Genomic DNA, 111,719 nt, shown 5'->3' on the forward strand with positions numbered 1-111,719 from the left:
GTAATGATTTCCTGATACAAGTTCTGCGTGTAAAATACAGTCAAGACCAACTGAAATGACTACATGGAATCAGTGTAGGACTAAAGGGCCCTTATTACGCTATTTTTTCTGATTTGTTATTTTGTTTTCTCATCAAAAACATACCTGGAGCTGTGTTTTGTTTCATTCACACACATTTAACACACAAACCCGGCAGATTTAGGCTGAGTTTAAACAGAAAACACTGTTCTACTTTGTGATGTCGTGCTAATACAGGATGCTCCATTGTGTTTTTAAACTCCATACACCTTCACTTGAATCATTTGTTAATTCCAAGGCTGAAATCATCCAATCTCTACTGAGCAAAAAGAAAAAGGTAGCTGTTAATTTAAAAACTAGACAAATGAATAAAGGATTACTCAAATCTGTGTAAATGAAACAAAACACAGCTTCAGTTATGTTTATGATGAGGTAACAACATTTTAACACGGTTTAAAGCTCAAGTCCAGTTCACATTTGCGATGATCATCAGTGCTCTCTAAGAACAGTGGTTCTTCACACTCTCAGTGTTGTGGAATGTGTAGAGGTTTATAATCGCTGCTGTCGTGAGGACCACCCACGACCCAGGGACAAAAGTCACTCCAGGATTTTCCTATGGAGGGACTGCACAGTCACAGTTCACAGGGGTCATGTGTCACAATAGTATTGAGGCCAGTGGATCAGTGTGTTTTTTAGTACCTTAACCATATCTAGGCTATTGGACTGTGGAATAAAGCCAGTATTTTTGCACTTGTTACTTCATAAAAACAATTATAAAGGGGTTTCTGAGCATTTTAAAGGCCTAGATTGCTCCATTTTCTGATCTATGATGTTGTTTCCTTATCAAAAACGTACCAGGAGTGAGTTGTGTTTTGCTTCATTTACACATGTTTAACACACAAACCCTGCACATCTATTCCTCTGTTCCACCTTGTGATGTAATGTTGTAATACCACTTTGTTTTAAAACTCCATACACTTTGAGTAGAACTGATTGGCAATTCTAAGGCTGAAATTATCCAGTCTACTCAATGTTTATTAATGTAGACTGTCCCACTAAAATTAAACCAAATAAATATATAAACAGAAGTAAAAGGTCGAGCTCCATGACATCACAATGTGAAACAGAGCATTTTCAGCTTTAGAGATGTAGACAGACCTTTAAAGTGTTACTCAAACATGTGTAAATGAAACATGAAGCACAACTCTGGGTATGTTTTTGATGAAGTAACAGTGTTATAACATGACTTAAAGTGCACAAGAGTCAATTTTGTGTGATATAGGACCTTTAAAATTAAAATTTAAAGGTATAATATCGGACCTTTAAAGGGTTTATCACTGATTATATTCTTATATTATACACTGACATTTTAAATAGTCAAAAATAGCACCTGGCCAGATTTTACATTTGCAATAACAATGCAATTTTAGTGCCTTTCGCTTATGTAACCATCAACTTGGGCTGCTCTCCGGGTTGACACAATGACACAATGATGACACAATGAAGACAGACAGTTCATAAAGAAAGATGCGGTCTCTGTTATGATGGCTTTAATCTTCACACAATTAGAAGCATGAAGACGTTTCATACAAGCTGACTTGTACATTTACCACATTTACAATCTCAATTTGATTTCAAGTACTTTTGTTTAGCTCAAATAACTCGTATTATTGTCTGTGTAAAAATAAATTAAACGACAAAAAATTAAATGATATAAAATTCTGGTCAGCGTCCATATAAACAAGGCGTGCACAGTATGAGAAACAAAAAAGATTTGACTTTTCACTATTTTAAAATTACACATTCAAATTTGCTCAGTGGAACCAAGGAACAAGATCTCATCACTCATGCGTCTTTCTCACTCACAAACATGATCCTGAACCGCACGCTTCACCCACATCCATTAACAGTAGTTTAAATAAAGAAAAAAAATCTGTTGAATAAGAAAAATATCAACCTGGGTTACATTCACATGGGATGTCTGTTTTAAAGGTGCATTGCGTAACATTTCTAGTGGAGGATTCACCATGGAAGTGTTATTGCTTTGTCTAGAAAGTTCAGGGTTCCTACTGTCATTCACTGACAAAATTTCAAAACTGCTCCATGACGTTTTCATGAACTAAAGTGAATTTTCCATGACTTTACAGCACCTAAATGTGTAGACTTGATCATAATTTTAGGGCTAAATATGAAATGTTCACCCTTTCCACTCACCTTATGGTTTGGTGTTATAGTTTTTTAACATTCAAAATACTGTCAGTGTATTTATTGGTGTCTCTTTTAAAGGGACAGTTCAGAATTTTGGACATAGGGCCTCATTTCGTAGTGAGCCAGAGTACTGTAGATATGTGGAGACACTTTTTGAAATAATCCATCCAGTCCTTGTATTTGCAGAGGTCGCTGGTGCTAGGCTAGTGCAAGTCAATGGCCATAGTTAGCCTGCCACTAAAAACAGTCTTACCCACTTCACAAAGCACCTGAGATAAAGCTATTATTACGCCAGACTGACGATGTGAATGTCTGTGTTGATAGAATAATTTCAGAAGTAAAACCAACCTTGCATTTGAAGGATTTATGTCTGAGCAGAGTTCATATCATCACAACTAACTAGAGCAGAGTAAAATTCCGCTGCTGCTGAGAAAAAGAGTCCCTCAACATATGACAATTCATGCGATACCAGGTTAGTTTTACTTTTAAAATTATTCTATTAACACAGACATTCACATGGACCCTCTGGTGTAATAACAGATTCGCCTCGGGTGCTTTGTGGAGTGGGTAAGACTGTTTTCAGTGGCAGGCTAACTATGGCCATTGACTTGTGCTAGCCTAGCACCAGTGACCCCTGCAAATACAAGGACTGGATGGAATATTTTAAAAAGTGTCTCCACACGTCTCCAACACTCTGGATCACCAGGAAATGAGGCCCTATGTCCAAAATTCCGAACTGTTCCTTTAAAAAAAAGGGGCATATATTCAGAAATAATCATAACAGCCTAATGAGAAATTAAAAGAACGCTGTAGTTGCGTGAAAGAGATACTAAAATTGCATGGCTTTTCCAGGCCTGGGAAATTACATTTTAAATTTCCATGATTTTTCCAGGACTTCCATGACCGTGGGAGCCCTGAATGTTCCACAGTTCAGATTAAATGTATTAATCCGAGGTTACAGCACTACGCTACATTACAGTTCAGATCTCTGGAGAGTCGCCCCTAATTCCCAGAAGGAATTATTGTATTTTTGAGCAATAGAAACACCTGGAATGAATAAATGCTAGATGTATGGTTAATTTCATACCATGGAACATTCCAGCCAAAGCAATAACATCTCCATGGAGACGAGTATGTAGCGGACCCTCTGCCAGAAAAGTTTCGCAGTGCACCTTTAGCTTTCAAACAAGAGTAACAACCGTCAGTCAAAGAAGTGGCACAGACGTCTTTTTTTTCTTGCTACAAAGAGCATAAAAAGGTGGAAAAAAAAACTGACAATAGGCTCTGTACACAATAGCGCCTAGCAACCTGACTGTTAGCATCACTACTTCCTGTCCAATTTTATCTCTATGTGGCTTTGCTAATTCACGCTAAATTGAATAAATATTTAAAGTTAAGGCAGTGAACAGGGAGCTGCGGATGAATGTCACTGAAAACATGTTAAAAAAAACGTACAAAATTAAAATGAATACTTCAGCTATGTTTAAAAAGCGATGTTTGTGTCTCAATGCTAATGCTAATGCTAGCATCGAGGCCTAATAACTGTTAAAACTACGTCGCAAATGGAAGTATTCTACATATAAAAAAATAAGTGGGAAGTATTTGAATTTTAGTAAGTTCTTTTTTATGTTATGTTTTACAATTTTAATAAAAGTAAACATTAGCTTTGAGATCATAGACCGTATAAAGAAGTGGAGCATTAGCATTCATGCTAATTCGGCAGTTACAGGAGCAAAAATAGCTAAATAAAAACACCAGTATCATGTAGAGCGGGTTAATATGAAAATTTTAAGACCAAAATGACGTTGCGCGCTACTGTGTACAGAGCCTATTAAACTTGCATAGCTGTGAAGCCGTACACGATAAAAAGAGGTGCAGAGTTTAACATTTTTGGATAAGACTAAAGTGTGTACAACTTAAATGTGCATCTGGGGTCAGAGAGATAAAAGTACACGTTTCTACTGGCTTGAAATCCTCCCTGTGTATTGGGAATGTATTGAGAGCAGAGTATGTAGTTTTGTGTCCTGTGTAGTGAGGGTTTCGGTGGGAGAACAGTCTTATAGTGAACACGGCGGCTGTGTGTTTTTGGCGTTCTTGATTTCCAGTTCGAGTTGCTTGATGCGCACGTCTCTCTGGTTCAGAAGCTCTCGGAGTCTGCGGATCTCATCCTGCTGTTTGTGGAACTTCAACCGCAACTGCAGAAATAACAGAGCACACAAAAAAAGGTGGTCAGCGTTTTATATTACAATTTTTTTTTTTTAAGCTGTCATGTCGTTTCCTCATCAAAAACATGCCTGGAGTTGTGTTTTGTTTCATTTAATCATGTTTAACACACAAACCCTGAATTTTTAGGCAGTTTTTTTACTCAAATGGAAAATACTGTTCCACCTTGTGATGTCATGTGGTGATACAGGAAGTGCTCCATACACCTTCACTAGAATCATCTGCATGATTTCAACCCTGGAAGTGCCAATCTCTATTGAACAAAAGGTCAATTGTGGAAGTTAACTTGAAAACTTGACAGAGTAATAATAGAGGGTTACTCAAACATGTGTGAATGAAACAAAATAACACTAGGTAATTAGTAATTTTCTACATTTTTCTTCTGTTTTTCGGGCGTCTCCTTAGATCTAAGCAACTATTAAGTGTTGTACAGCCTATTGCCGTGAAGTACCCCTAGACAATTCTAACTTTTAAAATTAAATCCAGATAGTATTGTAGGAAAAAATACAAAAAGCTTTGCCAATATTGATTTGCAAAATTGCCAAGTCAGCACTAAACCAGCATTAAACTAGGACTAGACTAGAGCAACTGAGTCTGTACCAAGACTAAACCAGAATCCAACTTGGAGTAAACCACAACAAAACCAGGACTAAACTAGTCTCCAATTAGATTATTTGGAGGGAGTGATATGACCCCTGGGCTGCAAGTTGACTAGGCCTGGATGTATGGTAAATCTAAACCCAATTCTAATTTATATCTAATCTAATCTTATAATAAATAACAATAATTTAAAAATATAATGGGTTTTATACTAGTATATAGTACAGTATGTTTTTTTGTACGGATGACCGATTGTCTAATTGAGAATCTTCAATACTATTAGTATTAGGGATGGGATGAGATACAATTTATACGAGACAAAGCAGGTCATGACTAGCCTGATTCATCAGCTGGTTTCACTTTGGAGAAGCCATCTGACCTCGCAGCATTAGGGTTCACTTGATGGTAGGCGGGAACTTTTTTTATTTAACCAATCACTGCTATTTGGTTGTGATGTTTGTAATGCGCCAAATCCATAGGAAGAAGGGCAATAAGGTCTTTCCCCTTAATAATATTCACCAAACATTCTCTTTGTTCCCTTTACATCTTTGATCTCGGGAATTGTTGCCCATACAGAATGTATGGCTTCGTCTACATCCATCTCGACTACTTTGTTTACTGTTGTGCTGTACCACAAAAGACACCCAGTCATGGCTTCACAGCTCTTTACTGATTGGTCGGTGTGTGGTCTACAACTTCTGGGGTTCTTGCAAAACATCTAGTGTTACTAGGTCATGAGAGTTGGCTCATGAGAATGAGACAAGATGAGATTTTGATGTAATTAATAAATTTATTGTGCCATTCAGTTCACAATTTTGGCTTTACAATGTTTTTATTTATTTAATTATGTAGTTTTGCTGTCACTGTAGCACTGCTTTTTGGTATTATGGCTTCTAAAGACGAGTTACTCAGCGAAGTTAAACTTTTTCTCCAAGTAAATGTAAAAATATGAGGAAACAAATCTCACAAGATCATTTTTCACATGTCTGCACCGTCTTGTGGCAATTTTGTCTCGCGAGATCTTGTGTCACGAGATCTTGTCCCATTCCTAATCAGCAGGGACAGACTGAGACCAAAAAAGAGCCCTGGACCCCCCCCCACAAATCGGCCTACGGTGGAAATTGAATATCGGCAATTTTGACAATCCTACATCAAACTCGACTGTACAGAATAGAACCTTCGTGTTGCTCATTGGCCTAAATGTCCCCTTCATCAGTTCACAGTCAATTACCTCATTCTCTGTCTTTGGCGGAGAACAAAACGCCAGATCTTCCCCGTTACTAAGCGCCAACCGTTCGCCGTCCCCCTGTGATAGCGCTCTGTCCTCGTTGCGTTCTTTGGTCGCCAGTTGGTCCTGTATGTTATAGGAGAGCTGCAGCATTCCCGGCCGGTTGGAAGTCCGAGCTGGATCCAGTGAATTCCCCAAGGCTTTGCTCAGATCTGGGAATGACTCCTCCTCCACTTGACTCCCAGGCTTCAGGGACATCAGCACCGGGCCTGCCAGAGAAGAAACAAGGAGAAACGTGAGCTGCTCCGTCTGCACAATATTTTATTCATGTACAAGCGGGATGTAAAGGCAGGTGTAATGAATATGTGTTCCTCATCGCAAAGTAGTTAGAGCTATTGTAATCCGCTACTGCTCCTTTATATTTGAGCTGAATTCCTCCCCTGAGATAACCTTTCAGCCCAGATTATTCTTTTTTTTTTTATTTGCAACTTATTCAGTGCTTTTTTCACCTAAACCACAGTATATACACAGAGTTTTTCCACATACAATTAATATCAAAGTAAAAGTACATAATAAATAATACAGAACAAATGCAACTTTATAAAGATGTACGACTAGGAAAGCAAATATTTATAGACTGTTATTTAAAAAGTGATCATTGATAAGATATTATAAACCTGTGTGTATTTGTGATGTGTATGTATTTTGGTTTTGGTTTGGTTTTTATTCATTTTGTTTTCATCTTATTTCATTTTTTTAAAGTGACACGAGACACAATTTCCACAAGACAACACGAGAATGAGACAAGATGAGATTTTTACATAATTTCTAATACGTAAATAGTCTGATTTAGTTTCCAAAGCTGGCTTCAGAATTTGTATTTACTGCATTGAATATTTTTGTTGTCATTCTAGCAGTGCTTTTACGAACAATGGCTTCCCAAAAATGCAACTCGCCAGCACTTGACCCTTTTTTGTCCAATTTTTGTCCAATTTTTCTCATCTGTACAGTCTTGTGGCACTATAATGTACTATAACTGTATGGTAAATGTTTAACTACAAGGTGAAGGCTGACATTACTTTGCAAATGATGACAAACAAAAGAAGTCTAAAAAATAAAGTAGAAATATTGTAAATAAATAAATACAAAAATACAGTTTCTGACCTTTATCTACTCCGCTGAGCCACTCTTCTGACGTGACTGCAGGTTTGTTACTCGCGGTCATTGGATAAATATCTTCCTGGTAGGACTCCGACTGAAAGGAGAGATCAAATTCATTAAACAAGTGCAGTGGTGGATGAAGTAATCCATTTTGTTACTTAAGTAAAAGTACAGAAACTAGGGTAAAAAAGTTACTCAAGTAAAAGTAAAAGTATCACATGAAAAAATCTACATAAAGGTGTATTGAATCTGTCAAATGCTTGTTATTCCTTTGCTGGGAATGTTTCACAGTGTGGCATTAAAGCTTTCTATCTTCATGGAGACCAAACCAGACAAGTTACAGGTCAGATCTGTGGAGAGGCAACCCTGCTCACAGTCAAAATGTCTGTTTTTCTAGGTATTTGTGAGCTCTAAAACCACCTTCAATTGAATAAATGTAATGTAGAGCAGTTTAATGTCATACTGTGGAACATTCCAGGCAGAGCAATGACATCTCCATAGAAACAAGGAAAAGAAACACAAGAAAAGTTACACAATGCACCTTTTACCTGTTCAAAAATGTACTTTAAAGAGCAGAAAGTAAAAGTATTTCGCAGAGGTTTTTAGAACAATTAAAGGCTGAAATGTTGTGATTTTGATAAAGAAGATTATTTTAATTGATTCACCTGAGATAATGTGAGAATTTAGGAGGACTGAACGATTAGGGAAAATATCCAAGAGATTTTCCTGACAAGAACTGCAATTAGATCTGTGATTCTGTTTTAATAATTCTGTTGAAGTTCACGTTTTTAAAATTTGACAAGAATCACAGATCTAAACTACAGGGTAAGCCGTTTTCATGCAGAATCTTTCCTGTCCTGTCAATCATAATATCATCTTTGGACTGTTTTCCATATGAATTCTTGAATATAACTGTGATATATTGGATTTATATTACTATATTTCTGTTTTTTACTTTATTTGTAATATACATTTATATATTTATGCCTTATTTGACACTGGTCTCTTGCTATTTGATTGCTACTTATTTAGAATTCATTATCACCGTTTTTATATCTTTTACTCTTTGTTATTGTAATATACATTGACGTGTGAGCTGCTGTGGCCAAGTAATTCCTCTTGTGGATCAATAAAGTTTAAGTCTAAGTCTAAAAACACAGATTTTGTTCTGTGCAGAGATGATTACGGTTCTTAAAAATAACTAATTGCATCCATTCAAATTGTGATTTTGATTATATTTCGATTCGTTGTTCAGCCCTAACAAGAATGTGGCTTTTGGTTCTTACCCTCCGAGGTACGATCATGGACAGAGGCTCGATGAGACTTTTGATTGTCACTAATCTGTAGAACCTGAAGACCTCGCAGGAGCTCACGTCCAGCCCCCTCTTGGGCATCACACCTGAAAACACACAAAGAAATCATTTACTATGGATTATAATGACATTAAAGGTCCAATATTACGCAAAATTGACTCTTGTGAGCTGTAAGTCATATTATAATCTGTTCTTAAGATTTTATTAGTTCTGTGGAGAGCCAAACAACGAGACATTTACCTGAAACTCTACAAAATCTTTTCATGTTTGTCTCGGAGGACAGTATTTTTTCCGAACTGTATTCTCAAGGACGACATTAAAACAGAAACGCGTCTTTGTGTATGGAGTAAAGACATGGAGCTTCTTAAATCATGATTTAAAGTTGCACTATGGTTTCTAAATTCAATAAAATGTACAAGGATAAAATAATGAGGGACTACGTAAAATGTTTTAAGTTAACATGTGTATGGCTTATTGATTGGTGACTTGGATTTTGAGGTGGGGAACGATTATTAAAGAAATGTTTATTTTTTCTGATCTGTGAAAGGAGCAGGGTTTATGAGATTTATCTTCTTCCTGCTCCTTTTGTTCATGCAGCAAAGACAAGGCAAATAATGGTAGAAATGTGTATTTATGTATGTAATTGTCAGATTTGTTGTTGTTGTCTTTAAATTGATGCCAACAAAATAATAGTATGAGCAATAAATAAATAAATAAATATTGTATTTTCCGCACTATAGGGCGCTCTGGATTATAAGGCGCACTGTCATTGAATGGTCTATTTTCAAACTTTTTTCACAAATAAACCGCACCAGACTTTATACGAAACAGTTGGATGGGTCAGTGGGACTTTGTTTGTCGCGTTCACGGTGACTCTGGGCTTTGTTCAGTTGTGGCGTGTAGGGAGGGTGCTGTCTGGGACCAACGGATTGTCGGCGTGTTCGCAGTGACTCAGTTGTTCAGTTGTGTCTAGAAGTGGCACATTGGACTCGCTTTTTCGGTTCGTTCCTCCGTTCCGTTCCTCGTCGGCGTGGAGTGATGAGTGTGGCTGTTTGTTGTGTTTCGCTGAAGTTGTGCTGGGACACCCGAGTGAATTCGTGTATAGGGCGCTCTGAATTGTGGGGCGCGCAGTCGTTTTTTGATGGGGTTGGAGGCTTATGAGCACGTCCTGTGGTGCGGAAAATACGGTAATGTACCTAGAGTTGTGTCCTGTTTAATGTTTAAATGTCTGAGTAATTCTTCATTATTAGTCTTCAAATCTCCAAAGCTCAAAATGCTCTGTTAGACCTTGTGACATTAGAAGTGGTAGTATTCAAGATAACAGCTCCTTTTTACCTTTAGTTGAGTACAGATTGACAGTTCCAGGGCTGAATTTATCCAAGTGATTCTAGTTTAATGAGTTTGGGTTTGTGTGTTAAACATGTGAACGAAACAAAACACAACTCCAGTTCTGTTTGTGACGAGGAAACAACATTATAATAGATAAGAAAATTGTGTAATGTAGGCCCCAATACAAGGCTTGTGTAAGTAATGCCCATGTCACTTTCCTGGATCTACAACTAAATGCTCTGATTTGGTTATTCAAATACCTTTGGGCCATTTGAGGAGATTGTGTTGCTTCTGTTTGCTCAGTATAAACATACGTAATCTATATTCAGATTCTGTGAAGGGCTTGTAAAGCACATTTATTCAAGGGCTCATATTACACTATTTTCTGATCTATGTTAGAAAGTTATGTTATTAGGTTCTTTTTTCAAACCAAGAGTTTGTTTCCATACCTGACAGTTTCGACAGCTCACTGCGGTCTACCTCAGAGTGGTCACGTGATGTGTCCGCTCAGCTGATTTAAACAGGTTTTGGTGCTGTTTTCCTACTGATGGAGGCAGGATGACAGCGCCATCTGCAGTCCGACTTCCTCAGGACAGTATCCCAGGTGTGTGTGAGTAAAAAAGCCCCCTTATCCCGGTTTACTGTCCTGCAGATGGAGCTGTCGTCCTGCCTCCACCGGTAGGAAGACAGCACCAAAACCTGTTTAAATCAGCTGACCGGACACATCACAGCAACATCACTTGACCACTCTGAGGAAGATCGAAAGTAGTCAAAACTGAGAAATGAAAACAAACTCTTGGTCTGAAAAAAGAACCTAATAACATAAATTTTACTGGAAGACCAAATGAACCTCATTGAACTATGTTATAAAGTTGTTTTGTGGAGCTGTGTTTTATTTCATTCACTCACACTTTGCATATTTAGGCTGAGTTCTTCTCTCAAACAGAAAACACTAAGTTCTGAGTGCTCCGTACACTTTCATTAGAATCATTTGAATCATTTCAGCTGTGAACTTAAAAACTACAGAAAACTACAGGTGGAACAGTGCATTTTGAGCTTTGGAGATGTAGACAAACTAATAAAAAGTGCTACTCAAACATGTGTGATTGAAAGAAAACACAGCTCCAGGTCTGTTTTTGATGAGGTAACAACATTACAACATGGCTTAAAGCTCATAAGAGTCCATTTTATGTGATATAGGACCTTTGTGACTCTTTGTGTTCGTCCTGGTTTGTGTCTTACCCATTCCTTTCTGAGGTATAGGAGAGCGATACTCAGTGAGGTAATGAAGATATGGCTTTTCAGAGCTGATCTCATAGTACCGGATATTGCCATCACCCTAGACACAAATAAATAAGTTAATTAAACTCTTTTAAATAAATACAGTTTAAATTAATGGTGCATTGTGTAACTTTTCAGGTGGAGGGTCATTTCTCTGCTTGGAATGTTCCACAGTATGATATTAAACACCCCTACCTTACATTTATTGAATTACAGGTGGTTTTATAGTTCAAAAATACCTCAAAAAACGTTCATTCTGACTGTGATCGGGATCGCCTCTCTACAGATCTGACCTGTAAATTGGTCTGGTTTGTGGCAAGGGAGAAATTCAATTTGCCAACTGGACAAACGTTTATTTTGGGCGTCCAAACTGCGGCCCCCCCAGAACTGAAGAAGCAGCTACCAAAATAAACGTTTGTCCAGTTGGCAAATTGAAGTTCTCCTTTGCCATGAATTCTACCTGAAAAACTGAGGGATTTTACACACATCTTGGTCTGGTTTGGTCTCCATGAAGATAGAAAGGTTTAATGCCACACTGTGAAACATCCCAGACAAAGCAATAACATCTCCACAAAAAAAAGCATATGACGGAGCCTCCACCAGAAAAGTTACACAATGCAACTTTAAACAATATCCAGCTTTTTATACATTTTAGATCAGACATGTCAAACTCTAGCCTGATTCATGAGGCGGTTTCACGTCGTGGAAACCATCAGACCTCGCAGCATTAGGATTCGTTCTCTCGACAGTAGGCGGGTACTTTTTTAATTTAACCACTCGCTGCTATTTGGTCGTGACGTATGTAATGCACCACTAACAGGGTTAACTGGCATATTAAGCTTTTCCCAAATCCCATAAGAAGAAGGGCAATAACATCTTTCCCCTTGATAAAATTCACTACACATTCACTTTGTTCCGGCTTTAAATCGTCAAACTCAGGAATTGTTGCCAACACAGAAAGTATGGCTTTTCGCTGATTGGCTGGTGCCCGAACTCGCACTTCCGGGGTTTTTGTGAACAGCCTAGTGTATTCTGATTCCTGACCTAGTCGCTGGAGAGAAATGAATGAATGAATTGAGTGGAGGCACTAGGTGGCACCAGCCTGGCTAGTCAAACTCAGGCCCGGGGGTAAAATTTGGCCCACGATAGAATAAAATTTGGCCCGCGAGATCATATCAAGTATGTATATGGCTACAGATAGACTATAGAAACATTATTTATTTAAAATGTTGTTATTATTTTATATTATGCTCGTTCTGGATTGAATGTTTAAGCAAAACTATTATGAAACATTTATTTTAATTAGAAAAGGTTTAACATTACCTATCACGAAAGAAGAAAAAACATGCAGATGTTGTTGAAATTTTCCATTAAAATATTTAGTTTGGCCCACAACTTAGTCTCAGTTTTTAATTTTGGCCCTCTGTGAATTTGAGTTCAACACCTCTGGTCTAGATCATGAGTTATACCCACCTTCCCAGCCAGGTAAAGCATGTGTGTGTCTGGATCGTAGAACGGAAACAGGACCCCTGACGAACTGTCCAGGTTTTCTTGTAGTAAAGGCACAGATAAATCATCCTGTAACACAGTTTAGTCAAATCAAAACACGAATATAAAAAGCCACATTCATCTGTGCAAATTTAAAAACCACCTCTCATCTAATGCACGATCCTAATCCTCTGCACACGACACACACACAGCTGCACGGCCATCTGCACCTCACTAAACCAACCCTCAGTGAACAACATCTCACAGTTTTAGTGTTGATCTAACATTTCAAACTTGAATTTTAATACTAATGAATTCACCTAATACTCGATACCACGATACGATATCACAAAAACATAAAAAATGCTCAGTTTTTAATGTAATTTTAACATACAGAATAATAATACTCTTTATTTTAGCATGAGGACAAAAAGGGCCTATATTACACTAACAGAAAACACTCAGTTCCACCTTGTGATGTCATGTGTGATACAGGAAGCGCTCCACTTTGTTTTTAAACTCTATACACCTTCACTTGAATCATTTGGATAATTTCAGACCTGGAATTGCCAATCTCTACTGAACAAAAGGTAAAAGGAGCTGTGAAAATTACAACACTGCAAATTTCTCTGATCTGGCCAAGATTTTAAAACTTATATCAGGTTATTTATCTTGTTTTTTTCAGATTTATTATCGACCTACTAGTTCTGAGATGCTTAATTCTAGTCTAGAGGTCGTTTATTTTAAGATAACTTGTCGGGTAATATTATCTTGCAGCTTGGACAGATAATTTCACTACTTTTAAGTCATTTTCTGATCGATTTAAGTGTTTCTATTTTACATTTTGGCCAAGATTTTTTGTAGTGTAAGGTGGAACAGCGTGTTTTAAGACTTGCAGATGTACAGACTAATAATAAAGGATTAGTCAAAGATGTGTAAATGAAACAAAACACAACTCCAGGTTTGTTTTTGAAGAGTTAATAACATTATAACATGACTATAATATATAACATATATAACATCACAAGAGTCAATTTTGCGTCATATACAACCTTTAAATTAGTTCTAATAAACCTCAAATGTATACTAAAACTGTCACACATTAACATTTTATTCTGTTAATGTGAGTATGTTGTAGTATAGATACTTACTCATATTAACTAGTTTCAATATTAGTTTTAGTATGGATTAATATTTGCTTTTCGATACTTTTGACAACCCTACACAGCATAGTGAAAATACAGCCAGTGTCAAAACCATCAGTCGTTTATTCTTCCCTGTAATTTAAAAAATGCAACTTTACAGAAGTGGCAATGGAAACTCAATAATATTTAACATCTTAATCCTAAAAAGCGTTTGCCAAAGAGGAAAAGAAAACAAACAAATGCTCGCAATTAGATGTTTGTCCACTAGATGGCACAGCTGCATGTAAAGTGGCAGAAAACTAGAATTAGAGAATTGGACTTTCAATAAATAAAAAATAATGAATAACATAATCTACCATCAGTTATCAATTGACATTTTGGAGAAGACGCCAACATTCCCTGAGGGTGTGAAACTAACTGAAAGCACTGCTCTGTCTGAAGCTCTGTTACTGAAATTAGACTTAATCTGAGCTTTATTTTAACACAATGTGACCAGAAAGAGCTGACTTGGTTTGAATTACAACAGGTGAGATGATTTGTGCTGTTAAACAAGTCTCTCACACGTAAATTTACAGTCAAAAGCTCATTAACATTACAACAGTTTCTCAGTCACTTTCACGTTTTTTTAAATTGAAAATCAAACTCCTAAAACAGAACCATGAACGCTTGTATTGATCACAGGCTCCTGAAAATGTGCTGCTTGAATCCGTTTTGTGTTTTTTTTTTTTCAGATCTTAAAACTTTGCGTGTAGCCATGTCACCATAGTAACTGCTGAACATTCCGCCAACAGAGATGCACGCAGAACACCCCCAGCCAGTCACTACAAAGTATGAATTGTACACTTCAACTGCAACACGATATATTGTAATTATAATAGTTATAAACATACTTAAAATATTAAAATAATGCATTCCCTGTGTTTGACAAGTGGTGGTAAAATAATGATTCTGCTGGAGGTCAAACTCAGGTCATTTGTTTGCCGATTTGTGTATTCAAATTCAGTGTTTCACATGAAACCTGCACACAGACCAAGCACACATCCATTACCTGAGACAAGATTACACTTTATTCATCCTGAGGACATGTTTATCTAGACGTTTAGAAGATTTATTTATTTAGAAGATAAAGGACATTTGCCAAGAACTTTTTGATTTGTTAGTTATATGCATGTCCAGGCAGGTGACTCTTTTGCCAAATAATAATAATAATAATAATAATAATAATAATAATGATACTGAAGATGATGTATTAGTCTTCCAGCTTTTCCAGATGCTCAAAGTTGTTTTACAATTTCGTGCATTATTCATTCACTTCACAATCGGTGGTGATAAGGTTTTATTAATATCTAAAGTGACATGTTTTTGTTTATTTTATTTTATTTTTTTTGGTCATTTTCAATATGTGTCCATAGGGGATTAATTTATTTAGAAGATAAAGGACACTTGCCAAGAGCTTTTTGATTTGTTAGTTATATGTATGTCCAGGCAGGTGACTATTTTGCCAAATAATAATAATAATAATAATAATAATAATAATAATACTGAGGATGATGTATTAGTCTTCCAGCTTTTCCAGATGCTCAAAGTTGTTTTACAATTTCGTGCATTATTCATTCACTTCACACTCGGTGGTGATAAGGTGGTGAAAAGGTTTTATTAATATCTAAAGTGATATTTTTTGTTTATCATTTGTAATTTTCAATATGTGTCCATGGGGGGATTAATTTATTTAGAAGATAAAGGACATTTGCCAAGAGCTTTTTGATTTGTTAGTTATATCTATGTCCAGGCAGGTGACTCCTTTGCCAAATAATACTAATAATAATAATGATGATGGTGATGTATTAGTCTTTCTGCTTCTTCCAGACGCTCAAAGTTGTTTTACAATTTTGTGCGTTATTCATTCACTCCACACTTGGTGGTGATAAGCTTATATTGTCGTCACAGCTTAGCCTGATTCATCAACCGGTTTCACTTTGTGGAAACCATCTGACCTCACAGCATTAGGATTCATTCGCTCGACGGTAGGTGGGTACTTTTTTAATTTAACCAATCGCTGCTATTTGGTCGTGACGTATATAATGTGTCTCTAACGGGCCTAACTGGTACATTAAGTTTTTCCCAAATCCCGTAGGAAGAAGGGCAATAACGTGTTTCCCCTTGATAAAATTCACCAAACATTCTCTTTATTCCGGCTTTAAATCCTTGATCTCGGGAATCGTTGACAACACTGAATATATGACTCTTCGCTGATTGGCTGGTGCCCAGACTCGCATTTCCGGGGTTCTTGTAAACCGTACAGTGTATTCCGATTCCTGACCTAGTCACTGGAGAGAAATGAAATTGAGCGGAGGCACTAGGTGGCGCTAGTCTGGCTACTTTACATTTGCACCTCTACAAGAATTTTGGTGTCCGTTTTCTCTTTCATTTTCTAGGTAACGTACCCCAAATGTATGTCACATCTGCTGCCCGTGTCCAACCAGGAAGAAAAATTATAACCTTCATCAAAATTACAAAGCTAAAAACAACTAAGAGTTTTAGTGCAATCTTAAATCCAATCACGTTAGAGAAAAAATAAGTCAAGTAATCTGTTATCTGCACTTTAAAGGTTTGACTCTCGTGAGCTGTAAGTCATATTACGACATCTTTACCTTCCGTGGCTTTTGTGAACCGTCTAGTGCAGGGGTGTCAAACTCATTTAGGTCCGGGGGCCGTATCCAACCTACTTTGATCCCAAAGGGGCCGGATCAGAAAACTCATGTCATATAAACCCCAAAAATAACAATAAGTTCAAATATTTGTGCAGAGAAACACAAATCTATTACAGAAATCTTTTTTAACTGATGAACTCTTTCTTTTACAAAACATTATAATATTATGAACAACCTGAAACTTTAAGAAAAATGCAATTTTTCTTAAATGTTTAAACATTAACTTGTATGCAAATAGGAATAAGTCAATTTTTCTTGGAAAATCCTGCACTTGGCGTCCACTTTTCTAATTTTTGACATTTTGCTGATGAGGTCAAAACGATCATCCTTTAAGAGCGTTAAGAAAGAGGCAAATCTTCATTTATGCTGCTATGGTGGGAGGGGCCACTATGCTAAGCACCGCAGAAAATTACCAATATTTTAATAGAAACTATAATTAAAATATTTTAGTAGAAAATCAGCTGAGGGCCAGATTAAAGGTCTTGGAGGGCCGCATCCGGCCCCCGGGCCTTATGTTTGACACCTGTGGTCTAGTGTATTCCGATTCCTGACCAAATGAAATTGAGTCGAGGCACTAGGTGGCATCAGCCTGGGTGCTGCCCTCAAAAAGGCGATTCATTAGCTCTCGTCTTTTTCTCCTTTTTATTAACATCTAGTGACTTTTTTTTTTGTTTATCACTTGTAATTTTCAATATGTGTCCATAGGAGGATTTAATGACATCAATAATACAACAAACCATGTGCTGTTCAATTGTTTTGTCCATTTTAAATAAGCAAACACATTACAGATACAGCGATGCGGTGATACAGTTATAGAGGGATACAGTGGGAGTCGTTGCAAATGACTGTCACACTCGATGTAAACATGCTCGGGGCAAATGTATTACACCACAAAACTAGGTCAATGTTCAGCTGCATGAAACGTGCTTTAATGAGTATTAGAACTTCAAAGTGCTGCTCCTCTGTAATTTAGAGGAGGAAGTGACGACTCCGGGGATTACAAACTCCCTACTAAAGTGTCTCAAACTGCTGCTGTTTTTTATTGCAATTTGGGTTTTTAACCATATTACAGGGTTTAGGGTTAAAGCCAGTGATGCGACACAGGCTCCTTAAAGCTGCACTATGTAATTTTTTGGTTGGTGGTCCATCACCTGCCTGTTTCTATGGATACGTCATTGCTCTACCTCTACCTTTACATTTATTCAATTACAGGTGATTTTATAGCTCAAAAATATCTAGAAAATCAAGCATTCTGACTGTGAGTGGGGTCGCCTCTCCACAGATCTGACCTGTAACTTGGTCTGGTTTGGTCTCCATGAAGATAAAAAGATTTAATACCATACTGTGAAACATTCCAGACAAAAAATTTACCAGAAAAGTTCCACAATGCAGCTTTAACATGAACGCTTGCAACTGGATCTCATTTTTTAAACAAACAAAATATTTTTCTTTCTAATTTGTACGCATTTTTACACTGATTTATGCTGAATCAACACAAGAATCAGCACAGAAGCAAAGCTGGAAACACGAGTGAACATCTGGCATCGAAATAACTGCTAGTTTAAAAAATTATTATTATTGTAGTGCAACGTTTTATTTATCTTTTGCATATTTTCAATGGGTAAACACACTCTCGCTGTGAGATTGAATCATTTTAAACAAATCTGAGCGTTGGTCATTTCTCTCCGTGATAAAATGAATCCTCACATTGGCTTCTGTCGGATAAATAAAAATAAAAAGAGCCAATCAGCCAGTCTTTGGAACGGCTCTTTGAAAAGAACACATCCAAAAGATTCGGATCTCACAAAAGAGCCAAAAGTCCCTTCACTAGTTATTACATCAGTGCCATAAATTCAATGCAAATGATACTTTGCAGTGACATTACTCTGGGGGTGTTCTGCATGGATCTCTATTGGCGGAATGTCACACATCAGCAAACACGGACAAAAGACGTTTTAACTCAATAAAAAGTACAAAATACGCTTAAACAGCAAGTTTTCAGGAGCCTGTGATCAATACAAGGGTTCATGGTTCTGTTTAGTTTGATTTTCAACAAAAAGGTGAGAGAAACTAAACCAGCTCTTTCTGTTCAAATTGTGTTAAAATAAAATAAAGCTCAGATTAAGTCTAACCTGAGTACCAGAGCTTCAGACAGAATAGTTCTTTTAGTTAGATTTACTCCCCAAAGAATGTACATTTTGTGCCTTCTTTGTCATTATTATTAGTTTGTACAACTATAAACTAAGAAAAAACACCCTAAAATTTTTCATTCTCATTGTGGTTTATTTTGTACGATCACAAACAATAAACTTTTGTGCCTTTTTTAAGATTATTATTAGTTTCTACTACCATAAAATGAAAAAAAAAAAATCCTTACATTCTTTACTCTCATTTTGCTTATTTTGATACGAACATAAACGATAAACGTCTGTGCCTTTGTTAACATTATTATTATTTTGTATGACCATAATACAGTACAAAACAAAACAAAAACAAGAAATTTGGTTAAAATTATGTTTAGTGTGCATAGTACGTAATTTATTTTTGCCATAGGTAAATATTTGTAAATTTCATCTTCAGTGTAAATAAGAAACATAACTTTTGAATTTTTGAAAGTAATGAACAGGGGTGGGTTAATGCAAGTTTTTTTCCTCCTACTTTTCGAGAAATGTGCTTGTCTGTTGTTTATAATGTATATGTAGTATGTGTATGATTATTGTTTCTCTCTTGGCACAAACTCGAAATAAAAAGGAATCAAATCAATCAAAATTCTTAAAAACAAAAGCAAAAAAAAAAAAAAAAAAAAAACGCACTAAAGCCAGATCCAGTTCTTGCTCTCTTTGTGAAGTCGGCCGCTGTTGAACTACCAAACCCTCAAATCAATATGGTACGTTATGAAACATATACAATTAGAAAAAATAAGGTACTTAGTCACGTTAAATCTGAGAATATTTTCATCTACTTGGCAACCATTTATAATTTCTACAACTCCACAAATGTGTAAACTGAGCTGAAAAAGATATTATGAAAAATCCTCTTGTTGTTCACTGTTCTTTTTTGTTTTATTTTATAGTCTATGTTATATTGTATTATCTATATATACGCTTGATTTAGAGAGAATTATTAAAAGCTGATGATCTCAGCTGCAAAATCTCAGTATTATTTGTTGCCGTGACAGGCCTAATTAGATGTAACTATAAAACCTAGACCCTAACTCTTGAAAATCCCAGGGTCTGTGTGTTGAACGTGCTGTTGTATGAGTCAGTCTCACCATGTCCCATAATGCAATCTGCCGGTCGTTCCACCTGGAGGTCCCCGTCGTCACCACCATCTTCATGTTCCCCAGAATCAGGGCTTTGCTGGCTTTGCTCACTTTCGCGTTCCCCTCCTGTAACACACGACGCATCGTTAAAGAGGCCGTGTTTTACTTTTGTTCACACCGAAAACAACAAATGAACAAGTTTTATAGGTTTAACTTTTGTTTTTGGCGCTCTCCATGCTAAGTCACTCCCCCTTCAGAGCGCTATCACAATAGAATCAGCGTGCATTCCGCAAATAAAGCTATAATACACACTTCATCAGGTTTGTGAAGTTGTTGTGTGCAGTTTTGTGTCATGTTTTTGTATATTTATAAAGAACTGTCCTGTGGGAGCATTGGTCATGTAAAGAGGGTTCAAATAGGGCTCAGGAGAGATCGCTAAATTAATCAAACATGCATTGATGGACGTCTACAACCTCTTCAGACATGTTTTTGATGATGGAACAATGTTATAACATGGTAGAAAGCTAAAAATAATAAAATAATAAAGACATAATAAATAAATAATTGCAAAATACCCAGTAGTGGAACGTAATGAAGTAAAAGTAATAAAGTATTGTGTAAAGTATAAAATTTAATCTGTACTTCACTTAAGTACATTTTACAGGGGATACTTTTTACTTTTACTTCACTACATTTGAGAGCAGGTATCTGTACTTTCTACTCTACTACATTTTTGAACAGGACTGAAAAGTAAAAGTATTTTTTATCATTGTTTGAGACCTGCTGAAAAGTCTAAGGGTTGTTTGTAGGGACGTAACGATATCCAAGTCTCACGATACGATATCATCACGGGATGAACCTCAAAGTACGATATTTACTGCGATATCGTGGGAAAGCTCACGATTAGGGATGTAACGATATCCAAATCTCTCTGTATGATATTTTCACGATATACATCTCACGGTACGATATTAATTGCGATATTTTGTGGAGGTTAACAAAACTGTGAATATGTTACTTTTTCCTTTTAAAATGTCTTGACAAGACTTAATCCAAAGAACTACGACTTAAAAGTGCTTAGAACTTTTATTTCTTCTTGTAGTCTGCCCTGAAATGGAGCAAAGGATCATGGTCTATGTAGTTCCCTCTGTCTTTTTTTTGTTACTGCTGCACCATAACTCTTAATTTAAGCAAAGAGACTTGTAATTCGATATATTATGATGGCCAACGATATTATTATGAGAACTTTGTTATTGTTACATCCCTAGTTGTTTGTAAACTAAGTTCATAGTTTCAGAGAGCAAAATATACAAATAAAAACAGCCAGGAAAAAATGACTGATTCCACAGTTTCTAATTAACAAAATTCTTTATCAAAATCACTATATTTGAAGCCTTAAAAGACTCCAAACTAAGCCCGAAATACTCTTACTTTTTACTCTTTAAGTACATTTTTAAACAGGTTTACAAGAGTCATTTTTTTCCATGGGATTGGTATTTTTACTTTTATATTTTTTTGCTCTGGTATCTACACTTTTATTTCAGTAACAAAATTCAATACTTCCTCCGTCTCTGATATTGTGGTTCAAAATAAAACAACATAAATTCTCTTTTATAGCCGCTCTGTTACATCATGTGGTCCAGTTGCGGCTTGTTTGGCAGCAGTGAGGCGCTTTAAGAGTTTAGTGTCTTTGTGGATGACCTGCCGTCTGAGTTATGCTGAGGGCCAGGCCAGAGTGGAGGTGTCAGTTTTGGCTGTGTGGTGCTGGAAGGGAGACAGCACCAGCAGCTCCCACTTATACAATATGTGCTGACATGCTCAAGAATTCTAATAAAATGTCAAACTTTTGCTAAAGACGTAAAAAGCACACTCAGCCTGTTTGGTATGCTTAGATTAGATGTGAAGTTCACTCCTAACTTGGAAAACCGGCTTGAAACGAACCTTCATACCAGCTTTTTATTAGTGTGTTTAAAGTGTTTATTAGTTAGTTAGTGTATGTGTGTTTATTTTAAAGTGTTTAACCGTATCTATTTTGTTTATAATGTAATTTTGTCTTTTGTGCAAGCTGGAAACTAGCTGTACAACCAATACTGGGGCATTTACAGAAATGTGTATAAATGTGAATAGTCCCTTTTCAAATACCTGAAACAGAAATATGAACAGCCCAGTGGAACAGTGGAGTATTTTATGTCTCGTCTTAAAACCCACTTTTACTCTCTGGTTTTTAATACCAAGTGAGTTGTGTGGTCCTCTTTGTCTTTATTTTAATTTTTTTATTTTTTTTAATTAATTAATTTATCCATTTATTCATTCATTTATTTGTATTTATTTATGTATTTATTTTATTTTATTTACTGTTTTTTTTTTTATTTTATTTATTTTTTTTTTTTTTTATTGTTTTTATCTTTTCTATTTTTTTTGTGTACTACTTTAATGTATTGATTTTATTATTTTTGTACCTTGATTTTATTATTATTATTATTTTATTGATTGATTCTATTAGTTTCCTCGTGGTTGGAACATAATTCTGCAGATTTTTTTTTTAAGTAAAATGTTTTACATTGCTATGAGCAGCACTTTGGAAACTGTCTTGTTTATAAAATGTGCCATACAAATAAAGCTGGATTTGATTGAAATACCCATCTACCCATCAAATACCCCGAAAACCATCTCTTTAAAACCACCTTTCATTAACTTTATCTTGTCTTTTTCTCTTTTTTACCTTTGTTTATTTCCTCATGTTAAGTGTCTTTGAGTATCTTGAAAAGTGCTACACAAGCGTTATGTGTAGTAGTAGTAGTAGTAGTAGTAGTAGTAGTAGCAGTAGTAGTAGAAGTAGTAGAAGTAGAAGTAGAAAAAGAAATAGTAGTAGTAGTAGTAGTAGTAGTAGTAGTAGTAGCAGTAGTAGTAGTAGCAGTAGTAGTAGAAGTAGAAGTAGAAAAAGAAATAGTAGTAGTAGTAGTAGTAGTAGTAGTAGTAGTAGTAGCAGTAGTAGTAGGAAGTAGTAGAAGTAGAAAAAGAAATAGTAGTAGTAGCAGTAGTAGTAGTAGCAGTAGTAGCAGCAGTAGTAGAAGTAGCAGTAGTAGCAGTAGTACAAGCAGTAGTAGAAGTAGCAGTAATAGTAGTAGTAGTAGAAGTAGTAGCAGAAGCAGCAGCAGCAGTAGTAGTAGGAAGTAGCAGTAGTAGTAGTAGCAGTAGTACAAGTAGTGGTAGAAGAAGCAGTAATAGTAGTAGCAGTAGTAGTAGTAGTAGTAGTAGTAGTAGTAGTAGTAGTAGTAGTAGTAGTAGTAGTAGTAGTAGTAGTAGTAGTAGTAGTAGTAGTAGTAGTAGTAGTACTAGTAGTAGTTCATTTTTAAAATACTTTGGGGGAAAAAAATGTTGACTCTCGTGAGCTTAAAGCCATGTTATAATGTTGTTGCCCAAAACAGACCCAGAGTTGTATTTTGTTTCATTCACAAATATCTGAGTAATCCTTTGTTATGTTGTTGTCTCACATCTCTAAAGTTCACAGCTCGGTTCCACCTTGTGATGTCATGAAGTGGTTAGTGGTTTTCAAGTTAACAGCTCCTTTTTACCTTTTGTTCAGGAGAGATTAGCAATTCCAGGACTGAAATTACCCAAATGATTCTAGTGAAGGTGAACTGTTTAAACTGGTTCTTATCCAGTTTTAGCTCAGACTTGTACCTGCAGCAGATTCCCTGAGCGCGCCTCCATCAGTCGGACCTTCCTGTCTTTACACGCCGTGGCGAGGAGCGTCCCGTCAGCGTTGAACGACATGGACAGAACCACGTCGGGATGGTGGGAGATGGTCCTCACGGGGTTTTTAATCACCTGCTCCGGACTGTCCAGGTTCCAGATCATGATCTAGACACAGACATGCAAAAACGTAAGACTTCTCGCAACAAGTGGGACGAGATACAATTTCCACAAAACGAGACGAGACACGAGATTGGATCTACAAGAACGAGACAAGACGAGATTTTGACATTATTTACATTGTGCAATTCCATTTTTAGCCTCACCATTTTTACTTGATTTAATATTTCTGCTGTCATAGTAGCTCTGCTTTTTGGGACTACACATTCTCAAAAAATGTAATTTTTCAATCCAAACATAAAAACATAAGGAAAAAAATCTCTCAAGATCATTTTTAGTATGTGTGAGATCTTGTCTCATCCCTATTCCTCTCCGTGTTAACAGTTTCTTCCCATAAAATGTTATAAGATCAACAATGCACTTGAGCTTTGATGTAACACCTTAATATTTGAGTTTTTTATCTTTTGTATCTTGTTTATTTTAGTTTCATGTCGTCTGTAATGACTGGTTGTTTGTCATGTCTCTTTGGCGCACGTTTTCCCAAAGTGTTTTTAACTACAAAAGGCTAAGGCTAAAAACTAAACTAACCTAACCTAATCTAACTTCACCTATAAATTTGAGATTACAATTGATACTTTGCAGTGACATTTTGCACTACTTGTATGTCTGTGACGGATTGTTCAGCTGTTTCCATGGCGATACAAGTCACACATTACCAAAAACAATGTCTAGATTAGTTACAGCCAGTCAAAAGTTTGGACACATCATCTCATTCAGTTTTTTTTTTTTTTTTTCTACTTTTTACATTTTAGATACATACAGAAGACTTCAAATATATGAAGTAAGATACATAGAATTATTATTTGTTCAATTTAAAGTGTTGAAAATGCATGATATTGTTGACTTAAGTCTCCTCAAATTCATGTATAAAACAAAGTGCAGTGTATTACATGTAAATATCTAAAGACTGTTTGAGACGAGAACAAGCCACTACAGTTTAAAAGGAACCTACATGTTTAAAAAACCCAGATTCAGAACCAAGATTATGGAGCGAAGCATCACTGTGAAAGGAGTTAAATGATAGAATAGTCTTGACAAAGATATAAAAGAAAGAAGTACAATAATGGCATTTAAAAAACACATAAAATCAAGTGCAATGTGTATGTATGAAAAAAAAAACTTGTTGTGCAGTTGATTAATTATTGTGCCTGAACGGAAACGTTTAGTAACTATCGGTGTTGATGTTTTGTCTGGAAAAGGGGGCAGATAACATAATATTACTCTTCTTTCTGCTCCTTTTCATTCATTTCTTGTAGGTTTGATGTTGTGCCACTGTTAATGTCTTTCTATACTATATGAATTTTAATTATTTACTTAACTTTTAACTTTTTTTCTTTTCATGATTCCATATACCTTGCTTCATATATTTGATGTCTTCTGATTATGTAAAGAAAAAAACATTAAATGAGAGGGTGTGTCCAAACCTAGTGTGATTATGTAATAATTAACCAACTTTGAATGGTAAATGATCAAATTTTTACGCAGTGCTTTTCCACCTTGAGCACTTTTAAGACGCTCAAGTCGCTTTATGTCAAAGAACCAGTCACCCGTTCACACACACACTTTCATACACCAGTGTACACAGACAATAGGAGCGAGGTGGGTTAAGTGCTTTGCCCAAGGACACAACAAGCTGGATTTGGGGATCTGATGTTAAACCAATGATGTTTAAGTCGAGAGCGGGATTCAAACGGGATTCAAACAGGATTCAAACGGGATTCAGATTTTGCAACAGCAGACAGTATAAAGACGTTTACCTGATAGTCATACGCTGTGCTGAAGAGGATGTTGTTCGCTGTGGGATGCCACTCGATCAGCCCCACTCTCCGACTGTGACCCTGCAGCTCCTTCCACGGCGTCGTGATGTGCTTGAACACACCGTGAGAAGGGATTTCCCAAACTTTTACCTACAGAAAACACACATAATCAAACATAAAGCCAGTGGAGAGTGGAACTTCGGAGTAAGGAGTGAGGGGAGAGGAGACGGAGTAAACACTGATTAGCTGAGGCCCGGGTCAGAGATGGAGGAATGTAGAGAGTTGCATATTTTAAGGCCACAAATTCACAGTGATAAAATCTGCAGCTACTTGTCCATATTCCACAGAAAAATCACCACACCCATAAAAGTGTGTGTGTCTGTGCGTGTCTAAGTGTGTGTGTGTCATAGCCTGTATAAGTGGACACAGCTAACAAATATGACTCAAATAGGAAGTGTTCATGGAGGCGCTTCCGGTTCCTTCCGACCCCGACTCGAATTCACTTTACATTGGAAAATTGTTAATATATTCTGCGTGTATGTGTGTGTCTCTGTGCGCGTGTATGTGTCTCTGTTTGTGTGTGTGTGTCTCTGTGTGTGTGTCTCTGTGTGTGTCTCTGTGTGCTTGTCTGTGTGTGTCTCTGTGTGTGTCTCTGTGTGCTGTCTCTGTGTGTGTCTCTGTCTGTGGTGTGTGTCTGTGTGTGTCTGTGTGTGTCTCTGTGTGCATGTCTCTGTGTGCATGTCTCTGTGTGCATGTCTCTCTGTGTGTCTGTGTTCGTGTGTGCGCATGTGTGGGCGTGTGTGCGTGTCTCTCTGTGTGTCTCTCTGCGTGTCTCTCTGCGTGTCTCTCTGTCTCTGTGTGTGTCTCTGTGTGTGTCTCTGTGCATGTCTGAGTCTGTGTTCGTGTGTGCACGTGTGTGCGTGTCTCTGTGTGTGTGTCTGTGTGTGTCTCCGTTTGTGTATCTGTGTTTATGTGTGTCTGTCTCTGTGTCTGTCTGTCTGCGCGTCTCTGTGTATCTTTGTGTGTGCATTAGTGTGTGTGTGTGTACAGTACATACCGTGGTGTCTTCTGAACATGACGCGATGCAGAAGTCATTAAACGGGTTCCACTTTATGTCCAACACGTTTCCTTTGTGTCCGGACACTCTCGGGTGGTGAGGGTCAACTTTCCCCGTCTGAAAAAACAAAACAAAACACAAAATCCAAAAGTCAATTGACATTTTCAGGATATGCTAATGACAACATGAGGTTACATGTCCGGACAGTCTTAATCAAATCCCTGTACAGATTCTACAGAAAATATTTCCTGTACATGTTCCTGCAAAGCGTGGAGTTAATTACAAACATAATATTGCTTCAGGCGTTTGTTAAATTATAAATGACTATTCTGTAGAAATAAAGTAATTGATTCACATGAAAAGGGGAGTTTCATGTCTCTGTGAATCACTGGCTACAACCTGGTACGAAGCATCTCTCCTGTTAAGGTTGATGTATATTGTGCACTGTCTCCTGAACCTAAACCTAATCTAACCCAAACCTAAAACTAAACCCAAACCAAAAACCAAACCCAACCTAACCTAACCCTAAACACAAACCAAACTAAACCAAAAAAGAAAACAAAACTCTAACCCTAACCCCAAACTAAACCTAACCCCAAACCAAAACTAAACCCAAACCAAACTTAACCCAAACCAAATTAAACTAAACCAAACCTAAACCAAACCCTAAACCAAAAAAACAAACACCAAACCTAAAACAAAAACCAAACCCTAACCTAACCCTAAATCTAAACCTAAACCCAAACCAAACCTAAAACCAAACCTAAAACCAAACCTAAACCAAACCCTAAACCTAAACCAAACCCCAAAACCAAAACCTAACCCCAAACCAAACCTAAACTCAAACCAAACTAAACCTAAACCCAAACCAAACCAAAAACAAAAAACAACCCCAACCCTAAATTAAACTAAACCAAATAAAAACTAAAACTAACCTAAACTAAACTGAGTGATTACAGCAAAAGCCAAATGTGAAAGTCCTATTGACCCTGCATAAACAGTATGCAATTCCGATGGTTATTCCCTAGTTATGAACATTTTTGCTGCATTTTAATGAAAGTTAGCTCTTAAACATTTTACCAGGCAAGATTTATGTTTATGTAGAAATAAATTATCGTTTCACTTGTCATAGTTTGGCATATACAGAACTTAATTAAACTAAACAAGAATACTTAGGTTGAGAGTCCAGGCGTAAGCAGGTCAATAAAGCCCTGAGTGTTTGTTTTAAACATGAAAGTGCTCCACTCTGACCTCTGACTTCTGGCTCTGCAGGTTCACACAGGCATCACTACCCACACCGTAAATTCTGCTCTCAACACTGAGCTGAAACTTTCTAAACGCTCAGGTGAGGCGTTTGGTATTCTCTTGCCCACTTACAAGGGAAAAGTCAGTCAGGATTTTCTGTCTCAACAAGACTCCTAATTACACATCAGTGCGCTGACAGAGTAACGCGCAGTAGAACGTGCGCTTGGAAAACTATGATGTAACTGTCTTTAAAATGAAAACGCACATTGCTATTTTTCAGGCTTTTTAATGACTTTCCCAACCCGACAGTAGATCATGCGCAGAACAAAGGAATTTACCACAGTTTGACACAAGGAGGGAAAATGTAAGTAATGCCATTCCTGGAGTCAAAGGTAATACACACTCAGGCGAGAATCAGGCGATAACTCACTAAGACAACACTGAAGCCGAGGAGAGATGGACAGAGAAGGATGTGCAATGTCCTGTTACGCAAAATTGACTCTTGTGAAACAAAAAGCCTAGAGTTGTGTTTTGTTCCATTCACACATGTTTGAGTAAAGCTTTATTATTAGTCTGTCTACATCTCCAAAGCTAAAAATGCTCCAGTTTTCCAGTTTTCAATTTAGCAGCTACCTTTTACGGGATGTAACAATAACCTAAATATCGTGATATCGTATTGTCAAAAGTCTCACAATAATATCGTGATCTGTCACAATATATCGAATCACAAGTTCCTTTGCTTAAATGCATGGTTTTATAGTAGCAACAGCTTATGAACATTGGGAACTACATATCCCATGATTCATTTCAGTGCAGACAACATGAAGAGAAATGTGTTTCACTTGAAATCTTGGGATTATGATGGAAATAATTCACACCAAAATCTTGTCAAGGTAGTGTCCCATCTACAATTATATCGGCCCCTTCAGAATATCGCAAAAAATATTGTACCGTCAGATGCATATCGTGATAATATCATACCATTTTATTCAGTAGAAACTGGCAAATCCAGAGCTAAAATGATTCTAGTGAAGGTGTATGGAGTTTGAAAACACAGTGGAGCACTTCCTGTATTACTACATGACATCACAAGGTAGAACAAAGTGTTTTCTGTTTTCAAGGTTTGTGTGTTAAAAATGTGTGAATGAAATAAAACACAACTCCAGGTCTGTTTTTGATGAAGAAACATTAAAACAGATCAGAAAATAGCGCAATATGGGTCGTTTAACCAACAGAATCTGAAAATTTAGGTTCAGCTGGTTCTGGGCTTTCGTCATCTTTTTTTTTTTCATCTTTTGGGCTCCAAGATGATTCACAGTTATTTACAGACTCAGAGATAATGGATGTCACTTCCAGCAGGTGCGTGGTGCGTTCAAGGAGCAAAGGTGTACGTCGGTGAAACATCAACAGCCCAGTTTAGATGACCCATATCACGCTGTGTTATAATGTGGTTTTCTCATCAAAAACACACCTAGAGTTTTGCACATTCAGGCTGAGCTCTACTCTCAAACAGAAAACACACTGTTCCACCTTGTGATGTCATATAGTAATACAGGAAGTGCTCCACTATGTTTTTAAACTCCATACACCTTCACTAGAATCATTTGAATGATATCAGTCCTGTATTATGTTTGTGATTATGTCTTTTAGCCCTAGAATTGCCAATTTCTACTGAACTGAAGGTAAACGGTCGCCTGGTTCATCACTTCGTGGAAACCGTCTGATGTCGCAGCATTAGGATTCGTTCGCTCGAGAGTAAGCGGGTACTTTTTTTTAAAATTTAACCAATAGCTGCTATTTGGCCGTGACGTGTAATGCTGGTATATTAAGCTTTTCCCAGATCCCGAAGGGGAGAAGGGAATAACGTCTTTCCCCTTGATAAAATTCACCAAACATTCTCTTCGTTCTGGCTTTAAATCCTCGATCTCGGGAATTGTTGCCAACACAGAATGTATGGCTCTTCACTGATTGGCTGATGCCCAGACTCGCATTTCCAGGGTTCTTGCAAACCGTCTAGTGTATTTCGATTCCTGACCTAGTCACTGGAGAGAAATTAAATTGAGCGGAGGCACTAGGTGGCGCTAGTCTGGCTACAATACATTTGCACCTCTACAAGAATTTTGGTGTGTGTTTTCTCTTTCATTTGCTCGGTAACATACCCCAAATGTACGTCACATCTGCTGCCCAGGTCCAACCAGGAAGTAAAATCATAACCTTCATTCAAATTACAATGCTAGAAACGACTAAGAGTTTTAGTGCAATCTTAAATCCAATCATGTTAGAGAAAAAATGTATCGACTAATCTGCTATCTGCACTTTAAAGGTTTGACTTAAAAGGTTTAAGCCATGTTACGACGTCTTTACCTGATCAAAAACAAACCTGGAGTTGTGTTTTGTTTCACTCACACACGCCTGAGTAATCCTTTATCATTTCATTAGCCTATCTACATCTCCAAAGATCAAAACGTTCAACCTTGTGATGTCATGAAGTGATCGTTTTAAAGATAACAGCTGCATTTTACCTTTTGTTCAGTGGAGAAGGTGTACGGAGGAAGTATGAGAAAACAACATTATGACATAGCTCAGAAAATAGTAGTAAAATAGAGTAATATGGGCTCTTTAAGCAATAAAATGCAACTCTAAAATCACAACTTGGTGTCTGCAAACGGAGCTGCTGGGCAAAAGTGAAACAAGTCTGAAGCAATAATCTGTTCTGATCAGATCAAAGTCCTTCTGGCAAACAGTCAGCAGGAAACAATGCACCTGATATGAGCTGATGTCTTTGTAAGAACACAGAGGTACATGCTTTTCCTCATCACATCAATACTTCCAGAATACAGTGACGTTTATAGGATACTTACTGAAATTGCAATAAATACCTTGTTGTGAAAGTCTAAAGTCTAAACCTCCCACCTTTTAAAGCAGCACTATGTAGCTTTTCAACAACCTGCTTTTATCACTGGAGATGTTTGTTGATTTACCAGGAAATGTCCACAGTATGACATCAAACGCCTCTGATTAGCAGTTTCGACTTCAGCCATGACCTGCTTGTGTCCATGGAGATAGACAAGTTTAATGCCATACTGTGGAACGTTCCTACAACAATTTTCCTCATTTAATCAATACGTGGAGAATACAGTGCTGTTTAATGGGTACTGATTGAAAATGCAATACCCAGTTGTGTAAGTCTAAAGTCTAAACCCCTTTACCGTATTTTTCAGACTATAAGGTGCACTGAATTATAAGGCGCATTAAGCAAAACAAACGACGACACTTGAGACTGATCCCTTAGCCCAGGCATCCACAATCCATTGGCAGATCTGGCCCGGCGTTGCCTCCCGGTCTTGGTGAAAGTGTATTATGAATGTGAATGTGGGTGGATAATTTAAGTTAGTTTTTTATTTCTTACGAGGACGACTCAAATATACATTGAGTAATAATGTGTTTAATGCAGTTTTGTGCACGTTTGTTTACATTTTACAGAAGCGAAACTTAAAGCCACATGGCTAATTTGCATAAACTATAAGCACTGAAAAAACAGCTCGCTCCTTGTGCGCTGATACGGTTCAGCTTCTGACGGACTCTGTGAGGCTCTTGACTTCAGTAGCCATAATGGTCCAACAATCCATCAAGCAGTGCAGCTTCATAGCTTACCAAAGTTGTACTAAAACATTTGACAGATTTTTGAGCGCCGTGTACCACATAAAAACAGTTTGAGTTCAGTAAGCACAAGCAGAATTAATACATAAGGCGTGCTATCGATTTTTGAGAAAATAAAAGGATTTTAAGTGCTCCTTATAGTAATTACGGTACCATTTAAAGCAGCACTATGTAACCTTTCAGCCACCTCCTCGTCTCTATGGAGATTTATCAGGAATTGTCCCCAGTGTGGCATTAAACGCATTTGACTACTATGTTCAATTTCAGACGTTTTCATAGTTAAAAATATATTTTGAAAAAACATGGATTTTTGTGAAGGGTTAATGCCATACTGTGGAACATTCCTGGCAAGCAATACCTCCTTGGAGACAACTAGGAGGGGTTGGTTGCTTAGTGAACCTTTACTAATAACTGGAAAGTGCTGGGAAGTGCTCCACTGTGTTTTTTAAACTCCATACACCTTCACTAGAATCATTTGCAATTCCAGACCTGAAATCCAATCTAATCTCTACTGAACTAAAAGTTAAATTTAGCTATTAATATTATAACTACCAGTTCATGACATCACAAGGTGGAACAGAGCATTTTGAGCATTGAAGATGTAGACAAACTAATAATAAACGATTACTCAAACATGTGTGGTGAATTTTAAAAACACAAAACAGCATTATAACAGCTAAAAGCTCACAAGATTTTGCATAACCTTTAAAAAAAATAAAATAAAAACTTTAAATCACAGTTTGACACTTACATGGTGGACGGAGAGGACGAGGAAGGCCCCGCCCCCTGCGCACTCTGTGATGACGGCGAGGAAGCGCGGGTTGACGGCGCAGAAGTTGTTGTCCTGGACGCTGCGTGTGATCGGTACACCATCGAAGCAGCCCTCTTTGGCGGCCGCTTTACCGAACACGTGACGGAACTTTGAGCTGCGGTACTGGGGACGCCATGTCATCTGCGAGAGAGGAAGAGAGAGGCAGAGGTCAGAGAGGGGTCTACATGGATCTCTACTGGCAGAACGTTCAGCAGTTACCATGGTGACACAATGCATTAGTGAACACAGATAAAAGCGTTCAAAGATATTCTGAAGAGTCAAGAAAAACAAAACAAAAACAAAACTGAAACAACCAAAACAAACAAACATTTAAACAACTAAATTTCAGGAGCCTGTGATCAATATGAGCATTCATCTCCTCTTTTTGAGTTTGATTTTCAACAAAAAAGTGAGAGTGACAGACTGAAAAACTGTTGACTAAGGCTAGCGAGCTTGTGACTAATTTTATTTGAGAGAGATTTGTTTCCATCCATCCATTGTCTTCCACTATCTGGGGCCGGGTCGCAGGGGCAGCAGACTAAGCAGAGAATCCCAGACTTCCTTCACCCTGGAAACTTCCTCCAGCTCCTACAGTGGGACCCCAAGGCATTCCCAGGCCAGCCCAGAGACATAGTCCCTCCAGCGTGTCCTGGGTCATCCCTGGGGACCTTCTTCTGGTGGGACATGCCTGGAACACCTCCTGAGTATGACGCCCAGGAGGCATCCAGAACAGAGGCCCTAGCCACCTCAGCTGGTTTCTCTCGACGTGGAGGAGCAGCGGCTCTACTCCAAGCTCCTCCTGTGTGACTGAGCTCCTCACTCTATCTCTAAGGGAGCGCCCAGCCACTCTGCAGGAGGAAACTCATTTCGACCTCTTGTATCCATGATCTTGTCCTTTCGGTCATTACTAGGGCTGGATACCAAAAAATACTCTTGGAGCTATAGCGGTACAGCAGCCCATGATACTGATACTGTATCAGCACATTAAACGATACAAAAATCAATATTTTGGTATTTTTGCACACCCATAGTCATTACCCAAAGCTCATGACCATAGGTGAGGTTAGATTGAGCGGTAAATCAAGAGACTTGTTTAACAGCACAAATCAGCTTTCCTGTTGTACTTCCAACCAAATCAACTATTTCTGGTCAGATCGTGTTAAAATAAAACTCTGATTAAATCCAACTACTTCTAACAGAGCAGTGCTTTGAGTTACCTTCACACCCCCAGGGAATATTGATGACATCATTGACTTCATTTGTTGTGAAATTCACACAATACAAAAGACGACGGAGATATGAGCTCATGTGTTTACAGATATTACTAATCTGAGGCCATTTGTTTCCTTATTTATAATGTAAATAAAGCCACACATTTACATATTTGGACTGAATACATGCAGTGACCTAAGCATTTCCTCCCCGAGCAGATACTCTCAGATGAGAACTTGGGTTTTGAGTTATATTTGTTGCACTGTTTCTGTTTTTAAAGGTGCATTGTGTAACTTTTCTAGTGGAGGATCTGTCAAATGCTGATCTTAATGGAGAGTTGATGCTTTGTCTGGAATGTCTCGGTGTGGCATTAAACGCATCCAGCTTGCATTTACTCAGGAATGTGGGTTTTTATTGACCTAAAAACGTGCATTCTTACTGTGAGTGTACTCGCCTCTCCACAGATCTGACATATAACTTAGCCCTGTAACATTGTCTGGTGTCTCTGAAGATATAATGTTTAGCTTTGTGCATTTTAACACTTTTTATTTATCGTTTTCATTCATGATTTACTCTTTTATTGTCTTAATTTGTCTGTGCAGCACTTTGGAAACTTCCATGTTTATAAAATGTGCTATGTGCGGTAAATAAAGTGGATTGGATAAATGAGCAAAAATGTTAGAGCTTATGTTTTGAGTTATATTTGATGCACTCTCTCTGTTTTTAGCTGTGACTTGCTGGTGGATGTTGTTGTTCTACTGAGAGCCTGAGAGCCTGTGGTCCTCTGGGACGAAGCCTGAGCCTCTGAGTCTGAGTCTTTACCAGGCCCTGATGCTTCTGCTGCTGCTGCTGCTCATCACTAATGAATCAAGGGCGGAGGAGGCACATGTACCGACACTAGGGCAGCATGCGATATGAAGGTTAAGAACGGAGATATCTTATATTAAAATATCAATAATGCACAGTTCAAAGTTTAAAGTTCAAAATTCTAAGTTAGCTTTATTGTCAATTTCTTCACATGTACTAGACATAAAGGATTCTAAATTACGTTTCTCTCTATTTAGCCTGATTCATTAGCCGGTTTTACTTCGTGGAAACCGTCTGACATGGCAGCATTAGAATTCGGTCGCTCCACGGTAGGCGGATACTTTTTTATTTAACCAGTCGTTGCTATTTGGTCATGACGGATGTAATGCACCAAATCCCGTAGGAAGAAGGAAAATAACGTCTTTCCCCTTGATAAAATTCACTAAACATTCTCTTTGTTTCGGCTTTAAATCCTCAATCTCGGGAATCGTTGCCAACACAGAATGTATGTCTTCGTCTACATCCATCTCGACCGCTTTGTTTACTGTTGTGCTGTACCACAAAAGGGACCCAGACAGGTGCTTGAGTTTGACGTCATGGCTTCACAGCTCTTCACTGATTGGCTGGTGCACGGCCTACAAGTTCTGGGGTTCTTGCAAACTGTCTAGTGTATTCTGATTCCTGACCTAGTCACTGGAGAGAAATGAAATTGAGTGGAGGCACTATATCGAAATATCAATATATCGTATCATTGAATGTGATGATACAGTATCGATATCGTGGGCTGCTGTATCGATATATCTCCAAGTGTATTTTTAGGTATATTTTACTAAATTATTTTGTTACATCGCTACAGTTTAGTTGTAGGTTGTGAAGGAAACTTGGTTATGAAACACATTTTGATGATTAAAATGTTTGTGTTTCATATGAATTTTGCACAAGAAGTGGTTTAACAAAGACTTTTAGTATCACAGCCATGATTAAGACTTTATTTTTTATTGAACCGTATCTAATCAAAAGTGCACTGTATCGAGATATGTATCGTATTGTGGCCTGTGTATCGAGGTGTGTATTCGCCAACTTCTGAATGAGACATGTGCACGGACAGTACAAATATCATGTCTAACCACTACAGTAGCCATAGATTTATTTATTTTTTTTTATTAAGCTAAAAACAGTAGTGTTACAGTGCAGAGTGCAGTTAAAAGGCCCCATATTATGCAAAACTGAGAATTAAGTCATGTTATACTGGTTACTTTACCTCAGCATAAACAGACCTGGATTTGTGTTTTGTTTCATTCACACATGTTTCAGTAATTATTTATTATTAGTCTGTCTACATCTCCAAAGCTCAAAATGCATCTTAAGAGGTAGTTTTTAAGTTAACAGCTACTTTTACTTTTACTTCAGTAGAGATTGGCAATTCCAAGGCTGGAATTATCCAAATGATTCTAGTGAAGATGTATGGAGTCTAAAACATCACCATACCAACTTTATTTATTTATAAAGCACTTTAAAAACTTTACAGCTGGCCAAGGTGCTGTACACAAACACAGGATAGACAAAAACAATTGCAGTACAACACAATACAACTACTAAAAAGCACAGAAAACAAAAAGATACTTAACAACAGAAACGCACATCTTATTTGTTAAAAAGCACAGTGGAGCACTTCCTGTATTGCGAAATGACATCACAAGGTGGACCAAGAGCGTTTTCTGTTTGATATTGTGTTGAGTTAAATATTTTTGTGAGTTTAATACGTGTGAATGAAACAAAACACAACTCCAGGTCTGTTTTTGATGAGGAAACAACATTATAACAGATCATAAATAGAGTAATATGGGCTCTTTAATAAGAAAATCAGCTTTACTTAACATTCTCTTTTTAAAAACAATGCATTTTGTCAGATGAAAACCTTCCTGCAGTAATGTGTCTTTGGCTGCAATGTGTCAATGTAAGGGGGCCTAGTGGTGTGTTTATGTTGCACTACCACATTATTTTTGTTTGATTTAGCCAAATTTTTTTTGTTATTTTGTATTTGTTGTGGGTGTTGCTTTATGTTTTTGTCTTTTGTTTTATGCTGATTATTGTAATTGTTAAATATTGATTGTTGTATTTTTTTAAATTTGTCCTTAATAACTAATAATAAAAAACCTTCCTGCAGTAATATATCGAGTATGTTGTGATGTCGACTATTGTGTGAGTCATTATAACAATACTTTTTGAAATGTACCCTAATGGATAAACGGAAACGTGCTGCAAAATATAGAAAACACAACACCAGAGGCACAGCAGTTTTCTGGAAATCATACCGCCTTAAAATAATGAGATCAGTGTTGACTCAAGAGTGCAGAGTCAACAGTGGCAGCAGGCAGAGGCAGGTGTGGCCGCGCCGCTGAACTACAAACCTAGAATTGCGCTGGTAAATGATTGAAAGGTTTTATTGACTACAGAGAAACCAGATTAATTAGAGCAGAGGTTCTTAGCCATAGCAAACAATGTACTATTCTCTGCTCCTGTGTATTTTATGAGCGCGGGGTGGGTCTGGTATTTATGTCTATACTGATTTATTGATTTGTTCTGGATTATATAATATGGAATTTCAGTCACAGAACTCGTAACAGGGGAATGCAGAGTAGGGTTGTCCAAAATATTGAAAATCAGATGTATTGGTTGGCCGATTTTTGCACTTTTCAGCATATCAGATATCAGCCTTAAAGGTGCATTGCGTAACTTTTGTGGTGGAGAGTCTGTCACCTGCTTGGAATGTTCCACACTGTGACATTAAACAGCTCCACTTTACATTTATTCAATTACAGGTAAGTTTATAGCTCAGAAATACCTATAAAACAGGCTTTCTGACTTTAAGCGAGGTTGCTTTTCCACAGATCTGACCTGTAACTTGACAGACCCTCCTCCAGAAAAGTTACGCAATGCACTTTTAAATCTCCAGCAGAAGCCAATATTTAGTTTGGCTCAATCAGCTATCTAGATATGCATGAAAAGCTTTGTTTGAGCACTTAAGTCTAAAGAGCGTACTGCAAAAATGGGACTACACAGCTCTCTGCACAGTTTGTAGTAAAACAAGGTGTGACATACTTAATTCTAATTTGATAATTTGGGGGAAAATCACCAAAATCAGCCCTATACCAGTCTAAAAATACAGGCAGAGGTCATCAGCTATTGGTTCATTTTGATTCTAAACAACTGGCAGCAGACATGAAAAATCTGTCATCACTAGAATTGAAATCAAGTTTGAAATTTTATTATTATGACAATAGTGCAGAGAGTTTGAGTTTCCTGTCACTTCACTTTCTATTGACTATTATGGATGTCATTTTGAGGACTTTTTATTATCCAAAAAAAAAAAAAGATTAGTTTTTTTATTCTTAATTACTATGGAAACTAATCAGGCTGGGGCCATCTAGTGCCTCTGGTCAATTTCATCTCTCTTCAGTGACTAGATCAGGAATCAGACACTCATACACTAGATGCTTTGCAAGAACCCCGGACGTTGTAGACCGTGCATCGGCCAATCAGCGAAGAGCTGTGAAGCCATGATGTCAAACTCAAGCACCTGTCTGGGTCCCTTTTGTGGTACAGCACAACAGTAAACAAAGCGGTCAAGAAGGATGTAGACGAAGACAGACATTCTGTGTTGGCAACGATTCCCGAGATCGAGGATTTAAAGCCGGAACAAAGAGAATGTTTAGTGAATTTTATCAAGGGGAAAGACTTTGGGATTTTGCGCATTACAATACATCACGACCAAACAGTAGCGATTGGTTAAATAAAAAAAGTACCTGCCAACCGTCAACCAAATGAATCCTAATTTCCACAAAGTGAAACCGGCTGATGAATCAGGCTACTGGAAACAGGCCTAACTTTTCACAAATAACAAATAATAACGCATTGAAACAGCAAAGGATCATGGTTAGGGTTGGGTATCATTAAGAAGTTGCCGATACGATACATACACTGATACATAGGCCATACAGTGCACTTTCAGTTCAATACGATATATTTCAAATCGATTCGATACAGTTCAATAAAAAAATAAAGGCTAAATCGTGGCTGTGATAGTAAAAGTCTTTGTTAAACCATTTCTTATGCAAAGTTAATATGAAACACAAACATTTAACTCATAAGAACAGTGAAAATGTCAAATGTGTCGCATCAACAAGTTTCCTTCCTCTGAACAAGCAACAAAACTGTAGTGCTGTAACAAAATAATTCAGTAAAATATACCAAAAAATACTCTTGGCGATGTATCGATACAGCAGCCCACGATATTGATACTGTATCATCACATTAAACAATACAATATATTGATATTTTGATATTTTTCTAATTTTGGGTTCAGCATTCTCCCGTGCAATTGTAGTTTTATGAGTGCAGTTTGTGATAGTTTTGACCGTTTTTTCCACGCTGCCTTTTTAAGCGTCTATTACGATCATCAGGAACCGTCTTTAGTCTACAGCCCTGACGCGAGCAGGACATTTTCAGTGACATATGCTGGCTAAAATGTGGAGCTCCTTTTCTGGGGTCTTAGAGTAGCAGACAGGTGGCTCTTGTGACTAACCAACCCCCCCTCCTCCTTCACCTTCTCGTCTTCTGCCCTCGGGTCGGTGGCAGTTCTGCGCTGACAGCCTGGAATGTTTCCCAACCTGAGCGTGGCTTCTCTTACCTGCACAGGTGTTGGAGAGCGCGACGCTTCAGGTCACGGTTACTCACATCTACCTCACCCCATCGACCACGTTTACATTTTTTTACTTTACTTGTACATACATTTATATAATTATCCCTTATTTGAGCCAGTCCCTTGATATTTTTATAGCTACACTCTACATTTATATTTTATTGAAAGAGAAAGTACTTATAATTTAAGGGGAATACATCTCTTTAAAATGGCCAGAGTCTGTACAACAAGGAAAATTTTGGTGTTTCACTTTGTGGGGTAAAAATCTGGAACTCTTTGAGTGATGAGATCAAAAAATGCCCAAATATGAAAATGTTTAAATGAAGATACAAAGAAATGATTATAGCCAAGTATGTAGAAGAAGGAATTTGAGTTAATTTGACATTTGAATGTAAACTAAAACTATTTTAAGTAGGGATGGGCATGATTAGTTGATTAATCGATAACTGATCATTAAGAATTTCATCGATTACGTAAATTTTAATTGACAAACCGAATGCAGGTTGCTGTGACCAAACAGGGTCCGTACAAGTAGCTCTCTGCACTCAGAAGGAGCGAGCAAACACAAACAGTCAGTCCGCCTGCAACGTACCGAAGCACAAATGCGTATTTAACGATGACTTGTACAAGAAATTCCACGCTTTCCGTTCCGGTCGGGACAAGTGTGAGTCCACGTGCACAGTGTATAAAGCAGTGGTGTCCAGTGGGAAAAAGCTTTGCCAGGTGAGAGTCGCGCAATGTCAATGACGAGTCCCCACCTCCCTCCTCCCGTACGGTGTCCTGGTTTTGACAAACGCAAATCTGGTCACACTAACCTGTATTCACCTGAGTCATGTCTTTTAATCTGACAGAAGTTGAACCGCATCAGCGACACAAGAGCTGTAGTTTTTATCTTCGCTTAGTTTATGAAAATTAGCGAAGCGGTTTTAAGTTTTGTTTCTGTGAGAGTTGCGCAAAACTGAATTAAACACATTATAATAAACGGGCTGATGTGGTAAAGTTGAATTTATTTATGCAGATTAGTAGTGCAGATAGTAATAGTAATGATGATCATTTTAATATAAAAACGTTAATGATTAATCGATAATCGATCGTTAATTCTCTCGACAATCGATTAAGAAAATTTCATCGAATGCCCATCCCTAATTTTAAGTATTGTTAATGGTTTTGTAAAATGGGGTTATTATTATTACTACTTACTTAGAATTTATTATGACAATTTTTATATTTTTTTAAGACTTTAGACAAACTTTATCGTAGCTCAGTCATCACAATATAATATAATAACAAAGAGTAAAAATAGAAATCGTAATAATAAATTAATAATAAATGAGTGAACACTTTGCAAGATGCACTAAGAATTTTAATGTACAGTTTTATTTACAGGCTGAATAAATCGGACAATGAAATAATAATGTCACTCACAAATATGAGATTCTGTGCAACAGGATATCAGTCCCATATGTGGAGACACTGGTATGGTAAATGTAAATGACTGTCCTTGTCTGTTTTAAAAATGGACCATGAGTCCGGAATAAAGATGAACTGAACTGAACTTAATAAGTAGCAAAAAGGTTGCAAGAGACCAGTGTCAAATAAGGCATAATTCTATAAATCTATGTGTACAAAATAAAATAGAAAATAAGTAATAAAACATAAAATCTCAGCTATAAAGTACACAAGAGGTAATTTTACTCTTTGTTATTGTGATATAACGTGCAGTGTGACCTACTGTGTACAAGTAATTTCCTTTGTGGATCAATAAAGTTTGTCTAAGTCTAAATAGAAGTCTAAACATGAAGCTGAGAGCAGCAACTATAGTGACACAATGCACGTATTACCAAACACTGTCAGAAAAGTGTTAAGATAAAAAAATAAAAAATAAAAAAAAAACCTCAAGAAAAAATACAAAATCGGTTTAAAACAACATATTTTCAAGAGCCTGTGATCAATACAAGTGTTCATGGTCCTGTTGTCCTGTTTAGAAGAGGTTTAAAAGGATGAGAGTGAAAAACTGTTGGCCAATGCTCAAAGAAACGCAAATTTGACCTCCCCTGTACAGTTTTAGAATGATCTTAAACTTTATCAGAACTAGTACAAGACCACATGGTGACATAAAGAAGATATTTACTATTTTGTGTTGAAAATTACATTGTACATTCAAAACCACAATTTATCATTGTGGTATTGAAACCAGTATTGAGTATCAAGTCCCTTTCCGAGCATGGAAATCAATTTTTCTTGGTATCATTACAACACGTCTGCCACATGAAAGGTTCTTATCAGATGAGAGACACAGGTCTGCTGTGTAGTGTCCTCAGAGGAACAAAGAGAGACACCCACACAAGTATGACAGGAATCAGGGCAGTGCTCAGTGCTGTGATTATACACTGTCAAAAGAAAATAATGACTTTTAAACTCTGAGCTCTTCACTTTATTGTGCTGCAAGAAACACTTTCACTTTTCAGGTGTAACATTGCACTGAAGGGAAAGAAGCAAATTGTGTTTTTTGTTTGTTAATAGCAAAGAGAAGAGACAGGAGAAATAATAATAAGACACCACATTCATATTAGGACTAGTAGGTGAAGCAGGTGTATACTGAGACTAGGGTGGCATAAATATAGTAGTATAAATATCACTTATTGACAGAGTTGGGTACTTGCAAGTCGTGACTTGGACTAGAGTCAGACTTGTGTCACTATTTTTAGGACTTGAGACTTGACTTGATAAAATGGACTAAGAACTGGGACTCAACTTGGAGGCCTGTGACTTAAGAATTCTTTCTATTCTGACCATAATGATTCACACTAAGATCTTGTCAAGACATTTAAAAAGGAAAAATTAACTCAATGAATTTCTACAACTGTTATATACTATACTATAAATACCCAAATACAAATATACTATGATTTTTAAGTACAGTTGATCTTAAAATTCATATATATTGCAGAAAGCAAAGCTATATTTGGTACTTTGGTTTAAAGACTTGAAATGACTTGAAGCTCAAAGCAGATGACTTGGACTTGACTTGAACTTATGGGCCAGTGACTCGAGACTCGACTTGGATTTGCCTGTATTTGACTTTGGATTTGATATTAATATTAAGTAGTATTTGTACACAGCAAAAACTGGAGGGTTAAAATTTCAGAATGAAATATTTCAGAGTGTTATTTTAACAATTTGAAAGTTAAATTGGGGCTCGAGCTGGGGTTATTTACCAGAGTTGATATGGCTGAAGTTAAATCAACTTGGTACCTTCCACCCACCATGTCAAACTCCCACAAGAGAAGACCAATTGGAACCAGTTTTGTACATAATTGCATCTTAAATTAACTAAAATAAAGTGTAGAAATAAAACATCTCTGTGTCATTTACCTAAATCAGGATAACCCTACAAAGTGTACAAAGTGTTATCAGTTTACTCTCAAAATATTGATATAAGTCCTTATTTTGGGGTTAAACAGAAACTTTGGTTCAGTGTTACTTAATTAACATTTCCAAAAATGTTAAATTAACTCTAGAACAGATTGGACTCATAAACCCTGAGAAAATATTGAAATTGATTCTGTAAGAGTCAATTTTAACACTCTACTTTTTGCTATGCATCACCAGTTTTGGTTAAGATTCATTTTAGATTATAGGGGTGAACCATAGTCTCTTCTCTTAATGGGAGACACTGGGATGAAGTGTGCTCTGACTGGTGATGATCTCATATACAGTTTTTTCAGGTACAGGTGCAAAGTGACTCAGCTGTGTCTCTGTGGCAGTAAGGTTGTTATTTGTGCTGTGGAATTGATGTTGGTGTTTTTATTGCCCTGAACCTTCATTCAATAATAGTGCAAACTCATAGCACACTTCACTGAAAGCTTTTCTACGTTATATCATATTAGGCCAATTCAGGTCAAACAAAGTATGAACTATTTACGTACATGATCACAAAATTTTAACATTCATACAAAAGTATAGTCTATATTCACGCTTACGTCACAAACCCGGAAGACGTTTGGAAACATGAGACTTCCGGCGGGCTCTGTTCATGGTAGTGAGTCTGACAAACTCTATGAAAAACGAGAAAATTACCCAGTTTTCTTCATCTACATGTCATTGTAGTGTTCCATTATGTTCAGCTAATCAACAATTACAACCAGACCTCAGTTTTCATCATTTCCCCACTGACACACAACTCCAATCGCTCTGGGTACATGCGATTAGCAGAGATGAGGTGCCAAATTCAAGATGATTCCAAACAGCAGATACGTATGCAGTACCGCTGATCACATTTACTTCAGTGGGTTTTATCACAGTCGGTCGGTGAGCCCAGTGTCGGGAACTCCACCGGAAGTCGCATGAACAGAGCCTAATAGTTTTGCCATCAACATGAATTTTCGTGATTTCTGCGAGTTCACAAACTGAGCTCCGGCCGAATCGTTTGCTTGTGGTTTCGCGTACTGTCCAATCACAGGGCAAAAGTCCAGGTCAAAAGTGGGAATTATAAACCTTACATCATAACAGAGCTGCCGGAAAACAGAATTTCTTGGTCGACTAAAGAAAGAAAAAGTTCTGCAGATCGACTGGACTAAAACCAGGGCGTGGCAAAAGCTCTTAAGACTATTATTAATCTCTATGTAGCTGCACTCACAAGACGACACTGCACAAGAGTTCAAGCAAAAACACACGAGGAAACAATGCATTTACTTTTCTGGTGGAGTACCTACTTGTCTCCATGGAGATGTTATTGCTTTTCCTGGAAATGCATAGCACAGTCAGACTGCCGATGTCCAAAAGCTTTTTTTTTTATTTTTAAATCGTGTTTCTGCAAAAAGAAAAAGAAAAAAAAAAACTTTGTCAGATAATTTTTCTTGCTTTGGACCACAGTAGACCCAAAGCATGAAAAATGATGTGACAAAGGCTTTTTTGCAGAAACGCTTTTTAAAAATAGAAAAAGCTTTTGGACATCGGCCATCTGAGTGTGCTATGCATTTTTTCACTTTTATTTAGCTCGGGGTGTCCAAACTTTTTTCATCAAGGGCCACACATCTAAACACAGACGAAGCAGAGAGCTGATCGAGGGCCGTAGACTGGAGCTCAGTTCAGTGAATAATTGAAATATGTCCATGTTTAACACGTTAGAATGAATAAAGACCGATGGCTCATTCTAAGATCCTTAAAACCACACACTAAATATTAAATATAAGCTTTATCAAGGTAGATTTAAAAAAAAAAAAAACTTGCAGTAAAAAGTAAATTTTTAATTGAAGCAAGGTAATTTGGGCCAATTCACCTGAGGGCCAAGAAAAATTTGTCTGATTTAGCTGTTCCTTGCATTTGCACCTCGACAAGAACTTTGGTGTGCGTTTATCGTTTCATTTGATGACTTTAAACATTTCCATCTAGCATTTATTCATTCCAGGTTTTTCTACCATACCACACCATACCAACTTTATTTATAAAGCACTTTAAAAACTTTACAGTATGTCAAAGTGCTGTACACAAACACAGGACAGACAATAGAAGAAAATATATGATACACATACAATACAACCACTAAAAACATAAAAAACAGCAAAATACTCGACAAGAAATATACATGTCACTTATTAAAACCCAGTGAAAAAAAGATACGTTTTTAGGAGTGATTTAGAAACAGGTACAGACTCGGCCTGTCTAATCACTAATGGCAACTGGTTCCACAGCCGAGGGGCAGAAACAGAAAACGCACGGTCCCCACGAAGTTTACGTTTAGCTTTTGGGACGGCGAGCTGGAGTTGGTCTGCAGACCTGAGAGTACGAGAGGGGACGTGAGGGTGGATCAAGTCAGTGAGGAAGGAGGGCGCTAGGCCATGCAAACACTTAAAAGTGAATAAAAGAATTTTAAAATCAACTCTAAAAGACACTGGGAGCCAATGAAGTGAAGCTAAAGCAGGTGAGATGTTCTTGTGTTTCCGGGTTTCAGTTAAAAGTCGAGCCGCTGAGTTTTGGACCCGTTGCAACTGGGAAAGTGCATTTTGGTTGACACCAACATAAAGTGCATTACAGTAATCCAACCTATTTGTCACAAACGCATGTATGACAGTTTCAAAATGTTCCATTGACAAAATAGGCTTAATTTTGGCCAGTTGTCTTAGCTGGAAAAAACTAGCTTTTACAACAGCACTAATTTGGAGATCAAGTTTCTATTGCTCAAAAATACAATAACTTCTTCTGTGAATAGCGGCGACTCTCCACAGATCTGACCTGTAATGTAGCGTAGTGCTGTAACCTGCTTGTCTCCCTTGTGACATACAGGTTTAATCTATATTGTAAAACATTATAGACAAAGCAATAACATTTCCAAGGAGATAAACTGGTAGTAAACCTTCTAGAAATGTTATACAATGCACCTTCAAGACAGATTAATGGGTCATGTATTTATATTGTCCCATATAAATTCTTCCAATCTCAATAAAATGATTAGTCGACTACACCACTGGCTGATTGATTAAAGGTCCATAAAACATCCAATATATTTACAATTTGCAACACCAAATCCGATCGTTTTCTTTCCCAGATATCTCCCTTCCTCAGATCTGTTGGTGTAATCAGGTTGGTGTTTGCACGTTTTGCTTAGGCAGGTGCAGGGGCGGATACTTTGCGGGCAGAAAGCAGAGCAGCCCTGTCACTTCTTAAGCAGCAGGTAGAGAACAGAGCCCAGCGTGATGGACAGCCTGTCTCTCAGCGTCACAGAAGTGGTGAGGCCAACAGTAAAGGGCTATTTATACACTGCACTTCTGATCAGATAAAACAGACACACAGATAAACGGATCAAAAGCACTCAGAATAGAACAAGGAAAGAGGAAAAAAATGGCACTCTAAAAATACAAAATGTTGTATATAATCTAGGTCATGGAATTATTAGGTTAAAATGTTGCATATTACACCATTTTCTGATCTGTTATAATGTTGTTTAGGGTGACGAAGGCCTAGTGCCAAAACGTTACACGGTTTGTCCTAATAAATCTCACAATTTGAAAGTAAGACAGTGTGCGGGATTTTTCTCTATGTTCTTGGGCTGCTCTGTCTCCTCCAGCGCACCCGTCTCAAGTAACTGATGTGCGAAGTTCTCATTCTTTTATATCGTTCCATATCTGGCCAAAATATTTGGGTCCAAATTTTATGCAAATTGATTAATATTTAGAGGTTTCACATCATGGAAACATCATGGAAACAGTCTGATTAGCATTAGAATTCATTCACTCGACAGTAGGCAGGAACTTTTTTTATTTAACCAATCTCTGCTGTTTGGTCGTGACGTATGTAATGCACCAAATCCTGTAGGAAGAAGGACAATAATGTCTTTCCCCTTGATAAAATTCACCAAACATTCTCTTTGTTCCGGCTTTAAATCCTCAATCTCAAGAATCGTTGCCAACACAGAATGTATGTCTTAATCTACATCCATCTCAACTACTTTGTTTACTGTTGTGCTGTACCACAAAAGGGACCCAGACAGACGTCATGGCTTAACAGCTCTTCGCTGATTGGCTGGTGCGCGGTCTACAACTTCCGTGGTTCTTGCAAATCGTCTAGTGTATTTTGATTTCTGACCTAGTCGCTGAAGAAGAAATGAAATTGACTGGAGGCACAAGGTGGTGACAGCCTGGCTACTATACTATAACACAGGGAACCAAATATATAAGGCGCATTTGAACAATTTGTAATTTTATTCTGCAAACACAAACTGAAACCTGCATAAAAATTACTTAGAACATCCATAACAGTTGCTTAGAAAATCCATAAAGTCCATAAAAAGTTACTTGAAAACACAAAATTAGTCAATTTCCAGGAAACTTCATGCAGCTTGAGCAACCTCTAAAACATCTCCTTTTTCTTCCAAATGTCTTCCTAAATCATCTTTTGGATGCTAAAACCTAAGGCAGGGTTCTAATCGAGGTTATATAAAACTTTTCACCACGCTTTAATGGACCACACTAATGTTTCCCCATGACAAACAGACCTTTAGTTGTGTTTTGTTTCATTCGCATGTTTAACACACAAACCCTGCAAATTTAGGCTGATTTCTTCTCACATATAGACAGAAGAACCTTATGATGTCATGTGGTGATACAGGATGTGTTCCACTGTGTTTTTAAACTCCATACACTTTCACTAGAATCATTTGGATAATTTCAGCCCTGGAATGTATAATAAAGTGTTACTAAACATGTGAATGAAACAAAACGAAACACTGGGTATGTTTTTGATGAGGTACCAGCATTATAACACGACTTAAAGCTCCCAAGAGTCTGTTTTATGTAATATAAGACCTTTAAAACTTAATAAAAGGTGTGTCTATTTACGTTCATATCAAATACTGACTTTACTGGTGGCTCAATAAGTTCATAAAACATGTAATAAAACATATATTACACTTCTCTGCCTTCTCTGATAATACTTGCTTCTGCTTTGTTTGTCCATTGACCTCAAAATCAGACCTACAGTGAGTCCATGTATCTATTTTTATGCACGTTTTTATGTTTACAGGAACAAAAGGGCACAGAGTTACCGCTCTAACCTTCACAGACCGGTGTCGAGAGCTCTTCAAATCTCATAAACGTGTACGATGGGCCACTCCTCGCAGCTCCTCACCAGGTTTCTGCGCTGGAGGAGGGGGAGTTCAAAGTTTACTCATTACAGTCAGATATTAGTTACTGAGGCCTGAAGGGACAAGAGACTAAACAACCGGGCTAAAATAAACGCTAATCCTCATCTCACACCCTTTCGATTGTCTGTGTGACCTTTGACCTGACAACAGAGGAACAACGCCGCATTAACAACTCCAAAAGCTAAACTTAAGTTCCGCAGGGGAAGTTACCGCAAAAAGGGAAATCCAAGAAGACTCTTCAGGTTTGTTCATACGGAGCTTTTACAAAATGCAAGAGCTGAACAGCCATAATCCGTGTATCATTTGTTCATTCGTTTTTCAAAATAAAAACAAAAATAAGAAAACAGACAACGATTTGTTTTTTTCAGTTTTCGATTTTTGTTTAAATGAATAATGGAAGAAACTGCCTCATATGGACTAAAACAGGACTAAACCAGGACTAAAACAGGTCTAAACCGGTCTCAGCCTGGTCTTGTCCTGGTCTCAGTCCCGGTCTGAGTTCTGGTCTGAGTCCCAGTCCGAGTCCTAAACCAGGACTAAACTAGGACTGGACCAAGAGTGTCAGGACGGGCCCGAAGGTGCGCCCGTGTAAAATGTCTGGTGACCAGGAAACCGGGACCAGACCGGGACTGAGATCAGGACTGAGACTGGTTTAGAACTGGTTTAGTCCTGGTTCAATTCTGGTTTAGACCTAGTTTAGTCCAGTTTTAGACCTGGTTTAGTCCTGTTTTAGACCTGTTTTAGACCTGTTTCAGTCCTGTTTCAGTCCTGTTTCCATCCTGGTTAAGTCCTGGTTAAGTCCTGGTTTAAGTCCTGGTTTATTCCCGGTGAAGTCCTGGTTCAGTCCGGCATTGTTTAAGTCACGGAATCAGGAAACAGCTGTAATCCCTTTTTACCATTATTCCCTTAAACACCAAATTGAAAACTGAAAAAAAAAAAAAAAAATCATTATTGTTTTTTTGTTCATTTTGGTTCTGGACACAAATAATGAAGAAAATAGTTGTTTTCTTTTTTACTTTTTTTATTTTTGGTTTTATTTTGAAAAACGAATGAACGAATGATACACGGATTAGCCATATCCAGGGTGACCACATTTTCAAAATTCTAAACTGGGACACGCCCGGATTGGGATGGTTGTTATAAATAAAATTGTGAAAAGAGCGTGAAACATTGTTCATTCTCATGTTAGTCATAATCTGAGGAGCTTCTGTCACTGCATTTTTTTTTGGTTTATGGTCATTTGCAAGCACAGTTTTCTAGGGTGTAATGATACGATATCATCACGGTATGAACCTCACGGCACGATATTTATTGCGATATCGTGGGAAAGCTCACGATTTGGTGGTATCCAAATCTCTCAATGCGATATTTTCATGATATACATCTCACAGAACGATATTTATTGTGATATTTCGTAGAGGCGAACAAAACTGTGAATATGCTACTTTTTCCTTTTAAAATGCCTTAATCCAAAGAACTAAGACTTAAAAGTGGAGCAAAGGATCATGGTCTATGTAGTTCCCTCTGTCTTTCCTGCTATTGCTGCACCATAATTCTTAATTTAAGCAAAGAGACTTGTAGTTCGATATATTGAGATGGTCCACGATATTATTGTGAGAACTTTGACGATATGATATCACGATATTTCAATTATTGTTACATCCCTACAGTTTTCTGTATTTTGGTGAAACAAATGACAATTTATGCTCCTCTTTACTGTTGATGAGGATCAGATTAGTCAAAAAATTGTGATAGTGCTGGTTTAGTCTTAGTTTAGATCAAATTGGTCAAAAATAGGGGCACCTGGTACATTTCTTGTATAAAACTGGGACAAATCACTGGTTATGGATAAATCTGCTGCGACAGGGGACACAGGGCTCAAAACTGGGACTGTCCCGGGTAAATGGGGACGTCTGGTCACCCCATATCACCCATAACGTTTGGCTCCAGTCAAATAAAGCTCATCGAGCTACCAGTTATAGGGGTGAATTAGGAGCCAGTTCCAAATTAGGAATAGGAATTGATTTACTGACACAATAGTGAAATAAAAAAAAAACAAGATCACATAGAATGGGTTAATAGGGTTGGGTTAAACTGAAATGTTTTAATTTTTTCATTCCGCACTCTTCTAATTTCTCAAATTCTCTAATTTCTCTCTCTCTTTTTAATTTTATGATGATTATTTATATTTTCATTTGTAGGTATTGTGATTTTAATGTATTTCTTATTCTGTAAAGCACTTTGAATTACTTTATGCTATACAAAAAAAACTTACTTTCCCTTAATATGAACATTTTTAGACCTAAATGAGCAACCTGACAACAGCATTTTCAGAAAAAGAAGCCACATTTACCAGTATAAAGTGAATCGATGGAGCCGGATTTATACAGTATGAACAGCCCATGGATACATTTAACTAGAGATTAATTTTACTTTCAATGGATATCTCTAAAATTCATTTCAAAATAAGAGATTAGGCTAATACTGGGCCTCCTGGGGATCATTTGATAGAATAAGCCAATGAGTTTTAGAAGTTATAAAACTGTTGTTTTTTTAGGAACATGCACAGGTTGGAACGCATTTTTGGCAGTTAAAATTCAATCTTCAGCCAATTTACTCCAGAGAAAGAAACTCATCCGTCAGAGCTAATTCATTCTGATATATTTATTGCAAACAACAACACTGTGATTTTCAGTTTTTGCGTGGTTATAGCCAGGGCGTGTTTTGAGTTTAATGGTGCTTTGCGTAACTTATCTGGTGGAGGATTTGTCACCTGTTGTGTTGATGTTTTTGTTTGACCCAGAATGTCCCACTGTATGGCATTAATGTCATCACTCTTGCACTGATTTAATTATCAGCATTGTATTGCTGAGAAATACCTTGAAAAGCATGAATTTAAGCTTTCTGCAGGCTTGCCTCTCCACAGATCTGACCTTTAACCTGGTCTGGTGTTTGTCGCGTGCTTGTCTTTATGGAGATTAATAAGTGTAATGCCATACTGTGGAACATCGAGGAAAAGCATATCGTGATATTGTATCGTCAGAGTTCACACAATAAAATCGTGGACCATCAAAATATTTGTCGAATTACAAGTCTCTTTTCTTAAATTAAGAGTTATGGTGCAGCAGTAACTAAAAAAAGACAGAGGGAACTACATAGACCATGATCCTTTGCTCCATTTCAGTGCAGACTACAAGAAGAAATAACAGTTCTAAGCACTTTTAAGTCTTAGTTCTTTGGATTAAGTCTTGTCAAGGCATTTTAAGAGGGAAAAAGTAGGATATTCACAGTTTTAGCTGTTTAGCCTCCACAAAATATCGCAATAAATATCGTACCGTGAGATGTATATCGTGAAAATATCGTACCGAGAGATTTGGATATTGTTACATCCCTAATCGTGAGCCTCCCCACCATATCGTGAGCTTTCCCACGATATCAAAATAAATATCGTACTGTGTGGTTCATACCGTGACAATATCGTATCGTGAGACTTGGATATCGTTACACCCCTAACAATAACTATATATTTATAAAACAACAGTTCTCACTCTTAATGCAGCAAACATAGCGTCGCAGAGGGTTGTGCGATATGGAGCAAAAAATATATCTCAATATACGATATATATCACAATATCTGTACAGGAAAAATAATTCTGCAAAAACAAATATGCCAAAGTCCACAAGGTCTTTTTTTATTGAAGTGCAAAGAAGTAGGCAGTTCATGTAGAAACAAAGTGCTTCTGCGACATAAAAAAAAATCCTTGTGTACAAAAATTAATAATTTAACTGTAAAATAAAGGAAGAAATAATACAGATTGCCTTCTTTTCATTCAAAAATAAAACGACTCAACTCATGCTCATCATATTTAACATAAGAAGCTCGGAAGGTTCCTTATTTTAATAGATCCATGTTGCTCACTAGCGCTAAAAAGCTCTGCGGTCTCCCACAATCCACTGCAGATCAAACTCAACATTTTCAAATTATATTGCACAAGTTTTACACTGCAGCAGATTATTAATTAAAGTCTTCAGCATAAATAAACTTTACATGACTAAACATATAAACCATAACGACTATAGAGCCACATCAGCCCCTTTGAGATTATAATGTGTTTAATGCAGCTTTACGCACATTTGTTTACGTTTTACAGAAACAAAACTTAAAACCACATGGCTCATTTAAATAAACACATATAAGCGCTGAAAAAAACAACTCGCTCCTTGTGCCGGGCAAGTAGGAGTGCACACAGAGAAGGCAAACAAGCGAAGCGGCGAAATCAGAAATAAATAAAAGCATCATATCGATATATACAATATGTCAGGATCCATTTTGTGTTTAAAAAATATCTAGATACATTTTAAATATTGAGATATCGTCCACCAATAGCATCACATACAGTATTTTCTAAAATATTTAAAGCTGTATTGTGTAACTTTGCTGGTGGACAGTTCGTTATTGCTGTGTCTGGGTCAGATGTGTCAGAATCAGTCAGAATACCTGTTTTTCTAGGTATTTTTGAGCTATAAAACCACCTATAAATTGAATAAATGTAATGTAGAGCTGTTTAAAGTCATACTGTGGAACATTCCAGGCAGAGCAATGGCATATCCATAGAGACAAACAGGTGACAGACCCCTCCCCAAACCAAAAAGTTACATGAGTTAGTGCAGCTTCATGGTTTTGTCAAGAGCAGTGATAAGTTTACGATCAGTAGCTTTGAAATATGTGACGAAGGTGTGTTTGCGCATTCTTCTATTAAACCCTTTACAAACACAGGTCTAACACACAGTCACTCTGATAAAGTCATAATTCTATAGTTCAAATCTGGTCAGAAATTCACTCACAATAGATCTTTATTTGTCAAACAGAAAGAGACAAAGAGGATTAATCATTAACGCACACAGCAGTTCTATTTCCACGTACGTTACACCTGCCTGTGCTCCAGAAAACACACGTCTTCAGTACTCTACGAAGATATGAGTCTGAGTGTGCCAGTTTTCAGATGGGCGTGATTGACAGGTGGATTGGCCAATCAGAGACACGCGTGGTTTGTCTGTATCATAACAAATATGGCTGCTTATGAGGGGAAAAAATATAGAAAGAGAGATACCATTAAACACAAAAAATACTCTGGATTTTTGCTGAATCAATAGGGATGTAACGATATATCAAAATCTCACTGTACGATATTATCACGATATACATCTCACAATATGATATATAAGCCTCTTTAAAATATCGCAATAAATTATTGCAGATAGGACACATTTTAGCTTTTAAAATACCTTGACAAAATTTTGGTGTGAATTATTTATCATAATCACAAGATTTCAAGTAAAAAACATATCTTCATGTTGTCTGCACTGAAATGAATCATGGGATATATAGTTCCTAATGTTTATAAGCTGTTGCAACTGTAAAAACATGCATTTAAGTAAAGAAACTTGTGATTCGATATATTGTGACAGCCCACGATATAATTGTGAGACTTTTTACGATATGATATCAAGATATTTTGGTTATTATTACATGAAGCTCTAAACCGTGTTAATCTGAGGTGAGATTTTAAATGATGAGTGACCACTGAGCTCCTTTGTTTCACATGCGTCACTGAAATAAACTCATCTTTTTCTTTTTTTTTTGTTATAACTTTTTTGTGCACATAAAGCGTATGTCAGAAAAAACAATTAGTTGTCATGTAATGTGATCATTCTCCCCACAGCCCCCCCATTACCGTCCTCCATTGTCTCCAGAGAAAAGAAAAATAAATTATAATCTAAATAATACATAAATAAATACATAAATAAATAAAAGTAATAATAATAAAAAATAATACAGATAAAGTAATAGGTAAATAAACAAAATAAATAAATATAGGGAAAAGATGGAAATAAGAATACATTAAAAGTGAGTAAATAAATAAATTCAAGGAAAAAACTGAATCTTATAATATATCTATATAAATAAATTTAAAAAAATATATAATAATAACAAATACAAGTAATAATAATAACAATAAATAATACAAATAAAGTAAATAAATAACTAAATACGAAGAAAAAACAGATTCTTATAATACATATAAACACATAAATTAATCTAATTGCATGCAGGCCTATCCATAAACTGTATATATAAATGGACATAGCTAACCCGTGAGCGGCCACGTTCCAAATAGGAAGTGAGCATGGCCGCAATTTCGGCTCCACTGATTCTGGCTCCAATTCACTTTGTATTGAAAAATCGTGACCCCTCTCTCCATAACTGCTGCTATCGGGCTGCTCATTTTGCTCTTAAAATGTTCGGATTAACCCACCCTACGTGATCCTGGTGTTTTTATTTCCATTTTATTTTTATTGTTCATGGGAGACGTCACACATTTTTGAAGTTTGGTATATTGCTGCAGTAAATATGATGTTAAGATATAATACTGAAACTAATTTATGACACAATAAATCAAGAGCAGATTAAAAGCACAAAAACAATTCTAAATGTACAAAACTGTTAAAAGAAACATGAGCTGCAATAAATAAGCAGCAGAATGTAACACAGTATTTAGTTTGCCGTAGAAAAGAAAAGCTTCGGATCTCATAAAAGAGCCGAAAGTCCCATCACTCGTCGACATGTCAACAAGTCAACAAGTCAATTCATCTTCTACTGTGTTATTTCTAAAAAGAACACAAGAAGTTGATATACAAAAGACAAAATGTACTTCAATATAGTAATTTCCGTGACAGACCTGACTGTAAAATCACGACAAGAGGGCGTAGGGACCAGACTCATTTCCTTCTGTTTGAAAAAAATACAAAGAGATTTCATTCAGATTCGCCAGACAAACATTACACATCGGTTTATAGCTTGATAAAAAAATGGTGCTTGGGACTTCTAATGACAGGTTTAGATTTCCAAAAATGTGTCACCGTACAATGGTCACTGTGTCATGCGGGCAATTAAAGTCATAAATCGCTCCCAGTGTCGAGAGATAATGTGTTACTTCCCGTCTAATGAAAAATATGGAAGTAGAGTCGTTATAATGGGACAGATTGGGCTGACATTTGTACAGAAGAGCCTGAAGGTGAAAAGGGCTGAGCTCCTGTTACAGTCTGAGCTTAGAATGACAGTTCAAGATTTCTTACAAGATAATGTTTTGTCTAGTGGCTTTAAGGCTTAGTAGTCAACCGTGATGTTACAGATTGAGCATAACAATGTAAAAGGACAATGCAAAAAAAGCAAGTTAGAAGATAAACTTAAATGGCCCCTATGACGCTATTTTCTGATCTATGTTAGAACGTCGTTTCCTCATCAAAAACAAACCTGGAGTTGTGTTGAGTTTCATTTACACATGTTTAAAAACACAAATCCTGCATATTAAGTTCTCTCAAACAAACCTTAGCGTTTTCAGGCCGATCAGAACAGTGCCAAAACCAAAGTTCTTACCGGGAAACGACCCGCGATAAAACCATCAAAGTGAACCCATAATGCGTCATCGACAGACTGTGTGGATTTGTCACCATGTTAAAAACAAGGCCATACGAAAGCGGATGTCACAGCGAGGAAAACAACAATCATGGATCACATCATCGACACCAGCGAGCATTTGGACTCATACAAATCATTATTTATCTGCGCCAAGCTCTCGTACGACATCTGCTCTGGAGAAACATCTGCTGTGGAGAAACATCTGCTGTGGAGAACTTGGCGACACCCAATCCAAAGATGTAACCTTATCAGACAAACACAGATATAGCAAATATTTGGTCTCCTCCGCTGACCACTGCACAATCTTCTCGTCACTTGATTTCTCCACGATATTCCAAACACGTTTTCTTTGTTAAGTTTTACTTGGTTCGCATCGGGAAACGACTTTTCGGTTTCTAAGCACTCTGACTTTCAGCACAAACATGTCAGTCGGTTCGAGATTTGGTGCGGGATATTGACCCCGGGGTGAACATACTGCTATAGCAAAGTGACCGTTCCTGTAGTAGTAGTTACTTATATGATCATTATTTCTCATGTAATTTACTTTTATTATATATTCCTACATATTCACTTTCTTTTAAGGTATTTTAAGGAATGTTTTGATGGATAATGACTTGGTATTTTGTGTAAATGTAACGTGTATTGTTAAAATTGCATATACATAACAATCTTGTCACTTCTTACATTGTATTTTACATTGTTACGGTTTTTAGTTTGCTATGTTCAGATAATCCTTAATCATAATGTCAACTACTTCTTACTTTACATGATCATAACTATAATAAACATATTGGGGGGTCAGATTACTATAGCCATAGGTTTCCCCTATTTAACTACTCAATTGATCAGCCCAGTCTATTTTAACAAGATAAGAAATCATTATACATCACTTTGATTACCTCACTAATTATTAACTACTTCTCATTTTCAGTAAAATGTGTTTAAACAACTAAGTCATTTTTAGCATTCAAAAGTTATAATCGACATAAAAAATACATCCGAGTTCTTCAAAAAACACTTTTCAAATATGTCAATGTTTTAATTTGCAGATATTGTATTAATATTCAAAGTTTTTCTATAGAATTCAAGTTCTTTATGAATAAAATATAGATTTTCAAAGGGGGGGGTCAATATTCTATGGGGAGATCAACATAATATAATAGGATTCTGATCCCGGGGTCAAAATACTATATAACATGTTGACTCCAGCGTCACCTCACCTCGGGGTCAAAATCCTGTACCACATCGGCACTGGCACAGTTCTCTGTCTGCCTGAAAACACTAATAGTGATGTTATATTTCCACTGTGTTTTTAAACTCCACACACCTTCACTAGAATCATTTGGATAATTTCAGAGGTGGAATTACCAATCTCCACTGAAGAAAGGGTAAAGGGTAAAAGAAACTGTTAACATGACACAAGGTGGAACAGAGCATTTTGAGCTTTGGAGAAATAGGCAGACTTATAATAAAGCATTACTTAAACATGTGTGAATGAAACACATTAGCATCCCGTTAATGAAACTACTCTTACTTTTATATATTTATGGAGAATCGTTATGTGGGAGCATGGGTGATCACTAAATTACTCAAACGTGCGTGGATGGCATCTAAAACCGCTTCAGCATCAGACCAGAGCTTTTTTTTAATTCTCAGCTTGAATATTTTTTGTTGACAACCCTTTTCTACGGAAGCCGAGAGATGCCACAACAAATACAAACACCACAACACAAATACAAATGCCGCAACACGTTAAAAAGCCACAGCACATTAAAAAGCCACATCGGAAGTGACGGCGGGACTCTATTTTCCGACGGACCGATCAAACGGCAAGTGAAGAAAAAGAACTATAACGTGAAAAGTAAAGGAACGGAGAAGTTGTAAACGTAAGTAAAAGTAATTTATTGTTTTATCATTATTCGTTTCACGTTGTAGTTCTTCTTCTTCACTTTCCACTTGATCGGTCCATCGGAAAATAGAGTCCCGCGGTCACTTCCGTTGTGGCTTTTTAATGTGTTGTGGCTTTTACATTTGTGTTGTGGCGTTTGTGTTTGTTGCTGCGTTTGCATTAAAAATAGAGTCCCGCGGTCATTTCCGTTGTGGCTTTTTTTGGTTTGTTGTGGCTTTTTGTTGTGTTGTCGCATTTGTATTTGTTGACTTCGCCCTGAAGTTTTGGCAATACATTTAAAGCAATCGTGAGTGCCTTGTCAGTGGTCCATCTCGTACTTTAGATGGATACTTTCACTCAACACTGTACATCGACAAAAGGCAGCAGTCACGTTTATTTTAAAGGCTTTGTAATGAGCAGGTCTCCCATTAGCCCAAGGACGTGTCCATTAGGCCCCACTGAAAAGAGCAGATGTCCATTAGCAGCTCAGACAATACAACGCAATGTACAAAAGCAGAAGATAAACTGGAGTAGACGCAGACAGAAGCTTTACTGTAAACTGACACTGGCCTCTCCATCAGCGCAAACATGCAAACAACTGAGCATAGGTCCAGACAAAGACACACTGTCATTATTAGTGCCAAGACTATCATTGTGAATCATCTGGTGTGCGTGTGAGTGCGTGTGTTAACGTGAAACTAAGATTTTACATATAAGGATGGGGCTGTTGGTAAACAACTAAAAATAAAACCATTTTGAAATTCTGATGCGCAGTTTCAGTCAACACACTTTGAATAATATAACAGAGAGTTCTTTATATCTAGTAGCAGGCGTAAACTAAAAAAAAGATGCACTGATACTGATACTGGGATGGAATATCTGAGCTGAAACTGAAAAATGAGCCAGATCGGGCATTGGTTATCGGTTGTTATCTGTTACGGCAATATCCTGGTTTGACTTTTAATTAAGAATGTCTCATGTTTTATTCAGACAGAGCTGCTCAGTAGTTATTTGAAGGTTAAATACTAGTTGTTAAACAAGAGATCCCGGTGTGTTGTGTTGTGTTGTGATGAGTTAACCTTGTTTTAAAGGTGCACTGTGTAACTTTTTGGTTGTGGGTCCATCACTTGCTTGTTTGTATGGCTATGTCATTGCTCTGCCTGGAATGTTCCACGTTTACATGATTTTTTTAATTCCAAATGTATTGTTTTGAATTAAATAGTTCCGAATTAAAATATTCTCCTTCGAATTTACATAGAAATAATAATTCCGAAATAAGGTTTACATAGAAAACACGTTAAATCTGCTTTATTTAATTCCGTTCAACATCTAAGGGGTGGGGAAGGGCTCTGGTTGGACAGAGACACAAACGTATTTACGACGATCGGAAGAAAACACACACTTCAGATGCTACCGGCTTTTTTGTCATCTCTGTTTGCCGTTACGCCACAGACACAAACTTGATCCAAACATTTTTCGCAGTCGTTTCGATGATAATGAAGCAGCAGGTGGAGAATTCTCTCGTCACGCTGTATGTCTGTCAACTGAGGAGGAGAAGGGAAGAGTGTCGGAGAAAGGAGGAAGAATATAAACTGAGTCAACGGCTGCTCTACCTCAGCCCACTCCTGCATCCCGCTCACAAATCCAAAGAGCAGTGGATGAAAGTCCGAAGCCAGGACTGGTGGTGGCGTCAGAAGGGCGACCCAACGAGCGCTGAACGACCGAAATTATTTTTAATAATAAACGTTTACAAGATCGAGGAATAAATTAATTCGGCTTTAACATCTGAATAAACCACCCACTTACTTCAGAATTAAGTTTCATTCTGAATGATCATTTTCATTAAGAATTAAGTGTTTATATGGACTTTTTAAAGCAGAATTAATTTTTATTCAGAATGAAATTATTTTTATTTGGAATTAAACTCTCATGTAAACATGGCAATTATGACATTAAACAGCTCTACTTTCATTTATTCAATTACAGGTGGTTTTATAGTTCAAAAATACCTAGAAAAACAGACATTCTGACTCTGAGCAGGGTCGCCTCTCCACAGATCTGACCTGTAACTTGGTCTGGTTTGGTCTTCATGAAGGCAGAAAGGTTTAATGCTGTATTGCCTTACATTTTTCTCATATTATTCTCATTGTGGTTTAGTTTGTACGACCATAAACAACAACAAAAAAAATCCTTACATTCTTCATTCTCATTTTTCTTATTTAGATACGATTATAAATGATAAACTTCTGTGCCTTCTTTATCATTATTATTAGTTTGTACAACCATAGTATGAAATGTATTTTGTTATATGTAAATATATGTAAAGTTTTGAGATCAATGTACATAAGAAACCACATCATTTTTGAAACTATATCATGAACAGAGGTGGGTTAATGTAAGTTTTTTCTGAGAAATGTGTTTTTCTGTTGTTTACAATGTATATGTAGTATGTGTATGATTATTGTTTCTCTCTTGGCACAAACTTGAAATAAATAAAAAACAAATCAATACTGTGAAACATTCTAGACAAAGAAATAACACCTCTCGTCTGGAGAAAAATGTTTGATGGACAGTCCACCGGAAAAGTTACACAACGCACGTTTAAGGAAATACAGTAAGTGCAATTTTTCATTTTGCCGTCAGTTTATATCAAGTATTACCAGAAACAGACAAAGTATCTTTCATTTACTCTGATTTAGTAGATATAGTAGACTCATCTCTTTATATATTCTTGTTTAAAATAAGTAATAAATCATACTAAGGCACTGACATCACACAGACGTTGCCAATTGCCATTTTTAGTCTGAATTTTATGACTGCTACTACAGCCACACTAAAAGCCAATGTTATACAAAATATGTTGAACAGAAAATTTAAATACCCTTTGCTGTTTTTCACATTACATCATGAAAAGGACTTGTGTCTTTTCTTCAATCTGAAACGGTTACTCAGGTGGTCAAACATTTACAAACCGAGATAGTATTTAAAGTAAAAACGCAATAAAGCTGAAGCACAGAATCAGAGCATGCAAATGGTCCATCGACCGAGGCGGTTGTAATCATGATTTGCTACAACTCGCTCTGGCTCATGTTTGGGTCACGTTTTTGGCACCGAGCCTCAACAAGAAACTGATTGCTGGTTTAAAGGGCCTTTATTACATGAAATACTGAGACTGCTGTGCGCTTTTAGCCTTGTTATAAAATTGTTACCGCCTCAAAAACAGACCTGGAGTTGTGTTTTGTTTCATTCACACATGTTTGAGTAACTCTTTATTATGTCTGAGTAACTCTTTATTATTAGTCTGTCTGCATCTCCAAACCTCAAAAAGCTCTGTTCCACTTTGTGATGTGATGAGGCGTAGTTTTTAACAGCTACTTTTTACATTTTGTTCAGTACAGATTGGCAATTACAGGGCTAAAATGATCAAAATTATTCTAGTGAAGGTGTATGGAGTTTAAAAACACATAGAAGCACTTATTACCACATGACATCACAAGGTGCTTTCTGTTTGAGAGAACAACCCAGCCTAAATATGCAATGTTTGTGAGCCAATTTCAGATCAGGAATTGCCAATCTCTACTCTCTCTTTTAGTTAACTTGACAACTATCATTTCATGAACAAAACATTTTAAGCTTTAAAGATGTAGACCAGTAGCCTGATTCATCAGCCGGTTTCACTTCGTAGAAACCGTCTGACCTTGCAGTGTTAGGATTCGTTTGCTCGACGGTAGGCAGGTACTTTATTTCATTTAACCAATCGCTGCTATTTGGTTGTGACGTATGTAATGTGTATATTAAGCTTTTCCCAAATCCCATAGGAAGAAGGGCAATAACGTCTTTTCCTTGATAAAATTCACCAAACATTTTATTTATTCCGGCTTTAAATCCTCAATCTCGGGAATCGTTGCCAGCACAGAATATATGGCTCTTCGCTGATTGACTGGTGCCCAAACTTGCACTTCTGGGGTTTTTGTGAACCGTCTAATGTATTCCGAATCCTGACCTAGTTGCTGAAGAGAAATTAAATTGAGAGGAGGCACTAGGTGGCGCCAGTCTTGCTAGTAGACCAGGGGTGTCCAAACTTTTTTCATCAAGGGCCACATATCTAAACACAGACGAAGCAAAGGGCCGTAGACTGGTGCTTAATACAGTGAATAATTGAAATATGTGCATGTTTAACACATTAGAATGAGACATCAGTCTTTATTCATGCTAAGATCCTTAAAACCACACACTAAATAATAAATATTAGCTTTATCAAGGTAGATCTTCAAAAAAACTTGCAGTAAAAAGTTCATTTTTATTTGATGCAAGGTAATTTGGGCCAATTAACCTGGAAGCCTGAGAGCCAAGAAAAATTTGTCTGACGGCCGCATTTGGACCACGGGAAACACAACACCAGGTATGTTTCATTTTGAAGAGGAGACAAGATTATAACCTAGATCAGAAAATAGCGTAATATGTGCCCTTTAATGAAAACGCCACAACCAGACTGGAATCCTAACCACAAGTCGTCCATGGTAGTATTTGGTAGGGTGTATTCCACTGGAAATAGCCGTATGTGGGACAGAGGAGACTGGACCGGCCCGCGCATGATGTCAGCTGTAATGTAGTGGAACTCAGACATTTGGAACTTGCACGGTTGTGGCAAGAAATGAGCGGCTCCTGGTTCAAAGATTATTCCAGTGAAAAAATCCAGTGAGTGCGGCGTATAGAAAGGGAACAGTTACAGTAGCTGAAAGTAGTTGAAAGATTTATTTAGTCTTGTTGCAGCCTGCCTTTACCACATATTTTCATAGTCTCTTCCCTGGCGTAAACTTAACTTAAAGGTGCATTGCGTAACTTTCCCGGTGGAGGGTCCGTCACCTGCTCGTCTCCAAGGAGATGTCATTGCTTTGCCTGGAATTTTTTGCTTTCCATGGTATGAAATTAACCACATTTTTTTCATTTTTATTCATTTTTAGTCATTCCGTTTTTTTTTTTTTATTTGAGTTACAGGGTCGCCTCTCCACAGATCTGACCTGTAACACAGCCTGTAGTTGTAATCTCTACTGTGAAACATTCTAGACAACGCATTAACATGTCCGTGAAGATAAGCAGGTGACGGACTCTCCGCCAGAAAAGTTGCGCAATGCAGCTTTAACGTAAAAGGTAGCTGTTAATTTGAAGATTGAGCAGAGCGTTTTGAGCTTTGGAGATGCAGAAAGACAAATAAAGAGTCACTCAAACACGTGTAAATGAAACAAAACACAATGCGGATATGTTTTTGATAAAGTAACAAAATTATAACATGATTTAACACTCACAAGAGTCAATTTTGCATAATATAGGACCTTTAAACTACGATTTTGTATTGCATATCGAAGTCTGTTTCACCATATTTTTTTATAATGCATGCCCTTATTTTTATTTTATCATATTATTCTTTTATGTTGCACCATAACGCCGCAATAAGTTCCTCGTTTGTGAATTTTATTTAACCGACAAAGGCAATAAAACTGATTCTAAACTCAAGAGCAGCTTAGACTTACAGTGACTCACAAAGCAATAATGGAAACTTTAAATACAATGCTGATGTTATTACTGTAAAAAATCTAATTGTCAGGGTTGTAGACTGTTTCACGGATAAATAAAAGTGATTTAATTGATTTGGAATTAGAATTTTAAAAGTTATCTGCTGCTTTAACTATGTTTTACAGGCTGAACATACAAAGAACAAAGTCTACCATCATAACTTCTGTTCGTTTCTTGTATACAAAACCTTTCCTGTCAATAACAAACTCCACTCTACAATGATTTTTACATTTTGTAGTGACACAACTCAACAACTGACAAGAAATAAAGCACGATACAGCAATCTTGTGAGCATGAAAAGTCAAAAGGTAGAAAGTTAGAAACCCACTCACCCTGCCACTACAGACGATTCGTAGTTTTCCCAGAAGAAACGGTAAAAAAGGTGTAGATTTATGAATGAAAATATGCTCCTGTGACCACTCCTATTCCTTCTTAAGCTTGTCCGGCGATCTCCGAAACATATGCAGATCAGCAAGAGTCAAATGGTGTAGTCCCGGGACAGAGTTTAAAGCAGAGTGGAGCTGACAGAGGCGAGTGAGCGTGTGTGAACAGGCAGACGAGAGAGAGAAAGAGGGAGGGAGAGAACGAGGGAGGGAGGGGGAAGAGGATACGCCCCGGAGGGAGTGACTACAGGCAGGTATAGAGCGACTGCAGTCTTGTAGTGGTACTAAAATTTCAAACTCGATTTCAGTACTTAAGGAATAGACTTGATACTAGGGCTGGGTATCATTAAAAAGTTGCCAATACGATACATATCTCGATACAGTGAGCTTTGGATTCAATACAATATATTTCAAGTCGATTCGATGCAGTTCAATAAAAAATAAAGGCCAAATCATGTCTGTGATTCTGAAAGTCTTTGTTAAACCACTTCTTGTGCAAAGTTAATAAGAAAGACAAACATTTTAATCATCAAATCAGTGAAAATTTTTGGAGTTTTATTTCCTTTCCTCTAAACAAGCGACAAAACTGTAGTGCTGTTACAAAATTATTTAATAAAATATATCAAAAAATATTCTTAGATATCGATACAGTAGCCTACAATATCGATACTATATCATCACATTAAATTAGGGATGTAACAATAACCGAAATATCATGATATTGTATTGTCAAAAGTCTCAATAATAATATAATTGCAAGTCTCTTTGCTTAAATTAAGAATTATGGTGCAGCAATAGCAGCAAAGACAGAAAACTACATAGACCATGATCCTTTGCTCCATTTCAGTGCAGACTACAAGAAAAAAAAATCACAGTTCTAAGCACTTTTAAGTCTTAGTTCTTTGGATTAAGTCTTGTCAAGGCATTTTAAGAGGAAAAAGTAACATATTTGCCTCCACAAAATATCACAATAAATATCTTACCGTAAGATGTATATCGTGAAATTATTGTACACAGAGATTTAGATATTGTTACATCCCTAATCATGAGCCTCCCCACCATATCATGAGCTTTCCCACAATATCGCAATAAATATCGTACCATGAGGTTAATACCGTGACAATATCGTATCGTGAAACGTTATCGTTACACCCCTACATTAAACGATACAATATATCGATATTTCAATGTTTTTGTACATCCCTACTTGATACTGTACTTATTTTGATAGCATGATAATAAAATCACTCTTTCTTTAGCTAACAGAATGTGATTTTCAACATTAAATCATGGAAATTTATTTTATATTGCCATGTGCGCCAAAAACTGTACAAACTGTACTAAGGGAGTGTGACGTCGCCCATAGCGTTCAGCTCCAGTCAAATGAAGCTCATCGAGGCACAAATTTACAGGGGAGAATATGGAGCGGAGTTCCATATGAGGAATAGGAATTTATTTACAGAGAGAGAAGCGAAATAAACACCAGAGGATCATGTAGAGTGGGTTAATATGAGCATTTTAAAACCAAAGTGAATCAATCAAAGTGAATCAATGTAGCAGTTAGACTTTTTTACAACTCCATCCTCAGGCCAAAATCAAAATAAATCAATCAAACTTTATTTATAGAGTTCTTTTCATACAAAAAAAAAGAAACACAAAGCACTTACAACTTTACTTTGCAGCACAAAGAAAATACAATAGTGATAATCTGTTCAAGATCAGACGTGTGAAAGCTCATCAGGGCCTGAGTGATTATGCTAATATGACTCCCCACTCAGTGTAGTTCAACAGACCCAGCTAACTAACAGAAACTGTAAACAAGTAGGGTGTTAGTTTCAGAGTAGTTTTAGTGTAGACAGGTCCCTCCCTTCAGACAGATGTATGACAGAATCCACCAGCGTCTGACCAGAACTGAAGAAGCAGCCTGGATGAGCTGCAAAACATATTTGATCCAAAAATGTTTGTCCAGTTGACAGAATTGAACTTTTCCTTTGCTCGAGAGAAGGGTGTTTTTAATGTAAAGTCAATAGTAAACCGAGGCGATCGACCCGAAATCACACCCCATGCTCACTTCCTATTTGGAAAACAGTTTAGCCTGGAAATCCAGAATGATATTTTTCTGTATTTTTTATACAGGCAAGTGAAAGTCTAAATGTGGTCTTATATCTGTGTAATCCCTCAGTGGTCCATGTGCTCTTATACTTGCTCTGATTAGGGATGGGCATTCGATGAAATTTTCTTAATCGATCGTCGGAAGAATTAACGATCGATTATCGATTAATCATTAACGTTTTATATTAAAATGATCATCATTATTATTACTATCTGCACTACTAATCTGCATAAATAAATTCAACTTTACGACATATAAACCGTAACGACTCTAGAGCCACATCAGCCCGTTTGACATTATAATGTGTTTAATTCAGTTTTGTGCATCTCTCACAGAAACAAAACTTAAAACTGCATCGCTAATTTGCATAAACTAAGCGAAGATAAAACTACAGCTCTTGTGCGCTGATGCGGTCAATTTCTGTTGGATTAAAAGACATGATTCAGTGGAATACAGGTTAGTGTGACCAGATTTGCGTTTGTCAAAACCGGGACACCGTACGGGGGGAGGGAGGTGGGGACTTGTCATCGACATTGCGCGACTCTCACCTGGTAAAGCTTTTTCCCACTGGACACCGAAACATATGTTCCTACTTTGTACACTGTGCACATGGACTCACACTTGTCCCCAACGCAACGGAAAGCGTGGAATTTCTTGTACAAGTCATCGTTAAATACGCATTTGTGCTTCGGTATGTTGCAGACTGATCGAATGTTTGTGTCTCGCTCCTTCTGAGTGCAGAGAGACACAGACCCCTGTTTGGTCACGCTACACACAGCAAACTACATTTGGTTTGTCGATTAAAATTAACGTAATCGATGAAATTCTTAATGATCAATTATCGATTAATCGATTAATCATGCCCATCCCTAGCTCTGATACAGCTCAAAACTATTCAGGAAAGGTTTATTTTTGTCCTGTGAATGTGGGTGTGAAAAATATAGAAATACCAATATCATGAGCTGCTGTATCGATATATCATCATGAGTATTTTTTGGTATATTTTACTAAATTATTGTGTAACAGAGCTACAGTTTTGTCGCTTGTTTAGAGGAAGGAAACTCATTTTTGCAACACATTTGACATTTTCACTGTTTTGATGATTAAAATGTTTGTGTTTCATATTCACTTTGCACAAGAAGTGGTTTAACAAAGACTTTTCGCATCACAGCCATGATTTAGCCTTTATTTTTTATTGAACCATATCGAATCAATTTGAAATATATTGTATCGAATCGAAAGCTCACTGTATCGAGGTACATATTGTATCGTGGCCTATGTATCGAGGTATGTATCGTATCTGCAATTTGTTAATGATACCCAACCCTACCCGTGAATGTGACTTTTTTAATATCAAAATTTGTGAGTATCTAGTTTTTATACTAGTTTTGGTACCAATTCGTGTCTGATTTTTGATACTTTTGACAAGCCTAGCAGGTAACACTCCTCTTCGCTCCAACCATCCACTCCTCCGCTGTGTTTGCTCAATCACCCTCTCCCTCCGTCCTGAAGCGGAGACAGGGAGAGCCTCCTCTGCCCCCACGTTACACAACTCTTTTCACTCTGGCCAATTAGCGCACGTTACATTTATCACAGACTCTTTTAGCCGTAGTGAGTTTGTATGACAGCTGGAATGTTATCAGCGAAGGGAAGTGTCTCTGTAGCATGTACTGAACCCACATGTACTGTAGGTCCTGTTTTGCAATTGTCAAGCAAAGTATGTAGGTCAAACCGCAATAAGTATCTTGTCGTTCAGGAGTAAATGCTCTATTTTCACCCGTTTCATTCTTGTAAAGTATAAAAGAGCCCATATTACACTATTACACTATTTTTTGATCATATTATAATGATTATAATGTTGTTTCCTCATCAAAAACATACTTGGAGTTGTGTTTTGTTTCATTCACATGTTTAACGCACAAACCCCTGTCTTCTCTCACACTGAAAAGAAAACACTCCACCTTGTGACGTCATGAGGTAATACAGGAAGTGCTCCACTGTGTTTTTAAACTGCATACACCTTCACTGGAATCATCTGGATGATTTCAGCCCTGGAATTGCCGATCTTTAGTTAACAGAAGTTAAAAGGCAGAGGCGACGCAACCATTAGGCAACAGAAGGTCGCCACCTAGGGTCCCCGAACCAGGAGGGGTCCCCAAACAATTGCCCTCAATGCCATTAATGGTCAAGGCCTCAGAGCAATTAGATTTTTTTCTTGATATGACATTAAATGAGAGTAGATTACTTTAAACAAGAAAACACCACCAAAATAGTATCCGATTGTCAAATCTATTTTAACTGTCAAAGCAACCACCCCTTCCACGTAAAAATGGACGAGTCGGCTTGACCCTGATTTGAACATAATCACAGAATAATTAAGACTTTTTACAGACCTTTTTAAGACCACTTCAATGAAAATTATGACCAACATCGCACCCATTACGCGGGCGAAAAACACCAGATCCAGTTCAAATAATCACCATTACTCACAGCTTTGAATAACAAAAAATACTTTCATTATAAAATTTCATTCAGAACTCATGTATAGTCATATGCATTGCTTGTAAAATGACCAAAAAATCATTTATAACATTCTAATAAGACACACTAAGTATTGTTTGCGCATACTCCAAATTAGACTTCATTCACGTTGTTGTAGTTGTTTTTTTCCTCCCTCCATTTAACATTTTAATGCAGCCTGGTTGAATACATAAAAAAATAGGCTAATGAAATTTAAGACCTTTGTGAAAAAAATAAGACTTAGACAACATAATTTAGGCCTTAATTTAGGAACATGAAATTTAAGACCTTTCTAAGACTTTTAAGACTCCGCGGCTACCATGTATAATGGATGTAAACAAAAATGTAATTGTACTGGCAAAAAAATAAAACTACTTTCAGCTCTGGTTATCTGGTAGGCTACTTAACTAATAAGAAAAGTTTCCAAACCACTATAATTCAAATAGCGATGTGCATGTCTCAAGAAAAACGGGGAAAAACAATAAACAATAAATATCAAAAATATACAAAAAAATTAATAAATAAATCCAACAAAACAGTGCATTATAGTGAGGGCCCCAAACTCAAGTCGCCTAGGGCCCCCAAATTGCTGACTCCGCCACTGGTAAAAGAAGCTAAAAACTACTATTTCAGAGCATTTTTAGCTTTGGAAATGACAACTGATAATAAATCATATAAAAAAAGGGTTACTCAAATGTGCGAATGAAAACATATACAACTCCAGGTATGTTTGTGATGAGGAAACATTATAACACGGCTTAAATCTCACAAGAGTCTGTTTTTTTGCCTTTAAACTCATTAAAATGTTTTCTTACACATGTTTAAATAATGAGACAAACTTTGTATACTGTAAAATGTCTTATCAGCAGATTCTTGAAAGTTAAAAGATGCGTGTTGAACATTCCTGTAGTCTGGTCCAGTTCAAACACTTGTGCTGGAGCGCTCTGCTAAATAAACCCTTATGTAATGGTCCATGTGGTCAGTGGAGGCTAATGGGTCGATGTGAGGACAGGCTCTGGCCTTCACGCAGACAAACAGGAGCTCTGCCCAGGGCTCCATCGATCTATGGACACATGCAATCACGCACGCACTAGGAAAAAACATCTGAACGCAACTGAATGAAGAGCGCAGTGTTTATGGCAGCAGGGGTCTGAAGCCTTTTTCCTCCGCTGAGCTACCTTTACAAAACAAAAACACCACAGAGCTTCTTATTTTAGAGGTTGGAAAAACTGGCTTCCTGTTAATTTCAGAATCGATTAAGATTTTATTGTTTGTTTTTAAAGCTTTGAATGGACTGGCCCCACAGTACGTCTCGAACCTCATCCAGATTTACACCCCCGCTCGCTCTGAGGTCCGAGGGCCAGCTCCAGATCGTGGAGACTTAAAACCAGGAAGGACGGGGTCTTCTCTGTGGCCGGCCCCAAACTCTGGAACGCTCTGCCCCTCCACATCCGAACAGCCCTCACAGTGGAGTGTTTTTAAGTCTCATCTTAAGACCCACTTTTATTCTTTGGCTTTAAACTTATTATTATTATTTATTTTTTTATTTTAATTTAATCTAATTCAATTTTTATTGTATTGCATTTTATTTTATTTTATGTACTTATTAATTTATTTATTGTTTTTATCTATTTTTATCTAGTACTGCTTGTATGTATTGATTTTATTATTATTATTTTATTGATTGATTCTGTTAGTTTCCTCATGGTTGGAACATAATTCTGCTGATTTTTTTTTTTAAGTAAAATGTTTTATATTGCTGCACTTTGGAGACTGTCTGGTTTATAAAATGTGATTTACAAATAAAGTTGGATTGGACTGGATGGAAATCAAGCCTTAGATGGGAACAGTCAGATGCCTATGAATCATAAACCATTATCCATGAATTAATGCACAAATTTAGGCATTAAAAGCATGCACTTACAATGTCAATGAGCATTTAATTCATTAGATCTTAGTTATATAGCAAAATATGCACAAAAAAACATTGATGAGCTACTTGTAAGGGGGTGGAGAGCTACTGAGCAGGCTTCTTTAATGCTCCTATATCTTTCTAAATTCACTCTTGTGAGCTTTAAGTCATGTTGTAATGTTGTTACCTCCTCAGAAACACACCTGGAGATGTGTTATGTTTCATTCACATGTTTGAGTAATCCTTTATTATTAGTCTGTCTACATCTCCAAAGCCCAAAATGCTCTGTTCCATCTTAAGAGGTAATCATTTTTTAACAGCTCCTTTGTTCTTTTGTTCAGTAGAGATTGGCAATTTGAGGGCTGAAATTATCCAAATGATTCTAGTGAAGGTGTGTGGAGTTTAAAAACACAGTGGAGCACTTACTGAATTACCACATGACATCAAAAGCTGGAACAGAGTGTTTTCAGTTTGAGAGAAGAACTTAAATATGCAGAGTTTATGTGTTAAACGAGCCGGATTCATCACTTCATGGAAACCGTCTGACCTCACAGCATTAGGATTCGTTCGCTCGACGGTAGGCAGGTACTTTTTTTTTTTAACCAATCGCTGCTATTTGGTCGTGATGTATGTAATGCGCAGCTAACGGGGCTAACTGGTGTATTAAGCTTTTCTCAAATCCCGTAGGAAGAAGGGCAATAACGTCTTTCCCTAAAATTCACTAAACATTCTCTTTGTTCCGGCTTTAAATCCTCGATCTCGGGAATCGTTGCCAACACAGAACATATGGCTCTTCGCTGATTGGCTTGTGCCCGAACTCGCACTTCCAGGATTCTTGCTAGGTATGGGCATGATTAGTCGAGTAATCGGTAATTGATCATTAAGAATTTCATCGATTACATTTATTTTAATCGACAAACCGAATGTAGGTTGCTGTGCGTAGCGTGACCAAACAGGGGTCCAGACATGTAGCTCTCTGCACTCAGATGGAGACACAGTCGGTCAGTCTGCAACATACTGAAGTGCAAATGGAAACGATGTGCAACGATGACTTGTACAAGAAATTCCACGCTTTCTGTTCCGTTCAGGGACAAGCGGGAGGCCATGTGCACAGTGTTTCGGTGTCCAGTGGGAAAAAGTTTTGCCAGGTGAGAGTCGCGCAATGTCAATGACGAGTTCCCACCTCCCACCCCCCGTACGGTGTCCTGGTTTGGACAAACGCAAATATGGTCACACTAACCTGTATTCCTTTGAGTCATGTCTTTTAATCCAACAGAAGTTGAACCGCATCAGCGACACAAGAGCTGTTTTTTTTTAATCTTCGCTGAGTTTATGCAAATTAGCCACGTGGTTTTAAGTTTTGTTTCTGTGAGAGTTGCGCAAAACTGAATTAAACACATTATAATGTCAAACGGGCTGATGTGGCTCTAGAGTCGTTACGGTTTATATGTCGTAAAGTTGAATTTATTTATGCAGATGAGTAGTGCAGATAGTAATAATAATGATGATCATTTTAATATAAAAACGTTAATGATTAATCGATAGTTAATTCTTCGGACGATTGATTAAGAAAATTTCATCGAATGCCCATCCCTAGTTCTTGCATTCTTGTTTCCTCATACTCAGACTCAGAATGCCTGTTTTCTTTGTATTTTGATCTATAAAACCATCTGTAATGGAATAAATGTACATTAGAGCTGTTTAATGTCACACTGTGGAACATTCCAGGCAGAGAAATGACAAAAAGCAAGTGAAGGACTCCCAACCATAAAGTTACACAGTGCAGCTTTAATCACGCCCTCTGAATTGTGGGAGACAGGATGCAGCTTACAGATCCGCTGCTCTTTGTAAAGTTTTGGCAAAGCGTGTGGTTCTGGCTGGACAGGTAAGGTATTTAAATGTAAAAAGGCAGATTAAAGCAGGTGAATCATGAGTTTAATCTGTCTTTATATAAATACATTGTTTCCTAGTACATTTTTTTGTGTATGAACTCCCATGCAGGTGTAGTCTTGTGAGCGAAGTCTGAGTCAGATACATACACATATACGTAATAGTCCTGAGAGCTTTTGTCACACCCCTTTTCTACTTGACCATTTGATCAGGAGCGATTTTAAAAGGTGCACCGTGTAACATTTCTAGAGTAAATTCTGCCACCAGCTTTTGCTTGCCTCCATGGAAATGTTATTGCTTTGTCTAAAATGTTCCACAGTATAGATTAAACTTATTTATCATAAGGGAGACAAGCAGGTTACAGCACTATGCTACATTACAGTTCAGATCTGTGGAGAGTAGAGCTGAGTGTCATTAAGAAGTTGTTGATACAATACATACCTCTATACATAGGCCACGGTAATCCGTTTTTCAAAATAAAACCAAAAATAGAAAAACAAAAAATAGCAATTTTCTTCATTGTCTCCAAAACCAAAATGCAAAAACCAAAGTCCAAAACCCATGGGCTCGGGGTCCCATCTCTCTCAAGTTCAAGATTAGACCTGGTCTAGTCCTGGTCTAGTCCTGGTCTAGTCCTGGTCTAGTCCTGGTTTGGGCATGGTTCGGTCCTGCTTCGGTCCTGGTTCGGTCCTGGTTTAGACCTGGTTTAGACCTGGTTTAGACCTGGTTCAGTCCTGGTTCAGTCCTGGTTCAGTCCTGGTTCAGTTCTGGTTCAGTTCTGTTTTAGTTCTGGTTCAGTCTGTATGCGCCGCAAAAGTCCGGCATTGCAGTTTAAGTCACGGAAACAACCATTATTCATTTAAACCCAAATTTCAAAACTGAAAAAACAAATCGTTATCCGTTTTTTCATTTTGGTTTTGGAGACAAATAATGGAGAAAATAGTTGTTTTTTGTTTTATTATTTTTGGTTTCATTTTGAAAAACAAATCAACAAATGATACATGGATTCATGATGCATAACTTGATACCGTGTACTTTTGGTTAGATACAATATATTTCAAATACATTTGATGCAGTTCATTAAAAAATAAACACTAAAAGTTTTTGTTAAACCACTTCTTGTGCACAGTTAAGAAACACAAACATTTTAATCATCAAAACAGTGAAAATGTCAAATTTGTCGCATAAACGAGTTTCCTTTCTCTAAACAAGCAACAAAACTGTAGCGCTGTAACAAAATAATTTAGTAAAATACACCAAAAAATACTCTGGTAATATATCGATACAGCACTTCCCGATATCGATACTGTATCATCACATTAAACGATACGATATATTGATATTTTTTGAATTATTTTTTTGAGCAACAGAAACACCCATAATGAATAAGTGTTAGATGGATGTGTTTAATGTAATATCATGGAACATTCCAGGCAAAGCAATAACATCTCCATGGAGACGAGTATGTAGCGGACCCTGCACCAGAAAAGTTGCGAAGACTGAGCAGTTTTAAAGGTGTACTGTGTAACTTTTCTGGTGGAGGGTCCGTCAAATGTTTTTCTTCATGGAGATGTGATTGCTTCGTCTGAAATGTTCCACAGTACGGCTTTAAACCTTTCTATCTCTATGGAGACCTAAAGAGACCAAGTTACAGGTCAGATCTGTGGAGAGGCGACCCCTTTTAACAAGCAGGTGATGGACCCCAAACCAGAAAAGTTACACGGTGAACTTTTAAGATGCAAATGAATCTCAAGATGTTTCAGTTCACCTCTCACATTAATTCCAGTGTCTCGGTGCAGACACAAGTGCGGGCAGGTCGGTCGGTGAGGAGTCGCCTTCACACCTGGTGCTTGCGTAATTCAGCGTAAAACAGCTCAGCTCCTACAGACACACGACTCTGCACTGCTCTGCTCTCTGTGTGCATAAAAACTGATAAAACCTGACACACATGAGGCCTGCCGCTCGGTCCAAGGGTCTCAGATAAGAACCATCGGCCTGGTCTCATTTCTATGGGGACTGTCAAGACCGCACAATATTATCAACTGGAAAAAGCCTCGATTTAATCTTCACCACGACAGCTACACCAGTGTTTGCCAGAGATTTTGTAAAGACTGAAGTGGGACAAATTATTTTTATTTGATTTAATCTCATTCAATTTATGTAATCTAGATGTTTATATAAATGTCGCTTACTGCCAACATTTAACTTTTTCATTTTCGACTAGTGCAGTCTAAAGCTGGAAAGGAAACATTTGCAGCCGTGAAACTACGACAGTCGCTCAGTTGGTAGAGCGTTTGTCCACTGATCTGAAGGTTGGCAGTTTGAATCCCCTTCTCGACATAAACATCATTGGTTGAGCGGTCAAATCCCTCAAATGACCCACAGGTTGTCTGGTGTGATTCCAGCTCCCACAGATGAATGCTGTCGTTGTGTCCTTGGGCAAGACACTTAACCCACCTTGCCCCGAGTGTCTGCGTACACTGGTGTATGAATATGTGAGTGGTTTCTTGTTGTAACGCGCTTTGAGTGCTTGAAAGTGGAAAAGAGCTATATAAAAATGTGACCAATTACCATTTTACCATTTATCTGTATGGCAGATCTGGACATTGTACAGCTCCCGGGCCACACACTCACATTTGGTTGAGTCTGACCGGCCCGTTTAAACCAATTTGGAATTACAAAATAAACACATTTTATAATGCATGGACTAAAGCTTTTATTTAGAGGTGTTTTTTAATGACTTTTTTGTAAGGCAACCTCACTTTGTCATCGCTTAGTCACAACATAAACTCTTACCATTATGACCAGCTCATGAAAACAATGATATTTACTGCTTTTTATGAAGAAATACAATTAATATTATGCAGAATTGAGTTAAGAATTTTCGCCTGGTCCTCCACAATATTTTATGTTTGTCATGTGGACCCATGGAAAAAAGAATTACCCACCCCTGCTTTATGGAGAAGTTATTATTTTGCACAGAATGTCCCACTGTAAGGCATTAAAGAAGAGATTAGTCGATGAAGTCAGAAGTTCTTATTTAAATTTTTTAAAGATGCCAGTTTTCGTTTATGGTCGCACAAACCAACAATAATGACAAAGGAGGCACAAAATGAATCGACCATGATCACATCAGAACAAAAGGCAATGTCAAAGAAAAGCACGTGAAAGCAAGATTTGATTTTGTAAGATTATTATATTGTTTTTTGAAGTGCACCAAGTTACAAGCTTTGATATGGTCATGCAAACTATTCCATAAGTCTACTCCACGTCTGATAAAACACATGCTTTTGAGAGTGGTTCGAGAGAATTGTTTTTTAAGATTCATTTGACCGCTCAGGTTGTATGTAAATTGATTTGTGCAAAACAGATTTTGAATGTTATCTGAATCCGTGTATCTTTCATTCTTTCATTCGTTTTTCAATATAAAACCAAAATTAAGAAAACAAAAAAAAACTATTTTCTTCATTATTTGTCTCCAAAACCAAAATGAAAAAACAAGTAATGATTTGTTTTTTTTTTGGTTTTTTTGAGTTTTCGATTTTGTGTTTAAATGAATAATGGAAAAAATGGATAATGACCGTTTCCCGTTTCCGTGGCTTAAACTGTGATGCTGGACTTTTGCGCTGCAAAACTGACTGGACCAGGACTGAATAAGGACTAAACCAGGACTAAACCAGGACTAAACCATTTTCAGTCCTGGTCTGGTCCTAGTCTCGGTCTCGGTCCCAGTCTCGGTCCCAGTCTCGGTCCCAGTCTCGGTCCCGGTCCCAAGTCTCGGTCCCAGTCTCGGTCCCAGTCTCGGTCTTGGTCTGGTCATGGAAACGGGAAACGGCCGTTATCCCTTTTTTCCATTATTGATTTAATAAAACACAAAATCGAAAACTGAAAAAAACAATCGTTATCCATTTTTTCATTTTAGTTTTGGAGACAAATAATGAAGAAAACTTTTTTTTTTTTTTTCATTTTCTTATTTTTGGTTTTATATTGAAAAACGAATGAACGAATGATACACGGGTTTATCTGGGAGCAGGTTGAGTTTGGCTTTAAATAAGATTTGTCAGGTTTCTGATTGGTTAATCCACCTGTCAATCACGCCCTCTGAAATCAGGAGACAGGACACAGCTCCAGATCCGCTCGTCTTATTTTTATAAAGTTTTGTGTAGAGTGTGTGGTTCTGGCTGGTCAGGTAACAAACACTGATATGTAAATCTTCATCTTCAAACATGTTTCTGATGACTGAACAACATTATAACATGGTAGAAAGCTTGGTAGTGACCGACTGGACCGCTCGGTGTAGTAATTACGCTTAAGGACAGGGCTGGGGCGCAGAGAGCTTGTTCAAAGTTGCTGCTCTGTAATCACACCTCACACAATGGGGCTCTAATAACGGAGTGTGGGAGAGAATCGCTCTGACCTCCTCGCAGCGTCTCCACTCATTAACATGTCTGTGACTTTATACAAGAAAACATCTGGTGCAGAGCCAAGTTCACTGCTGTCTGCCTTTTGAAGAAGTTCACCTGTCCAGAGGAGTCACATCAGGTTTCTGTACAGCCTATGAGACGAGCCTAATCTAAAAAAAAAAAGTAAAATCAATGAAAGATGAGAATCCGTGTACAATTCGTTCATTCGTTTTTCAAAATAAAACCAAAAATAAGAAAATTAAAAAACAACTAACTGCTTCTTTATTTGTCTCCAAAACCAAAATGAAAAAACAGATTTATTTATTTATTTTTTCAGTTTTCAATTTTGTATTTAAATTAATAATGGAAAAAACGAATAACGAGACTGAGACCAGGACCAGACCAGGACCTTAACAGACTGGGACCGAGACCAGGACTGAGACCCGGCCCAGACCGGGATTGAACCAGGACTAAAACAGGACTACACCAGGACTGAACCAGGACTGAACCAAGACTAAACCAGAACTGAACCAGGACTAAACCAGGTCCCGATCTCAGTTCCAGTCTGGTCTGGTCCTGTTCTGGTTTCGGTTTCAGCCCTGATCTCAGTCCCAGTCTGGTCTGGTCCCAGTCTCAGTCTCGGTCTCAGTCCCAGTCTCTCAGTCTCAGTCCCGTCTCAGTCCTGTCTCAGTCTGGTCTCAGTCCTCTCAGTCCGGTCTCAGTCCTGGTCTCAGTCCTGGTCTCAGTCCTGGTCTCAGTCCTGGTCTCAGTCCTGGTCTCAGTCAGTTTTTTCCATCATTCATTCATTCAAAAACAAATCGTTATCGTTTTTTTCATTTTGGTTTTGGAGACAAATAATCAAGTAATTAATAGTTTATTTGATGATGAATGATGTTGTCTAATTAAGCTAAAGTCTAATAAATGTACAATGTTCAAATGTTTCAAAAAATAAATAAATAAAGTGAAAAAAATAAAAAAAAAATCAGGTTTTTGATTTGTGAAATTAACATTTGAAAAAGCTAAATTTTTTTTCTTTGCTAACCTGGCCTGTTTCTGTACAATTCAAGCCACAGCTGTTCAGAAAATGTAATAAAATTGAAAAAAAGGTCAAATGAAATGCTGGGGCTATATTTTGATTTGTGACATTAATCTTAACATTGATCCAGAGTGTTCACAGAGTTCATTCATGAGCCGCACAGAGCAGGAAAGGGCAGATACTGTCAGGCTCAAACAAACATTTGCATGCTGCGTGTGCTGGAGTTTGATTGATGGTTCTGGTTTGCAAATACAGCACCAAACTTTCTTTAAGTAAATAAAAAGATAAGAACCATAAACAAAGAAACTAAAAGAGAATTAACAGAAAGGAATTAGCCGAGTTGTACTAAAATAGATCAATATTTTAAAAGGCATAAGTCGCACTTTTTTGGGTGGTCCTTCGAATTATACTATACTTATAGTGTGAAAATTTTAATATATAAGTCGCACCAGACAGCCATGAGAGGGAGCTCTAATCTTGTGTGTCAGTATCTGCAGCTCCTGTTCCTCCTGTACCACTGTCACTTCACTCTACTGCGCATGTCTCCTGCAGAAAGAGCATCTGTCCCGTCTGTATCATGTCAGTCGATCGCACCATTACTTCTGCACCACTGAAATTTTTAAATTTAAACAAACATATAGACACTGAGAAGACTGAACACAAATGCCCCCAAAAATAAAATCATATTTTGCAGATTACAAACTGCAAGTAGCAAAATATGCAGCTGAAAATGGAAATCGAGCAGCAGAAAGAAAGAGTGATAAACTTGTGACAACCTGGCGGGTGCAACATGCAACTTTCCTGGAAGTTAATGGATGGATCAACAAAGTCTGGACTTCAGTGACACCAAAACCATCCTGTCGGGATTCAGAAAGGCCGGAATAATTCTAACTAAAACTGATGCTGAGTCTGACGACAGCTACACAGAAGAGGAAGTGGCGCTCTGTTTACCTCTGGAGGTCGCGGAGTTGCTCAGAAGTGACACTGAGGATGAAGAATTGAATGGATTTATTGATTTGGAGTGAGATGGAGAGTTTGGTAAACTTGTTCTGTTCTGTTGTTTATGTTATAGTTTATCTGAAGAACTGTTCATATGTGACGTTAACAGTCTGTTGTTCTCTGTTCTACTTTTATTGCTATAAATTGCATTTCAAGATGAAATGTCAGTGCCTGGTCTCTGATTTTATTTTAAAAAAATTTCCCCCAAAAAGTGCAACTTATATGTTTTTTTCTTCTTCATTACACATTTTTTGGCTGGTGCGGCTTATACTCCGGACCGACTTATATACCAAAAAAGTACTTCTGTACTTTTGAGTGTTGAAGCTAATCTGTGAAAAGGGCCTGTAATTCACCACAATGGGAACTTTCAGAGTGAAATTTGTCTTCATGGTAATGGTAACAACTACTACCAAGCTAACCATGCCCCTCCTAGTTTGCAGACAATAAAAAACAGAGTGGTTCTTTTTTCACCCTTATGTAGCGCTTCTTTCAGTCTCTCTAGAGTTTCGTGCATTATTCATCCCGGGGCAGACTGATGGAAGTGAGGCTGCCAATCAGTGCCATCGGCCCCTTCAATCTTCAACACTGATACACTTTCTAGATAAAGTGTCTTGCCTAAGGACGCAACAACATTATGCCACCGTCTCCCTTCCAAGTACTAACCAGGCCCAGCCCTGCTTAGATTCTGATCTGACAAGATTTTGAGGTTTTACAATATATTTGCATATATTTATTACATGAAAACAAACATGAGTACAGACTAGGGGTGTGCAAAAATATCAAAATATCAATAAGCTGTATTGTTTAATGTGATGATACAGTATCGATATCGTGGGCGGGAAGGAAATTTACGCAACACCTTTGACATTTTCACTGTTTTGAGAATTAAAATGCGTGTGTTTCATATAAACTTTGCACAAGAAGTAGTTTAACAAAGACTTACTATCACACCATGATTTTTTTTATTAAACCGTATCAAATCAATTTGAAATATATCATATCAAATCCAAAGTGCACTGTATCATATCGTGGCCTATGTATCGAGGTACGTATCGGCAACTTCTTAACGATACCCAGCCCTTGTACAGACCCTTGGAAAAAAACAGAAGTACAATGTAAGTTAAATTATATAATGATCTTGGCAAACAGCCCATAACATCCAAAAGCGTATGATTGAATAAGTACACTTTGTCTCGTGAACAGGACGGCACAGGTCCCTGGATGAGGTCACTGAGGTGTCTGAACAGGTCGAGAGGGTGAGTAAGAGCACTGACACAATCTGTGGCTAGCACTGCTGGAGCGGGGCCACACATACACACTGCTATCAGCCCCGACATCTGCTTATTAAACATACGTGAGCTAATACTAACGCTACAGGAATGCGTTGAAGACAGCAACAGAAGCTAAGACGCAGCATGCACAGTCAGGCCACAGGTGACGACAGGCAGTGGGCGAGGATTTTACAGCAACAAAAGAGAAAGTGAGAGTTTGTACAGGAGTTTTTTTGTAGGAAATACCCCATACTATTTGATACGAAAACAAGCATTGAAGCCATAGATGCTGTACAGAACAAATGTTGGTTCTACTACAACTTGGATAGTCATTTGAGCAGGTATTAATACTAAAAAAGTCACAGGCATCTGACAAAAATTAACGTGAATAGCTTTAGAACAGAGGTCTTCAACAGGGGGGTCGTGGAGGTACTGCAGGAGGGTCACAAAATCTTTAGTTCAGGAGGCGTTTTGTTATATATTTCTTAATTTCTGAAGGATGAGGATGAACTGGTTTTCAGGGGGTTCTGGCTGTGCGCTTCTTCATCACGTCTCTCACTCCCTGTCAAACTGCAAACATGTCGGCCCGGATTTTATTGTTTCTTCTTGGCGACATGAAGAGTTCCGTTACAGCTTTACTTTTACGCGCAGTGGAACTTCAGCTCCGCACGTACTACCCATAGACCGTATATATACCGTGCCAAATAGGAAGTGCACCAGGAGGCTCTTCTGGTTCCTTCTGACTCGAGCTCCAATTGACTTGCATTAGGATCTTGTGGCTCCTCTCTCTGTAATTGCTGCAGTGAGTCTCGTCATTTTGGTATTAAAATGTTTGTATTAACTCGGCTCTACAGGATCCTGAATTTTTTTTCTCACTATTTTGTCCATCAAAAAATCCTGTTCAGAACAGAGACTGGCTACAGATTTGCTCCTGTAACCGTGAGCATCGCGAGCCTCATTTGAGCGGCGCTGAACACTATGGGTGACATCACACTTAGTCCATTTCTTTTACACAGTCTATGGTACTACCGCGCATGTAGGTGTGAGGCAACTTCATTCCCCGGGTGTATTAACCAGGCTCTGCACTCAAACTCTTGTCCGTGCGCGCTGTGGCTCCTCTCTCATTTAATCAGAACATTAAAAAACATCACACTTTGAGCACATTTTCCATGTTGTCGTTGCTCCGTTGCTCTGGCCTTCCTAGAGTCACCGCAAGCACAAAGTGCAGCTTAAACCTCAGGCTTGAGTGGCTTTAGTCAGACTCAGGCTGATTTCTATTAAGGAATGACTTGAGGCTTACACTGGAGCTGGTAGTTTTAGTTCAGGATTTCAGGATAAGCCTGGACTTGTTATGCGACTTTGATGGAATACCCCCCTAGTATTGAATGTACAATAACAGAGTAGCTGTTTATACACAACACGAGACCCAAGTTAAGGAGTTAGGGCTAGGGGGTCCCTGCTCCAGTTCTCCATTATTCTGGGACCCCCAGACTGATGGAGAGCAGATGATACAGTATCGATATCGTGGGCTGCTGTATCGATACATCACCAAGAGTATTTTTTGGTATATTTTACTAAATTAATTTGTTACAGAGCTACAGTTTTGTTGCTTGTTTAGTGGAAGGAAACTATTTTATACAACATATTTGACATTTTCACTGTTTTGACGACTAAAATGTTTGTTTCATATGAACTTTGCACAAGAAGTGATTTAACAAAGACTTTTAATATCACAGCCATGATTTAGCCTTTATTTTTTATTGACTCAATTAGTGCACTGTATCAAGATATGTATCGTATCAAGGCCTAAGTACTGAGGTATGTATCATATCGTGGCCTAAGTATTGAGGTATGTATCGTATCGTGGCCTAAGTATTGAGGTATGTATCGTATCGTGGCCTAAGTATTGAGGTATGTATCGTATCGTGGCCTAAGTATTGAGGTATGTATCGTATCGTGGCCTAAGTATTGAGGTATGTATCATATCGTGGCCTATGTATCGAGATATGTATCGTACTGTGGTCTAAGTATTGAGGTATGTATTGTATCATGGCCTATGTATCGAGGTATGTATCGTATCGGCAAGTCCTAATAACTGGGTTTTATTTTACTTAAAAATAATAATAATAATTCACCCTTTTTCATCAAAGGTCATTACATTACAGAGACCAAGCATTAGATCTGGCTGATTTTTTATGCCGGATGCCCTCCCATTTAAAACAAGGCGTCAAACCGGAATGGAAAAGATTGTCTAAAGCGCTTCCTTATACGTGTATTCATGAGGAAGCCACGGCTCAGGGAGATTTAAAGTGGCTCATTCTAAAGACAAACACCATCTACTGTTGCGTCAGGAAGGTGGAATTACATCTTAAGAAGTCATAGGTTCGTGACTCGTGCCCCCACACCTTCTGCTATTACCAAATCACATATAATTTAATCCTTACAACAACTAATTATGAAACCACAAGTACATTTTGATATGGGAACAATGAATCACCCTGAACAAACACATCAGACTAAAGAATGTGATTAAACAGCAGCTGGTTTACTCAGAGCTGGGTAGTACTTGTTTACATTTATTTAAGTCATGTTTTAAAGAAATTGTACTTTTTAAGCAGCGTACTTTTACCACTACTTGAGTGATATTTTTATTGAAGAAACAGCACTCTTTAAGTAAAAGTTTTGGCTACTCTTCCCACTGTGAGTAAAACTACAAGTGACAAAATCTTGAAATTATTTGAACATTTGTGTTTCTTGATCCGCTCCTTCAGATAAGGTTTAATTTCTCATTTTTGTGTCTGTTCTTTGAAAATACCAGATTTTTGTGTGCATTATTAAATTCCTTACTGTTTAACTTACTTCAGCTTCAAATTATAAATGAGGTGTTACGTCCCAAAAGTTGCTCTTTAAGTTACTCTAACTTGAGCAGTACTTTTCCCAAATACTTGTTTACTGTTTACATTATTTCTTGGACCACTACTTTGTACTTCTAGCCAGGCCGGTGCCACCTAGTGCATCAGCTCAATTTTATTTCTCTCCAGCAACTAGGTCAGGAATTGGACGATTTGCAAAAACCCCAAAAGTGCGAGTTTGGGCACCAGCCAATCAGAAAAGAGCCACATTCTGTGTTAGTAACGATTCCCGAGATCGAGGATTTAAAGCCGGACAAAGAGTTTTATCAAGGGGAAAGATGTTATTGCCGTTCTTCCTACAGGATTTGGGAAAAGCTTGATATATCAGTCTGCCCCGTTAGTGGTGCATTACATACGTCACAACAAAATAGCAGCGATTAGTTAAATAAAATAGTACTCGCCTATCATCGAGCGAACAAATTCTAATGCTGCGAGGTCAGACGGTTTCTACGAAGTGAAACCGGTTGATGAATCAGGATATTGTACTTCTACTTGAGTAATATTATTTTATTATTAAGTAACGTTACTCTCTGGATGTACTGTACTACAGTTCATGTAAAGGTCCCGTATTACTCAACTGACTCTTAAGTGCTTTAAGCCATGTTACGCTGTTGTGACCACATCAAAAAACACACCTTGAGTTGTGTTTTGTTTCCTTCACACATGTTTGAGTAACTCTTTATTAGTCATTTCCAATTTCAAAATGCTCTGTTCCACCTTGTGATGTCATGAAGCGGTAGTTTGCACGTTAACAGAGATCGAGATCAGCAGTTCCTGAGCTGAGATTATCCAGATTCTAGTGAATATGTATGGAGTTTGGAGTTTAAAAACAGTGGAGCACTTCCTGTATGATCACAACTTCAAATGAAATGTTTGAATTGAATTGTGTGTATAGTGACTGTGCTGATTTTATGTACTTTTGTGTGATTGTTACTGTACTTTTCCCTGTCCTGTAGATGATTTCACATCAACCTGACGAGGGACTGAAGATGGAAATTAGCCACAGTGGTTATAATTTTTACATAAAGTGTATTTTACCTTGTTGACATGTTTCAGCTGCTGTTGCATATTCAGAACTGTCACCGGTGTTGGTGTTGACGTGTCGTATATCAGCTGTTGTTTCTTCCTGTGGGCGTGGTCAGCCTGATGGACCCGGCAGGTCCCTCACGCCTCCCGTCGCCCGGTGTTCTCTGGAGGAGGGTGTCCCAGGTGTGTGAAAGGAGGAACGCTCCGTCATCACGGTTAATGCTGTCCGTGCCTCGTTTCCAGATTTCACTGTCCTCCCTGATTCACTGTTTGAACTTGTTGTTTTCCGATCCAATGACCTGAACCCTGTCCCAATCCAGAATGTGGTAATTTCTTTTACACGTCACCACCAACACCGGGGACACTTCTGAAGATGCAGCAGCAGCCGAAACATGTCAAAAAGGTAAATACACTTCACTGTACCGTCTTTAAAAAGAACCAAAGAAGTTAAAGTACATAAGAAAACAAAATGAACATCTTTGGCTTAATAATCTTTACATATTTACTGTTTAAATGTTCATTAATATGTGCTGTCCCTTTACAAATACCAGTAAATAAATAAGAAAATGAGAAATAAGAAACATGACATCACAAGGTGGAACAAAGGTGTTTTCAGTTTAAGAGAAGAACCCAGCCTAAATATGCAGGATTTGTGTGTTAATCATGAGTGAGTGAAACAAAACACAACTCCAGGTCTGTTTGTGACGAGGAAACGACATTATAACACAGATCAGAAAATAGAGTAACATGGGTTCTTTTATGTTACAGTCAGGTTGAGTTTCCCATGGCCTCACTGTGACTCACTCTTTTCTACAGCCCCCAACATCTGTTTGAAACAACTGGCTGTGAGTGAAATCATGGCCATACCTGCTGCAGCGGAGACAGTCTGGGCCCCTGGAATCACCTCAAACAAGAACACAACGCACTTTGAACAATTTGTAAATTAAACTTCACTTTTATGTGCAACTCGCATAAAAAAGACGAAGGTTCACACATGTTTATGATTCACAACAGGAAAAAAAAGTATCGTTTGGAATGCAGTGATTAAATAAAGGCAGTAGGCATTGATTTAGATCCAAATATTTTAATCCTGAAAATATTCCAGTGTAAAAGGGGCTTATCTGCTGCTGTACATGTGACAGACAGTAGTAACAATCATTTTTACATCTGAATGGTTGCAACTGTCAAATCATTAAAGCTGCTGACAATCTTCAGTTTAAAGAGCATAAATTTCTTACATTATAATTAGGGCTGGGTATCATTAAGAAGTTGCCGATACGATACATACCTCAATACATAGGCCAAGATACAATATTGTTTTCGATACAGTGCACTTTCGACTCTACACGATATATTTCAAAACTATTCAACACAGTTCAGTAAAAAAACAAAAGCTTAATCATGGCTCTGATACTAAAACATGTTATATTTATATTATATTGTCATCAGTGAGCTACTGTGGCAAAATAATTTCCCTTGTGGATCAATAAAGTTTGTCTAAAAGTCTTTATTAATCCACTAAGTGAATATTAAAAACACCCATTTTACCCAAAACAGTGAAAATGTCAAGTGTATCGCATAAACAAGTGAACTTTCTCCACACAAGCAACAAAATTATTTACTAAAATATACCAAAAAATACTCTTGGAGATATATCGATACAGTAGCTCACGATATTGATACTGTATCATCAAATTAAATGTTACGATATATCGATATTTCAATATTTTTGCACACCCCTAATGCTGTTTCCTCATCAAAAACATTCTGCGAGTTGTGTTTAAACATTCTGCGAGTTGTGTTTTGTTTTATTCACACGTTTAACACACGAACCCTGAATATTTAGACTTCACTGTTGTCTCTCAAACAGAAAACACTGTGCTCCACCATGTGATGTCACGTGGTAATACAGGAAGTGCTCCACTGTGTTTCTAAACTCCATACACCTTCATTAGAATCAGTTGGATAATTTCAGTCCTGGAATTTTCTTTTCTCTTTTGCCCTGATGAAGGCCGAAACGCGTTGGAGTGATTTTAACTTTATCTGCCATGTGGTATTAAGGGCTTTTGATTGTTTTGTGCTTTTTGAGTGCCTCAGTTTTTTCCTACCTTGTATTTGAAACTGGTCCCTACACTGAGGAGCACCAAAGGGACAATTCTGCACATTTTTGTATATCCAAGTAGCACTCCTGCCCCCAAAACACAACTCCAGGTCTGTTTTTGAGGAGGTAACATTCTAACATGGCTACAAACTCACACAAGTCATTTTTGAATAATATAGGACCTTTAACATAATTCAATAAACCTTTCTCATAATTTGATTGACACAATAAAATAAAATTAAAATACAATTATAACAGCACCAGGAAGTGGCTATGAAAATTGACACCGATTCTCTGTTCACCTTTCACGTAGCACTCAAGTCCATTACAACCTTTAGAAAATCAATACTTTAAATTTCTCCTTAAAACGCAAACAAAAACTACAAATATGGCCGCCTTTCTTGCATGTTTTGGCAGGATTGGACTTGACTGTTTGAATACCTAATAATTTATCTGTAAATTTATATGTGTGTAGTATCTATGACATATTGGACTACAGACTGTCTTGGTTTTTGTCTATTTTTACCTCCGCCAAGGAGGTTATGTTTTTGCCGGCGTTTGTCTGTTTGTTTGTGTGTTTGTTTGTTTGTCTGTTAGCAACATAACTCAAAAAGTTATAGACCGATTTTGATGAAATTTTCAGGATTTGTTGGAAATGTGAAAAAGAAGAACTGATTTCATTTTGGGGGTGATCCGGAAGAAATCCTGGATTCTGGATCACTTTGAAATTTTAGTTAACATTGTGGTAAATGGGGCCAAAAATTTTGTTTCTCAATATCTCGGTTAATTATTGAACAAACCCCATGAAATTTGACTCAGGGATGGACAATCGGATCCTCTTTCATATTCCAAATTGAAAGATACGAGACAAATATTTATGGAAAACACAATTAATATGAGGGGGACTGTAGTCCTTGGCGGAGGTCTGCGCTCTCTGAGTGCTTTTCTAGTTGGTTTTGTTTTGAAAAATATAAAAATTGGACAAATAAAATTATGAAAAAAAAAACAATGAAAATATAGGCTTCGCTTCATATTTTTCAAACCATCTTCACACGTTGTCTTATTTCAGTGCTTAGATGCCCTAGATTTCTCCTCAGCCTCTATTCAACAGACAGAATTTTAAGCAGTTTCCATAAATAGAAAACGCAGTAGAGCCAAAAAACGAAGGCTCAAAATCAAAAATCACAATTTGAATGAAAACAATTGACAAATCACAAAAGCTGCAATTTCAGAAGAACCATAAATACCTCCACAAACAACTAAATCTCCGGTCTTATTCTGCATAAAAACTGCTAACTCTGTAGTTTCGATCTGTACAAATTTGTTTTGAAACCAATTCTGCTTTTTGAGTTCTGCTTTTCGTACTACGACTTTAAAGGTGCATTGTGTAACTTTTCTGGTAGAGGGTCCGTCAAATGCTTTTTTTCTTTATGGAGATGTTACTGCTTTGTTTGGAATGTTTCACAGTATAGTATAAAACTTTTCTGTCTTCATGGAGACCAAACCAGACCAAGTTACAGGTCAGATCGATGGAGAGGCAACACACTCACAGTCAGAATACATGTTTTTCAAGGTATTTTTTAAAAACAACCTTTAATTGAATGAATGTATCATCTTTATTCCGAACTCATGGTCCATTTTCTAAACGGACAAAGACAGTGACATTACAAAACAACAAACATTCATGTTTTTAAAAGACAACCACACCAGTGTCTCCACATATTGGACTGATCTCTTATTGCACTGAATCTCATATTTGTGAGTGACTTTATTATTTCATTGTCCGATTTGTTCAGCCTGTAAATAAAACTGTGTATTCAAGTTTTTAGTGGAGCTTGCAAAGTGTTCACTCGTTTAGTAACAAACATCTCCGTTGCACTCGTCTATCCTGGCCTCTTCAAAAGCACCCGCCAAGCCAGAACTAAACTTTGCCCTTAAACTGAGCTTTAAGAGCCCTGTAAAAAAACGCAGCTTTGACGCTCCCAAAATCGTGTTGTCTGAGATCAAGATTTTCGGTCCAAAACAATAGATCGTTCAGCCCTACTCCCATTATAAAGTTACATTTTGCTATTTTAACCAAATCCCTCAGCTCTACCAAGAATTGTTTAAGAAATGTATAATGGCTTTACAAAGAGGTAATGCACAAAATGATCCAGGCATTTTTAGCTCAGTTATAGTTCTAAAGCTCTGCAGGTCCATTGTGAGTTATAAATAGGACACAGTACGAGTGCAGCGGCTCCGAGGCAGGTCTCCACCTCTAGAGGCTGTCAATATTAATTAAGACACAAAAAAGGAAAGTCTAAGTAGCACAAGCTTCAAAGTGGAATATAACCTGTTAAACTAAGCATCTCATTCACGAAAACAGTTCACCTAATTATACTTAGGAAGGCACACATCAAGCTTTTTCAGTTCTGATACCAATATTGATATAGCTTATGGGTCCGGTCAAACGGTAACGGAGGGAAACAGGGGCAGATTTTTTACATTCAAATGTCTCTTATTCAGAAACTAGAGGGACTATTGAAATAAGTAAAGTATCAGAATGTAGGAAAGAGTTACACTCCAACAGGGTAAAGTTAAACCTGTGATATTCTTTCAAGTTGTTGACAAAAAATTTAAAAAACTCATGTCGGTAACAGAGGGAATGAAATATGCAGCACTTTTTGGGCAATAAATACAAACAGTGATAACTCTTGGTTCTCACTTACATATCCTTAACAAACTGGTTTGAATATTTGCTTCATATAGTTTTCTACCATATGGTACAAGATTAGGTTGAAAAACCTCTTACTTTTTGAGTAATGAGATTTTTTTATTAAGAAAGGTCATGGTAACGGAGGGAAAAGTAACGGAGGGAAAATTGTGCAAACAAGTAGAAGGTGCATGATTTTACATAAATTGTCAACTTTTTTCTTCTGAATACTTTAATATTACTTCAAAATGAAAGGAAACTATTTCTATCAAATATGTCAGTCCTTCCAAGCAAATTTTTATCATTTTAAATACATTTTTTTTGAAAAATCATGTACCTTCATCAACAGTTCAAAGATCAAATAACACAAGATATGATGAAATACATCCATTTATTTACATGATTTGCAGGTCTTTGAAATTTGGGAAATTATTTTTGTTCCATGTTTCATACATGGTCTGTTTAAAACGTATGGAACTTTAGAACCAAAAATGGTACAGAAAAAAGGTAAACAGTTTCATAAACTAGAGTACATATGCTATCTGTTGAATACATTTTTATATCAGATGCATTAACTTGAAATTTTGGACTTGCTGTATATACTTCTGCTTGACTGGGCCCTTATAGTATATTTCAAAATCCGATATAAACCAATACAAGTGTAGGGATTGAAAATTGTCTTTTTTTCTTGCAAAATACAAATCTTACTGTGTTATGTAGCTGTTCTTTATATTGCAAGTTAATACTGAACAGCTTCCTATGAATTAAAGTTCAAACATTATTAGACGTCCTGGGCCTATCAGTCAATACTCTCATTAGATCCAATTAAATGTCCAACCAGAATCTCGTTCAGGATCGGCGCATCCCTGGTAATTACTAAAATAACAAGGTGGACAATAAGTAATAATTAGACAAACATGAAAACCAGTCATGAGGAAATATGAGAGCCTGAGGATAAATACAAACCAGGGCCATATTAAAAGTGCATCGCTAAATTAGGATTATGAAGACCGTGTGATCCGCCGACCCATTTCACTCAACACGGTCTTAAGTGATGGTGTCAGCGCTCTGTGGATTCATTCATTAACGGTAGTAACTGTTGCCAAGGCGAGTTTCACTTTCAAAGCCGTGAGAGGATTAGCCGATCTTAAAATAGCCCCACGCTGCTTCTCCTCATAAACAAGAAACAGACGGATATACAGACAGGTGCAGTACTTCAGTCACTTCAGTCACAGGAGCAGAGTGCAGCACAGGGTCATGCAGCGCTGATTTATTTATTTTATTTACTCAATATTTTACCAGGTAAGTCAATTGAGAACATTGTCTTATTTGCAATGACGACCTGACCAAGATATAAAAGTGTTAAAAGCATGTGCAATGATCCTGTAAAATACTCTGAATCTAAATTTTTAAAGTCGACGGAGGTAAAAATTAACTAAGTTTTAAAGTCTGTTGAAGGTGTTTCCAGTCATTTACTGCAGAAACTGAAATGAGGAGCGGCCCAAAGCTGTACGGGCTTCAGGAACGGCCAGGGTCATGTATTTGTCGGCGCACAGTGTGTAGCTGGAGCTGTGAATGTGCAGTAGTGAGATGAGATAGGATGGGGTTTTACCAATAAAACATTTGTAAATGAACAATAATCAGTGGTTTTGTTTGCGGATGTGGAGAGAGGGACGCTTCAAGGAGTCAAGTGCGCAGTGATGGATCGTAAACGGTGCACTCAGTCAATCAGTGATGTCAAATTAAATGTTTAATGCAATTGCTTGTTTTATCTTATTTCTCAGTGGTGAATGGATTATATATGATCACTGATCGTTTTTACCATCTTCTGTAGTTTGTGGAACATTTTAACAATTTTATTTGCAAGTAACACCGCCGTAGAGCAGAGGGTCTCCAACCTGTAACTCAGAAGCTACTTCTAAATCTCCCCCTTCCACATAGCTCACCAAAGGATTTCTGAATTACAGTATACGTATTGTTCCGAATAAGTAAAATTTTTACTATTTAAATGCCTATTGTCACTGCACATGTATCATTTTGATGCCTAACATTCTAACACTAATAAATGGATAATGGTTTATGTTTTATTGGCTTCTGGCTGTACCTCATCTAAGGCTCTAAGGGTACGTTCAGAGCTCAGCCTAAAGTGACCCAAATCTGATTTTTTTGCCCCTATGTGACCTGTATCTGATCTTATAATGACAGTCTGAACGAAACAGATCTGATTTTTTCAAATGCGACCCAGGCCACTTGGATATGTGCTCCTAAAACTGATACATATCTGATCTTTTGACATGTGACTTCAGTATGACCGGCCAGGTCACATTCATCCCACCTACACGTCAGGATCAGAGTCTAGTCAATGGAGGGAACGCGAGGTTAGCGAGTTTATTAATATTTGATCTTTAATCCACTGTCGCTGGATTAAAGAGGCAATCAAAATACGGAAACGTGCCCTCGGGACTATAAACTGGGACGAGGGGTCTTTTTTACTCTCACACACCTGGGATACTGTCCTGGGGAAGTCGGACTGCAGATGGCGCTGTCGTCCCGCCTCCACCGGTAGGAAGACAGCACCAAAACCTGTTTAAATCAGCAGATCGAACACAGCAACATCACATGACCAATCTGAAGAAGACCACAGGGAGCAGTCAAAACTGTCAGGTATGAAAACAACCTCTTGGTGTGAAAAAAGAACCTAATAACATACTACTTTTATGATAAATTGCAATGGTTAAGTCTGCATTGTTTAGTCTATAAAATAACACTGGAAATTGAGATTGATCAATAGAAAAATATGATGCCGATGCCAATTTTTGTCTAAATTGACGCATCAAAGAACATAAAATACTGCACATGTTGATTGACACCATTTTAAACACAATTAACCAACAACAGGAAAGACTAAATAAACAACCTTTGTGCTCGTCAAGTCTTAGTTTACACAGAGTTTGATGCATAAAAACTGTTTGCATTGTACAAAAACAACATTAGCCATAATTAGTGTAATCCAGTCTGTATATTGATGTTGTACAGATCACATTATCTTTTACAGTGTCAGTGTGTTTAGCCAACAGATAAATCCATGTGGGCACTGATTCAAACCAACACTGAGTTAGACTTCTCAATCATCAGGGGGATCAGGGCTTTTTCTACGGCACAGATTTTTAATTAGGTCAACTATCGGAGCCAATACTGAGAGATCAATATAACGAACATAGAGACACTTCAGGACACTGTTGCTCGTCTCATCAATAAAAACAGAGTGACCGCTTTGAGCCTGGTCACAGTGAGATGTGTCAGGAGCAGGGCCGGGTGAGTTTGAGTGAAAATAAGGTTGAACAGAAAATGCAAAAGTAGCGTCGCATCTTCACTTTTTATTCCCCGTTTAGCCAACCGTTTTCAGGAGGAAATCTGCGTGCATACAGTGACGCAAAAGTGTGTGGAATTCGTTGTGATGTATGTGACGTAAACACGTACGCAACGTGAGCAGATCTGACCAGAGTTTTGCGTCTTGGGCAGTGTAGACGGGAACGCTACGGCGGAGCGTATTCAACTTTTCCACTCTGGAGGATGGTTTCAGAATTTTTTTGCATTTTTAAGCCCCAAAAACACCATCACCATCTAAACAAAGTCACTTCTGATAAAATATTTTGTCATTTTTACCTGTTTTTAAGCTTGTGTAAACAGGCGCTAAAATTGTAGATTTAAAAAAAATAAAAAAAATAAAAAGATCTTTGTGTGTACTTCAGTGAATTGGGTAACACTGTCAGCTGAACAGCCAAATTTCAATTCAACTTGATAAATACAATACAGATTCAGATAACACAATAATTTTCAAAACAAATAACAAAATAAAGGTGCACTATGTAACTTTTCTAGTACAAGTCCAGCACCTGGTTGTGTCCATGGAGATACGCTAGGGAGATTGTTTTTCCTGGAATGTAAAATCGGTATGGCATTTAACTTGCTTATTACACAGCAAATTTCGCTGATCTGTCCAAGATTTTAAAACTTATATCAGGTTATTCATCTTGTTTTCAGATTTATTATCTACTTACCAATTCTGGACTACTTAATTCTAGTCTAGAGGTAGTTTATTTTTACCACCTAGGGCCTCTGCTGAATTTCATTCCTCTCCAGCAACTAGGTCAGGAATCGGAAAACACTAGACGGTTTGGAAGAACCCCAGAAGTGCAAATTTGGGCACCAGCCAATCAGTGAAGAGCCATATATTCTCTGTTGACAACGATTCCTGAGATTGAGAATTTAAAACCAGAATAAAAAGAGAATGTTTGGTGAATTTCATCCATGGAAAGGACGTTATTGCCCGTCTTCCTATGGGATTTGGGAAAAGCTTAATATACCAGTTAGCCCCGTTAGCGGCGCATTACATACGTGACTTCCAAATAGCAGCGATTGGTTAAATGATAAAACGTATCCGCCTACCGTCGAGCGAATGAATCCTAATGCTGCGAGGCCAGACGGTTTCCACAAAATGAAACCGGCTGATGAATCAGGCTAGTTTATTTTAAGATAACTTGTGAAATTATCTAACATTAACATTAACATGGACAGATAACCTCACTACTTGTAAATCATTTTCTGATAGATTAAAATGTTTATATTTAAAATTTTTGCCAAGCTTTTTTGCAGTGTATGTAATTATAGGTGTTTTTTACAATCAAACTATACCTTGAAAAAAATATGTATTCTACTGTAAGCAGGCCCACCTCTCCTAAAATCGGACATATCGGCTTGGTGCTTGTCTCTATGGAAATAGATAAGTTTAATATCATACTGTCAAAAATTCTAGACCCTCCACTCAGAAAGTTACTCAGTGCAGCTTTAACATTAAATCGTAGTACTTTCTTTTATAATTACTATGTGGTTTTATATCTGTGTAATCCCTCAGTGGTCCAAGTAACTCTTCAGGTTCATTTCTATCCTGTGAATGTGACTCTTTTAATATCGATACCTGCTCAAATGAGTGTCTAGTTTCGATTAGTATCTTATTTGCGATACTTCTGGCAATCCTTATCCATACCGTGTGGATGCCGAGTGAATATGGACAGTTTGTTTTTCTGTTAATCCTTTGGGAGCGTGCCACGTGGGAGCCGATAATCCTCAAACACAGATGTCATGCCACAAACGTGAGATCGACTCAGTGATGTAACAGCAGAGACAGTCAACATATTTAAAACAGCCCATATTACACTATTTTCTGATCTATATTATATTTTTTCTTCATTATAAACATACTTGGAGTTGTGTTTTGTTTCATTCACACGTTTCACACACAAACCCTGCATATTTAGGCTGAGTTTCTCTCTTAAACAGAAAACACTCCACCTTGTGATGTCAAGTGGTAATACAGAAAGGGCTTTACTGTGTTTTTAAACTCTAAACACTTTCACTAGAATCATTTAGATGATTTCAGCCCTGGAACTGCCAATTTCTACAAAATAAAAGCTAAAAAGGGAGCTGCTAATGTGAAAAATACTGTTAATAGTTGAGACTTTTGACCTTTTTAGTCGTCTAATCCAGAGGTCACCAAACTTTTTTCTTTGGGGGCCACATTATCGCTCTCGACTGTGATGGGGTCTGGGTCGGGTCAGGGCCGTGTAACAGAATTCTTCGACTCTGACGACACAGATTATATTCTTTGAAAAACCGCCAAACTTTCTTTACATATCAGACCAACTGCACGTTCCTTACACTGAACAACAAAATAATCGGTCGTCCACTGTTCTTTGAAAACTCTGCACACTCAGTCATTTTGCTGTCTTTAACTGCACAACAGAACTCTGCAGCTGCGCTGACTGTCACTGTTTGATCTCGAGCTCGTCAGGTGATGAAAATTCAGTAGCAAATGCAAATACGTCATATAATTATTTAAATATAAATACTTCATATAAATATCTTTTTTAATTGAAAAAAATCAAAAAAATACAAGATGCAGACGTGTTATTATTTGGCAAAAACTGATAAAAAAAAAATAGGCCATGACACTTGAGGCTTGCCTCATAGAGCCAGTTCAAGTAGTGGGGGGCAGAGGGGGTGGGAGCAGGTCAAAGGGGTATGGAGGGTTGGAGTAGGCCCACAGGCCTTAGTTTGATTACCCCTGGTCTAATCGATCATCAGAGCATGTTTGAATGTTTGTCAATGAAGAATTTTAGTGGACTCATAGACTGTATATATAAATGGACACAGCTAACCAAAACAGAAGAGAGCATGGGGCTCCCTGGTCACCCTGCCTATGAGTGAACTACAGCCTTGGAGCAAACACGCTAAAGCTACAGTCTCCATACGTCTGTGCTTGACAATAACAGAGCTTCCTGTGGTCACGTGCGGCTTCTCCTGTTACATAAGAGCATTTAGGATTTCCATTGTCAGGACCAGTACACTGATAATCTGTTACATCCTTCAACAGATTTGTTTCTCCAGGTCTCGGAAATGGAATACTGTTTGGAATACTAGGTAGTTATGAAATGTTATTAGATTTCCATTTAAAAGCTCCTATATTAAGCAACAACATTATGACCTGGCTTAAAGCTCACCTCACCAAAAACAGCCCTGGAGTTGTGTTTTGTTTCATTCACACATGTTGTAGTAATCATTTTTTATTAGTCTGTCTATATTTCTAAAGCTCTACGTTTTACATTTAATTCAGTAGAAATTGGCAAGGTGTTTTCACCTTTTCACTAAGGTGTTTGAGAGAAGAACTCAGCCTAAATATGCAGGTTAAACGTGCGAATGAAACAAAACACAACTCCAAGTCTGTTTGTGATGACAAAAAAACACCATAACATGGATCAGAAAACAGCATGGACCCTATAAATGCAATTTTTAAAAAAATAAAAAATCACTCCAGAATACTACCACTTAAAGGTTGTATAGAGGATTTTCCAAGGAACGAGAAATCCAGCAACTGTTTGTCCTTTTTCAAATGTTGCGCATGCGTGAAACCACCCCCCCTCCCCTACATCTCCCTACGTAGAAACGCCTCCTGCTGCCTCCTCCTTACGCCAGAAACAGGTTTGTTTACAGCCGGTGCGCTGCACATGACTTGCAAACAACTAACTACAGTGTTGGTTAGGCAAGACGGAGAAGTGAGGAGTGGGGGGAGCGGGTGCGCAGACATTTCGTGCGCGCACAAGAAGTGAGGAGCGGGGAGAAGAGCGGAGCAGGGAGAGGAGAGAGGAGAGGGGAGCGGTGCGCGGAGATTCCGTGCCCGGAGAAGTGAGGAGCAGGGGGAAGAGCGGAACGGGCAGCGGGGAGAGGAGCAGGAAAGGGGTGCAGAGAAGGTTGCGCGGAGATTCAGTGCGAATGAACTAGCTACAACACGCAGCAGCAAGCGGACTCTTTCTTTGCCTTGAAAATTACGTTTTCAGACATAGGATATCGCTTTCGTGTCCTGAAAAACGTTTGTCTAGCTCTTGGAAATAAAGTACGTTTTCATAATAAGCAGAAGGTTGACCTGTCCAGGAGTAATTTGGCGACCAGTGCGTCAGTCTTTAGACCCTTCGCGTCTGCTTCAGTTGCGCCATCGCTGGAATGAATCTTCAAGAATCACCTTAGTTTGGCTTCGCTGCTTTTCCCCTTGTCTTCTTCTTTCAGCGACCTCAAAAACTGACTTTCTTTTGCGGCGAACTGCTCCTGGATTCTTGTCTGCCATTGCAACAAACTTTGTGCGAACTGCGAGGAAGATATAGGTCAAAAAAAGCCGCTAAGAACTGTTGCGTTGGTGGAGTAAACAGCGTCTGTGGACTGCGTGACAGGCGTACGTAAACCACGTACCGGCGGCGCGCAGGCAAGTCAGTTACGCTAGAAACGTAGGGAGTTTGATTGACAGCCTGTCAGCTAACAGATAACGAGGCAATGTCGTTATCTATTGGCAAATGTTTAGCCCCACCACGTCCAGAGTTGATGAATTTTTATTCTCTTTTTTTTGGTCATCATAATTACAAGGCTACTGCACCTCTATAATGCTATCATTGACAATTTGAAACAAAAAAAATCCTCCATACAACCTTTAAGAATACAAGGCTTGATGTGGTCTTCATATTATTGTTGATGCTAAAATTTTAAACTTGATTTCGATACTAAGGTCTAGACTCAATGCTCACTATTGATACCACAATGATAAACGCACAATTTAGACAATAGAATGTGATTTAGGTTCATGTACCATTTGTTCTTTTGAATTTCAATTAAGATCGAAAAACAATAAAATGGGAAAACAGTTTGTTATTATCTTGAGATAGTCTCCTCATTTCTATTTTACCACTTGACACTGGAATGAGACTGGCGTGATCTAGAACCATTCACAGTCTCTGCCTTTCTACAGCGCTCTTCAAGTTTGAAACCATTTATATTATAGTTCTGTGTTGTCAACTGAACAAAGTTTATCGCCTCGTTGCTTCCTGTTTCTCATCATGGAGTTCAACAATGACTTTCTAAGACGCAAATGTAAACGCGTCACTATAAAAAGAAAAGGACATGTTGGTCCACAAAATTGCAATTGTCTTTCTAGAGTGAATAAAATATCAAAACTGAAATAGACACTCCGACTGTTTCATTGATGTTAGTTGAAATAAACTCTAAATTAAATATTGGAAATAGAGGTCGAAATCTGTGTTTTTGTCTGACACTAAAATGGAATAATGAAATAACTGTTTTCCCATTTTATTGTTTTTCATTCTTAATTGAAATTCAAAAGAACAAATGTTACACAGACCGATTTACAAAATTAAATCATAATATTTTCTTTTATATTCCCATGTGGTTTTATATCTGTGTAATCCCTCAGTGTCAGTGGTCCATGGGCGTATACTAGTCTATATGCTCTTATACTTGCTACTTGTGAATGTGACTTTTTAGTTTCAATACTAGTTTTATCAATTAGATTTTCTATACTTTTGAGAATCCTAGTTCAAAGGAAACAGAAAAACACTAAAATTCCCTCTAATGCTTTGTCAGTCTTTCATTAATAGTGTTAATACAATAGATTTATCAATAGTTATAAAAATAGCAAATAAAACTTAGAAACTTTTGCATCAATCATCCCGTTCCTGTCTCTTCAAATACACAAGCATCAGTGTGATTTATTCAGTACAATGGAAAACAGTATTGTAAAAACATGCACAACACTTCACTAATAAAAATATCCTCCTACTTTGGCCAAGCAGCTGGAGTTTACAACAGTCACATTTTATACGAGTTTTTCTCATTACTTAGAGCTGATCTCATTCACACTTTTAGAACAACTTCACCTAATCCAACCTCTGTAAATACCCCACGAACTTCAGCGGGGAATTTACGACAACATGTTTGAATCTGTACATACGAAAAGAGGGTTATTAAGTCAAATCAGGATTTTTGTTTTGTTTGTTTGTTTTTTAGCTTTTGGAATATCCCGGATTAGAAACGTTAACAGTTATTAGAGGAACAGTGTAGAGCTGAGCTGATTTCCCATGCAGATCCAAAGTGCACTTATTCTAACAGCAAAAAAAAAATTAAAAAGTATTATCAAAAGGTACAAAAGTTAAAAATAGGCCATGTCTCTTAATTGGATGAGCTCATTTCAAATTAGAGGCAAGTACAGGTCATTTCAGTTCAATAATTAAAAGTGAGCCGTATCAAAAACAAGGCTGACAAATATTCAATCAGTGTTTTCATAATGTAAAAATACTTAAAAGAAAAAAAGCTAAAATGGGGAGATGCTCATGACAAATGACCCCGGTGCTGTGTGCTGCACCGCTGAATGCTACGCCAGTAGTTTTGCAAGCTTCCAGTGCCCTATGCAGTATGCACTGTGTGTAATGGGAGATACAGTACTGCTCCCACATGGCAATTCTCCATAAATATACAAAAACATGATACAAAACTGATGTGATGCGCAGTATTTTCGTTAGCGGGATGGACGTGTTGTGATAGTGCTCTGAGGGGGGAGCGACTTGGCATGGGGAGCAAACTTCTTTCTTCTCTTATACTCAGACTTATTCCTCACATTCCAAGCATCCTAGTTATTCACAGTGATAAGTCAACAGAAAGACAGTCAACTTTCAGAAGCCAGAGCAAAGCGTTGATGTCATCATAACTAGCATGCTAACAGCGCACCAGCCTTATTTTCTGATTTTGTGGTTGATAAAAATGCCTTACAAAGCCAAACTTTATTTTCTTATCTTATTCAGCTGCGCCCAGTTTTGCCCTAAATACCACTAAACCAAGCTTTCATTGTGGTGGATCTTCCGACTAATCGAAAATCCTGTTAATTTCAATGGCGAACAAAAATAGATACATTTTTTGTGTAAAATTAGCATGCTAACAACGCACCAGCCATATTTCCTGGTTTTGTGGATAATAAAAATGCTTTATAAACTTTATTTTACTATCGACCATATTCAGCCCTACCCTAAACATGACTAAACCACATTTTTACTGTGGTGGATCCTCCAGTTAATTGAGAATCCCATTAATTTTAATGGAGAATTTGGGAAAAGTCACCACAAAAATATATATAAAGTACGTTGATTTATGTCAAATGTCCACCAAATGTTCATATGCAGAAAATCAACACTTGGAATCTTTAAAACTGCAAGTCAGTATTGAACTCACTGCAGTTGAGATCAGCAGCCCCAAAACACAAAATAATACAACTCTTATGATGATTCCAGCGCCCACAGCAACTTCCGGAATAAGTGAATATGAAAAACAAAATCCTACAGCGTTTCCTTTATCAGTATCTGAGCAGTGATTAAGTACAAGGAGGAGAGGTCCTGCTGGGTTTGGGGGAGATGTTCGATGCTGCAGCCGAGAGGGAGCCACAGGGGACATGGTGAAGCCAGTGGAGCCGGATTAGTGCTCCCCAGGGTTTTGTTCTGGGGCTTATAGACATGTATGAGGCTTTTCTATTTTACCGCAACATCAGCTTCCTCACCGCTGGAACCAAGATCTCTCCACCGTGAAGAAGAAGAGGATGAAAACAAGACAAGAATAATTGTAGTGTTGTCAGGATATTAAAATTTCAAACTCTATTTCACTACTAAGAAATAGACTCAGTGCTTAATACAGATTCTGATACCACAATGATAATAAACACATGGTTTATTTAAGCAATAGAATGTGATTTTCAACATTAAAATGTGCATTGTGTAACTTGTTTTCTCTTATAACAAGCAATTAGTGTTTAAGGCAATTAAAAGGTAATTTAACCCAAGTACCTAAGCTTCACTAAAAATGACCCGTGAGAGCTCATTTTCAAAAATTCTGTTCAAAATGAAGGAAGTTAATAGTAATAGTAGATGTTTTTATTACTTTAAACTAATCAGAATATGTCAAAGTTTCTCTGGTAAAAATTTTCAACATCTAACTGTGCCCACATGGGGAAGAAGGGGCCAAAAGGTCACATTTGGTCTGTAACCATATTTGGGACTCTACACCATCCACATGAAAGCTCAGAAAAGTGTGAGATTGTGTCAGAAATGGTAATTCTCTCAAATATTCAGGTTCAGTAGTTAGTTTGTAAATATCTGCTTGGAGTCAATAGATCTTGGACATCAAAAATTGAAAAAAAAAATAAAAATTGAGCAGCAACCAAATTTGAAATTTTCATAACCCACAGCGCCTCCCTAATAAAGATACCCAATTTTATTCTACAGATTTAAAATCTATGACCCAAAATCTATCATAATACACATTTTCAGCTTCCTAGCTCTATTATTTATGAAGTTATGGTCTCTCAAACATGCTTATAAATTAAGGCTTTCGAAAAAGTGGGCATGGCCTCAAAATTTCAAAAGGCCATGGCTCAGGAACGACTCAAGGGATTGAACTAAAATGTGAGATTCTTTCCTTTGGTAATTTTAGAAATGTTTAGATTTTTTTTTTAGCCATATCTGAGATGGCTCCTAGGGGAGAACTTTTTTATATGGATGGGCCCACCTGTAATTGAATAAACGTAAGGTGGAGCTGTTTAATGTCATACTGTGGAACATTTCAGGCAGCGCAACATGAGACATCTGTGTTCTTGTACTTCTGATACAGTTTAAAATCATTCTAAAGCTATTCAGGAGAGGTTCATTTCAATCCTGTGAGTGTGACTTTTCAGTATCGATACCTGCTCAAACGAGTATCTTGTTTCAATACCACTTTTAGTATTGATTAGTATCTGATATTTTTTACAACCCAAATGTAAAGAAGAGAAGCACACGAACGCTCTGACCTTTGGTGTTGGGAATCATTGTATCATTATTGACAAGTATTGATAGAAGAGTAAGTCAAAGTCCGATCTGTGCTGAGTGAATCAATACTGGATCAATAACAAAGTGTACACACAAGCACGGTCACCACTGGTTGCATAATTAAAGTAGATTTAATCAGTTACTATGGTTACAGCTACACTCAGCCCTTCTCAACATCTATGGGCCGACACAAAGAAAGACAACACAACCTACAAACTTATACTAAATACCTTGAGTTAAAGAGGGTTTTTTGAGCTTTCTACCAAGTTATAATGTCGTTCTGTCATCAAAAACATGCCTGAAGACATTTTAGATGTCGTCCATGCATGTTTGAGTAATTTAGCGATCTCTCTTAGGCCCTATTCAAACGCTCTTTAAGTTTAGCTGTAAGATTTTGTGCAACACTGCCATGCTCCTACACGACAATTCTCCATAAATATACAAAAACATGACACAAACCTGATGCAATGTGCGGTAGTTTCATTAGTGGGAGGGACACTGATTGTGTTGTGATTGCGCTATGAAGGGGGGGTGACTTAATGCAGAGAGCAAAGGGAGTGAAACCTATAAAACAATAATAATAGTAATATATTGTTTTCGGCAATTATAGCATTTTTAAAACAATAAAAGGAAACATAGTGATCTAAATATGTTATGTGTTAGCCGTTAATACCCCATAGAAGTAAATACTTCCTTTTTAAACAAGTAAAATCATAAAATAAAAAACTTGCTGGTATCAAATGATCTTCTAAATACAGTGGATTCATGAATTAAGATTTCTATTTAGGCAACATTTATGTCAGATATAAGTTACAAATAGTATTGGGACAGAGGAAAACAAACACCATCGCTGGATTAAAGAGGTAATAGAAATACGGAAACGTGCCCAGGGGACAATAAACCGAGACGAGGGGGCTTTTTTACTCTCACACAGCTGGGATACTGTCCTGAGGAAGTCGAACTGCAGATGGCGCTGTCGTCCTGCCTCCACCGGTAGGAAGACAGCGCCAAAACCTGTGCAGAAAGAACAAAAATGTGGCTGTTTGCTGCAGGTGTTCCAATCAGTAGGAGCAGGTAGAGGGTGCTCTTAGAAAAAACACAATGGGCTCCAGGCACTCCAAAAAAAGTACAAAAAGTTTTTTTTTAAATCACACGAGGAAAAATATAGTTAAAAGGCCTTTATTTGAATGGCCAAAGCCAACATGTTTCGACCTTAACTGGTCTTCATTAGGGCTTAATGGAGCGCCAAAACCTGTTTAAATCAGCTGACCAGACACGTCACAGTAACATCACGTGAGCACTCCGACGAAGACTGCAGGGAGCAGTCGAAACTGTCAGGTATGAAAACAAACTCTTGGTCTGAAAAAAGAACCTACTAACATAAATTATCGGAAGACCAAATGAACCTCATTAAGGAAGATAGCCCAAACTAACATAACATATATAAAATGTTTAACGGTGCACTATGTAACTTTTTTAGTTGGTGCTCCATCAACTGCTTGTTTTAGCGATGTAACAATAACCAAAATATGGTGACATCGTAATGTCAAAGTTCTCACAATAATATCGTGGACCATCACAATATATCAAATTACAAGTCTCTTTGCTTAAATTAAGAGTTATGGTGCAGCAGTAGCTAAAAAAAAGACAGAACTACGCAGACCATGATCCTTTGCTCCATTTCAGTGTAGACTATATGAAGAAATAACAGTTCTAAGCACTTTTAAGGCTTAGTTCTCTGGACTAAGTCTTGTCAAGGCATTTTAAGGAAAAAGTAGCAGGTTTTTTAGCCCCCACAAAATATCGTGATAAATATCATACCGTGAGATGTAAATCGTGAAAATATCGTACAGAGAGATTTGGATATTGTTACATGTCTAATCGTGAACCTCCCCACCATATCGGGAGCCTTCCCACGATATCAGAATAAATATTGTACCCTGAGGTTCATACCGTGACAATATCGTATCGTGAGACTTGGATATCGTTACACCCCTATCTTGTTTCTATGGATATGTCATCACTCTGCCTAAAATATTCCACAGTATGACATTAAACAGCTCTACTTGACATTTATTCATTTACAAGTGGTTTTATTGCTCAAATATACCTAGAAAATCAGGCATTCTGACTGTGAGTGGGTTCACCTCTCCACAGATCTGACCTGTAACTTGGTCTGGTTTGGTCTCCATGAAGATAAGAGTTGAGTTTTACATGTGGGCATACTAAAAATATAATGTACATTTCGTTGTTGCCGTTTGTAGTAATCTACAGGACACTAAAAGACACACCACAAAATTTTACAAGAGTTGGCTGACAGCGATGGTGCCATGGAGACAGTTTAATATTTTAATCAAAGTCTAATATTTCCTCATCTCAACTATAATAAAAAACACTTTCCCCTGGCTACAAGTCTATTTATATCTGAGTTTTGCCTCGGTGTGTATTGGGGCTGCTCACTCATTAGTCTAACGCCGTGTTTGGCCAGACACCTCTCGCTGAAATGGCCCCATAAGTCCCTCTTTCTGTCACACTGTGGTGCTTAAACTCACACGAGCGTCTTCAAATACTGCCAACGAAAGCAGGTCAAAGGAGCCACGCTGGGATGGGCCTGTAAAAACTTAACACAAGCTCTGAAATCATCAATGTCAATGTCACTTAAACAATCACTATTTTTAAATCGTTATTAAATTACCATATTTTCTGCACTATAGGTGCTCTGGATTATAAGGCGCACTGTCATTGAATGGTCTATTTTCGAACTTTTTCCAAAAATAAACCGCACCGAACTATAAGGCGCATTAAATGAAACACAACATAAGTCAGTCAACTCATAATTGTTCAAACAGTTGTGCGATTACGGCGTCCAGCACGCCCACATCCCTCTCGTCATTATCCGAGTCAGTGTGGTTACTGTTCCCTGGCAGTTCAGTGATGATTCTGGTCTTGGTGAAAGCTCGGACCACAGTTGATACTGATCCTTAGCCCAGGCGTCCATGATCCATTGGCAGATCGTGGCGTAAGTCGCTCGGCGCTGTCTCCCTGTCTTGGTGAATGTGTGTTCTCCTTCTCTCATCCACTGCTCCCACGCAGCTCACACTTTCACTTTGTAACAGTCTTGAGTTTAAAGTCGGCGTCGTAAGTGTGTCTCTTGACAGGTGCATTTTGATATTAAAAGGAATCACAGTGTGTATTACTCTGCGATGCTCCTGACTACGGTTGCCATAATGCTGCAAGTGGTGCGGCTTTGTAGTTTACTAAAGTCATACTAAGACACCCCAATAAATTCATATATAAGGCGCTCTGGATTATAAGGTGTGCAGTCGTTTTTGGATGAAATTAAAGGCTTTTAAGTGCACCCTATAGTGCAGAAAATACGGTAAGTTCAGTTGTTATTAGGGGTGGGCAAAAATGTTGAAATATCGATATATCGGATCATTTAATTTGATGATACAGAATCGATATCGTGGGCTTCTGAGTTTCCCTCCTCTGAACAAGCAACAAAACTGTAGCACTGTAACAAAATAATTTTGTAAAATATACCAAAAAATACTCTTGGTGATATATCGATACAGCAGAGCTGCACGATTATGGAAAAAATCATTATCACAATTATTTTGGTCAATATTGAAATCACGATTATTCAAAAGATTATATTTTAGCTATATGATGACTTTATTCAGCATTTCTCTCTATCAAAAAGCACTTTGTTACTGATAATTTACACAAAACTATCAAATTTAAAATAAATATAGGCTACAAATATGAACCTTAGAGCAGTTTTGTGATATATAAAACAAAAAATGAATAAAATATACTTTGAGCATGAAATAAGGCAGCTTTTCTACAATCTCTATATTTAAAAATAAATAAATAAATGTACTTCTTTATATAAAAAAAATCCCAAAATAAACTTTGTTAAGCTATAAATTGTTTCAACTTGATTATATGAGTTTTGACACACAAATCAAAATCAAAATTCGATTAATTGCACAGTCCATGATATCGATAGTGTATCATGACATTAAACAATACAATACATCAATATTTCAATATTTTTGTACACTCTGACCAGTAGTGCAAAGAAAATGTACACAAGACAAATACTGACCCCCAAAAAATACTATTCCAGCTTTCAAATACTGACATAAGAAAAGTCAATATAGTAATTATCGTGACAGGTCAATTTACGGTCAAAGTAGAGCCCTATTATCACATGGACATTGGTGGCCTTGTATCCACGTGGAGACATCACTGTAGTAAACAAACGAACACGCTGGGCACACGCTCTCTGTTTTCCCCTAAAGCTTCACATGTGGTTGGCATTAACGTTAGCCTCGGGTCATTAAACCTGAACTGCTTTTTTCTATTGTCTGAAGTGTGTTTATGTCGGGACAAAAGTAGGGGACAAACAATGGAGGCCAACCATCTGGAGCTGGTGGTAACGCACAAAGCAAACACTCAGTACTGAATTAAAAAAAAAAAAAACAGGGCAGGTACTGAGAGGCTGGACAGCTCCACGACACAGATGGTTCAAATTTAAAAAGGTGTATTGTGTAACTTTTCTTTTGGAGGGTCTGTTAAATACTTTTCCCCACTGAGATGTTATTGCTTTGCCTGGAATGTTTCACAGACAAATTCTATCTTCATCGAGACTAAACCAAGCTGAGTTACAGGCAGTGTTGGGGAGTAACAGATTACATGTACCAGAGTTACGTAATCAGAGTACAAATTATGAGTAACTGTATTCAGTTACAGTTACTGTTTCAGTGAGTGGTAATTAGATTACAGTTACTTTGTTGAAATAAATGGATTACACTGTGGTATTTTGGACTATATCCCTTTTTTTTTCTTTGCAATTCCACTCATTGCCGGACACTAAATCACACTAAATCTTAAACCAGGACTAAACCAGGACTAAAACCAGGACTAAACCAGGTCTAAACTAGATCTAAACCAGGTCTAAAACCAGGTCTAAACTAGATCTAAACCAGGTCTAAACTAGATCTAAACCAGGACTAAAACCAGGTCTAAACTAGATCTAAACCAGGTCTAAACCAGGACTAAACAAGGACTAAAACCAAGTCTAAACCAGGATGAAACCAGGACTAAAACCAGGTCTAAACTAGATCTAAACCAGGTCTAAAACCAGGTCTAAAACCAGGACTAAACCAGGTCTAAACTAGATCTAAACCAGGTCTAAACTAGATCTAAACCAGGTCTAAACTAGATCTAAACCAGGACTAAAACCAAGTCTAAACCAGGACTAAAACCAGGTCTAAACTAGATCTAAACCAGGTCTAAAACCAGGTCTAAACCAGGACTAAACCAGGTCTAAACTAGATCTAAACCAGGTCTAAAACCAGGTCTAAACTAGATCTAAACCAGGTCTAAACTAGATCTAAACCAGGTCTAAACTAGGTCTAAAACCAGGTCTAAACTAGATCTAAACCAGCTCTAAACTAGATCTAAACCAGTTCTAAAACCAGGTCTAAACCAGGACTAAAACCAAGTCTAAACCAGGACTTAACCAGGTCTAAAACCAGGTCTAAACTAGATCTAAACCAGGTATAAAACCAGGTCTAAACTAGATCTAAACCAGGACTAAACCAGGTCTAAAACAGGATTTAACAGGACGAAACCATGCCATGTGGACTGTGTCTCTTCTTCTATCAATAATACTTTTAATTTGGTTCAGTAAAGTCTGGTTTTTTTTATTGTCTTTTATCAGACAAAACATCTTATGTTACAATATCCTGGTCTTTGCTTCTCTACAGCAAATCAAGTAATCCAAAGTATTCAGATTACATTACTCATTTTAAGTAATTTAATGGATTCCGTTACAAACTACATTTTGGGATATGTAATCTGTAATCTGTAGGGGAATACATTTTAAAATTAACCTTCCCAACATTGGTTACAGGTCAGATCTGTGGAGAGGAAACTCAACTCACAGTCAGAATGTCTGTTTTTCTAGGTATTTATGAGCTATAAAACCAACTGTAATTGAATAACTGTAATGTAGAGCTGTTTAATTTTACTGTGGAACATTCCAGGCAGAGCAACGACACATCCACAGAAACAAGAAGTTGATGGACTCCCAACCAAAAAGTTACACAATGAACTTTTATAACAGAAAAGTACTGAAAATCAGATAATAGTCAATAGGGCTGTGCAAATATATTGATTTTTTTTTTTTTTTTCCATGTACTTATTTTGGGCAAGTAAAGATTTACATTCTTATACAATGGAACATATAACCTAAGTAAAATCATAATAGAAATGAAAATAACCATAAAAAACAAAAAAAATGCCCAAAAAGGAGTGGGAAGAGGAAAACTTATTTAATCCTACCCCCACTCTTTATAATCTAGCACAATGAACCATCTTTTGCATTTTTCAGACACTTGAATTAAACTATATGAACTATTTACAAATTTTTCGATATATCGTATAGTTTAATGTCATGATACAGTATCAATATCGAGGCTGCTGTATCAATATATCACCAAGAGTATTTTTTTTGTATATTTTACTCAATTATTTTGTTACCGTGCTACAGTTTTGTTGCTTATTTAGAGGAAGGAAACTCGTTTACGCAACAAATTTGACATTTTCACTGTTTTGATGATGAAAATGTTTCTGTTTCATATGAACTTTGCGCAAGAAGTGGTTTAACAAAGACTTTTAGCATCACAGCCATGATTTAACCTTTACTTTTATTGAACTGTATAGAATTGATTTGATATATATCGTAACTAGGGATGTAACAATAACCGATAATACCATGATATCGTATCGTCAAAGTTCTCACAATAATATCATGGACCATCACAATGTATCGAATTGCAAGTCTCTTTGCTTAAATTAAGAGTTATAAAGCAGCAGTAGCTAAAAAAAGACAGAGGGAACTACATAGACCATGATCCTTTGCTCCATTTCAGTGCAGACTACAAGAAAAAATAACAGTTCTAAGCACTTTTAAGTTTTAGCTTTGGATTAAGTTTTGTCAAGGGATTTTAAGAGGAAAATGTAGCATATTATCCTCCACAAAATATCGCAATAAATATCGTACCGTGAGATGTACATCATGAAAATATCGTACAGAGAGATTTGGATATTGTTACATCTCTTATCGTGAGCCTCCACTTATATCGTGAGCTTTCCTACGATATTGCAATAAATATCGTACCGTGAGGTTCATACCGTGACAATATCGTATCGTGAGACTCGAATATCGTTACACCCCTAATTGAAAGTGCACTGTATCGAGGTATGTATCGTATCCGCAACCTTCTTAATGACACCCAGCTCTTCTAATCAATGCTTAAACTATTATCGAATCTACAGTACCTAGATACTCATTTGAGCAGGTATCGATACTGAAAAAGTCACATTCACAAGACAGAAATGAACCTTTCCTCAATAGTTTTAGAATAATCTTCAGCTTTATCAGAAAAAGTATAAGAGCACAGAGACTAGTCTAGGTCCATGGACACAGATATAAGACCACATGGGAATAGAGAAGAAAGTACTACGATTTAACGTTGAAAATTACACTCTCTACGTCTAAAGAATGAGCACCAGAATCTGTGTTGAGCATCGAGTTTGAAATTTTAGTATCGTGACAACAGTAAAACAGAAATCAGGTTGTTATAGTTTTAATATTGTGCTGGTCTGAAGCCAGAGAAGGGGAAGTGCACTGACCTGATTTTAACTTATGTCATGTCAGGCCCGGGGCAGTAAAGAGATACTAAAGATTACCATAATGTGGAGGGGGGCAGTCTCAAAAGCGGAAAAAAGCCTATTTTAAAAAGGCCCGGATTACGATATTTTCTGATCTACAGTATGTTATAATGTTGTTTCCTCATCACAAACAGACCTGGAGTTGTGTTTTGTTTCATTCACACAAGTTTAACACACAAATCCTGCGTATTTAGGCTAAAGCTGAAAACACTCTGTTCCACTGTGTTTTTAAAATCCATACACCTTCACTTGGATTTTTCAGATGATTTCAGTCCTGGAGTTGCCAATCTGTACTCAACTAAAGGTAAAAGTGTAAATGTTAACTTGAAAACTACCACTGCATGACATCACAAGGTGGACATAATTCTACATTTCCAAAGCTCAAAATGCTCTTTTCCACCTTGTGATGTCATGAAGCGATAGTTTTTAAGCTACCTTTTACTTTTTTTTCAGTAGAGATTGACAATTCCAGGCATGAAATTATCCAAATGATTCAAGTGGAGATATATACAAGAAAACGTTTTTTGTTTACATCTGGCTTTTCTGCACGTGCGCAGTGGCTTTTAGGCAAAAAGTCAGTGGGGCCGCTCGTTTGTGTTGACATTTGCGTTGCGTATGTCTGTCATGAGATAACTCATTGTATTTTGAAGAAGGTTTTGCATTTAATTGTTCTGACTTGACTTCATCATCTTTCTCCAAGTCACTGAATGTTGAGGATCAAAAACGTTATTATGAAAAGTTAAAACTTGCCAATAACTTTTGACGATGTTTGACGTTGTACTCTTGTATGACGATTGTTGACGTTGTACTCTTGTATGACGATTGTTGACGTTGTACTCTTGTATGACGATTGTTGACGTTGTACGATTGTTGACGTTGTACGTTGTTGTACGTTGTACTTGTATGACGATTGTTGACGTTGTACGTATTTGTTGACGTTGTTGACTTGTATGACCGATAAATTTGCTTGATGTTGAACGTATTTGTTGTTGTACGACGATTGTTGATGCTGTACGGCGATAACTTGACAATGTTGATGTTGTACAGTTGTACTGTTGTATGACGATTGTTGATGTTGTACACTAAGTGTTGACAATGTTTATGTTGTACTGTTGACACTGATGCTTTTTGCCTACCAAAATGGCTGCCGCCCCGGACGTGACGTCACCACGTTTTCTCGTATGGAGTTTAAAAACACAGTGGAGCACTTCCTGTATTACACATGACATCACAAAGTGGAACAGAGTGTTTGAGGGAAGGACTCCACCTAAATATGCAGGATTTGTGCGATAAAAATGTGTGAATGAAACAAAACTCAACTTTACGTATGTTTGTGATGAAGAAACAACATAATAACACGCAGTAGATCAGAAAATTGCGTAATATCTTTAAGTCTTTAACACTTTTTTACACTCTTCCACACACTTGTTGCAAAGATGCTCCAACTCAAGCTGAAAGAAAAGTTGAACCGGACCGGACCAGAGAGCGGTGCCATCGTGCCCTGTCCCCGGCCGCCGTGCGCACAAGGGCGGCCACATGTTCCAACCCACGCCGCTAAACGCAACACCCACCACTAACGATGCAGCGGGGGAAAAACGCCTCAAACCCGTCTGAACATCGCGTCAACAATAAAAAATACGGTTAAGAAAGAAGCAAAAGACACGTGTGAGTGGTCGTACCTTTGTGACGGTCATATGGGGCGAGTTTGTGCAGGTGCGTCTTCAGTTTCACCGAGGAGGAGTGGACCTGATGGGGGTCGGCGGCGCGGGCTGCACGGCTGAAGTTAGGACAACCAAAGAGGCATGTTTTGGCAAAGTCCCGCTGATGTCCGAGTTCACTAAGACGAAGAAAATAAAGTAGATTTCTTCAAGAACCGGCCTCTTGCAGCAGCAGCAGCGGCGGCGGGGGAAGCAGAAGGGAGGACCCGCGGAGGAAAGCAGCACGCAGCCGGGGAAGAAGGGCGGGCAGGCGGGGGAGGATGAGGAGAGATGGAGCAGGATGCGACGAAGAGGACAGGGCGGGGCCAGACTGTCCTACAAACACGTCCCAGACAGGTTAGAGACCACAGCAAAATGACAAAATAACACGCAAATACACAAATAGGCTTATCTTTTTTTAGTTTATGTTGATTTAATGCTGATTTAAAGGTTTTATATTACACAAAAATGACTCTTCGTGAGCTTTAAGTCAGGTTATAATGTTGTTACAAGGGGTGTAACGATATCCAAGTCTCACGATACGATATCGTCACGGTATGAACCTCATGATACGATATTTATTGCGATATTGTGGGAAAGCTCACGATATGACGGAGAGGCTCACGATTAGGGATGTAACAATATCCAAATCTCTCGGTACAATATTTATTGCGATATTTTGTGGAGGCTAAAAAAAACTGTTAATATGCTACTTTTTCCTCGTAAAATACCTTGACAAGACAAGACTTAAGACTTAAAAGCGCTTAAAACTGCTATTTCTTCATGTAGTTTGCGCTGAAATGGAGCAAAGGATCATGGTCTATGTAGTTCTCTCTGTCTTTTTTTTTTTTTTTGCTGCACCATAACTCTTAATTTAAGCAAAGAGACTTGTAATTCGATATATTGTGATGGACCACGATATTATTGTGAGAACTTTGACGATACGATCACGATATTTTGGTTACTGTTACACCCTATAGTTGTTACCTCATCAAAAACAGACCTGGACTTGTGTTTTGTTTCATTTACACTTTTTTATTAGTCTGTCCAAAGCTCAAAATAATAATACTAATAATGATAAACAAATATGCAAGGTTTGTGTGTTAAACATGTGTGAATGAAACAAAACACCAGTCCAGGTCTGTTCGTGATGAGGAAATAGATAAGAAAATAGCATAATATTAAGCGTACAAACAAAGGTAGGTAGAGAAGCCAAAAATGTGCTCAAGTAAGAGTAATGTTACTTCAAAATAATATTATTTAAGTAGAAGTACAAGGTAGTAGACCATAGCATTACTGAAGTATGAGTAAATTAAAGAGTAACTGTCACGAAGAAAGAGCTGATTTATTATTTGAAGTTAATGTAATTTGAAGGACAAAGCATTAAATAATGCACAAAAAAAGGTATTTTCCAAGGATAGACAAGGGAATTTGAAAAAAATTAAAATAAATTATCCGAAGAAGTTGTTCAAATAATTTCGTTTTGTAGCTTTTGTCATTTGTAGACTTCCTCACGGTGGGAAAAGTAACTAAAACTTTTACTCAGATAGCTTTATTTTATTTTATTTTGTTTTATTTTATTTTATATATTTTTTATATATTTTTTATATTTAATTTAATTTTATATTTTATATATATATATATATATATATATATTATATATATATATTATATATATTATATATATATATTTTTTTTTATTACTTTTTAATTTTAATTTTAATTTATTGAGACAGGGACAGTGCATAATATACATTAACCTTAACAGGAGAGATGCTTTGTAGTGGTTGTTGCACCAGTGTTAATAAGAGTACTGTACTGTACTTCAATAAAATATTACTCAAGTAGGTGTAAAAGTATTCTGCTAGAAAAAATTACTCAAGTAAATGTAACTGAGTAAATGTAACTGCCCCGCCTTTGCCTCCAAACCATAATTCTGAGTCATTACCTGTGAAAACCATGAACTGTAGTGGACTATCTGAAATAAAACATCTCCTTTTACGACTGGATTTGCGTATAGCCTTTGGCCCTGCCCGTTATCAGCTCTAAATACCAGACAGACGACTGATAACAGCGAAATCCCGGATATTGAACCG

General features: G+C 37.5%; 1 protein-coding gene across 2 annotated transcripts; it reads right to left on the reverse strand.

Moving 5' to 3' along the window:
- Positions 1-2,885: 2,885 nt before the first annotated feature.
- coro2aa (coronin 2Aa) lies at positions 2,886-109,883 on the reverse strand. Of its 2 annotated transcripts, none has more exons than XM_020917742.2 (12): positions 109,606-109,883; positions 32,314-32,514; positions 26,658-26,774; positions 25,601-25,750; positions 23,652-23,831; positions 19,977-20,093; positions 12,835-12,939; positions 11,323-11,419; positions 8,725-8,837; positions 7,442-7,532; positions 6,281-6,546; positions 2,886-4,421 (listed from the first exon to the last, which is right to left on the reverse strand). In XM_020917742.2, exons 1-12 carry the CDS (start codon positions 109,618-109,620, stop codon positions 4,284-4,286), a joined length of 1,590 nt encoding a protein of 529 aa, XP_020773401.1. In that variant the 5' UTR covers positions 109,621-109,883; the 3' UTR covers positions 2,886-4,283. The 2 variants fall into 2 exon arrangements, with proteins under 2 accessions (XP_020773401.1, XP_020773402.1); XM_020917743.2 differs by lacking the exon at positions 109,606-109,883 and adding an exon at positions 63,010-63,198.
- Positions 109,884-111,719: the final 1,836 nt, after the last annotated feature.

The sequence above is a fragment of the Boleophthalmus pectinirostris genome, unplaced genomic scaffold (genome assembly GCF_026225935.1).
Source record: "Boleophthalmus pectinirostris isolate CB_2022bp ecotype Guang Dong unplaced genomic scaffold, ASM2622593v1 HiC_scaffold_22, whole genome shotgun sequence".
NCBI classification, from domain to species: Eukaryota; Metazoa; Chordata; class Actinopteri; order Gobiiformes; family Gobiidae; genus Boleophthalmus; species Boleophthalmus pectinirostris.

What these genes read in the sequence shown, in the direction of transcription:
- coro2aa (XM_020917742.2), bottom strand. An exon ending in CATGTTCAGAAGACACCACG is followed by an intron (nt 25,751 to 26,657) that starts GTATGTACTGTA and finishes TGTTTTCTGTAG; the next exon opens with GTAAAAGTTTGGGAAATCCC. An exon ending in CGCCAAAGACAGAGAATGAG is followed by an intron (nt 4,422 to 6,280) that starts GTAATTGACTGT and finishes TTATTTCTGCAG; the next exon opens with TTGCGGTTGAAGTTCCACAA.